This window comes from Pipistrellus kuhlii, unplaced genomic scaffold (genome assembly GCF_014108245.1).
Source record: "Pipistrellus kuhlii isolate mPipKuh1 unplaced genomic scaffold, mPipKuh1.p scaffold_m20_p_30, whole genome shotgun sequence".
NCBI lineage: Eukaryota > Metazoa > Chordata > Mammalia > Chiroptera > Vespertilionidae > Pipistrellus > Pipistrellus kuhlii.
The window spans coordinates 5,723,795-5,839,833 of NW_023425530.1; the positions used below are offsets into that span (position 1 = coordinate 5,723,795).

The window sequence follows — 116,039 nt, forward strand, 5'->3', positions numbered from 1 at the left end:
TCATGAATATGCCCAACAGTTTCTATCTCTCCCTCCCCATTCCACTCTGAAATAAATACAAATATATATATATATATATATATATATATATATATATATATATATATATATTTCAGAGCGGAATATATATATATATAAAATATAGAGAAGAAGGGAGAGAGATAGAGAGCTAGAAACATCGACCAGCTGCCTCCTGCACACCCCCCACCGGGGATGTGCCCGCAACCAATGTACATGCCCCTGACCGGAATCGAACCCGGGACCCTTCAGTCCGCAGACCTCTTTGCTCTTTCTGGGAATCTGGCTGTAGTTCTGGAAGGATCCCTCCCCAAGGCATCCCTGGTCCCTGAGCCTGTGCACCTTCTTGGCAAATGCACACGTCAGACTCCAGCTGTCAACAAAGATCAAAATGGAGCCGAAACCGGTTTGGCTCAGTGGATAGAGCGTCGGCCTGTGGACTCAAGGGTCCCAGGTTAGATTCAGGTCAAGAGCACGTACCTTGGTTGCGGACACATCTCCGGTAGGGGGTGTGCAAGAGGCAGCTGATTGATGATTCTCTCTCATCGATGTTTCTAACTCTCTATCCCTCTCTCTTCCTCTCTGTAAGAAATCAATAAAATATATTAAAAAACAAAAAGATCAAAATGGAGCCAGATTCATGAGGTGTCTTTTCAGGGTGTGTGTTTCCAAGGAAGGACCTCTGTTCCCTGGGGACTCTCAGCCCTGCCTCTCAGGGCAAACGTCCTGGACAGGAGCTGTGGCTGCTTTGGGCTCAGGCCTGTGCACCTCGGGCGCTAGGGGGCGCTGTCTGCGAAGTGTGTGCAGCTGAGCTGGGCGCCGGGTGGGCGGAGCTGCTGTGGGGCGGGTGGGGGCTATTTGGGGAGCGGGTGGGTGGTGCTCTTCTCCGCTTCCACACGGAAGTTCCCGGGGGTCGTACATCCCTCGCACTTCCGTCTTTCTCCTGTGATCTGTCCGGGCGGTGGGGCCGCAGGGGACTCGGGCCGGGAACGGACATGGTGAGTGACGGCCGGGCGCGGAGGCGGCAGGAGGGCGGGGAGCCGCCGGGGACCGTCTGTCCGCGGGCAGGTCCGGGCTGCGGACCCCAGGCGCCCGGGCTCCGCGGAGGCTGCAGGCCCCTCGGGCTCGCAGGGGGCCCCGCCGGGACCCGGGTCCAGGGCGTCCCCGCGGCGGGGCCTGGGGCTGCGGAGCGAGTCCGGGCGGCTCCGCGCCCACAGCCCGGGCTCCGCAGCGGGTGCGGGGCCGCGCGGAGGGTCCGTGGGGACAGGGGGCTCGGCCTCCGCGGTCCGTGCACTGGGGGAGCTGTGGTCTGTGGCCTGTCCCTCCTTTCCCCCCAGAGGGACCGTGTTCTCCTGGGTGTGATGTGTGTGGGGCAGGCTCTCCAGTCCCCCCGTCCCCAAGGCCCTGCTCTGCAGCCAATGCCTGCATTCCCAGCCTCTCCCCGGACCCTGAGCCCCATCTTCCCTCCTCTGAGTCACAGTGTTGGAGACCGGGTGTAAGCTGACAGTCCTTGCCCCCAAAGGGACTGATGAGATTCAGTCTTCTGCCCTCAGTGTCCCCTGACTTTTTTTTTTTTTTTTTAATGTTTTATGACATTTTTACAGAGAGGAAGGGAGAGGGACAGAGAGTCAGAAACATAGATGAGAGAGAAATATCCATCAGCTGCCTCCTGCACACCCCCCACTGGGGATGTGCCCCCAACCAAGGTACATGCCCTTGACGGGAATCTTTCAGATGCTCTATCCACTGAGCCAAACTGGTTTCGGCTCCTCTGACTTGTTTTGATGGCACTTTTCTATTGTCAGCAGAATGAGAGCGACCTTCATAGCTCATCAGAAGTCTGTAAGTATTTACCGAGAATTTGGCTTCCTGCTTTATCTCCACGATTGGGAGGAGAGTGCCATTGCGCAGTTAATACGCTGCTGCAGTCTGTGGATCCCGCTTTCCTGTCTTTCTCCCCCCCCACCCGCGCCCCCCTAATTCCCACCTCCCTACCTCAGTCCGGTTCACCTGTCAGGCTGGCCCTGACCTCATAGCATCTTTATCAGCTATTTGTTTTTGTGGTGCTTTTCAAATGCTTAAAAACAAGATTCAACTGCCGGAACCGGTTTGGCTCAGCGGATAGAGCGTTGGCCTGTGGACTGAAGGGTCCCGGGTTCGATTTGGGTCAGGGCGCATGTACCTTGGTTGCTGCCACATCCCCAGTAGGGGACGTGCAGGAAGCAACTGATTGATGTTTCTGACTCTCTCTCTCCCTTCCTCTCTTTATTTATTTTATTTTTATTTATTTTTAAAAAATATATTTTATTGATTTTTTACAGAGAGGAAGAGAGAGGGATAGAGAGTTAGAAACATCGATCAGCTGCATCCTGCACGCCCCCCCCCCCCCCCCCCCATGTGCCCGCAACCAAGGTACACGCCCCTGACCGGAATCTAACCTGGGACCTTTCAGTCCACAGGCCGACATTCTATCCACTGAGCCAAACCGGCTCCCTTCCTCTCTTTAAAAAAAATCAATAATATATATTTGAAGACAAAACGAAACAAAAAACAAGATTCATCTGAACAAATTGAAAATACTAATTGGTTTGATTCCCTTTCAGGCATTGGGCAGCAACCCATCTAGAAAATAGAATCTGAGCGGCTTTTCAAAATGGAAGGCTTTTTACTATTCTAGGCAGAAAGGAAGTGGTTTTGAGAGGTTATTATTGTTCCCCTTTTTAATAGATATTGTAAATTGTGCTGCTATGAACATAGGGGTGCATATATCCTTTCTGATTGGTGTTTCTGTTATCTTAGGATATATTTCTAGAAGTGGGTTACTGGGTCAAATAAAAGTTCCATTTTTAATTTTTTTGCGGAAATGCCATACTGTTCTCCACAGTGGCTGCACCAGTCTGCATTCCCACCAGCAGTGCACGAGGGTTCCTCTTTTTCCGAATCCTCGCCAGCACTTGTCATTTGTTGACTTGTTGATGATAGCCATTCTGACAGGTGTGAGATGGTACCTCATTGCTGTTTTGATTTGCATCTCTCAGATGATTAGTGACTTTGAGCATGTTTTCAAATGTCTCTTGGTCTTATTTATGTCCTCTTTTGAAAGGAGTCTATTTAGGTCCTTTGCCCTTTTTTGACTGCCTTCGTTTTGTTGAGTTGTATGAATTCCCTATAAATTTTGGAGATTAAACATTTATCGGAGATAACATTAGCAAATATGTTCTCTCATGCAGTGGGCTTTCTTTTTGTTTTGTTGGTGGTTTATTTTGCTGTGCAGAAGCTTTTAATTTTGATGTAGTCCCATTTGTTTATTTCCTCCATAGTTTCCATTACCTTAGATACTGTATCAGTAAAGATATTTCTACAACAAATGTCTGTTATTTTCCTGCCTATGTCTTCTAAGATTTTTATGATTTCCCATCTTATGTTTAAGTCCTTTATCCATTTTGAGTTTATTTCTGTGTATGGTGTAAGTTGGTGGCCTAGTTTCATTTTTTTTTTGTTGTTGTTGCATGTATCTATCAAATTTTTCCAACATCATTTATTGAAGAGACTGTCTTGGCTCCATTGTATGCTCTTGCCTCCTTTGTAAAATATTAATTGAGCATATTGGCCTGGGTCAATTTCTGGGTTCTCTGTTCTGTTCTATTGGTCTATATGTTTGTTCTTGTGTCAGTACCAGGCAGTTTTGAGAATAGTGGCTTTGTAATATAGTTTGATATCTGGCATTGTGATCCCTCCATTTTTATTCTTCTTTCTCAAGATTGCTACAGTTATTTGGGGTCTTTTTTTATTCCAGATGAATTTTTGGATAGTTTGTTCTATATCTTTGAAGTTTACCTTTGGTATTTTAACAGGGATTGTATTGAATCAATAGAATGCTTTTTGGTAGGATGAACATTTTAATGAGGTTTATTCTACCTATCCATGAACACTGAATATTCTTTCATTTGTTTATTTCTTCCTCTATCTCTCTTTTTTAGCATCTTATTAATTTCTGAATACAGTTCCTTTACTTAATTAAATTTATTCCTAGATACTGTAATTTTTATGTTGCAATGGTAGATGGGATTTTTTTTTAGGTTTCTTTCTGTGAGTTCATTACTGGTGTATAAAAAGGCCATAGATTTCTGGGTGTTAATTTTTAAAAAAATATATATTGATTTTTTTACAGAAAGGAAGGGAGAGAGTTAGAGAGTTAGAAACATCGATGAGAGAGAGTCATCAATCATCTGCCTCTTGCACACCCCCTACTGGGGATATGCCCGCAACCAAGGTACATGCCCTTGACTGGAATCGAACCTGGGACTCTTCAGTCCCCTCCCCAAGCCGATGCTCTATCCATTGAGCCAAACCGGTTTTGGCTTTGGGTGTTAATTTTGTATCCTGCTACATTGCCAAATTCATTTATTAAGTGTAGTGGTTTTATGATGGAGTCTTTCGGGTTTTCTGAGTATAATATCATGTATTCTGTGAATAATAACAATTTTACTTCTTTTCCAATTTGGATTCCTTTTATTTCTTCTTATTGTCTGATCGCTATGGCTAGCACTTTCAGTACTATGTCAGACAAGAGTGGTGAAAGTGGGCATCTCTGTCTCATTCCTGTTCTTAGGGGAAATGGTTTTAACTTTTGCCCATTGAGTATGATGTTGGCTGTAGGTTTGTCATATAAAGCTTTTATTATGTTAAGGTATGATCCCTCTATTCCCACTTTACTGAGAGTTTTTATCAGGAAAGGTTGATGGATTTTGTCAAATGCCTTTTCCGTATCAATTGATATGATGATGTGATTTTTGTCTTTCAATTTGTAAATGTGATGTATTACGTTTATTGGTTAGCGGATATTGTACTAGCCTTGCGTTCCTGTGATGATTTCCACTTGGTCATGGTGTGTGATCTTTCTAATGCAATGCTGGATCCAATTGAGCGTCAAGTTTTTGGAGAAAATCACTTTTGTATGTTTTATGTTTTCAAACCTATTGGGATGACATTGGCTAGGAAATGTATATGTTTCAAATGTACATTTCTATACTACATCATATGTACCTTGTATTGTGTGTTCCCCACCCAAAGTCTCCTTCCATCACTATTCAATACTCACCTTTACCCTCTTCTACCTCCTCACACTCCCCTTTTCCTCTGGTACCTCATGCTGTTGTCTAAGTCTAAGAGTTTGTTTTGCTTAATTACTCCCAACCCCCTTCTCCTCTGACAGTTATCAGTCTGTTCTCTATATCTATGAGTCCCTGTAGACTTTGTTAATTTCTCTTCTTTACATTCCAAATATAAATGAAGTCATGTTTGTATTTTTTAAAAAATATATTTTATTGATTTTTCACAGAGAGAAAAAGAGAGGGATAGAGAGTTAGAAACATCGATCAGCTGCCTCTTGCACACCCCCTACTGGGGATGTGCCTGCAACCAAGGTACATGCCCTTGACCGGAATCGAACCCGGGACCTTTCAGTCTAGGCCGACGCTCTATCCACTGAGCCAAACCGTTTTCGGCTGTATTTTTTCTTACTGGTTTACTTCAGTTACCTTAATGCTCTTCGTTTTCATCCATGCTGTCACAGAGGGTACGATTTCCTTCATTTTTAAGGCTGGGTAATATTCAGTTGAGTTGTACTATAACTTTTTTATCCACTCACTTACTGATGGGCACTTGAGCTTTCATCATATCTGGGATATTGTAAATACTGCTACAATGAATGTGGGGGTGCATATTTTCTTTTGTATTAGTGTTTTGACTTTTTTTAGAAAATATATATTACCAAAAATGAAACTGCCGGTTTATTGCCGGTGCTGACAAGCAGACCCTGAACGACGGATTTATGGATTACTTTGAGACATTTGCTGTGAAAGAGAGGTTAAGGGACTGCCCTGCTAAAGGAACCAGATAGCCTCGATTGCCTGCCTCGTTGGGCTTTTATTGTACCGTATTTTCCAGCGTATAAGACGACCTGGCGTATAAGATGACCCCCCTAATTTTACAGTTAAAACATAGGTTTAGGCCTATATTCACTGTATAAGACTACCCCTCCACTTCCGAGGCAACACCAATTCTTTTTTTAATAGACCGCTGCTCTGACTCTGGCCAATCTGAGCAGGCTTTTTACTAGAACACAGTGTCATCTTATATGCCGGAAAATACGGTAACTGCAGTTTGAGATAAAGTTTATCTTTTATTTTATTTATTTTTTCATTTTTTTAATTAAATTATTATCTGTGTACATATACCATTGCCCGCCCCCCTTCAATACATGCCCGTCCTCCCCATAGTTTTGTGTCCAATGGTTGTACTTATATGCATGTAAACAAGTCCTTCGGTTGATCTCTTATCATCCCCAGATCTCCCTACTCTCCCTGCTGTAATTTGACAGTCTGCTTGTTGCTTTACTGTCTCTATATCTATCTTTTGGTTCGTCAGTTTATAATGTTCTTTATTATCCATAAATGAGTGATGTTTCTCTTTCATTGATTGGCTTATTTCACTCAGCATGATGTTCTCCAATTCCATCCAGGTTGCTGCAAATGATGAGAATTCCTTCTTTTTTATGGCAGCGTAATATTCCATTGTGTAGATGTACCATAGTTTTTGGATCCAATCATCTGCTGATGGGCACCTAGGCTGTTTCCAAATTCTAGCTATTGTAGATTGTGCTGCTATGAACATAGGGGTGCAAATATCCTTTCTGATTGGTGTTTCTAGTTTCTTGGGATATAATCCTAGGAGTGGGATTACTGGGTCAAATGGAGTTCCATTTTCAGTTTTTTGAGGAAATTCCATACTGTTCTCCACAGTGGTTGCACTAGTCTGCATTCCCACCAGCAGTGCATGAGGGTTCCTTTTTCTCCGCAACCTCGCCAACACTTGTCATTTGTTGATTTGTTGATATTAGCCATTCTGGCAGATGTGAGATGGTACCGCATTGTTGTTTTGATTTGCATCTCTCGGATAATTAGTGACTTTGAGCATGTTTTCATGTGCCTTTTGGCCTTCCTTCTGTCTTCTTTTGAAAATATTCTATTTAGATCCATTGCCCATTTTTTAATTGGGTCATTTATCGTCCTTTTATTTAGTTGTGTAAGCTGTCTGTAGATGTTGGAGATTAAACCTTTATCAGTGATAACATTTGCAAATATGTTTTCCCATACAGTGGGCTTTCTTGTTGTTTTGTAGATGGTTTCTTTTGCTGTAAAAAAGCTTTTTTACAGTTTATCTTTTAAATACAATTAGTAGGCTAAGTAATTTTGGGAGAACACATGTGTTTGTAATGTCCTTTAAGTAAGAACATCCAAATATTAAGTATAAGGATTCCTGTAAACACCTGGTTTCAGTACATGCACAGTCTTGTTTTTGAAAGGTCAAGAAATAATTAGAAGCATTGCCTTTGGCACTCCCCTAAGTCAGAATTCTAATAAGCAGGGCAGGCGGCTTTCTGCACAACTTCTCGTTTTTCAGCATGTCCTCTTTGCTGACTTTACAGCCAAGTCTTGTGTGTTTCCCAACATCTCCACCTTTTTTGTTTGATGAATGTAGAAGACAGAGGGAGGGAGGTGGTGAACTTTCTGCTTCAGAATATTAGGATCCCGGAAGTGCATTTACTGCTCCAGTTCCAATTTTACAGATTATAAAAAAAACAAAAACAAAAAGAGCAATGGTTGGTTATCTAGAATGGGTGGAGTGTGAGTATGCTCCGCTTCATCATGATTTCCCAGGTTATTCTGGGGGGCCACCTGGGTCCAGGGAAGGTGCATTGTTCGAGGCTTCAGATCCGCAGGTCCAAATTCTTCATTTCTGGGCGAGGATTGGTCCCATGCTATGCCATGGCAGGTTTTAATCTGGCGAACTGGAATCCACAGCAGCCCTGGGGGATTGAAACACAAGCATATCCTCTCCCCCATGTTAATAACTCATTGGGTCCCCTCCAGTGTCCACATCTCGCCACAAGACTTGTAGTTTCTGAGATGGAGTTATTGAGGTAAAGTACTGTTCTACAGAGGATTGAAAAGTATTATTCAAATTAAAAAAAATTAAGGGTAAAGAATGCTTTAGATAGCATTACAGCAGGGTCTTTGAGTCCCATATTCCCCTTTTTTGTTTTACCAGCAGATCCTTCAGGGTACCATGGGCACGTTCAATGGTGGCCTGCCCTTTTGGATGTAAGGAATTCCCATGGAATGTTGGATGGACAAAGTTCTGCAAAAGGTGGTGAAGCCAAGGCTGCTATAAGCAGGCCCATTATCAGTTTATCTTGATATAGCTACAATTGGACACAGGTCTTATTGAATTCATGCGAAGAACTGTATTGCTACTTATTAAGTATTGCCAAATACTGTAGGGATGGGTAGGGAGAGAAATAAATAATTTACCAAATTACTTTAAAAATGCCTTTTTTAAAAAAAAATATATTTTATTGATTTTATACAGAGAGGAAGGGAGAGAGATAGAGAGCTAGAAACGTTGATGAGAGAGAAACATTGACCAGGTGCCTCCTGCACACCCCCTACCGGGGATGTGCCCGCAACCAACGTACATGCCCCTGACCGGAATCGAATGTGGGACCCTTCAGTCCGCAGACCGACGCTCTACCACTGAGCCAAACTTATATCTGAAACACAAAAAGTTTAAGAATCAGTAATACTTGCAAATGACATTGAATATTGTCTTTTCTGCATAATACAATATTCTTGAATAACTCAGCTGCAAATGAAAACATAATATAGTTATATTTGACAAAGCTTCCCATTTTCTTTAAGGAGAAAATTTCCTTTATGAGAGAGAAAGCAAATATTTGAGACATTCCAGAGCCAATTGTAGTGTTTTAAAGCCAATTCTAGGTAAAGGAAAAGTTTCTTAAAATTCAAACTTGGGAAGAATTGTCAAATTTCTTTTACCAAAATTTCATATATCAAAATGTATTAGGCCCAAACATAGGCTAACAAACTTCAGTCTCCATGATTAAAAGATGGCTTTTAAGAAATTTTCTGGTTAATACAACATATAACAATTTTAATAATTTTTGTATATTTGTTCTAGTTATGTGAAATACACCATTGGTATCTTGAAAGGAATTGCATTGAATCTATAGATTGCTTTGGATAATACGAACATTTTAATGATATTAGTTTTTCCTCTCCATAAACACCATATATGCTTCCATTTATAGTTTACATTGCAATTATAGTTTATATTTAATTTTATTTTGTGTTAATTTCAGGTGTAGAACATAGTCTTTAGACAAACTACAATTTTCTGCTTGATATTTTTAGTACCCCTAACACCCCTCATGTATTTTGAAATCATGTGCCACTTCAAAATATTGCAGATTTCAATAAGGGTCCTTGTACATGCTAAGTCTTAAATTATTCCTAAATGTCCAGGCACCGGTTACAGTGTTAGAATTCTATTGGAAAGACTTCTTTTGAGTGTGATCTTATGATTTCAATATATGTGTCCATGTGTCCTAAAGATCAGATGGAGTAACCTTCAGGATCATGAGCAGGGGACTTTTGTAGAGGGCTACGTTGACCTGCCTTGCTCATGCCTGAGCTCTTAACTTCCTATCTCCATGAAATGAGAGAGGCAAAAGGTCCAACTGAGTTACTAACAAATAATATAAAAACAAATGATTATTCATACTTTTTCACAAGAATATTTTCCTTCATTCAGGTGTATCTGAATACTTCTAATAATCTGGAGTACTTCAGGACAATATGGTCAAGTACCTTTTGTTCCAAGTTGAGTTTTCACACACCTCCTGGTCTCTTCTGTTTGATGATAAGTATAGAAGAGAAAGCTAGCTACAAGGCCCTTATTGTATTCATAGTCATTAAAGCTTTATGGAGATATGACAGTATGCTTCATGGATTGCTGCATCAAATGGTGATTATAGTGGAGATGAGTTTTTTTCCTCAAGGAATTGATGGGCTTAAAATAGAAGTATTTTAATGTATTAGTATAGAAGTTGTTCAAGGCGCTCTTTAACCTGACATTAGAGAGCAATGAAGATGAAGTGATCACAGTAAAATCATATCAATAAATTCCATGTGTGCCCTAGCTGGTTTGACTCAGTGGATAGTGTTGACCTGCGGACTGAAGGGTCCCAGGTTCAAATCCAGTCAAGGACACATGCCAGGTGTGAGCTTGATCCCCAGTGGGAATGTGCAGGAGGCAACGGATCAGTGCTTCTCATTATTGATGTTTCTATCTCTCTCTTCCTCTCCCTTTCTCTCTGAAATCAATAAAAATATATTTAAAATAAACAAACAAATAAATAAATTCCATGTGTTCTTCTGAAAGTGATTGTGGCAAATTCATAATAGTCTTAAGATCATGCCATAGACTGAATGTTGGGGACCACATGTCCTGTGTGAACTTCCTATGAATTATGTATGTATAGATCCTCAGTGCTGTCTGTCTGACCCATTCTCCTATATGCATATGTGGGATGTTGTAGGACTCCGTGGCCTTTGAGGATGTTAATGTGGAGTTCACCAAGAAGGAGTGGGCATTCCTGGATCCGACCCAGAAGAAACTCTACACGGATGTGATGCTGGAAGCCTTCTGGAACCTGGCGTCAGTAGGTAGGTATCACAAATTCTTTTGTTAAAATACATTTTTATTCATTTTAGAGAGGAGGGAGAGAGGGAGAGGGAGAGAAAGAGAGAAAAATCAATGATGGGAGAAGAGTCTCTAATTGGCTACCTCCTGAGCCTCATATTGCAATAGATCAGAGAAAAGCTAAGCAACGCTTTAGAGAAAAGGAGTGACACTGTGTATTTACGCCGGCAGACTCGGGATAACTTGTCAAGTCTGAGTAAAGAAACACGTAGCGGGTTTCTCTTTTATATCTTTCTGGGGTCTTTGTTCTCCAAATATGGATTATGCTTCTGGTCTTTTTCGCAGACTTTGCAAGAAGGCCCCTGGGTGTTGGGGGTCTCCAGGCCATATCTGATGGTTTGTCCTGGCCCCAGTGTTAGTAACCCTCCCTCTGGGGCCGTGCACTGTTCAGTTTTATGGCCTCTGTAATAGGTTCTGCAAATCCAGTTTCTGTGAAAGAGGTAGTGACTTAATTATAGATTATCAAGAATGTACACTGAGCTGAAACTGGTTTGGCTCAGTGGATAGAGCGTCGGCCTGCAGACTGAAAGGTCCCAGGTTCGATTCCGGTTAAGGACATGCGGGCACATCCCCAGTAAGGGGTGTGCAGGAGGCAGCTGATTGATGTTTCTCTCTCATTGATGTTTCTAGCTTTCTATCCCTTTCTTTTCCTCTCTGTAAAAAGTCAATAAAAATTTTAAAAAAAGAATGTACACTGAGCTTGCTGGCATGGATTCAGATTGCTAGTCCTCCCCACCCTCCTCCAATTATCAGGGTTACATCGGAATTAGCCTTTTAACCTCCTCACTTCACACTCTAAGGATCTAGCCTGCAAACTGGTCCTACTGGGAATTGACCTGTGACCTCCTGGTTCATTGGTTGACCATCAACCACAGAGCTACTCTGGCCTGCAACAGTTTACTTATTTAGTCATTTGGAAAACTATTAGAATTGCTTGCTCATCAATGCTGTTTCAAAACCTGAAATACAGAAAGGGAGTACAATGGTAATTAAACTAGGAATGATCACAGCTCATTGTGTCCCTAAAATCTAACCATTTTTAATATTTAATAATGTTCTTTCTAGTGTGTATTTTAGAAGAAAAATGTGAAGACCATGATAGTGAAGATCAGTATGAAAATCAGGGGATGAATCATAGGTGAGTCACATTAACACGAGAAAGCATTAAGAGCATCATTGTTGTTGTTTTTAAATGTTTTTATATACTTATTTTATTTATTTATTTAATATTTTAAAATTTATTTCAGATAGGTAGGGAGAGGGTGAAAGAGAAACAAACATCAGCGATGAGACAGAATTATTGACGCCTGCCTCCTGCATGCCCCTCACTTGGAATCAAGCCCAGAACCTGGGCATATGCCCTGACTGGGAATCGAACTGTGACCTTCTTGTTCAGAGGTTGGCACTCAACCACTGAGCCACACTGGAGGTGCTAAAATATATTTTCATTAATTTTAGATTGTGGAGGTGAGATAGAAACATCAATTAGCTGCCTCCTGCATGCTCTGTTCTGGAGTTAATAAGTCTATAGTCAGGCCATGTTCCCTTTCAGGGAATTGAACCATCAATCTCTGGTGCATGGGTCCATGCTGAACCAGTGAGCCACATAGGCCTGGTCCACAAAACAATCTTAAAGACAGGTAATCCAATTGCATCAGCCCAGTTTTAAATATATTGGTTCTTAGAATTATCTCTAAATGTTTTTTTTCTGAAATATGACCTAATGTTTAATGTATATAAAAATAATTACTCTTGGAAACAATATACAGAAGTACCATTAATGAGTATAAGTGTTTTCATAATATCTATGATCCAGACTATTTCAGAGATTTTAGGATATCCACTTTCAAAAATCAGAATGTACAGAAACACCACACTTTTCTTGACAACAGTAAAAATATCATTGTCATATTATTATTAAATATTAAATAACTAACAGAGTATTAATAATATGCTTCTGATTTTTACAGCAATCATACAGTAGAGAGACTTTGTACAAGGAAGGATGGTAGTAAATCCAGAGAACACTTCAGCCAGATTCCAAATCATAATGAAAAGAAGGAAACTCCTACTGAAAAAAAGCAATCGAAGTCCAGATTGTGTAGGCAAATCTTCATGCATTATTTATCCTTGAATAGCCACCTGAGTTCTCACATTGGACCCAAGCTATACCTGTGTCAGGAATATGAAGAAAACCCTTATAAGTGGACGGAACCTGAGAAAGCTTTCAAGCACCATCAGCATATTCGAAGACATGAAGGCAGCCCCAGTGGGAAAGCTTTTCACTACTCAACTTCCCTTAGAAATCATGAAAGGACACATATTGCTGGGAAACTATATGGGTGTGGAAAAGGCTTTGGTCATCTCGTTTACTCTAAAGTTCACAAAAATACTGATAGTGGAGAGGAACCATATCAAAGTAAGCAATGTAGCAATGCTTTCAGGTCTCCCAAGTACTCTGGAGAAAATGAAAGAAGACACACTGGAGAAAAGCCCTACCAATATCAGAAATCTGGAAAAGCTTTCAGTTCCACTTCTTTTACAAATCATAAAACTACACATACTGGCAAGAAACCTTATAAATGTAAGCAATGTGGCAAAGTCTTCAATTTGCGCAGCTCTCTTAGAAAACATAAAATAAGTCATTTCGAAAAGCAGCCTCATGAATGTAAGGAATGTGGTGAAACATTTCCTTATCCCTCTTTACTTAGAAGTCATAAAATAATTCATACTGGTGGAAAACCCTATGAATGTAAGCAATGTGGTAAGTATTTATCTAGTCCAGCTTCCCTCCGACGTCATGAAAGAATTCATACTGAGGAAAAGCCATATAAATGTGAGCAGTGTAGTAGAGCTTTCTATGATCAGGATGTCCTGCAACGTCATAAAAGCATTCATACTGGGCAAAAACTATATAAATGTGAGCATTGTGGTAAAGTTTTATCTAATCAAACTTCCCTCCGACGTCATGAAAGAATTCATACCCGGGAAAAGCCATATAAATGTGAGCGGTGTGGCAGAGCTTTCTATGATCAGGATGTCCTGCAACGTCATAAAAGCATTCATACTAGACAAAAACCCTATAAATGTCAGCATTGTGATAAAGTTTTATATAATCGAATTTCCCTCCATTGTCATGAAAGCACTCATACTGGGGAAAAACCATATAAATGTGAGTATTGTGGCAGAGCTTTCTATGATCAGGATGTCCTGCAACGTCATAAAAGCATTCATACTGGGCAAAAACTCTATAAATGTGAGCATTGTGGTAAAGTTTTATCTAATCAAACTTCCCTCCGACGTCATGAAAGCATTCATACTGGGGAAAAACCCTATAAATGTCAGCAGTGTGACAAAGCTTTCTGTGATCGAGGTGCCCTCAATCGTCACGAAAGAACTCATACTGGGTTAAGACCCTATGAATGTAAGCATTGTGGTAAAGGTTTTGATTTTCCATTTTCTCTCCAAGATCATGAAATGATTCATAGTGGGGTAAAACCCTATGACTGTAAGCATTGTGGAAAAGCCTTCAGTTATCTACAGTCCTGTCGAAGGCATGAAAGAACACATATGAAAGAAGACCCTGGAAATAGTGGGGTAAAACCCTATGTATGCATTCAGTGTGATAAGGTTTTCAGTCTTTCCGGTTATCTTAAAATTCATGAAAGAATTCATACTGGGGAAAAACCCTATGAATGTAACCATTGTGGTAAAGCTTTCTCTGATCCAAGTTCCTTCAAACGTCATAAAAGAATTCATAATAAGGAAAAACCCTGTTAATGTAAGCAATAGGGGAAATTTTTTATTCATCCCAGATCCCTTCGAATTCACAGAAACCTTCATAGTGTAGACAAATCATAATGAAAGAACTCATACTAAAAATAAGCTCTATCGTTGTAAAGATTGTAGAAAAGCCTTGGAGTATTCTAGTACTTTTTTTTATCCTCACCTGAGGATATTTTTCCATTGAGAGAGTGGAAGTCAGAAAGACAGCAATATCGATGTAAGAGAAACACATCAATTGGTTGCCTCTTGTACACGCCCAGACATTAACCTGTTAACTGAGCGGGACCTATAAATACGTCAAACGTAAACAATATCAGGAATGGGTAGGATGTATGAATACGTCCTGGAAATACATGTTGTGCCCTGAGATGGACGGTATATATTTTTTGTAATCTTTATAATTGTTTGTAAAATTTATAATTTTTTAATTTGATGTTTCCACTTTTTTGTTGGTATATATTATAGAGGATAAAATAAACTTTAAAGACAATTTGATTGTCTGAGCAAGTTGCCTGCTTTGGTGTTTTGTGGATATCAATGCTACCATTCAGTAAAAAGCTAAAAATGATCTTCCATGTCATAGGCCTAGACACTTTTTTTTATGTAGAGGAAGGAAGAAGGATAGAGAGTTGGAAACATGCAAAAAAATGTATTCCTACTTATTATTTTTTCTTTAAAAAATATATTTTATTGATTTTTTAGAGAGAGAGCGAGAGAGCTAGAAACATCAGTGGGAGAGAAACATCGATCAGCTGCCTCCTGCTCACCCTCCACTGGGGATGTGCCCTCAACCAAGGTACATGCCCTTGACCGGAATCAAACCTGGGACCTTTCAGTCTGTATGCTGACGCTCTATCCACTGAGCCAAACCGGTTTCGGCAGGCTGAGTTTCTTTTCAAGAGCCCAATGGTTGGCAAACGAGCTCGTGAGCTCAGCCTAACTCGATTCCAGTAATTATAGGCTGTTGTTCCTTGTGATTAAGCCCTCATCCTTACTCCTCTACAGTATATTGTATAAGGAAATACAATTGTCCCTCTACCCTCCTAGGTTCTGAGTTGAGGAATTCCTGTAATAAAAAACATACTTAGCCTGAGCCAACTCTGCTGAGTGGAGAGAGGGTCAGCCTACAGACTGAAGGGTCTCAGGTTCGATTCTGGTCAAGGGCACCTGCCCAGGTTGTAGGGATGGTCCCCATTAGGGGAACTGCAGGAGGCAGCAGATCAATGATTCTGTCACCATTGGTGTCTCTATTTCTCCCTTCTCTGAAATCAGTAAAAAACATGTAAATCAAAAACTATTCCAGTGTTAGAAACCAAAATCTTGGATAATATTTGGAAATTACTTGAGAGCATTGGTAGAGGGGTAAAAGACAAATGGCTTCTTGACAGGGGAGGAGACAAAGAAATAGATTCTTTACTTCTCTTTGTCCAGAAAACTCTTTCAGTGTGGTAATAATTGGTGTGTGTGTGTTTTTTGGAATATGATGTCACAGGTGAAGTAATCAGGTTTCTGTATTTTATTATAGAGTCATTGTATCTAGTTTCTCTACCATATTATAGATGAAGAAAATGATCCTCACTTGAAGTGGTAATAGCTATCGTGTAATTTGTTCTTTCCAAGTTCCAGGCACTGTTTTTAAAAAGTTGGCAGATAGTGTGGCTCAGTGGTTGAACGTCGACCTACATACCAGTAGGTCAGGTTAGACTCCTCAGGGCATATGCCCTGTTTGGGGTCTTGATCTCAGGAGGCAGCCGATCAGTGATTCTCTCCTATCATTGATATTTCTATCTCTCCCTCTCCCTTCCTATTTGAAATCTACAAAAATACATTTAAAAGATATAAGACAGCCCTAGCCAGTTTGGCTCAAAGATTAGAGTGTCAGCCTACAGACCAAAGGGTCCTGGATTTGATTCCAGTCAAGGGCAGGTACCTTGGTTGCTGGCTCTTCCCTAGCTGGGGCATGGTCAGGGCTCATGCAGGAGGCAACCAATAGATATCTTTCTCTCATATCGATGTTCTCTTTCTTTCCCTCTCTCTTCCTATCTCTAAAAAATCAATGGAAAAAACAAGAAATAGGTTACTTTGGTATTATTTAAAAAAAAAAAAAATATATATATATATATATATATATATATATATATATATATATATATATATTGGGTCGGCAGCTAAGTAATTGCGGGTTTCACACACATATGGGTTCAGCAGCCTGGATACGTGGGTTCTGGCTAGGAAAGAACTCAGAGCAAGACCCAAAGGGTAAGAGAACGTTTACTGGGTAAATTACAGAGGTGTGAGAGGTAATTTTTAGAAGAAGTGGGCTTAGGAAAGGAGTTAAGGAGGTAACATAAAGCCCCTTGGAACTTGGGTGAGCAAGCTAAAGGTAACCTGCCTGGAGGGGGTGGGGGGAAAGGAGATGGAGAGGAAAGGGAAGGTACAGGTGTGCTCCAAGGAGGGAGAGCGCACTGGGTCCTCCTTCCTAAAGGTTTTAGGGTGGAGATTACAGGGCTATTTCGCAGGGGACGAGCTGATGGAATATTCTGTAGCTTTCCAGGTGTGTCTATTGAGGGATGTGGTCTCTACTGATGGATTTGCTGGCACAGTGGTCAGCAAACTCATTAGTCAACAGAGCCAAACATTTCTTTTGAGAGCCAAATTTTTTATTTATTTATTTTAAAAAAATATATTTTATTGATTTTTTAGAGAGGAAGGAAGAGGGATAGAGAGCTAGAAACGTCAATGAGAGAGAAACATCTACCAGCTGCCTCTTGTACACCCTTTACCGGGGATGTGCCCGCAGCCAAGGTACATGCCCTTGACCGTAATCAAACCTGGGACCTTTCAGTCCGCAGGCCGACGGAGAGCCAAATTTTTTAAACTTAAACTTCTTCTAACGCCCCTTCAAAATATCCTCGCCCAGGCCATGGTATTTTGTGGAAGAGCCACATTCAAGGGGCCAAAGAGCTGCATGTGGCTCATGAGCCACAGTTTGCCGACCACAGACCTGGCACCAGGGCAGGGGTCATTGTTCAGTGCAGCTGGTCCTGATGTCAGCCCTGGCATCTTGTTGCTTATTTGGGCCAGGAGCCAAAATGCAATGAGGCATAGATGTTATCTCTAGGTCAGGGGGTCCAAACCACAGGACCAGTGATCTGCTAGAGGGGGAAAAGTCACCCTGGGGACTAGGCAATGGGCTGGACACCTGGCCTTCCACCCTGGTGACCTCTGTACCTGGCCCATCTCCCTGCTCTGCGTGGGTGTGTACATCTGCCCACAAGATAACCACAAGTAAGGGGTGGCTCATGACCTCCAGTGGGAACACATCTTTTCATGTGAAAAACATTTGCAAAAGGTAACCATTCTGAATACGCAGAAGTCACTTTTACCGCTGGACATGATAGCCTGGTTTCAATGCTCTTTCTGGGAATCTGGCTGTAGTTCTGGAAGGATCCCACCCTAAGGCATCCTTGGTCCCTGAGCCTGTACACCTTTTTGGCAAATGCACACGTCAGACTCCAGCTGTCAACAAAGATCAAAATGGAGCCAGATTCATGAGGTGCCTTTTCAGGGTGTGTGTTTGCAAGGAAGGACCTCTGTTCCCTGGGACTCTCAGCCCTGCCTCTCAGGGCAAACGTCCTGGACAGGAGCTGTGGCTGCTTTGGGCTCAGGCCTGTGACCTCGGGCGCTAGGGGGCGCTGTCTGCAAAGTGTGTGCAGCTGAGCTGGGCGCCAGGTGGGTGGGGCTACGCTCTGTTACTACACGGAAGTTCATTCAGCTCGAATACCCTTCGAATTTCTTTCCTCGGTCCGCGTTCTGTCTGGGCGGTGGATCCGCAGGGGACTCGGGCCGGGAACGGACATGGTGAGTGACGGCCGGGCGCGGAGGCGGCAGAGGGCGGGGAGCCGCCGGGGACCGTCTGTCCGCGGGCAGGTCCGGGCTGCGGACCCCAGGCGCCCGGGCTCCGCGGAGGCTGCAGGCCCCTCGGGCTCGCAGGGGGCCCCGCCGGGACCCGGGTCCAGGGCGTCCCCGCGGCGGGGCCTGGGGCTGCGGAGCGAGTCCGGGCGGCTCCGCGCCCACAGCCCGGGCTCCGCAGCGGGTGCCGGGCCGCGCGGAGGGTCCGTGGGGACAGGGGGCTCGGCCTCCGCGGTCCGTGCACGGGGGGAGCTGTGGTCTGTGGCCTGTCCCTCCTTTCCCCCCAGAGGGACCGTGTTCTCCTGGGTGTGATGTGTGTGGGGCAGGCTCTCCAGTCCCCCCGTCCCCCAGGCCCTGCTCTGCAGCCAATGCCTGCATTCCCAGCCTCTCCCCGGACCCTGAACCCCATCTTCCCTCCTGAGTCACAGCATCGTTATCAGCAGTTTGTTTTGTGGTGATTTTCAAACGGTTAAAAACAAGATTCAGCTGAGTAAGTGGAAGGTTAACTGGCTTGATTCCTATTCACGTATTGGGCTGCTTCCCATCTGGTAAATAGAATCTGAGGAGCTGTTCAAATGGAAGGCGTTTACTATTAAATGCAGAAAGGAAGTGGGAGAGGCGGAACTGCAGTTACACACAGGCAAGCACCCCTGAACCTTGAGGCAGTTTTGTTGTTTTCAGTTCTTGCAGGGTGTAGCCTGCTACACACCTAGGCCACATGGGGTAGCCTGTGGATCCCAGGCAGCAAACCTGTACAACGTGCCAGTGTACTGAGCACTGTAGGCAGTTGTAACGCAGTGGTGGTGAGCATTTATGAGAAGGCGCAGTAAAAATGTGGTGGCAAGACAGAAAATGGTCCATCCGTGTGGGCACTGACCCTGAATGGACTACAGGACTGGAGGCTGCTCTGCAGGAGTCAGTGGTTGGTGAGTGAATGTGAAGGCCTAGGACGCTCCTGTGCACAGACTGTAGACTGTATCACACTGCGCACTGAGGCCAGGAAATGTACAAAACACAGATCCATCAAGCCCAGGAGGCAATGATGTGATCAAAAGGCTCAGTCAGCACAAGGCCTCTGAGGCTGTGCCCGCATAAACCAGCACACTGCTTCACAGCAGAGTTTTCTTTCACTCAGTAGAAAGCTTACATGGATACAGAGGACAGTAGAGCAAATCCATGAACCAGCTCACCATCATCAGGTTTCTGTGTAGTGACCGTAACTGTATGTCCTGGGTTTTCACAGGACTGGCTGCACAGGCAGCTTGCTTACACCAGCGTCATCATAAACATCTGAGCAATGCATCTCCCTGTGACATTGTGATGGATATGACGTCACTAGGTGATTGCAGTTTTTCAAATCCACTAATCTTTTTTTAAGTTACAGTTGACTTACTTTATATTAGTTTCAGGTGCACAGCATAATGATTTGGTATGTGTATGTATTGTGAAGTGACCATCACAATGAGTCTAGTTAGCGTCTGTCATCGTATAGACTTACAGAATATTTTTTTTCTTGAAAATAGAGCTTTTAAGATTTACTCTTAGCAACTTATAACTGGAAGTTTGTACTTTTTGGCACCTTTCATCCATTTGACCCCCACCTCACCCCGTACACCACTCCTGCAACCTCTAGCAACCATCAATCTGTGCTGTGTATCAATGGAGGTCTTTTTTTTTTTTTTTTTTTTTTTTTTTTTTTTTTTTTAAAGGTTCCACAGATAAGTGAGAACACATGGCATTTCTCTTTTTCTGGCTTTTTTTCCCACAAAGCATCCTGCCCTCAAGGTCCAGGAATGTGTTGTTACAAGTGGCAGAATTTCTTTTTCTAATGGCTGAATAATACAATAATATTCCTGTGTGTGTGCACCATTTCCTTTCCTTTCTATTGTTTAAAGTACTACATATATCTCTTTTCCCCCTAATGACACCCACCCGCACCCCCACAGTCCTCAGGAGAAGCCCCAGTGTCCATGTCCATTGGTTATGCTAATATGCATGCATACAAGTCCTTGGGTTGACCTCTCATCCTTCTCCCCGCCCCTCCCTTCTTTCTGAGGTTGGACTGTCTGTGCAGTGTTTCTTAGCTTCTGGATCTATTTTTGTTCATCAGTTTATGTTCATTATATCTCACATATGAGTGTGATCATGTGATGTTTATCTTTCTCTGACTGGCTTATTTCACTTAGACTAATGCTCTCCAGGTCCATCCATGCTGTTGCAAATGGTAAAAGATATATATATATATATGAGGCCTGGTGCACAAAATTCAGTTATAGAAGGTAAACAGCCCAGCCTGCACCCTCTCCAATCTGGGATCCCTCTCACAATCCAGGACTGCTGGCTCCCAACTGCTTGCCTGCCTGCCTTCCTTCCTAATTGCCCTTAACCACTTCTGCCTGCCAGCCTAATCACCCCTAACCACTCCCCTGCCAGCCTGATTGATGTCTAACTTCTCCCCTGCCAGTCTGTTTGCCCCTAATTGCTGTCTCCTGCAGGCCTGGTCCCCCTGTCCCCTGCAGGTCTGGTCACCCCCCAATTTTCCTCCCCTGCTGGCCTGGTGACCCCTAACTGCTTTCCCCTGCAGGCCTGGTTCTCCCCAACTGTTCTCCACTGCAGGCCTTGGTGTCCGTCCCCCCTGCCCCCCCCCATATGCCCTTTCCTGCATGCCCGGTCACTCCCAACTTCCCTCATCTGCCAGCCTGGTCCCTCACAACTGCCCTCCCCTGCTGGCCATCTTGTGGTGGCCAACTTGTATCCACATGAGGACAGGATCTTTGACCACATGGGGGCAGCCATCTTGTGTGTGGGAGTGATGGTCAATCTGCATATTACTCTTTTAATAGATAGGATAGAGGCCTGGTGCATGGGGGGGGGGGGGCACGGCTGGTTTGCCCTGAAGGATGTCCCAGATCAGGGTGGGGGTTCCCTTGGGGCGTGGGATGGCTTGAGTGAGGGGCCTGTGGTGGTTTTCAGGCCAGCCATGCCTGTCGGTGACCCAAGCAGAGGCCCTGGTATCTGTGGTTTATGTATCTTCTGTAATTGAAATTTTGTAGCCTGGAACAGAGCCAAGCCTCCTGCTCACTCTGTGGCTGGCAGCCATTTCTGTTGGAATTTATGTATCTTTTAAAAAATATATATATTTTATTGATTTTTTACAGAGAGGAAGAGAGAGGGATAGAGAGTTAGAAACATTGATGAGAGAGAATCATCAATCAGCTGCCTTTTGCACACCCCCTACTGGGGATGTGCCCACAACCAAGGTATATGCCCTTGACCAGAATCGAACCTGGGACTTTTCAGTCCTCAGTCCGATGCTCTATCCACTGAGCCAAACCAGTTTCTGCTCCTTTGCCTTTTTTGTTTGGATCGTTTATCTTCCTTTGGTTAAGTTGCATGAGTACCCTGTAAATGTTAGGGATTAAACCCTTATCGGTGATAATATTGGCAAATATGTTCTCCCATGCAGTAGGCTTTCTTGTGGTTTCGTTTGCTGTGCAAAAGCTTTTTATTTTGATGCAGTCCCATTTGTTTATTTTCTCTTTTATTTTCCATGCCCTAGGAGTGGTATTGGTGAAGAAATTGCTTCAGCATATGACTAAGATGTTGCTGTCTGTGGATTCCTCTAGTATTTTTATAGTTTTCTATCTTATGTTTAAGCCCGTTATCCATTTTGAGTTTATTTTTGTCTATGGTAAAAGTTGGTGGTCTTGTTTGATTTTTTTTTGCATGTATCTGTCCAATTTTACCAACACCATTTATTGAAGAGACTGTTTTGACTCCTTTGTCATGCCTCCTTTGTCAAATATTAATTGAGCATAGTGGTTTGGGTTGATTTCTGAGTTCTCTATTCTATCCCATTGATCTACATGTCTGTTTTTGTGCCACTACAAGGCTGTTTTATGAACAGTGGCTTTGTAATACAGCTTGAAATCTCGTATTGAGATCCCACCTAATTTTTTCTTCTTTCTCAGGATTGCTGAAGCTATTTAGGGTCTTTTTTTTTTATTCCATATGAATTTTTGGAAAGTTCATTCTAGGTCTGTGAAGTATGCCATTAGTATTTTAATGGGGAGTGCATTGAATCTATAGATTGCTTTGGGTAGTATGGACATTTTAATGATATTGATTCTACCAATCCATGAACATTGTATGTTCTTTCATCTGTTTGTCTTCCTCTGTCTCTTTTTTTCAGTATCCTGTAGTTTTCTGCGTATAGGTCTTTTATCTCCTTAGTTAAGTTTATTCTTGGGTATCTTCATATTTTTGGTGAGATGGTAAATGGGTTTGCTTTTTTAGTCTCTCTTTCTATAAGTTTACTATTGGTGAATAGAAATGCCATAGATTTCTTGGAGTTAATTTTGTGTCCTGATACATTGCCAAATTCATTTACTAAGTTGAATAATTTTTTGATAGAATCTTTAGGGTTTTCTATGTACAGTATTATGTCATCTGCCAATAAGGACCGCTTTACTTCTTTTCCAATTTGGAAGCCTTTTATTTCTTTTTCTTATCTAATTGCAATGGCTAGCACTTCCATTACTATATTGAACAGGAGTGGTGAGACTGGGCATCCTGTCTTGTTCCTGTTCTTACGAAAAATGGTTTTAGTTTTTGCCCATTGAGAATGATGTTGGCTGTGGGTTTGTCATATATGGCTTTTATGTTGAGGTATGATCCTTCTATTCCCACTTTGCTGAGAGTTTTATCAAGAAAGTGTGTTGGATTTTGTCAAATGTTTTTCTGCATCAATTGATATTACTGTGATTTTTTTTTAATCTCTCAATTTGTGTATGTGAAATATCACTTTTATTGATTTTCGGATATTGTGGCATCCTTGCATCCCCGAGATAAATCCTACTTGGTCATGGTGTATGAACTTTCTGATGAACTGCTGGATCCAACTTGCTAGAATTTTATTGAGGATTTTGGCATCTGTGTTCATGAGAGATATTGAGTTCTTCTTTGGTTGAAGAAGAACTCCCCTGTGAAGCCGTCCAAACCTGGGCTTTTGTTAGCTGGGAGTTTTTTAATTACTACCGTGTTTCCCCGAAAATAAGACATCCTCCGAAAATAAGACCTAGCACATGGAAAGATAAGACATCCTCTGAAAATAAGGCCTAGCACAACTTTGGGAGAAAAAATTAATATAAGACACTGTCTTATTTTTGGGGAAACAGGGTACTTCTATTTTATCAGTTGTTATTGGCCTATTCAGGTTTTCTGATTCCTTCTGATTCAGTTTTAGGAGATTGTATTTTTTTAGGAATTTCTCCATTTCATCAACATTGTCCAGCTTGTTGTCATATGGTTGTTCATATATTTTCTTTGTATTTCTATGATGTTGTTGGTTACTTCTCCAGAGTTACTAACAAAGAATATAAAAACAATTGATCATTCATACTCCTCCACAAGAATATTTTCATTCATTAAGGGATATCTGACTACTTTTAATAATCTGGAGTACTTTAGGACAATATGGCCAAGTACATTTTGTTTTAATTGAAATTTTCACACACCACCTGGCCTCTCCTGTTTGGTGATGAAAATAGAAGAGAAAGCTACCAGGCCTTAATTATATTTACAGTCACTAAAACTTTATGCACACATGACAATATGTTTCATGGACAGCTGCATCAAATGGTGGTTATAAGGGGGATGAGTTTTCTCACAAGGAATCAATGGGCTTAACATAGAAGTATTTTAATGTATTAATATAGAAGTTGTTCAAGGTGCTCTTTACCCTGACATTTGAGAGTAATGAAGACTTAAAGTTATCACAGTAAAATCATATCAAATCCCATGTGTTCTTGAGGAAGTGAGTTTGGCAATTTAATAATAGTCTTACTATAATCAAGTCATAGACTGACTGTTGGGGACCATGTGTCCTATGTGAACTTTTTATGAGTTATTAACGCACTCAGGTCCCCAGAGCTGTCTATCTCACCTATTCTCCCATATGCATATGTGGGGTGTTTTAGGACTCAGTGGCCTTTGAGGATGTTAATGTGGAGTTCACCACAGAGGAGTGGGCTTTTCTGGATCTGACCCAGAAGAAATTCTACACAGATGTGATGTTGGAAACCTTCTGGAACCTGGCATCAGTAGGTAGGTATCACAAATTTTTAAAAATATATATTTTTATAGCTGAAACCGGTTTGGCTCAGTGGTAGAGTGTCGGTCTGCGGACTGAAAGGTCCCAGGTTTGATTCCGGTCAAGGGCATGTACCTGGGTTGCGGGCACATCCCCAGTAGGGGGTGTGCAAGAGGCAGCTGGTCCATGTTTCTCTCTCATTGATGTTTCTAGCTCTCTATTTCTCTCCCTTCCTCTCTGTAAAAAATCAATAAAATATATTTTAAAAAATTAAAAAATAAAAAATAAATAAAAATATATTTTTATTGATTTAGCGAAGAAGGAGAGCAAGAGAATGAGAGAAAAACCAATGATGAGAGAGAATCATTGGGGATCTAGCCTGCAAACCGGTTCTACTGGAAATTGACCTGTGACCTCCTGATTCATACTGGTTCATAGGTTGATGGTAAAACGCAGAACAGTTCTTGCCTGCAATTACTTGTTACTTAGGCAATTAGAAAACTAGTGTTGCTTGCTCATTAATGCTGTTTCAAGAACTGGAATATGGAAAGGGAGTACATTGTTAATTAAACCAGTAATGATCATAGCTCATTTTGTACCTAAAATCTGACTATTTTTTATATTCTTTAATAGTTTATAATGTTTTGGTTTTTTTTTAGCATGTATTTTAGAAGACCAATATGACAACCATGACAGTGAAGATCAACATGAAAATTATTGGATGAATCTTAGGTGAGTCTCATTGACATGACAAAGCATTAAGAGCATTTTTGTGTAGGTGTGTTTTTTTTTTTTAAATAGGTTTATATTATATATATGTTATTTATTTATTTAATATTTTAAAATTTTATTTCAAAGAGGTAGAAAGAAGGAGAAAGAGAAATATCAATGATGAGAGAGAATTATTGATGGCTGCCTCTTACATGCCCCAAATTTGAAATCATGTCCAGAACTTGGCAATGTGCCCTGACCAGAAATTGAATATGACTACCTGGTTCAGAGGTCAGTACTGAGTTTCGCTGGTAGTGCAAAAATATGTTTTTCTTGACTTTCATATGTGGAAGTGAGAGAGAGAGATAGAAAAATCAATAGACTGCTTCCTGCATGTCCTGTACTGGATTTAATAAGTCTGTAGTCTGGCCATGTTCCCTTTCAGAGAATTGAACTGGTTAGCCCCTAGTGTGTGGATTTATCCCGAACCACTGAGCCATATCGGCCCAGTCCACAAAAGAATCTTAAAAACAGATAATCCAATTATATCAGCCCAATTTTAAATATAGTTGTTCTTAGAATTATCTCATTAAAAATTTCCCCCCCAAATATGACCTAGATGTTTAATGTATAAAAAATAATTCCACTTGGAAACAATATAAGAAGTACCATTAATGAATATAAGCGTTTTCATAATACGTATGATTCAGCCTATATCAGAACTTTTACGATATCCACTTTTAAAAATGGAATGTCCTGAAACCCCACCCTTTCTTTGGAAATGGTAAAAATGTCATTGTCATAATATTAATAAATGTTAAATCATTCACAGAGTATTAATAATATGCTTCTGATTTTTACAGCAGTCATATGGTAGAGAGACTCTGTACAAGGAAGGATGGTAGTCAATGCAGAGAAAACTTCATCCAGATTCCAAATAATAATAAAAAGAAAGAAATTTCTGAAATAAAACAACCTAAATCCAGGTTGTGTAGGCAAATCTTCATGCGTTATTTATCCTTGAATAACCATCTGAGCTCTCACATTGGACCCAACCTATACCTGTGTCAGGAATATGAAGAAAACCTTTATAAATATGAGGAACCTGAGAAAGCTTTCAAGCCTCACCAACATATTCAAAGTCATGAAGGCAGTCCCAGTGGGAAAGCATCCTTTAGAAATCATGAAAGAATGCATATTTCTGGGAAACCATATGAGTGTAAGCAATGTGGGAAATGCTTTAGTTGTCTCATTTTCCTTAAACTTCACAAAAATACTCATAGTGGAGAGAAACCATGTCAAAGTAAGCAACATGGCAAAGCTTTCAGATCTCCCAAGTACTCTGGAGAAAATGAAAGAGTGCTCTCTGCAAAAAAGCCCTATCAATGTCAGAAATCTGGAAAAGCTTTTAGCTCCACTTCTCTTAGAAATCAGGAAAGAACACACACTAGTGAGAAACCTTATGAACGTGGAAATGTCTTCAGTTGGCTCACCTCTCTTCGAAAACACAAAAGAAGTCAGGCCAGAAAGCGGCTTCATGAATGTAAGGAATGTGATAAAACTTTCCGTTATCCCTCTTTACTTAGAATTCATGAAAGAAGACATACTGGGGAAAAACCCTATGAATGTAAGCAATGTGGGAAAGCTTTCTTTCATCCAACTTCCTTCCGAAGTCATGTAAAAGCTCATAATAAGGAAAAATTCTACGAATGTAAGCAATGTGGCAAAACCTTCAGTTCTCTAGGCTCTCTTGGAAAACATGAAAGAAATCATGCTGGAAAGAAGCCTTATGAATGTAAGGGATGTGGTAAAACTTTCCTTTATCACTATTCCCTTAGAATTCATGAAAAAACTCATACTGGGGAAAAACCCTATGAATGTAAGCATTGTGGTAAAGATTTTTTTCATCGAACTTCCCTCCGTCGTCATGAAAGAATTCATACTGGGGAAAAACCCTATGAATGTAAGCAATGTGGGAAAGCTTTCTTTTATACACGTTCCCTCCAAAGTCATGAAAGAACTCATAATAAGGAAAAACCCTATGAATGTAAGCAATGTGGTAAGACTTTTAGTTGTTCTAAATCTCTTAGCAATCATGAAAGAACACATATTGTGGAGAAACTGTATGAGTGTAAGCAATGTGGAAAAGCTTTCAGATATTCCATATCTCTTAGAAATCATGAAAAAATTCATACTGTGCGGAAACCTTATGAATGTAAGCAATGTGGGAAAGCTTTTAGATATTCTACATATTTTAGAAATCATGAAAGAATGCATACTAGGGAGAAATCCTATGAATGTAAGCAATGTGGGAAAGTTTTCAGACATTCCACTTTTCTTAGTAATCATGAAAGATTGCATAATGGGGAGAAATCCTATGAATATAAGCAATCTGGGGAAGCCTTCAGTTCTCCTAATTCCCTTGCAACACCTGAAAGAAATCATGATGGAAAGAAGCCTCATGAATGTAAGGAATGTGGTAAAACTTTCCTTTACCCATCTTTCCTTAGAATTCATGAAAGAATGCATACTGGGGAAAAACCCTATAAATGTAACCATTGTGGTAAAGCTTTCTCTTATCTATCTTCCCTCCAATGTCATGAAAGAACTCATAATAAGGAAAAACCCTATGATTGTAAGCAATGTGGGAAAGCTTTCAGACATCCCATTCTTCTTAGAAATCATGAAAGGATGCATACTGGGGAGAAACCCTATGAATGTAAGCAATGTGGGAAAACCTTTTGTTCTCCTAATTCTCTTGCAACACATAAAAGAAATCATGATGGAAAGAAGCCTCATGAATGTAAGGAATGTGGTAAAACTTTCCTTTATCCTTCTTTGCTTAGAAGTCATGAAAGAATGCATACTGGCGAAAAACCCTATGAATGTAAGCATTGTGGAAAAGATTTCTCTCAACGAACTTACCTCCGTCGTCATGAAAGAACTCATACTGGGATAAAATGCTATGAATATAAGCACTGTGATAAAGGTTTCTATTATCTGTTTTCTCTCTAACATCGTAAAAGAACTCATATCAGGGAAAAACCTCTATGAATATAAGCAATGTGGTAAAGCTTTTCTCTTATACACATTCCCTCTCAAGTCAAGAAAGAACTCATAATAAGAGGAAACCCTATGAATGTAAGCAATGTGAATAAAAACTTCAGTTTGCTCACACATCTTCAAAGACATGAAAAAACTCGTGATGGGGTTAAACCTTATGAATGTAAGCAATGTGGGAAAACCTGTTGTACCTCACATCTTCGAAGATATAAAAGAACATATGATGGAAAGAAGCCTCGAATAAGGAATGAATTAAACCTCTTTTTTATTCCCTTCTTTCTTGTATATCATGATATGTATACTGGGGGGAAACTTATGAATGCAAGCAATGTGAGAAAACCTATAATCATCCCAGATCCTTTCAAATTCACAAAAGCTCCCACTGTGGAGAGAAACCATAGCAATGCAAGGAATATGGTAAGACCTTCAGCTTTTGAACCAGTTTTAACAGACGTGTGAAAATAAATCCTGTTGATAAACTGTTAATGTAGAGAATAGGGAAGTGCCTTCATTATTACTCAGCTGTGCCATCATGAACGATTATCCACATTGGGGATGGGCCCTAGAAATGTAAAAGGGTTAGAAATCATTCATTTCTTCTAGTTTATTGTAAAGAATGAAAGAACTCACTGAAGAGAAACCCTGTCATGTAAAGATGGTAGAAGAGCCTTTGGCCATCCTAGTTCTTTACAAAATCATGAAGAGACTCACACCCAACAATAAGTGTATGAACATTAGGAATGTGGGAGAGCCTTACTTAGACATGTGAAAATGCACCTGGAGAAATAGTGCATACATATGGAGAAGGTGAAAGCCTTCAGCTTCCCTCTTCCTTGGGAAGTTCATGAAAAAAAAAACTCAAAGTGGAGAATTGTATTGAATGTAAAAATGTAGGAAACCTTTCTGTTGCCTCATATCCCTACAATACCATGTGAGAATATACACTGTTTAATTGACAATAAAAATAAACCTTAAAATTCTAACAAATACTTCCAAAGTAGTTTGAAAACTGCACTGAAAAGAAATCTTGTTAGTATAACTAATTGGTACATATAGGCCTGTTGCAAATTAAGTCATACACTTCCCAAAACTCATAGCATTAAAGTTCTATAAACTTTTGACATATTTGTTCATTATCAGTACTCATTCTTTGTTATTTTTTTATTTATTTATTTATTTTTTATTTTTATTTTTTTTAAAATATATTTTATTGATTTTGTACAGAGAGGAAGGGAGAGAGATAGAGAGTTAGAAACATCGATGAGAGAGAGTCATCGATCAGCTGCCTCTTGCACACCCCCTACTGGGGATATGCCCGCAACCAAGGTACATGCCCTTGACCGGAATCGAACCCGGGGCCCTTCAGTCCCCAAGCCGACGCTCTATCCATTGAGCCAAACCGGTCTTGGCTCTTTGTTAGTTTTTTAAATTGATTTTTTGGAGTGAGGAAGGGAGAGAGAGAGTAGTGGAGAGAAATATCTATGTGAGAAACACATAGTTATCCTCCGGTGTGCCTGTCCAGGGATTGGCCCTGTTATACCCAGTAATGTGCCCTGACAGGTATTGAATGAATAGGCCCTACACACATATTAATTCTTTTTTAATTTTTTAACAGCACTTGAAATGCACTATTATTTCAGTTAATACGTATTTGTTTTACATTTATACTCAGTCACTGTAGAGTCCCATGTGAATTATTTTCATGTTTGGTTTTTGTGTTTCTTTTAGCTGGGAATTGTGCTATAAAGTTTACACTAAAAAAATAGTTTGTTTTTCTCAGTCTTGGCCTTGACAGCCAAGAAGATCGTCAAAACTGCAAGCTAGTGCTTTACTTCCACTGATGTTGGATAGAAGCTTTACATTTGTTCAGAATTCAACATTAAAGATCCAGCATAGGTTGGCTTTTCCTGCAAGCCCATAGGTGTCCAGCAGGCAACACACGTAGACTGTCATGGTTGGGGCTGTTTTCTGAAGAGTACGCTCTCTTCTCTAGATTGCATTTGCATGAGGTCTAATTTGACTGGTAATCATCTTGTCCTGTTGGTTCTACTGCTGACTGTGATTCAGATCCCACTGTGACAGCTGCAATGGTGCAGTGCCAAGGAGCCCCGTGACAGTTTGTTCTTGTGCCACCCTCTGCAGTGAGGGCTCTGAGCCAGTCCTTCCATGTGAGAATCGGCACTTTCCTCATTTCAGGCAGACTCTGGATGTGTGCTGTCACTCAGAGCTGAGCCTAATCTCTCAATGTTGTCAGTTATCTTTGGTTGTATTTATTAAAGTTATGTACATTTTCCTGTAATTGCATCTGAACTTTTAAAGGAAGTATTAACTGTTTCCTAAGCACTCTTCTGTGAAGAACTATTCTGGTTTTTATTTTCTGAGGATTTATTTAAATATTCCATTGGAATTATTTAATTTCAGTCAATTTGTAATTTTTTTCTTTTTAATACATTCTGAATCAAAATTATATGTGTACAAATTCAGATGTTTTCCTCAAGCTACATTTTTAATTTCTTTTATCACTTTTGGCATTAGACTTCTCTGTTATGCATAATATTAAAAATTCCAATTGTGCATTTTTTACAAAGTTCCCTTTAGCCAAACATCAACCAAATCACATCTGTATTTATAAAAGTGTAATGAAATGTATTCAAATAATATGAATAACTGCAAACTACCCTGGTCAGTATTGTTCTGTTGAGCATCCTCCTGTACACTGAAATGTCATGGTTTCCATTCGTGGTCAGAGCACATCCCCAGGTGTTTGGTTTGGTCCCTGGTTTGGGTACATAGGAAAGACGACCAATCAATGTTTCTCTCTCATATAGATGTTTTTTCTCTCAGAAAAAAAGTCAATAAACAGCAGGGGGACATCAGTAATATTTTCAACAGTAAAAAGAAAATTTAAAGTATGTACAGTCAAACCTCATTTCTCAAGTATCTCTCATCTCAGAAAGTTCTGTTCTTGACCAAGTTGTACTGTGTCCATGGTGGAACCCAACCTCTGTTTTGTAACTGACCATCTTTCCAAGCTGACACCTCCGCATGCCTAAAAGCTTCTTTCAGGCAACATAGGAGAGGGTGCTTTTGTTGGGAGTGAAATCAATGATTAGGACAGGATTTCTAAATTTGGTAAAGGTGAGTGAAACAAGGATCTCAGGCCACTGAAGAGGTATAACATTTGTTCATTTGGATAAAGGGGAAGCAGCCAGTGACAGCCAATTTGGAGGCAATGGAACAAGTAAAGATAGTGACCTGAAAGACACCCCCACCTCCATGATAAAAGTGATTCCTTTACAGGTAGTAGGGGATGGTTCAATAAATTGAAGGAAAGAAGTGTTTATAGATTAAACAATACATTACACATGTGCAGTATATAAGAAAAGTTTTGGCAGAATTATTTTGGCATCTGGAACAGATTCAATTTACTTTTAAAGGGGGAAAAGGATTCAGTTTTCATTTTTTGAACAGCCTTCCTGAACAAATTTTGTTTGAGAACCTCGGTTCTACTGTATCCTACCCTAATATATAAAAAGCCAGGGGCCATCATGGCCCAAATGACCAAACCTGAGGCTGCATGGGGAAACCAGACCGGCAGTGGAGACAGTGATGGACAACCAAATGACTGGACCCTGGACCCTGGCCGGGGCATGGCAGCAGAAGGGAGGTCTGGGCCCCGGCCAGTAACTCTGGGTCTCCCACAATTGGGGGCATGGCTGGCCTTCAAACCTGGGGCCAAGAGCTCCCTGTACGTATAAAATAAACATACATAAAAATATACATGCAGCTGAGACTGGTTTGGCTCAGTGGATAGAGCGTTGGCCTGCGGACTGAAAGGTCCCAGGTTCGATTCCGGTCAAGGGCATGTACCTTGGTTGCGGGCACATCCCCAGTAGGGGTGGTGCAGGAGGCAGCTGATTGATGATTCTTTCTCATCGATGTTTCTAACTCTATCCCTCTCTCTTCCTCTCTGTAAAAAGTCAATAAAATATATTTTAAAAAATTATATATATATATATAGTCTTCTGAGCTTCCCCTGCCCTCCACTTAATATTTGGCTATGGCCTTCTTCTCATGTCAACAAATTGGATGTATAGGCATAATTTTTAATGGCTACAGTGCTATCCCTGACTTGGACATTTCTGTGGTTTACTTCACTAACCCTTTATTGTGGGGCAGGCTGTTTCTGGTTTCCCCTGGCATCAACAACTACAGCAAATGTAAATTGCTTATTTGACTTTACATAGGACACATTCGCAAACACGGAACTCCTGGCCCAAAGCTAATTCACTTGAATTTTGACTCACATTTCCAAACTGACTTTCTAGAAAGTGCTTCTCTTTGTTTAGTCCATTGGTTTTCGATCAAATTGCACTCCCACAAACGGGGTAAGAGAAAACTGTTCATCGCGCCTTCGGCAAATCATGTACTCATGCTGAACTTGAGCGACCCCTTCCTGACATAGCTGTATGCGTGCTTTTCAGGGCACTTTTGAAGGAAGCAGTGGGATCCCGTGCTCCTATGGCTCTCCCATGTGGACAGAGCTGGAACAGCAGTTTCCCAGGAGGTGGAAGCACAGTGGGTCCCTCTCAGTCTGGGGAGGGGCGCACCCAGACACCCCCCTGCACTTGGGCTGGGGCGGGGCACACAGGGCAGGACATCAAGTGGTAAAGGTCCAGCAGACACCCGGCCTCCACACCGCTGGACGAGGGGTGCCAGACACATGCAGGAAAGGCTTGGCACCTCTGTCATCGCCTTGGTTTTCGGAATTCCCTGATCCCCATCTGCCAGCTTCCTCCCTCTGAGGGGCGCTGTCGTCATCACATGGGTGCAACTGGAATATTGTATCTCCAGAGGATTGCCCCAATGTATGTATCCTTTTATCCGATGATGAAAAAGTCGCAAAGAACAAGAATGGAGACAGACTACTGTCCTTTAGGCTTAAAAAATACCCGGGAGGGTCCTGCGAAGAGCTGAGACTCGGTTCTTTCCATGCTCTTCAGAGAATGGGTGAGGAAATGGCCCGGGTTGGCCCTGACTTTACCCACTTACGTTACTCTTGAAGGTGTCCTTGCCACAGTGTGAATAAACTGCCGCCTTTTGGAATGGGGGCTCATACAAAAGTCTGCATTCCCAACTTTTCTTGAAACAGATCTATGTTCTGCAGCTGCGGCCACCATCCCGTGATCAGGTTCTATAGACCAGATCCTGGTGCCGGCAATCGGCACTGGAGTGGATGCCCGCCCCCATGCCTTTTTACATTCAGGGATTGAGCTGAACTCACTTTGTGGGAGGCCTGGCAAGGGTGATAGGTGTCACAGATGGAGGACGGAGAGTTGGCCAGCCCACCCCGCAATTGGGTGAGAAAGCATCCTCTGTGTCCACCTCTCACCTCATGGGCACAGCCTCTCCCCTCAGCTCCAGGCAGCCCTCTGGGTTCCACAAGAGCCCGCTCTGCCCTCACATGCTGCTTGCCCTAAATGACAAGGCCCACAGACAACTACACAGAAAGATAGGGCTCATGGCTGGCAAGCACAGTGTAGGCAGCAGGAAATAAAAAAAGTTCTTGCACTCCTGGTGATTATGGTTTTGTGGGAAAGGAGTGATGGTTCAATGAGAAAGCTTTGGTTTCTCACAAAATAAAGGTGTTGAAGGTAAGGGAACACAGGCAAGAGAATAGGGAACTGGGGTGGATTATATTCTGGAATATGGAACTGCTCAGACACAACACTGGGGAAAATGGGGACCAGCCCGGCACAAATGAGCTCACAAGAGAGGAATGGGGGCCAGTGGTTGACCTGCACCTGTGGCCCAGGAGAGGGACAAGCAGCCCGATCTGTGGTTCTGGGTGCTAGCGCCTGAGCCTGTGGTTTGGGAGAGGGACAAGCCACCTGCCCCATTGTTCTGGGTGCCTGAGGCTGTGGCCCAGGTGAAGCCACCTGCCCACAGTCCCTTGTGGCTGCAGCCAGCAAAGACGAAACCGGCCTGGGTCCTAAATCTGATCATAAATTTCTAACTGGGCATGTCATAGTGCATTTGGATAAAGGGCCTTATATCTTCCTTATAAAACGTTTATCTTTGCCTAAGGCATGCCCTGTCCCATATTCTTATGCATCTAGGTTAACACACACACACACACACACACACACACATATATATTATTCACACACACACACACACACACAAGTAGATAGATAGATAGATAGATATTGATTTATTTCAGAGAGGGAGAGACAGAGATATCAATGATGAGGTAGATTGGCTGCCTCCTGCAAGCCCCCCACTGGGGATTGAGCCATCCCCTGGCATGTGCCCTTGAGTGGAATCAAACTGAGGACACTTCAGTTCAGGCTGGTGCTCCATCTACTGAGCCAGATGAGCTAGGCCCAACTGCTAGGACATGGAAACACTCTAATACACCTTTGGGATTCCGGACCCCTCAGAATGAGCACGTGATTTTGTTGCCTGTATACCATCCCTATTCTCTATAAATGTTAACATTTGAATCAATCAGAGATATCCGTATTTTGCTTTTTCCCACCTCCTTAACCTCCTACCAGCAATGGATTTCATATAATCTTTATGTTCCCTCTGATTCAAAATGCAGAAAAAGAAACAATTGCAAAACTGCCCATCTCTGGACCATGTCTCACTCCACTGGGAACTTATTTCCAGGCATTTCTTCAATTTGCCTCAAATAAACTTTTTTTCTTTTCTTCCAAAAATAGCTTGTCATTTTAATGATCACCTGAGAATAAATTTATTGATTTTTTTGTTTTTTTAATCCAGTTTTTCCCATTGGTTTTTAGAGAGTAGGAGGGAGGGAAGGAGAGAGAGAAACATCAGTGTGAGTGAGAGAGACACATTGGTTGGTTGCCTCCTGCACAGGGATGCAACCTGCAACCCATGAATACTCCCTTGATTGAAAATCAAACCCAAGCCCATTTGGGTCATGGAACAAAGCTCTAACCACTGAGCAATGCCAGTCTGTGATATTAGTTTTTTTTCTCTATTTTACTTTTTCCGTTTTTTTTTCTATTTTAAGAAAAACTATTTTTATTATATTTATAATAATCCACTTGCAATAAACCTTAATATCTCAAGAAAAACTATTATAAATATGATAATGTTACATGCAACAAAGACCAAGTATTCAAGAAAAATGATCTTACATGTAATAAGATTACATGCAATAAACATTAATATTTCAAGAATAGAAGGATTTTAAGTATAATAATATTACCAAAATTGTACTAACACGGTATGATATCACAGGAGTTGTAGGAAATATTAAAAGTCTGCAAATAACAGGATTCTATTATATTCTAAAATATTTTTTTCCTCTGGCTCTGTTTTTGTTCATCAGTTTGTGTTGTTCGTTATATTCCACAAATGAGTGAGATCATGTGATATTTATCTTCCTCCGACTGGCTTATTTTGCTTAGCATAATGCTCTCCAGTTTCATTCATGCTGTTGCAAATGATAAGAGTTCCTTCTTTTTTACTGCAGCATAGTATTCCACTGTGTAGATGTACCAGTTTTCTAATACATTCACCTGCTGATGGGCACTTAGGTTGTTTCCAAATCTTAGCTATGATGAATTGTGCTGCTATGAACATAGGGGTGTATATATCCTTTCTGATTGGTGTTTCTGATTTCTTGGGTTATACTAGTATTCCTAGAAGTGGGATTATTGGGTCAAATGGGAGTTCCATTTTTTAATTTTTTGAGGAAACTCCACACTTTTGTGAATGATCCATGTGCACTTGAGAAGAATGTATATTCTGCTACTTTGGACTGAAATGTTCCATGTCTACCAAATCCATCCGTTCTAGTGTGTCCTTTAGAGTCTCTGTTTCCTTGTTAAGATTTTGTCTGGAGATCAGTCTGGAGGTCAGAGGTGTATTAAAGTCTCCTATTATGGCTGTGCTTTTGTCAATCTCTCTGTTAAAGTCCTCTACAAGTTTCTTTTATATATTTAGGTGCATCTATGTTGGGTGCATAAATGTTTACCAGGGTTATATCCTCTTGTTGGATCGATCCCTTTAGGATTATATAGTGATCTTTGTTGTCTCTTGTGATGGCCTTCATTTTAATGTCTATTTTGGCCGAAACCAGTTTGGCTCAGTGGATAGAGCGTCGGCCTGCGGGCTGAAAGATCCCAGGTTCAATTTCGTTCAAGGGCATGTACCTTGGTTGTGGGCACATCCCCAGTAGGGGGTGTTCAGGAGGCAGCTGATCAAGTTTCTCTCTCATCGATGTTTCTAGCTCTCTATCCCTCTCTCTTCCTCTCTGTAAAAAAATCAATAAAATATAAAAAATAAATAAAGTCTGTTTTGTCAGATATGAATATTGCTACCCGAGTTTTTTTTGTTTTTTTTTTCATTTGCATGGGAACTTTTTTCATTCCCTTCACTCTCATCCTGTATGTGTCTTTTGTTTTGAGGTGGGTCTCTTGTAGACAGTATATAGTTGGGGTGACCAGGCAGAGAGAGGAGAGAAGTTGGGAGCAGCCAGGCTTGCAGGGAAGGGCACTTGTGGGGGACCCAGGCCTGCAGGGGAGAGCAGTTGAGGTGGAGGGATCAGGCCTGCAGGGGAGGGCAGTTAGGGGTGACCAGGCCTGCAAAGGAGGGCAGTTAGGGTAAAAAGGCTGTCATGGGAGTAGTTAAGCATCTATCAGGCTGGCAGGGGGGTAATCAGGCTGACAGGCAGAAGTGGTTAGGGGCAATCAGGAAGGCAGGCAGGCAAGCAGTTGGGAGCTAGCAGTCCTGGATTATGAGAGGGATGTCCAAATTGAAGAGGGTGCAGGTTGGGCTGAGGGACACCCCCTCCACAGTGCATGAATTTTGTGCACCGGGCCTCTAGTTTTAATATAAAAGCAGGTAGTTCTTAACCAGATCTGTAACTTGTTAACTGTTTTATGAGTCAACTGAGGTTTGTACAATAAATCTAGGAATATTGTCAAAGAACAAAAACCTAGCAAGAAAAAAAAAATTAGGATCTCTCTTCCAAGAAGGTGTTCTTGCTAACAGAAATTAACTCTTTTTGTCCCCCACCTTTTTTTTTAAAAAAAGTTGTTTTGAGAGAGAGAGGAAAACAAAACAAAACATCAATCTGTTTTTCCAGTTATTTATGCAATCATGGATTGATTCTTGTGAGTGACCTGTGAATGAACCCACAAGCTTGGCATATTGGGAACAATGCTCTAATCCAGTGTTTCCCAACCTTCTCTCATGATGAGAATCACCTGGTGGAGTTGTTAAAACACAGATTCCTGGATCCCAACTAAGAAGTGCTAAACTAGAATTTTTGGGAACATATAGGTAAAATTGTATACTTAACTAGTGCTCTAAGACAGATTTTATATACAGAGCACTAAGTTAGGTATGCAATTTTACCAATATGTTCTCAAAAATTCTAGTTTAGCACTTCTTAGTTGGGATCCGGGAATCTGTGTTTTAACAACTCCAACAGGTGATCCTCATAATGAGAGAAGGTTGGGAAACACTGCTCTAATCAACTGAGTTGCCTGGCCCAGGTGAAAGTAAAATCATGATGATAATGTCAACTTCCTGCATGTGCCAGGCAATTTACATGGAAAACATACCCAATTTAGCACACCTGCCTCAGTCATAATATACAGGCATGAAAGAAAAAATGTCTTGCATTGCTGGTGTTTATGTGTTTGTGGGAAAGGAGATAATGGTTAAATAAAAGAGCGTTGCTGTCTTAGAACATGAAGTCGTTGCCAGGTGAGTGTGGCTCTGTAGTTGAGCATCAGCCCAAGAACCAGGAGGGCATGGTTTGATTGATGGTCAGGGCACATGCCCAGGGTGGGGGCTCAAGCTCCAGTGAGGTGTGTGCAGGAGGCAGCTGATGTATAGTCATCCTCATTGTGGTTCTGTCTTATTGTCCATCCTGAGAAACAAAAAAATATAATTTAAAAAGAAAAGGAAAAAAGTTGAAAGTAAGCACAAACACTGACAGATGAGACAATTGGGGATGGGGGTGGATTATATATCCTCATTATGGAGGGTAGGAGCCTCAGTAAGTGGGATGTCATCAATGATCATCTTTCCTCCATGTAATACTTCTTAAAGACTGTGGATCTGCTAGAATGTGGATTTAAACAATGGACAAACATCCCCAAAGTTCTGTCCAGAGTTGGAGGACTGTGTTCCTTTGGGTTGATGGAGTGTTATCCGTCTTGATGGTAGTATAACTGCATTCGTGAAAACTCATAACTGCTCTTGAAACAGTGTGTGCACATACGGTATTAAAAACAATGTGAAACAACAAAGATGGTAAACTTGTTCTGCACGAGTAACACCTCCTTCCACCACCTTAGCGTCCTTCTGGTAAAGGCCTGAGAGGTCTGGAGAAGAACACAGGCCACAACAGGATGTTCTTGATACTGAATTTGACTTCAGGAAACACCTTTGGGGCAGCCTCTCCTCATTCACACAGCTGCTGAGCAGAGATAGGGCTCCTGGCCCCCACCTTTGAGGTGACGCCAAGGTTCCTGTTCAGGAAATGCTAGGATCTGAAATGGGGAGTCTAACTGGCCTGCACAAGGGAGGTCAGCCTGGGAATGTCCTTAACCTCATCCTTGGGCATCAGCCTCATGTTTTCCCAGGGAAGGTCTTGAGGCCTTTTCCAGGCCTTACATTTCCCATCTCAAGCCGGATCTGTGCCTGCTCTCTGGGAAACATGTTTAACTGCAACACCTGTCCCACTTTGTCAGATTCCTGCCATGGGGTCAGTTAGGTGGGAATAGCCAAATCTAATGCCAAAATAAGCACAGGTGGTCCCTGTAGTTTAATGTTCATATTTTCTTCTTTCTAAGTGATTGGGAAAACAACCAGTGTTGGCAAAATGTAGCCCCAGGTGACTCTGAGGTGAAGCGGGCACAGAACCCAGAGCCCCTGTCTTGAAGAACACTCCCCTCTGCCACAAACGCCCCTGTATGCCATCACCAATGTCAAAGGGCATACCCTGCCTTTTCCTGGCCTCTAGGAGTCCCCCAGGAGCCTATGGGTCCCTAAGGAGCCTTCTCTGAGTCTGTGCACACTCCCTGTGTTTTCACAAGTGCATGTGCCGCCTCACCTGGCCTCCTCACCTCAGACCTGCCTCCACAGTGTGCAGCCGCCCACCAGAACTGGTAACACTCCAGGATTCCGTCTCCATGGCCTGTGGCAAATGACACCTCAGCACCCCAGGGTCACTCTCACCTCACTTGTCTCCCAGAATGCAGTGCAGCACCACACCTCACTAAGGGGCTCAAAATGCTAGTGATTTCCCCCTTCCCTGAAGTGCACAGGTGCAGGAGGTGGTATCCTGACCCCTTGTTGGAGCCACCCCCACCCCTGAACTTGAAGAGTCAAACAGAGCCTCACCTCCTCCCATGGTCTTGTAACAACTCCCCCTGGTTTATTGTGTCTCCCGGGTCACCTGTCTGTGGTTCAATGTCCCTAGGCTGCCCCCCTTCTCACGGATCACTAAGTGAGGGGGAAACAGGTAATCAAATTCATCAAATTAATGAGTTACGGTTGGAAGGACACCATCACACTCTTTGGAACCCGGTGTGCTACTCCTGGGGATACAGTATTTTGTCTTGGTATGAAAAACAACAGAGTACCGTAATTACTTAAAAATTACAAACTGATGAGCAGTTCTACTTCTCAGACTAGAAGTAGAATAGAAAGCAGGGACTTAAACAGATACTGTTCACTCATGTTCTTATTAGCATTATTCACAACAGCCAAAAGGTAGAAGTAAATAACTTCTCATCAAGAGTAGAATGCATCGCCGAAACCGGTTTGGCTCTGGTAGAGCGTCGGTCTGCGGACTGAAAGGTCCCAGGTTCGATTCCGGTCAAGGGCATGTACATTGGTTGTGGGCACATCCCCGGTGGGGGGTGTGCAGGAGGCAGCTGGTCGATGTTTCTCTCTCATCGACGTTTGTAGCTCTCTATCTCTCTCCCTTCCTCTCTGTAAAAAATCAATAAAAAAGAAAGAAAAGAGTAGAATGCATTAAAAAATGGATACACACATCAGGAGTATTATTCAGCTTGAAAATAAAGCAACTCTGACATGCTGCAACAGGGTTGACCCCTGAGGGCATTGTGCTAAGTGAATTGCATGAGGGACCTAGAGTAGTGGAATTCACCAAAAGTAGAATGCTTGTTGCCAGGGCCTGGGGTAAAGAGAGAAGGAGGAATTGTCATCTAAGAAGCAAAGAGTTTCGTTTTGTAAGATGAAAACAGTTCAGAAGATTCGTTTCACAATGTCCATGCATTTTACACTCCTAACTACACACTTAAAATGGTGAACGTGTACATTTTACTCTGTGTATATTACCACAGTTAAAATAAAATTTTTAGGGAAATAGAGTGAGAACACAATCCACAGAATGGAAGAAAATTTTGCAAATCCTATATCTGATAAAGAATTTGTATAAGTTCGAAACCGGTTTGGCTCAGTGGATAGAGCGTCGGCCTGCAGACTGAAACGTCCCAGGTTCGATTCTGGTCAAGGGCATGTACCTTGGTTGTGGGCACATCCCCAGTAGGAGGTGTGCAAGAGGCAGCTGATCAATGATTCTCTCTCATCGATGTTTCTAACCCTCTATCCCTCTCTCTTCCTCTCTGTAAGAAATCAATAAAATATTTTTTTTTAAAAAAGAATTTGTATAAGACCTCTTATAACCTAATTCTTTTTTAAATATATTTTGCTCAAGATATATATATATAATTTCAGAGAGGAAGGGAGAGGGAGAGATAGAAACATCCATGATGAGAGAATCATTCTGCACGCCCCACACTGGGGCTTTAGCCTGCAACCTGAGCATGTGCCCTCATTGGAATCAAACCCAGGACGATTCAGTCCTCAGGCTGACACTCTCCACTGAGCCAAACCAGCTAGGGGGCAACCTAATTCTTAAAAGTGAAATAAATCAATCTAAATATGGTAAAGTATCTGTGTACACATTTTGCCAAAGAAGATATGCAAGTGGTCAGGAGCATGTGAAAAAAAAAATGCTGGACATCATTAGTCACCAAGGAAATAGAAATCAAAGCAGTGAGACATCCCTTTCAATTTTAGCACACTGCACGATTTAGAAAACGGCCGTCACACAGTGGAAAATGGTCAGAGATTTCCTACGTTCAGGCCTTTTCACCCTCCATTCTCCACCCTCTCTGTCAGTCCTGCTCTACCCATCAGATTCTTCTCCTTCACACAAAACATCATACCCTAACACTTCTGAATCTGAATCTACTTTGGACCCAGCAGACCACTGACCTTCACCCCCTTACACATCCCTTCTGTCACCTGCAGTAGATTCCTAGGGAATCAGGGGACTTGGTTGGAAAGTTTGTAAGGAGTAATCTCCGAAAGTCAGGGGGAACCTTGCCAAAGATGGCAGACCCTGCCTGGACTTTTCCAAGCAAGTCTGAGCCCCTGAGTGTTTTACTGGAATCTCTATGCTTAATCTTTAGGTGCCCTTGCTTAAAAGTCACTGGAGACAAGTGTGTCCTCCCAAGATTACTTACTGTACCAACTGTATCTAACAGATAAACTTTATCTCAAACTGCTGTTAAAAAGCCTGAAGAGGCGGGTGTCTGGTTCCTTTAGCCAGGCAGGCCCTGATTCCTCTCCTTCACAGCAATCCTGAGTCAGAGTAATCCTTCTCTGTAGCTCAGGGTCTGCTGGTGAGCCCCGGCAATGTGGTACCCCATGTCAGGACCTAGGAATGTAAGGAGACCCGGTGGAAACCTCGAAAAGGAAGAGGAAGAACACCAAGAGTAACTGTGCAATAAGTCACTGGAGTCCCCTTGGGATTGCCAAGTTCGAGGGTATCTTTTCCAGCCAAGGTTTCACAATAGGACAGCAGCTGTCCACCGACTCACAGATTTCTTTGTTACTTGGTCAGTTATTAAAAGCAAACAGTGCATCGGTTACAGGAGAACAATGAAAGGGCCTTTGGCGGACTGTTATAATTATAACCCTTTATTTCCCAATGCTGGCGCAGGAGACCTTGATCTCTGGGACCAAACTGGTAGGAATTTAAAGAGAAATCAGGCTCCAGGAAAATGAGTGCCCTTGTCATCATTACCTATGTGGGCTCTTGTTCGAGCTGCACTATGCCCGCTTCATATTGAGGATCAAAAGCCTACAGAACGCCAGGAGGGTTTACAGCCCCCCACCCCCACCCCTTCTCCTGAAGCAGAGCCTGCAGAGCCTGTAATAAATACCTAAGGCCCTGCCTTCAGAGGAACCCTTTCCTGACCCTCCGCCTCAGGCGTGGGACGGCTCAGCAACTAGATCCTCCGTTATGGGATCCTGTGTCAGGCAAGCTATGTGAGAAGGAGAGCTTTTTGACTTGCCCAGTCATACAAGATCGACAAGGTAATAGGATTCATGAGCCGCTCCCCTGTAATACCTTTAAAGAAATAAGGAAAAGTGTTAGAGAAAAGGGGGCTAACAGTCAATTTACAAAAGGGACTCCTTAATGCCTTGTCTGAAAATTCCCACATGACACCTTGGGTCTGGCAGATTTTGGCTAAAATTACTTTAGACGCCAGTCAATATTTATTATGGAGAGCAGAATACGATGAGATCAGGGAACAGAAGGCTAAGCAAAGCCATCTGGCAGGTGCCGGTCACTTTATGGCCCCCATGCAGCAGGGGCGGGACCATACGTTAATGTACAACAGCAATTGACTCTGCACCCTCCAGTGTTTACCCAAGCCGCTCTCTGTGCACGGCGGGCCTGCAGTGTGTTCCGGAAGGCGGGATACAGCAAGAATCGTTTGTTAACGTACAGCAGGGGCCCCAGGAATCTTGGGTTGCTTTTGATCACCTTACCCAATCCGTTCCCCGGCAGATCAGTCATAGCCAGGCTGCAGATAGTCTCTGGCGTATGAGAACGCCAACGTTGAAGGTCAAAAGGCTGTGCAGCCCATCAGGGAAAGGCCACCACGGTGGGGGCATTTATGAGGGCTTGTCAGCTAGTGGGAACGGGAAGCCACTGGACTCAATGTTGGCCATGGTTCTCCAGGCAGGGACTAAGGGCAAAAGAGATTCCAAATGCAATCCAAATGGAAAAGCAGGACATTTTAAAAAGGATTGCCGGCGAAACCGGTTTGGCTCAGTGGATAGAGCGTCGGCCTGCGGACTGAAGGGTCCTGGGTTTGATTCCAGTCAAGGGCATGTACCTGGGCTGCGGGCACATCCCCAGTAGGGCTGGTCGATGTTTCTCGCTCATCAATGTTTCTGGCTCTCTATTCCTCTCTGTAAAAAATCAATTATATATATATATATATATATATATATATATATATATATATATATAATTGATTTTCTTTCTAATATATATATATATATATATTAGAAAGAAAATCGAAAATAAAAAGGATTGCCAAATCCAAATGCAGGGAGCCTTTCAATAACCGGCCGGCTGACTGCTCTCCCTACGCAGCCCCGAGAGCAGCCCTGGCCCTTTGTGTCCGACCATATTTAAACCCAGTCACTACCTCCTGTTTTTGCAGAGCAAACAATTGTAAAACAATTTAAACAAAGTAGTTTTTCTTAGCTAAAGTCAACATGCCATTTACAGGGTCCTGGCGCTGGTGGAGGAAGTCACTGCGTCCCGTTATCAGGGAAGTTGGCAGTGATCTGTCTTGCAAGGCTGTTTTGTCAGTTGCAGCTGGGATTTATGGCCAAGTGGACTAGGAGAAAGCATGCTCAGAAATCCCCACTCTCTAACACTACTTGTCTCCTTTGCCATAAGGGGCGTCATTGGGCCAGCCAATGCAAATCAAAATTTGGCAAACATGGCAATTCTCCTCCACCGCTGCAGGGAAACGCCCAGTGGGGCCGGTGCCAGGCCCTGCCACACACCGGGGCACGGATGGCCTTCCCAGGGCAGACGGGAATTCCACTGTCTACTCCCTCCGAGCAGGTGCCACGAGGAGTGCAGGACTGGGCTTACTCCAGCAGAACTGATTCTAAAGGAAGGGGACAGCCCTAAAAGGGTCCCTATGGGGACTTGGGGGCCATTGCTACTGGGCATGGTAGTATTATTTTGGGTGCTCCAGCCTTAACTCAAAGGAGTCACTGTAATACCAGAGTCATTGATAGTGATTGCAAGGGAGAAATCCAGGTGCTCATGACATGCAAGGGGTTGCATATTTTCCCCTTGCAAACGAAGACAGTGCAACTGTTGTTACTATCCTATTGGGCCCAGAACGCTCGGCGGGGGATGGAGGGAGGTTGGCAGTATTGGAGAGTGAGGGGTTTATTGGAATCCATCCCAAGAGAACGGCCCCTCCTCATGATAGAAATCCAAGGGAAAAGATTCAGTGGATTCATAGCTCCTGGGCCGATTGCACTGTACTTAGTCATCTCCATTGGCCCTCGTCATGGCCCCCAGTGAGGCAAGCTCAGAGGATAATGGGAATAGCAGAAGTTCCTCAGACATTACAAAGTTCTCTCTGGCGCATACGCTATAAAGGGCCAGGTGGGCCAAAAGGCTAACTGCAGCTCCTAGTCTTACAGATTCCAGTCAATGTGTTGCTGGGGTCTTTCTTGTATCTACTAGGGCTCAGGAATCTGGAGAAGCGGCTGTGCATAAATGGATAAGACTAGAGGAGAAATATGAATTTGGAAACATTTTGGGGTGCCAGACAGAAACTCAGTTTTAAAAAAAGATATATTTTATTGATTTTTTTACAGAGAGGAAGTGAGAGGGATAGAGAGTTAGAAACATGGATGAGAGAGAAACATCGATCAGCTGCCTCCTGCACACCCTCTACTGGGGATGTACCCGCAACCAAGGCACATGCCCTTGACCGGAATCGAACCTGGGACCTTTCAGTTCCCAGGCCAACGCTCTCTCCACTGAGCCAAACCGGTTTCGGCTGGAGGCTCAGTTTTAATGACTAAGTTCTCCTTCTCATTCTATTCCAACCCTCCTCTCCTACTCCCATAAGGAAATTTCTCACCTCCACTCATCTCAAGTGAACATTTACCCATCCCCTCCTAAACCAGACCAAGCCAACCTTTGCCAGGGTTTGCTGGCTCTGCCTTTCCCTCTCCAATTCAGCGAATACCACCACCCCTCTCCCAATCAAGAGATGGAATCAGGCAAAGTTCACTCTAGCTCTAAGAAGGAAAAGGAAACTATATTTCTCAAAAAGGCAGGCACCCTTCTAGGTAATTATCCTGCAGCCCAGGCAAATCAGGCCTTTCTTTCCCGCACTTATATTCTATCTCTTACTAAGGTAGCTCCTTCCTCCTTCCCAGTCACGGGTCCTGTCACTCTGCACACCCCACTAATCGCCCAAGCCCCTGTATGCGTTACAAGGTCGCAGGGCAGTATAACAATAGGCCATCTCCCATCATCAGCTTACCACACCACAGCTAACCTAGAACTACCAAACGGCCACCGGTCCCAGGGGGTTGACTAACAGGTCTTCAGAAGCCAATGTTTATTTCCTATGGCCAGACTGTTTTACCTCTTACCCAACCTTCCAGGCTCCAGGCTTCTAACTGCTCCTTTCCTTCTCTTTCCCTTTTCCCTTGGATAACAGCCCGTTCTAGCTTTCCAGTCACTTTCCAATAGACTCTCAACCACTCACCTGTCACCCCTTATTAGTAATGCTATGCCAACTACCCTCTCGGCTTGGAGTGGGGAACCCGGAAAAGGAACCTCATATCCTGTAGTCCACCTCTTCTCTCTACACCTTTCAGCTTGTCTCCCTGATCAGGGATTTTTCTTCCTCTGTGGGGAAAACACACACATGCATCTGCCTCTTGATCAACTGGACAGGAACCTGCACTCTTGTCTATCTCTCACCCAATGTGGATGTGGCCCCCAATAATCAGTCTGTAGCCCACCGGATCCACCACAAAAGGGCAGCCCAGATATCCCCTCTCCTCCTAACCCTCGGCGTCACAGCAGGATCAGGAGCTGCCATAGGGAGCGTAATCACTGCTCTACCTATTTTTGAAATCCTGTCTCAGGACCTATCAGAAAGCTGTCCATGCACAGAAAGGGGCAAAACTGGGAAAACAAGAACCTCGCCCCCAGGGTAACCTATCCTTTGTCCCCTGAGCTTTCCCTCCCTAAAGATAACATCTAGGCCTGAGGTGTATTTCAGCTCCAGGCCCAGAAAAGCAGCCAAACCAGACCAGTGGCAACCCGAGGACCAGCTTTCACCTTCCATGTCACTCAACGGGACTGTTTTAGAGCCTTCGCCAACCAGTCTCTCAGGGAAATCGTGTTGTACTATCAAAATCCATTCCCCTATTATCTCCACACCCCCCCTTAGCAGGAAGTCAACACAAAAGATAAGACCTTTCTCCCTATTCCATAAAACAAAGAAGGCTGGATTGTGAGGTCTGATCAAATAATCGAATGGATACCCTCTCCCCTGGTTCCTGACCTTTAGGCCACTTCACAATGGACACTCCACTCGCTGAGACCACATTCCACTTGCTTAGACCACATTCCATTTGCTAAGACCATTATCTGTCCCATCTGGAGTTTCCCAGAATCCAGACCTGCACAGAGAATTCTCCTCCCAGAAGAAGCCTGCCTGGAGTCCTTCAAAACCTCTGACTCCGTCTGTGGGGGCTGGCGCCATTGGGGGCTCAGCCCAGCTGGTCTCCAGATAACCTTATAAAATAGAATCCCTTACCACTTTGGCCTCGTGTGTCCTTTGTTAACTCTAACATGGTGTCTTCCAGAAACAGGCCTACCTTACCATCTCTGTCATGTTATTATTATTTTTTTTAATATATTTTATTGATTTTTTGCAGAGAGGAAGGGAGAGAGATAGAGAGCTAGAAATGTCGATGAGAGAGAAACATTGACCAGCTGCCTCTTGCACACCCCCTACTGGGGATGTGCCCACAGCCAAGGTACATGCCCTTGACCGGAATTGAACCTGGGACCTTTCAGTCCGCAGACAGATGCTCTACCGCTGAGCCAAACCGGTTTTGGCTTCTTATAATTTTTTTTTTTTTTGTGTGTGTGTGTGTGTGTGTGTATTCCTGTGGCTTCTTTGTCATCTATCTTCTTTCATTTCTGATTTTATGCATGTGGGTCCTATCCTTTTTTTTTAATGACTCTAAAGTTTTATTAATTCTATGTGTATTTTTTTTTCCAAAGAACTAGCTTTTGCTTTCATTGATCTTTTATATATTTTTAGAACCTATTTTGAAAGAATTTTTCTGCAGCTGGATTGGGAGAATAGTGCTATTGCGTAAAAATTTATTTTTAAAAACTTGGGACATATTATCAATAGTATGGGAATACAATGTCAACATCAAATAGCATTCAGACCACCATAACTGTGCCTCATCCCACTATAGCAGCATAACTACCATCAGGTTTGGTATCAGCCAACATGTAGGCAACTGGAGCTTCCTCTCCTTCAATAATCATGGTTCCACAATAATCTTGGAAGGACAGCAAAATGGAAGAAGACATTCGTCCCTCTATCAAGATACCCATAGCAGTCGCCGAAACTGGTTTGGCTCAGTGGATAGAGCGTCAGTCTGCGGCCTGAGGGGTCCCAGGTCAGGGGCATGTACATTGGTTGCGGGCACATCCTCAGTGGGGGTGTGTTCAGGAGGCAGCTGGTCGATGTTTCTCTCTCATCGACGTTTCTAGCTATCTGTCCCTCTCCCTTCCTCTCTGTGAAAAAATCAATAAAATATAGAAAAAAAGAAAAAAAAAGATACCCATAGCAGTTACAAGGAGCACACAGAGCTCAAACCTTCATTTCAAACATGATCTCCAGGGCAACTTGAGAAACAATTTCAGCTCATTCTGCACAAAGGGCTTGTCTCATTCCCCTCCTGAACAAAATGTATGCAATTTCAACAAAAGACTGTGTGACATCAAAGCAGAATCTAAAACGTTATAACAATATCCCACTACAGGGCACTCTGTTACAGAGTTCCGGAACAATCAAACAGTGCAGGAGGAGAGTTTGGAGAGATTCACTTTATTCATCGGGCAATGGGCTTAAGGAAAAGGAATTCAAATTCTAAGCAAAGGTACAAGCAGAGCTTCCCTTTTTATGAAGGAGCCAGCTCTCTGTGCAATTAGTGGTTATCTCGCTGCTGTCTTTGAAAACAAACACAGCTAAATTTATGGGCATACCTAGTCTTGACCTGCAAGGTCAGACAGTTAATTTTATGATCCTCATTTTACAAGCAGGCTAAAGCAGGCTAGAAAGCAAACATTTTTAGAATAAGAGGCTATCTAAGAAAAACAGCAGAAAATTCCAAACAGCAGTTTTTACAAAATAGGGGTTTTCCTTCTCACTCTACCTCCTGGTCCACCATTTACTTGCAAATTGAGTTTCTTTGAACAAAATTGTAGTGGAAGACTCGAACAAATCTATAGAAAATACACTAAGCGGGTTTCAAAATGAGAAAAAGAACAGAGAAAGAACTTTGAGGGTATGCACCGCCTTTCCCTGCATGTGAGCAGACACACCTGGAAGGCCTTGTAGCCTGCCCTTGCTTTTTTTTCTCCCTCTCTCCTCCCACATCCCTTCCCACTGTGCATTCCTGAGAATCCATGTCCTAGTCAGCCACTAGGATGAGGGCTGTTTGTATTCCACTCAGGTGTGCTTAAGCAGGAAAACCACTGAGAAAAACGGAAAAGTTTAGTGAGGTTCTTTATCAAGAGTAACAATGACAAAAGCAGTAACAAGCCAAAACCGGTTTGGCTCAGTGGATAGAGCATCGGTCTGTGGACTGAAGGGTCCCCAGGTTCAATTCCGGTCAAGGGCATGTACGTTGGTTGCAGGCACATCCCCAGTAGGAGGTGTGCAGGAGGCAGCTGATCATTGTTTCTCTCTCACTGATGTTTCTAACTCTCTATCCCTCTCCCTTCCTGTCTGTAAAAAAATCAATTATATATATATATATATTTTAAAGCAGTAACAAGCTACAAAAAAAATAGGTGACCTGAATCACAAGAGGAAGCAGTTTTGCAGCATGTTCTTCACGGGGGTCACTACACACTGTCCTTTGCAAAGGGTAGATGATTTGCTCAGCGAATGCACTAATTTAACAGTAGCCCTAAACAGGTTCTCCTGCAATGGTGGGGAATTAGGAGGCTACAGTGTGGCTAGCAAAGGATATATACAGGAAGAACCATCTTACGGTAAAACTGAAAATTTCTCCCTTGCCTCCAGCATAATCTCTACCTTTTCTGCAGTTTAGTTCCTCATTTCAGTTCATCCTTCTCTTTGCCCTCAGTCCCAGGTACTGACTGTTCAAACATAACCTTCTCTCAGGGGAAAAATAGATGGGATAAGAGTAAATGTGATAAGACTCTCGCATTGTATTATCCAATTCGGTAGCTACTAACTGCATGTGGCATGTTACATTTCAATTAAAAGCAACGAAAATAAAATAAAATAGAAAAATGTGCCCAACCAGCGTGGCTGAGGGGTTGAGCGTTGACCCATGAACCAGGATTGCCTAGTTATAGCTCATTGGTTGAGCAGCTGTGGCATCTTCTCAGTGACTCTCCCACAGAGCCATGTGTGACCCTTTCCATTAGCGCCATATGCCAGGGCTACGGGGAAAATCTCTCTATACAGACAAGGAACTCCTCGTGCCTTCTCAGTGGAGCTCTTTGATGAAAAGACCATCTTGTAGGGTGGGTCTTGAGACCTGATGGTTTCCACGGTGCAGGTGGATGCAGCAACACTAAGTCTGTCTGGCCCTTGTGTTTGCCGTGATGGAGACTACAGGAACCATCTGCTCTTACCCCAATGTATCACCAGTGGATTTCATGTAACCCACTTGAATCTTCTCTTCTGATTGTGATATATATTGTAAAACTAGAGGACCGATGCACGAAATTCCTGCAAGAGTAGACCTTCCTTCCTCCGGCTGCCGGTACCCGCTTCCCGCTGGCACCTGGGACCCGGGCTTCCCTCTGGCCGCCTGCAGGACCTAGGATCCCGGCTTCCCTCTCGGCACCAGCTTTGTCCGGAAGGACATGTGGTCTAATTAGCATATCACGCTTCTATTATTATATATAAGGTACAAAACTGCCATTCCCAGGAACAATATCTCAATCCATTGACATTTTGCTTCCTGACAATAAACTCACAAAAGTTCTCGTGAGGTTTGAATGATTCTTACACTGACAGATGGAACCCAGTTTTCTGATGAATCTCACTACTGCTGGATTAGACAGTGTAACTGTGGTAGGCATCAGGAATGGCACCAGGTGTCTGGGCTCAGACCAAACACGGGCTCAGAAACCTGGGTTCTTGGGTTCTGGCTAGGAAAGAACTCAGAGCAAAACCCAAAGGGTAAGAGAACAGTTACTGGGTAAATTACAGAGGTAGGAGAAGTAATTCTTAGAAGAAACGTGAAAGAATGAGAGAGGCCGAAAAACCAGGACTACAGGCTTTATTAGAGGAGAAGAACCCTGCTGGGCTATCTCTCAAGGGGAGAGCAGCAACATGTGCTCAGCAGAGGGGACCACGTCTTTTGAGAGGAGGAATGGGAGGCAATGGGGCTTAGGGTACTCAGCACGTGCTGGTTGGTGGTCTCATATAAGGCACATGATTAGGCACTTAGGTGCTTAGGAATCAAGGGCTCAGGGTATTTGCCAGGTGCTGATTGGTGGTTCAATGTAGAGACCATATAAGGTGCCTAGTTAGGTGCTCAGGAATGTCCAGACCGCAGGTGCAGGTTAGATCATACTCCGTCCACCAGTTGGGGGAAGGAAGGATCTATCAAAATGGGGTTTGGAAAGGAGGTAAGGAGGTAACCGAAGGGCCCTTGGAAATTGAGAGTGCAAGCTAATGGTAACCTGCCTTGTGGGGGTGAAGAGGAGATGGAGGGAGAAGGGAAAGGTACAGGTGTGCTCCCGGGAGGTCCTCCTTCCTGAAGGGTTTAGGGTGGAGATTTCGGGGGAGGTCCCAGGGGAAGAGCTGAATGGAATATTCTGTAGCTTTCCAGGTGTGTCCATTCAGGGATGTGGCCTCCACTGATGGATGGGCCGGCACCAGGGCAGGGGCATTATTCAGTGCAGCTGGTCCTGATGTCAGCCCTGGCGTTTTGTTGCTTATCTGGGCCTGGGGCTGGAGGAGGAAAAGTCACCCTGGGGACAAGGTCACCCTGAGGACAAGGTCCCCCCCTACAATTGACTGCCCATTGCTGGACACCTGGGCTCTCCACCCTGGTGACCTCTGTACCTGGCCCGTCTCCCTGCTCTGCGTGGGTCTGTGCAGCCCACAAGATAACCACAAGTAAGGGTGGCTCATGACTTCAGAGGACCGTGACTGAATCACCAGTGGGAACACATTTTTCAAGTGAATAATATTTTCTAAAGGTAACCATTCTGAATACACAGGGCATGATGGCTTGTTTCTGGTTCCAATGCTCTTCCTGGGGATCTGGCTGTAGTTCTGGAAGGATCCCACCCTAAGGCATCCCTGGTCCCTGAGCCTGTGCACCTTTTTGGCAAATGCACACGTCAGACTCCAGCTGTCATCAAAGATCAAAATGGAGCCAGATTCATCAGGTGCCTTTTCAGGGTGTGTGTTTGCAAGGAAGGACCTCTGTTCCCTGGGGACTCTCAGCCCTGCCTCTCAGTGCAAATGTCCTGGACAGGAGCTGTGGCTGCTTTGGGCTCAGGCCTGTGCACCTCGGGCGCTAGGGGGCGCTGTCTGCGAAGTGTGTGCAGCTGAGCTGGGCGCCAGGTGGGCGGAGCAGCTGTGGGGCGGGTAGATGGGCTATTTGGGGAGCGGGTGGGTGGTGCTCTTCTTCGCTTCCACACGGAAGTTCCCGGGGGTCGTACATCCCTCGCACTTCCGTCTTTCTCCTGTGATCTGTCCGGGCGGTGGGGCCGCAGGGGACTCGGGCCGGGAACGGACATGGTGAGTGACGGCCGGGCGCGGAGGCGTCTGTCCGCGGGCAGGTCCGGGCTGCGGACCCCAGGCGCCCGGGCTCCGCGGAGGCTGCAGGCCCCTCGGGCTCGCAGGGGGCCCCGCCGGGACCCGGGTCCAGGGCGTCCCCGCGGCGGGGCCTGGGGCTGCGGAGCGAGTCCGGGCGGCTCCGCGCCCACAGCCCGGGCTCCGCAGCGGGTGCGGGGCCGCGCGGAGGGTCCGTGGGGACCTGGGGCTCGGCCTCCGCGGTCCGTGCCCGGGGGGAGCTGTGGTCTGTGGCCTGTCCCTCCTTTCCCCCAAGAGGGACCGTGTTCTCCTGGGTGTGATGTGTGTGGGGCAGGCTCTCCAGTCCCCCCCGTCCCCCAGGCCCTGCTCTGCAGCCAATGCCTGCATTCCCAGCCTCTCCCCGGACCCTGAACCCCATGTTCCCTCCTGAGTCACAGCATCGTTATCAGCTGTTTGTTTTGTGGTGCTTTTCAAACGGTTAAAAACAAGATTCAGCTGAGTAAGTGGAAGGTCTAACGGGCTTGATTCCCATCCACAAATCCAGCCGCATCCCATCTGATAAATAGCACCTGAGGGCTGTTCAAGTGTCGTGTACAATAGGCAGGAAGGAGGCGTCTTTAAGAGGTTAGAGTAGTGTCTCAGGCGGGGTCCGCGTTCCTTAGGGCTGTGGTCGGCAAACTGCGGCTCGCGAGCCACATGCAGTCCTTTGGCCCCTTGAGTATGGCTCCTATACAAAATACCACGGCTGGGATGAGTCTGTTTTGAAGAAGTGGCATTAGAAGAAGTTTAAGTTTAAAAAAAAATTTGGCTCTCAAAAGAAATGTCAAACGCTGTACTGTTGATATTTGGCTCTGTTGACTAATGAGTTTGCCACCCCTGCTAGGGGAAGGAACAGCAGGAGTCTCTTAAACAGATCAGTGTTGAACAGCAGGTTGCTGGGTGACTGGGTTAGAATGTTACTCCTGGGAGAGGTGGAACTGCAGTTACACACAGGCATGCACCCCTGAGCCTGGGGAGTCCATCTTGAGGCAGTTTTGTTGTTTTCAGTTCTTACACACACCTGCATGGTGGAGCCTGCTACACACCTAGGCCACATGGGGTAGCCTGTGGGTCCCAGGCAGCAAACCTGTGCAACGTGGTGCTGTACTGAGTACTGTTGGCAGTTGTAACACAGTGGTAGTGAGCATTTATGAGAAGGCGCAGTAAAAATGTGGTGGCAAGCTGAAACCGGTTTGGCTCAGTGGATAGAGCGTCGGTCTGTGGACTGAAGGGTCCCAGGTTCGATTCCGGTCAAGGGCATGTACATTGGTTGTGGGCACATCCCCGGTAGGGGGTGTGCAGGAGGCAGCTGATCGATGTCTCTCTCTCATCGATGTTTCTAGCTCTCTATCTCTCTCCCTTCCTCTCTGTAAAAAATCAATAAAGTATATATTTTTAAAAATGTGGTGGCAAGATAGAAAATGGTCCATCTGTGTGGGCACTGACCCTGAATGGACTACAGGACTGGAGGCTGCTCTGCAGGAGTCAGTGGTCGGTGAGTGAATGTGAAGGCCTAGGACGCTCCTGTGCACGACTGTAGACTGTATCACACTGTGCACTGAGGCCAGGAAATGTACAAAACACAGATCCATCAAGCCCAGGGGGCAATGATGCAATCAAAAGGCTCAGTCAGCACAAGGCCTCTGAGGCTGTGCCCGCATAAACCAGCACACTGCTTCACAGCAGAGTTTTCTTTCACTCAGTAGAAAGCTCACATGGATACAGAGGACAGTGTAGCAAATACATGAACCAGCTCACCATCATCAGGTTTCTATTTAGTGATCGTAACTGTATGTGCTGGGCTTTCACAGGACTGGCTGCACAGGCAGCTTGCTTACACCAGCGTCATCATAAACGTCTGAGCAATGCATCTCCCTGTGACATTGTGATGGGTATGACATCACTAGGCATTGCAGTGTTTCAAATCCACTGTAATCTTCCAGTTTTATAGAAGGGATTTTATTTTCATTAAGTTAAATTGACATACAACATTATATTAGTTTAAGGTGTACAGCATAGTGATGTGATATTTGTATGTATATTGAAGTGACTATCACAATATGATAGCATCGGTTATCATACATACTTACAGAATTTTTTTTTCTTGAAAAGAGAACTTTTAAGATTTACTTTAGCAACTTTCAGATCTGAAATATGGTATTACTAACTGCAGTCTTCATGCTGTAAGCTGCATGTCCATGACTTCTTTTATAATTGGAAGTTTACCCTTCATCCATTTGACCCCCACCTTACCCCGTACACCACTCCTACAACCTCAGGCAACCATCTATCTGATCTGTATCTTTTTTAAAGGTTCCACAGATAAGTGGGAACACATGGCATTTCACTTTTTCTGATTTATTTTGCAAAGCATCCTGCTCTCAAGGTACATGAATGTGTTGTTACAAGTGGCAGAATTTCTTTTCCTACCTTGTTTCCCCGAAAATAAGACAGTGTCTTATATTAATTTTTGCTCCCAAAGATGCGCTAGGTCTTATTTTCAGGGGATGTCTTATTTTTCCATGAAGAAGAATACAGTACACATTTATTGTTAAATGAAAATAAAGGAAATTTATTACTGTATACGGTACGGTAGTACGGTAGTTGTCAGCACAAACCAGACAAACTGTGAAACCTACAGTATCAAGAATTTACTCATTTATTCAATGACAATCATGTCATCATCTTCTGAAACATCATCATAACAATCCAATTCCTGAATTTCCTGTTGAGTTTCTTGTGACTCCATTTCTTTCAGAATCAGTGGACCAAATCTCTCATGTTTAGCCTAGGGGAGGGCCTTATATTCGGGGGGATGCCTTATATTTCACTCAGAAGGAAACCTGTAAGTTAGGTCTTATTTTCGGAGGATGTCTTATTTTCGGGGAAACACGGTAATGGCTGAATAATACAATAGTGGTTTTCTATGTGTGTGTGCACCATTTTAAAAAATTGTTTAAAGTACTACATGTGTCTCCCTTTTCCCCATTGACATCCCCCATGCCTCCAGGACAAGCCCCATTGCCCCAGTGTCCGTGTCCATTGGTTATGCTGTTACGCAGGTATACAAGTCCTTTGGTTGATCTCTTACCTCTCTCCCCTCCCCTCCCTTCTTTCTGAGGTTGGACTGTCCAGTGTTTCTTAGTCTCTGGATCTATTTTTTTTCCCAATCAGTTTTTATTCATTATATCCTACATATGAGTGAGATCATGTGACATTTATCTTTCTCCTACTGGCTTATTTTGCTTAGCATAATACTCTCCAAGCTGTTGCAAATGATAAAAGTTCCTTTTTTAATCCACTTATCTACTGATGGACACTTAGGCTGTTCCCAAATCATGCACCATTTTCTTTTTTTCTGTTCATCAGATTTTTTTTATTCACTTGATTTTTAGATTCACTTGTAGATAGATATGAGAGAAAGGCACCCTCGAGTTTTGCCCGCTGCCAGACAGTCTAGTCTCTACCCGAATGAATCTGGATTCCCAGATTCTCACCCTGAACTGGGGTTAAGCACAGTCCGGAGCTTTTGTCTCCTTCCCACTAGGGCGATCCAGCGGCACAGTCAACAGTCCATCCTGTGCACACATTTACATGCATGCCTTCGGAGTTCTGCCTTCCGCCACTCCACTGAGTTTCCGCCTTACAGCCCAGATTCTCCCTGTATGAGCCTGGGTCCCCAGGGTCTCGCCTGGAACTGGGGTTCAGTGCAGTGGGAACCAGGGTTTGGCACAGTCCGGAGCTTTTATGTCCTTCCTGCTAGAGAACGCCAGCCAGGCACTCAGTCGCCCCTCCTCTCTGGCTTCATCCTCTTCGCAGGCGCGCACCATGTCTCCGTACCTCAGGCTTTTACGGCTCCTCTGATTTTCCTTGTGGTTTTCTCTTTCCTAGTTGTAGAATTTCTAGTCAGTCAGCTTTCCTGTGGTTCTGGATGATGTCCGTTTTGTCTTTTAGTTGTATTTTTTAAATTGTTGTGTGAGGCTGGAGTTTAGGTGTTTACCTATGCCGTCATCTTGGGTTTTCCTCCACCATTTCCTTTTAAACATTTTTTTTTTAAACACTCACTGGAGGTATTTTTCCATTGATTTTTTGGAGAGAGGGGAAGAAAAAAGGAAAGACAGAGAGAAATAATGACATGAAAGAAACATATTGACTAGTTGCCTCTTGCATGTGCCCACCCGGGGCCCAGGCTGGGAGGGGTGCTTGCATCCAAGATATGTGCCCTTTACCAGAAATCGAACCTGGGACCCTTCAGTCCTCAGGCCGATGCTGGTTCGGGCTTAAACTTTTTTTTCAATAAGTTGACACAGTAAATTAGTTTCAGGAGCCAACATAGTGATGAGACATGTACATAACTTACAAAGTCTAATATTCAACAGATAACACACGTGGTTAACTGAATATTATTGACTATATTTCCTATGCTCTACTTTACATCTTCCTGACTATTTTGTAACTACCAATTTGTACTTCCTTTTTGTTGTTGTTTTTGTTTGTTAATCCTCACTTGAGGATATTTTCCCATTGATTTTTTTTTTTTTTTTTTAGGGCGAATGGGAGAGAGAGGGAAAGGCAGAGAAACATTGATGTGAGAGAGAAACACATTGATTGGTTGCCTCCTGCATGAGCCCTGACCAGAGCTGGGCCAGGGAGGAGCCTGAAACCAAGGTACATGCCATTGACTGGAATCAAACCTGGGACCTTTTGGTCTGCATTCTGGTGCTCTATCCACTGAGCAGAACCAGCTAGGTCTTGTGCTTCCTTTAAAAAATAATAATAATTCCTTATTGTTGAAAGTACTACATATACAGGCAGTCCTGGGGCTACTTCGGACTTGACATACATCGTTTAGTATTTATGTTGCCATTTCCCATCCTATATATTAAAAAGAGGATATGCTAATTGACTCTTATGCTGTCACAAAGATGGCTGCGCCCCAGCCAATAAAAGGAGGGAATATGCTAATTGACTGTCCCACCCTCGAAGATGGTGGTGCCCACAGTCACAAGGGGCAGCCGGTGCACAGCAGCCCCTGGGCGGCTGGGGGGCTGAGGGGACTGAGGGATGGCCTGGCTCTGCGTTCCTGCCTCCAGAGTCCCTCAGCCCCCCAGCCCCCCAGCCCCCCAGCCGCCCAGGGTTGGCCTGAGGTGCAGGCAAGCCTCAGATGGTGGCTGCCCAGCCGCCCAGCAGTGGCAGCAGCAGAGATGTGATGGGGCATTGCCTTCTCCTGATCGCCAGGTCACCTCCTACTTCGGAGGGCTCTTGGACTGTGAGAGGGTCAGGCCGGGCTGAGGGACGGCCCCTCCTCCAGTGCATGAGTTTTCATGCACTGGGTCTCTAGTTTATTTATAAAAAGAAAAGTTCTGTCATTTTGAAGTAAGTACTATACATATGTGCTTTATGTTTTTTTTTTAAATTTACTGTACTAAAGGCTCGGTGCACGAAATTCATGCAGGGGGTTGTCCCTCAGCCCACCTGCTCCCTCTCCAATCTGGGACCTCTTGAGGGATGTCTGACCGCCCATTTAGGCCCGATCCCACTGGGCAGTCAGACATCCCTCTCACAATCCAGAACTCCTCCTTTGACGCCAGGTCACCCCTAACTGTCCTCCCTGCTTGCCTGCTTGCCCCCAATTGCCCTCCCCTATAGACCTGGTTCCCCTAACTGCTTTCCATTGCAGGCCTGTACCTCCAACTGCCCTCCCCTGCATTTCTGGGTCCCCCTCAGCTGCCCTCCCTTACTGGCCTGGTCTCCCCCAACTGCCCTCCTCTGCTGGCCTGGTCAGCCCCAACTGTTCAGCTGGCCTGGTCACCCCTAACTTCCTACAACTGCCCTCCCTTGCAAGCCATCTTATGTCCACATGGGGGCAGCCATCTTTGACCACTTGGGACAGCCATCTTGTGTCTTGGTGTGACGGTCAATTTGCATATTACTCTTATTTGATAGGATTTACCACAAGTAAAGGTCAGAAGTTATCTTTTTTTTACTTTTTTTTGTTTGTTTAAAGTATACTATAGTAGTACATAGATCTCCTTTTTTGCTCCCCATTGACCTTCCCCAGCCTCCCTTACCTCCTGTCACATTCCCTCATACCCCCCTCCCCCCGCCCCAGGGTCTTGTGTCCATTGGTGTGCTTATATGAATGCATACAAGTCCTTTGGTTGGTCTATTTCTCTCCCTCCCCAACACTCCCCAACCTTCCCACTGTAATTTGATATCTGTTTGGTGCTTTACTGCCTCTGAATCTATCTTTCTATTCATCAGGTTATAATGTTCTTTATTTTCATAAATGGGTGTGATCATGTGGTATTTTTCTTTCATTGCCTGGCTTATTTTACTTAACATAATGCTCTCCAGGTCCATCCATACTGCTGCAAATGGTAAGAATGCCTTATTTTTTTTATAGCAGTGTAATATCCTATTGTGTAGATGTACCATAGTTTTTCTTTTCTTTTCTTTTTTTAAAAATATATTTTAATTGAATTTTTACAGAGAAGAAGGGAGAGGGATAGAGAGCTAGAAACATCAATGAGAGAGAATCATCGATCAGCTGCCTCCCGCACATCCCTCACCGGGGATGTGCCCGCAACCAATGTATATGTCCTTGACCGGAATTGATCCCAGGACCTTTCAGTCCGCAGGCCAACACTCTATCCATTGAGCCAAACCGGTTTCGGCTGTACCAAGTTTTCTAATCCACTCATCTGCTCATGGGCATTTAGGCTGTTTCCAAATCTTAGCTATGGTGAATTGTGCTGCTATTTACATAGGGGTGCATATATCCTTTCTGATTGGTGTTTCTAGTTTCTTGGGATATATTCCTAGAAGTGGGATTGCTGGGTCAAATGAGAGTTCCATTTTTAGTTTTTTGAGGAAACTCCATACTGTTCTCCACAGTGGCTGCACCAGTCTGCATTCCCACCAGCAGTGCACAAGGGTTCCTCCCCCCGCATCCTCGCCAGCACTTGTCCTTTGTTTTGTTGATGGTTGCCATTCGGACAGGTGTGAGGTGGTACCACATTGTCATTTTGATTTGCATCTCTCGGATATTTAGTGATTTTGACATGCTTTTATGTGTCTCTTGGCTTTTCTTCTGTCTTCTTTAGAAAAGTTTCTATTTAGGTCCGTAGTTTAAAGTGGTCTCATGTTTATTTTTTCCTTTATTTGCCTTGCTCAAGGGGACATCTCATAAAAATATTAAGAGAAATATTAAAAGATTTTACTGTCGAAGGCTTACATTTAAGTCATTAATCCATTTGAGGTAATTATTGTATATGGTGTAAGAATGAGGTCTAGGTTTCATTTTTTTTTTTTTTGCACGCATTTTCCCAACACCGTTTATTGAATACTGTCTTTATTGTATGCACTTGTCTCCTTTGTCATATATTAACTTAATATATAAGTTTGGATTTATTTGTAGGCTCTCTTCCATTGGTCTATATATCTGTTTTTATGCTGGTACCATACTGGTTTGATTACTATAACTTTGTAATATCCTATCTAATAAAAGAGTAATATATAAATTAACCATCACTCCAGTACGCCCACCTGCCATGCCATAAACCAATTACAAGTGAATATGCAAATTAACTCTACCAAGATGGCTGTGGCCACAGAGAGCAGGAGGGAGGCTTGGGTTTCCCTGGCGATGGAGGAAGCCAAGCTTTCCACACACCCTGGCCAGCCCAGGCCTCTGCTTAAGGCTACAAAGTTTCAATTATAGAAGATAAATAAATCCCAACAAAAATGGCGGCAGCCACGGAGCTGGAGACAGCAGGAGGCTAGGGTTGCTCCTGATGAGGGAGGAAGCCAAGCTTCTGCAGCCCTGGCCTGCTTTGGCCTTTGCCTAAGGCTACAAAGTGTCAATGATAGAAGGTAGATAAATCCCAACAGAAATGGCTGTTGCCACGGAGCGAGCAGAAGGCTTGGCTCCGCTCCAGGCTGCAAAGTTTCAACTGTAGAAGATAATAAATCCCAGATACCATGGATTGCCAGGGGGCGTGGCCAGCCTGCAGACCACCACAAGCCCCTCGCCCAGGCTGCCCCACACCCCAAGGGAACCCCCCACCCTGATCTGGGACACCCTTCAGGGCAAACCATCTGGCCCCCACCCATGCACCAGGCCTCTATTCAATCTAATAAACAAGTAATATGCAGATTGACCATCAATCCACCACACAAGATGGCTGCCCCCATATGGTCAAAGATCCTACCCTCATGTGGATACAAGATGGCTACCACAAGATGGCCAGCAGGGGAGGTGAGGGAGGGCAGTTGGAGGTGATCTAGCCTGCAGGGGAAGGCAGTTAGGGGTACCAGGCTGGCAGAGGAGGGAAGTTGGGGCCAAGCAGGCTGGCAGAGGAGCAGTTGGATATCAATCAGGCTGGCATGGGAGTGGTTAGGAGGTGATCAGGCTGGCACACAGAAGAAGTTAGGGGCAATCAGGAAGGCAGGCAAGTGAGCAGTTTGGAGCCAGCAATCCTGGATGTAGGAGGGTAGTCAGACATCCCTTGAGGGGTCCCAGATTGGAGAGGGTGCAGGCTGGGCTGAGGTACACCCCTCCTCTGCACAAATTTTGTGCACTGGGCCTCTAGTAGTTTGATATCAGATAATGTGATATCTCTGACTTCATTCTTTTTTGTCAAGAGAGCTTTGGCTATTTGGGGTCTTTTGTGGATTCATATGAAATGTTGGATTACTTGTTCTAGTCCTGTGACAAACGTCATTGGTATTTTGATAGGAATTTTGGTTTTGATTGGTCAGTTCCTATGCACTGAATATATAGATCACCTTGGGTTGTATGGACATTTTATTTATGTTAATCCTTCTTATTTATGAACATGGTATTTGGTTCCATTTATTTGTATCTTCTTCAATTTCTTCTTCAGTGTCTTATAAATTTCTGAATACAGTTCTTTTAACTCCTTTCTTAAATATATTTCTAGGTAATTTATTTTTTTATGCCAAATCCATTATACTCTTATGGGACTACCATCCTATATGAAGTCTGTTGTTGACCATAGGTTATGTGGCTCATGACTGTATTGATACATTGAGGACCAGTAGTTTTTTTTTGTTTGTTTGTTTGTTTTTAATTGATTTTTTACAGAGAGGAAGGGAGAGGGATAGATAGTTAGAAACATCAATGAGAGAGAAACATCGATTAGCTGCCTCCTGCACCCCCCCCCACCCCCCACTGGGGATGTGCTCACAACCAAGGTACATGCCCTTTACCAGAATTGAACCTGGGACCCTTGATTCCATAGGTCAACGCACTATCCATTGAGGCCAATGGGTTAGGGTAAGGAGTCCTTTTGTAAATGGATTGTCAGTCCCATTTTCTCTCATACATTTCCTTATTTCTTTAAAGGTATTAAAGGAGAGTGGTTCATGTATCTACTGTAGCATAAATGGGCAAGCCAAAGGCTCTTCTAACATAGCTTGACTGACACATGATCCCATAACTGAGGATTTAGTTGATGAGTCTTCCCACACTGGAGGCCGAGGATCGGGGGCCTTCCATATCACCGGCTTTACAGGCTCTACTTCAGGAGGAGAGGGCGGGGAAAATCCTCCTGGTGTCCTGTAGGCTTTTGATCCTCAATATGAAGTGACATAGTGCGGCTCAAACAAGATTCCACATAATTAAAGATGACAAAGGCACTTGTTTTCCCTGGGTCTGATTTCTCTTTAGATTCCTACCTTCTTGTTCCTAGAGATCAAGGATTATGTTCCACCATCAGGGAACCAAGAGTTATCCTATTAGGTCTAGTAATAAGTAATGTCGTTTTCTAATACTTTTTTTAAATTGAATTTATTTAAACAATACAACAAAATTTAATCAACAATATAGTTGCCGTTGTTTTCTACTACTTGTGCCCAACGCTCAGGAAGCATTTTAATCCCTCTGTTGTAAAATTCTTGTGATTTTGATGCAAAAAATTCGGTCAATGCATTTTTGAGGCATTCTTCATTATTAAATTTTTTTCCAAGAAGAAAGTTTTGCAAAGAACGAAACAAATGGTAATCGGAAGGGGCAATATCAGGAGAATATGCAGGTTGAGGGAGAACTTCCCATTCCAACTGGCGCAGTTTTTCAGCAGTGATTCTTGCAGTATGCGGTCGTGCGTTATTGTGGTGAAGAATTACGCCCTTCCGATTAATCAGCGTGGGTTCTTTTTCTCTTAAAGCTTGGGCTAACCTTTCCAATTGGGCACTATACACTGCACTTGTAATGGTTTGGTTAGATGGTAAAAGTTCATAATGAAGAATTCCTTTAAAATTCCACCAAACACACAACATCACTTTTTTCGCATGCAAGTCAGGTTTTGGCGTGGGCTGTGGAGCCTCATTTTTGTCCAACCATTGAGGCCGCCTTTTCAAATTAACATACAGCACCCATTCTTCATCTCTGGTAACAATTTGCTCTAAAAATGGCAAACGGTTTTGACGAGAGAGGAGCGAACTGCAAATTGTGACTCTTTGATTACGGTTGTTGTTGGTCAACTCATGAGGAACCCATTTTCCAAACTTTTGGACTTTGCCAAGTGCACGCAATTGATTGGAAATTGTTTTTTGTGAACAATTTAAAGTTGTCGCAAGCTCTTGTTGGGTAATTTGAGGATTTTGCACCAAAAGAGCTTGAAGAGCTTCTTGATCAAAATTGGACACACGGCCTCGACCACTCTTGTCATCTAACGAAAAATTTCCCTCGTGAAATTTCTCAAACCAACGCTGGCATTTTCTGGCGCTAACTGCATCTTGACCAAGAGCACTACAGATGTTTTTTGCAGCCTCACTTGCTTTTCTTCCTAATTGGAACTCGTAAAGCATGCAGTGCCGAATAAGCTCTTCATCCGCCATCTTCTTAGCCCTAGTTTTGCAACAAAAACCAAACCAAACACAAACTTTTTCAAGCAAAACTTGTTAATTGCACTTCACACGTTCTGTAGATACCATGTGTTTGAAGGTTATGTCAATACAAGTCAACGCCAAGCAAGATTTTAAACGAATGTTTAAAAACGACATTAATTATTACTAGGCCCGATATATAATAAAAGGCTAATGTGCAAATCAACCGAATAGGACAACCGGTTGCTATGATACACACTGACTACCAGGGGGCAGATACTTGATGAAGGAGCTGCCCCCTGGTGGTTAGTGCACTTCCACAGGGGGAACGCCATTCAGTCAGAAGCTGGGCACATGGCTGGAGAGCACAGTGGTGGTGGTGGTGGTAGGAGCCTCTTTTGCCTCTGTGGCAGTGGTAAGGACCCTTCGGAAGACACTAGCCAGCAGGCAGACATCCCTTGAGGGGTCTCGAACTGTGAGAGAGTGCAGCCAGGCTGAGAGACCCCTTTCCACAGTGCATGAATTTTGTGCACTGGACCTCTAGTAAGTTATAATAGTCTGCAAAGAGCCCTTTGTTTTCTTGTAACAGAGGCACCATTTGCATTTCACAACTGTTTAAGCGGTTATATATTGTTGCCATCTGTGGTGCAACCACCGAGGCCATGAGGGGCTCTTCTCCCAGCCGCATTGGCCCGGCAACATCTGCTCACCAACACCACCCCCCATTGTTAGCAACCGTCCCTATCTGTGGGGTGACCTGTGGGTTCCCATTTATGGCTACCTTTTTCTGGCACCGCCCACTTACCTACTGCACCATCTTGTAGCAGTCCTGCTCACCTCCACTGCCACCCACTACTAGTGCCGCCTTACTAACAACTGCCATGTTTTGTGTCACCACCTGGTGGTCAGCAAGTTGTGGAACTCCCGGTCAATCAAACTCTTGGGCCGAAACTGGTTTGGCTCAATGGATAGAGTGTCGGCCTGTGGACTGAAAGGTCCCAGGTTCGATTCCGGTCAAGGGCATGTACCTTGGTTGTGGGCACATCCCCAGAAGTGGGTGTGCAAGAGGCAGCTGATCGATGACTCTCTCTCATCAATGTTTCTAACTCTCTATCCCTTTCTCTTCCTCTCTGTAAAAAAAAAAAAAAAATCAATAGAATATATTAAAAAAACACACACAAAAACAAACTCTTGGGAACAATTTTCATATTAACCTTTTATTTTTTGGATACTACCTTTACATTACTGTGTGTTCTTGCCTCCTTTGTCAAGTATTCCATGACCATAAAGGCATGGGCTTATATCCAGGCTCTCTGTTCCATTCGTTCCACTGATTTATATGCTGTTTTTAGGCCAGGACCAAGTTGTTTTAATTGCTATGGCCTTGTAGTACAGTTGGATATTAGATAGTGTGATTCATCCACATTTTTTCTTCATTCTCAAGATTGCTGTTGCTATTCAGGGTGTTTTGAAGTCTATGAAAAATGTTTTCAATATTTGTTCAGTTATGTGAGTTTCATCAAGGGTGTCCTGATACGAATTGCATTTAAGCTATAGATTGCTTTCAACATGAAAATAGTGAAGATTTGAATAAAGGCCCTTGGACATGTCTCGTCTTAAATTGTTTCCCAAGGTCTAGGCCCCAGATATAGTCACAATTCTGCCGGAAAGACTTCTTTTGAGTGTGATCTTACAATTTCAAAATACGTGTCCATGTATCCTAAAAAATCACTATGAAGTAACCTTCAGGCTTACGAGTAGAGGACTTTTGTAGAGGGCTAAGTTGTCCTGTGTTGCTCATGCCTGAGCTCTAACTCTAACCTCCATGAAATGAGAGAGGCAAAAGAAGGTCAAACTTATTTACTAGCAAGTATTATAAAAACAAATGTTCATCCATACTCCTCCATGAGAATATTTTCATTCATTAAGGTGTATCTGATGACTTCTAATAATCTGGTGTACTTTAGGACAGTATGGCCAAGTACATTTTGTTCTAATTTGAATTTAACCACAACGCCTGGCCTCTCTTGTTTGATGATGAGAATAGAAGAGAAAGCTACAAAACCTTTATTGTATTCACAGTTACTAAAACTTTATGGACACATGTCAGTATGTTTCATGGATGCATGGATGGCTGCATCAAATGGTGGTTATAATGGTGATGAGTTTGGGCACAAGGAATCAATGGGCTTAAAATAGAAGTAGTTTGATGTATTAATATAGAAGTTGTTCAAGCTGTTCTTTACCCTGACATTAGAGAGCAATGAAGACTTGAAGTGATCACAGTAAAATCATATCAATATATTCCATGTGTTCTTGAGAATGTGAATGTGGTAAATTAATAATAGTCTTACAATTAAACTTAATTGTTGGGGACTATGTGTTCTAAGTGAACTTCCTATAAATTATGTATAGGTCCCCAGTATTGTTTGTCTCACCCATTCTCCTATATGTATATGTGGAATGTTTTAGGACTCAGTAGCCTTTGAAGATGTTAATGTGGAGTTCACAATGGAGGAGTGGGCTTTCCTGGATCCCACCCAGAAGAAACTCTACACAGATGTGATGCTGGAAACCTTCTGGAACCTGGCATCAGTAGGTAGGTATCATAAATTTTTTTAAAAATATATTTTTATTGATTTTAAAGAAAAATGAGAGGGAGAGAATGAGAAAAAAAATCAATGATGAAAGAGAATCACTGATTGGCTACCTCCTGCAAGCCACACACTGGGGATGTAAAACCGGTCCTACTGGAATTGACTTGTGACCTCCCATTTCATAGGTTGACGGTCAACTATAGAGTGACTCTGGTCTGCAACAACTTGTTACTTATTTAGACAATTAGAAATCTAGTGTTGCTTGCTCATCAATGCTGTTTCAAGAACTGAAATATGGAAAGGGAATACATTAGAAATTAAATTAGGAATGACAACAGCTCATTGTGTACCTAAAACCTAACTATTTTTAATATTATTTAATAATTTATAATGCTTTTTCTAGCATGTATTTTAGAAAAAAAATGTGAAGGCTTTGACAGTGAAGATCAGTATGAAAATCACGGGATGAATCTTAGGTGAGTCGCATTGACTTGACAAAGCATTAAGAGCATCTTTGTGGTTTTTTAAAAATAAATTTTTATATATTTATTTTATTTATTTGTATGTTTAATTTTTTAAGATTTTTCTTCAGAGAGTTAGGAAGAGGGAGAAAGAGAAATAAACTTCAATGATGAGAGAGAATTATTGATGGCTGCTTCCTCTATGCCCCTCATTCGGAATCAAGAACCAGGGCATGTACTCTGGCTCAGTGGTCAGTGTTCCTCTCTGGTAGTGCAAAAATATGTTTTTATTGATTTTAGAGCATGGGGATGAGAGCAAGTGATACAAAAATCAATTGACTGCCTCCTGCATTCACCATCCTGGGTGTAATAAGTCTGCTGTCTGGCCATGTTCCCTTTTAGGGAATTGAACTGCATGGCTCTGTTCTTTTTTTTTTTCTTTTAATTTATTGATTTTTTTTTTACAGAGAGGAAGGGAGAGGGTTAGAGAGTTAAAAACATCAATGAGAGAGAGACATCGATAAGCTGCCTCCTGCACACCCCCCACTGGGGATGTTCCCGCAACCAAGGTTCATCCCCTTGAATGGAATAGAACCTGGGACCTTTCAGTCTGCAGGCCAATGCTCTATCCACTGAGCCAAACCGGTTTCCGCCATGGCTCTATTCTGAACCCCTGAGTCATAAGGGCCTGGTCTATAAAAGAATCTTAAAAACAGGTAATCCAATTGTATCAGCCCAGTTTTAAATATATTGGTTCTTAGAATTATCTCATCCAAAAGTTTTTTCTGAAATATGGCCTAGATGTTTAATGTATAAAAATAATTGCACTTGAAAACAATATACAGCAATACCATTCATGAATGGAACTGTTTCATAATATCTATGATCCAGCCTATTTCAGAAGTTTTAGGATATTCACTTTCAAAAATTGGAATGTTAAAAAACCCCACCCTTTGGCAAAAATGCCATTGTCATGCTATTAGTAAATATTAAATCATTAACAGAGTATTAATCATATGCTTCTGATTTTTACAGCAGTCATATAGCAGCGAGACTCTCTACAAAGAAGGATGATGGTCAATGCAGAGAAAACTTCAGCCAGATTCCAAATCATAATGAAAAGAAAACTGCTACTGAAATAAAACAACCTAATTCCAGGTTGTGTAGGCAAATCTTCATGCGCTATTTGTCCTTGAATAATCACCTGAGCTCTCACATTGGACCCAACCTATACCTGTGTCAGGAATATGAAGAAAACCCTTATAAATGTAAGAAACCTGGGAAAGCTTTTAAGCATCATCAACGTATTCAAAGACATGAAGGTAGCCCCAGTGGGAAAGCTTTCCACTATTCAACCTCCCTTGGAAATCATGAAAGAACACATGTTGCTGGAAAACCATATGAGTGTGAGCAATGTGGAAAAAGCTTTAATCGTCTCATTTACTTTAAACTTCACAAAAATGCTCATAGCGGAGAGAAACCATATCAAAGTAAACAATGTGGCAAAGCTTTCAGGTCTCCCAAGTACTCTGGAAAAAATGAAAGAACACACACTGCAGAAAATCCCTATCAATGTCAGAAATCTGGAAAAGTTTTCAGTTCCACTTCTTTTAGAAATCATGAAAGAGCACATATTGGTGAGAAACATTATGAATGTGAGAATACCTTGAATTGGCTCAGCTCTCTTGGAAAACATAAAAGAAGTCATGCTGGAAAGAGGCCTCATGAATGTAAGGAATGTGGCAAAACATTCCGTCGTCGCTATGCCCTTGTAATTCATCAAAGAATGCATACTGGAGAAAAACTCTATGAATGTAAGCTTTGTGGTAAAGTTTTCTCTTATTCAACTTCCCTCCAAAATCATAAAAGAACTCATACTGGGGAAAAACCCTATGGTTGTAAGCAATGTGGAAAAGCCTTCAGTTGTCCAAAGTCTTATCGAGAGCATCAACGGACACAATGTGGAGAAAAGCCTTATAAATGTAAGCAGTGTGGGAAAGCTTTCATATTTTCCTCTTCTCTTCGAAATCATGAAAGAATGCACACTGAGGAGAAACCCTATAAATGTAAGCAGTGTGGGAAAATCTTCAGTCTGTACAGTTCTCTTGGATACCATAAAAGAATTCATGATGGAAAGAAGCCTCATGAATGCAAGGAATGTGGTAAAACATTCCATCATCCCTGTTCCCTTAGAAATCATGAAAGAACTCATACTGGCGAACAACCCTATAAATGTAAACCTTGTGGCAAAGCTTTCTATTTTCTGTCTGCCCTCCAACGTCATGAAAGAACTCATACTCGGGTAAATCGCTATGAATGTAAGCATTGTGGTAAAGGATTCTATTATCGGTCTTCTCTCCAAGATCATGAAAGAACTCATACTGGGGATAAGCCCTATAAATGTAAGGTTTGTGGTAAAGGTTTCTCTTATTCAACTTCTCTTCAGTATCATGAAAGAATGCACACTGGGGAAAAACCCTATCAATGTAAGGAATGTGGGAAAGCCTTCATTTCTCCCAGCTCTCTTGGAAAACATAAAAGAAGTCATGTCGGAAAGAAGCCTCATGAATGTAAGGAATGTGGTAAAACATTCTATGACCGATATTTCCTCCGATTTCATGAAAGTATTCATACTGGGGAAAAACGTTATGAATGTAAGCATTGTGGTAAAGCTTTCTCTTATCCATCTTCCCTCCGAAGTCATAAAAGGACTCATGATAAGGAAAAACTCTATGAATGTAAACAATGTGGGAAAGCTTTCTTTGTTCTAAATGCCCTCCAACATCATGAAAGAATTCATACTGGAGAAAAACCCAATAAATGTAAGCATTGTGGCAAAAGTTTCTGTCATTTAACTTCCCTCCAACATCATGAAAGAACTCATTCTGGGGAAAAACCATATAAATGTCAACAATGTGGTAAGACTTTTATTTTTTCCAAAGCTCTTAGAAATCATGAAAAAATACATAATGTGGATAAATCCTATGAATGTAAGCAATGTGGGAAAGCTTTCAGATGTTCCAAATATCTTAGAAATCATAAAAAAATGCATACTATGGAGAAACCCTATGAATGTAAGCAATGTGGGAAAGCTTTCAAATATTACAGATATCTTCGAAACCATGAAAGAACACATACTGGGGAGAAATCCTATGAATGTAAGCAGTGTGGGAAATTTTTCAGTCATCCAAGTTCTCTTGTAACACATGAGAGAAATCATGATGGAAAGAAGCCTCATGAATGTAAGGAATGTGGTAAAACTTTTCTTTATCCCTCTTTCCTTAGAATTCATGAAAGAATGCATACTGGGGAAAGACCCTATAAATGTAACCATTGTGGTAAAGCTTTCTCTTATCCAACTTCCCTCCAATGTCATGAAAGAACTCATAATAAGGAAAAACCCCATGAATGTGAGCAATGTGGAAAAGCCTTCAGTTCTCTCAGTTCTCTTGTGAAACATAAAAGAGGTCATGATGGAAAGAACCCTTATGAATGTAAGGAATATGGTAAAACATTCCATGATTTATATCACTTCCAACTTCACGACAGTATTCATACTGGTGGAAACCTTAAGCAATGTAGTAAAGCATTTATTCACCCCAGTTTCCTTGTGGAGAGAAATCATAATGAATGAAAGAACTCACACTGAAAATAAGCCCTATCCTGTGAATATTGTAGAAAACCCTTTGACTATCTGAATTCTTTTTTTGTGTATACTCACCTTAGGATATTTTTCTGTATAGATAGTGAAAGTCAGAGAGAAAGACAGCGATGTTGATGTTAAAGGAAAACATCAATTGGTTACCTCCTGCACATGCCCAGACATGAAAGTGCACACAGTGGAAAAAAAAGCTTTATGAATGTTAAGGAATGTGGTGAAGGTTTCAGTTTCTCCAAGTCTCTTTGAAAGCATGGAAGAAGACATATGAATGTAAAACCTTATTAATGTAAGCAATGTGGGAAGACCTTCAGTTGTGTTACACATCTTGAAAGACATAAGTCATGATGGAAAGCAACCTCATGAATAAGGAATGAGTTAAACCTTTTTGTCATCCCTATGAGTGGGAAAGCCTATAGTCATCCCAGATCCTTTCACATTCACAAAAATTCACATAGTGGAGAGGAACCGTATCAATGCAAAGAATGTGGTAAACCTTCAGGTTCCAACTAGTTTTTATGCACAGGTGGAAACAAAATGTGTTAACACTCAATGTAAAGAATAGCAAAGGGCCTTCATTTATCTCTCAGCTGTGCCATCATGTATGATTATCCATATTGAGGATGGACCCTAGAAAAGTAAGAGGATTAAAAAGCATTCATTTCTTCTAGTTTACTGTAAAGAATGAAAGAACTCACTGAAGAGAAGCCCTGTCAATGTAAAGATGGTAGAAGAGCTTTTAGCCATGCTAGTTCTTTACAAAATCATGAAGAGACTCACACCCAAGACTAAGTGTTGAACATAAGGATTGTGGAAGAGCCTTTCTTGGATTTGTGAGAATGCCCCTGGAGAAATAGTATAGAGAAGGTAGGAAAGCCTTCAGCTTTCACTTTTCCTTGGAAATCTCATGAAAAAAACTCTTGAATGTAAAAATGTAGGAAAACCTTCATGTTGCCTCATCTTATATTATAAAAAGCTAATAGGCAAGTGGTTGTCATGCCCTCATGCTGGGGCCAGAAGACCTGAGGCCGAACCCTCATTCTTCGGGCTGCTCTCCCTGCCCGGCAGAGCTTGACTCTGGGTCCCATGGTATTCCTGAGACTCTGACAGGAGGGAGATTTTCATATATATTTTACCAATTTTCTTTCATCTCTGACACTCCTATTATAAAGGACAAATAGCAATATTAAGATATTTCCTCTAATTAATTCTCTTTTAATGTGCACACATTTTGTTGACTGGGCCACTAGTATTCCTACACTACCATGTGAGAATGTACACTGAATATTTCACAATGAAAATTAATTTTAAAATTTTAACAATTTCAAAGTAGCTTGAGAATTGCACTTAAAAGAAATCCTATTAGTGTAACTGACTGGTACATATAAACAAGCCTGTTACAAATGAAGTCATATACTTCCCAAAACTCATAGCATTAAAAAAAAGTTCTATAAACTTGACATATTATCAATACTCATTCTTTGTTAAATTTTTAAATTACTTTTTTTGATGTGAGGAAGGGAGAGACAGAGAAGAGAGAGAAATATCGGTGTGAGAGAGAAACTTCTTCACATGTGCCTGACGAGGGATCAACCCAGCTAACGTGACCTGACAGGTTTTGAATGAAAAGGCCCTACACCTATATGTATTTTTAAAATTTTTAAATTACATTTGAAATTCACTGTTATTTTAGATAAGTATTTTCCATATATTTGTGCTTACAGTTCACTATAGACTCCCATGTGAATTATTTTCATGGTTGGTTTTTGTGTTGCTTTTGGCTGGGAATTGTGCCATGGAGTTCACATTAAGAAGAAAATATTTTAGTTTGTTTTTCTCACTCTTTACCCTACCAGCCAAGAATATCCCCAAAACTGCCAGCTACTGCATTACTTCCTGTGATGTTGGGTGTAAGCTTTACAGTTGTTCAGAATTCAACATTAAAGATCCAGCGTAGGTTGGCTTTTCCTGTAAGCCCATAGGTGTCCACCAGGCAACAAATGTAGACTGTCATGGTTGAGTCTGTTTTCAGAAGCGTACACACTGCTCTCTAGATTACATTTGCATGAAGTCTAATTTGACTAGTAATCATCTTGTCCTGTTGGATCTACTACTGATGTGATTCAGATCCCACTGTGACAGCTGCAATGGTGCAGTGCCAAGGAGCCCCGTGACAGTTTGTTCTTGTGCTGCCCTCTGCAGTGAGGGCTCTGAGCCAGTCCTTCCATGTGAGAATCGGCACTTTCCTCATTTCAGGCAGACGCTGGATGTGTGCTGTCACTCAGAGCTGAGCCTAATCTCTCAATGTTGTCAGGTATCTTAAGTTGTATGGGATTAAAATTATGTGCATTTTTCTCTATAATCAATGTTTCTGTACTTCTTAAATATGAACTGTTTGCCAAGCACTCTTAATGCTAATAGCTATTTTGTTTTATTGTTTCCTGAGGACATCTTTAACTATCCCATTGTAATTATGTATTTTCATATCAACATGTAATCTTTTTTTTTTTAATATATTTTATTTTATTATTTTTTTAAATCAATCTTTATTGTTCATATTATTACACAGGTTCCTCGTTCCTTCCCCCCTCCACCAGGTTCCCACCCCACCCTCTGCCCCCTCATCCTCATCCATTGGTGCACAGTTTATGTTCAGTCTCTTCCTTCCTCCCTTTCCCCGATAGTAAATCCCTTTTCAGATAGCAAATCTGTTACTTAGCATTTTCTCATATCAATAATACCTCCACATGCCCAATGATACACTTCACACAAAAGACATTTCCTAATAGGACAACCAGCCTCATCCAGGCCCCACCCAAGGCACTCACAGATCAACACCCCAGCCCTATACTAACTCAACACATCCAGATCTAAGCCTTCATCACTTGATTCAGCAGACCCTCAAGTTCCCGCAAAAGTTTCCAGCCATGTCTGAGAGGCAGCCGTGGGGCAGGGGCAGGTGAGGAGCGAGCTGTTTTGGGCCAGGCTGCTCCGGGCCTGGCCTCTGTTGCTCTGGTTTGTTCCACAACCAGCTGCTCCGTGTCTGGTCACTGCCGTTCCTGACCCAGTTGCTCTGGACTTGGCTGTTGCTGCTACAGGCCTGGCCACACCCGACTCGGCTGCTCTGGGCCCAATTGCTCCGGGCCCAGCCGCTCCGGGCCTGGCTGCTCCCAGCCTGACAGCTGCTTCTCCGGGCCTGGCCGCACCAGACCCGGCTGATTCGGGCTTGGCCGCTCCCAGCCTGGCAGCTGCTGCTTCGGGCCTGGCCGCACCCAGCCTGGCAGCTGCTGCTCCGGGCCTGGCCGCACCGGACCCGGCTGCTCCGGGCCTGGCCGCTCCCAGCCTGGCAGCCGCTGCTCCAAGCCTGGCAGCCGCTGCTCTGGGCCTGGCCGCTCCCAGCCTGGCAGCCGCTGCTCCAAGCCTGGCTGCTCCCAGCCTGGCAGCCACTGCTCCAAGCCTGGCCGCTCCCAGCCTGGCAGCCGCTGCTCCAAGCCTGGCCACACCCAGCCTGGCAGCCGCTGCTCCGGGCCTGGCCACACCAGACCCGGCTGTTCCGGGCCTGGCCGCTCCCAGCCTGGCAGTTGCTGCTCCGGGTCTGGTCACTGCCACTCCCAACCTAGTTGCTCTGGACTTGGCTGTTGCTGCTACAGACCTGGCCACACCCGACCCGGCTGCTCTGGGCCCGGTTGCTCAGGGCCCGGCCGCTCTGGGCCTGGCTGCTCCCAGCCTGTCAGCCGCTGCTCCTGGCCTGGCCGCACCAGACCCGGCTGCTCCGGGCCTGGCCGCTCCCAGCCTGGCAGCCACTGTCAACATGTAATCTTTTCCACTTAATCATACAATATGAGTCACAAGTATTGTGTGTGTATAAAATCAAACATGTTTTCTCAGGGAAATTAGAAATTTTTATACTTATTTGGCACAGAATGCTTTCTTATTTGTTCAAAATATTGAAAAATTCAATCATGTTTTTGTCTGTCCCTTCCAGCCAAATACCAACAAAATCAAATCTGTGGTAAAAGAGAAATGGAATGAATTCAAATAATAACAATGACCATAAACCCTAAATGTCTGTGGGTGTGACAGTAACAGCACACTGAGAAGGGTTTGTTGTTGTATTTTGCCTGGTGATAGGTCACTTATTTGCCATTAAGGAAGCCAGACACTTTTCTGTATTGTATTCTGTGAGGAAATGAACTTAATTCTACATAGGGTGGTGATAGTAATTTTTAATTTAAAAGGCAGGAAAAAATAAAGCCATACTAACCCTGAATTGTAGGAAACAGAAATCATATTGGTGAGGAAAGGGGAATTTTGTTACTTTTATTCTTTGGAAGCCTGTTCTTTTTCTTGAAGTATACAGAGATGAGTGCCTCTGCTGCTTTTTTGATTCATCCTGGTCATGGAGTAGCTCTGTGTGATGATGGACATCTGTGACCTTTTCTTTTTCATAACGTATATCTAGGGCTGGCAGGGAGTGCAAGGCCTTTAACCAAGTGTCTCAAACAACTTTTGCCTTTCTTGTTATCTGAATACTGACATATTTCTTAGAGGGTATGGGATGTTTTGCCAAAAAGTGATATATCTATAATTTCTAATCATTTACTCTAGGAATAGTTATCTCCTTTATGAATCAACAGAAGTTCATAAATTTAGGAATATTGTCAAAGTATACAAACCAAGCAAGAAATCGAAGTTAGAGTCTCTCTTCCAAAGAAGCTGTTCTTAGTGATAGAGTATGACTTTCTTTTCCTTTTCCTTTTTATTTTTATTTAATTTATTTATTTTCAGTAGGGAAAGCTGGGACTGGATGGGACCACTGTCCTCTGAGAGACAGGGACCCAGAGCCTATACAGCACGTTTATTTTCTTTTTAAAATATATTTTACTGATTTTTTTACAGAGAGGAAGAGAGAGGGATAGAGTGTTAGAAACATAGATGAGATAGAATCATCAATCAGCTGCCTCTTGCATACCTCCTACTGGGAATGTGCCCGCAGCCAAGGTACATGCCCTTGACTGGAATCGAACCTGCGACCTTTCGGTCCACAGGCCTATGCTCTATCCACTGAGCCAAACCAGTTTCGACTTCCTTTTTATTTTTAAATGTACTTTTATTGACTTCAGAGAGGAAGGGAGAGATAGAAACATCAACAATGAGAAAGAATCATTAATCAGTTGCCTCCTGCATGCCCCTTCTGGGGATCAAGCCTGCAACCCATCATGTGCCCTTAAATGGAATCAAAGCTGGGATCCTTCAATGTGCAGTCCTATGTGCTTTCCACTGAGCCAAACCAGCTAGAGCTTTTTTTTTTTTTTTTTTTTTTTTTTTTACTTTTTAAAATAATTTATGAAAAAGAGATGGAGAAACAGCACTCTGTTCTACTTATTTCTACAATTCATTGGTTGATTTTTGTGTGTGACATGGGATTTAACCTGCTACCTTGTCATTTTGGAATGATGCTGTAAACAACCCAGGTACCCGGCCAGGGTGAAAGATGACATGGTGATCCATTACATCTTATTCTGGAAAAGGTAAAGGTTTGGTCTGGGTGGTATGGCTCAGTGATTTGAGTGTCAACCTATGAACCTGGAGGTCATGGTTTTTGTTGTTTAAAATATATATTTTATTGATTTTTTTACAGAGAGGAAGGGAGAGGGATAGAGAGCTAGAAACATCGATGAGAGAGAAACATCAACCAGCTGCCTCTTGCACACCCCCCACTGGGGATGTGCCTGCAACCAAGGTACATGCCCTTGACTGGAATCAAACCTGGGACCCTTCAGTCCTCAGACCAATGCTCTATCCACTGAGCCAAACTGGTTTCGGCAGGAGGTCATGGTTTGATTCCCAGTCAGATCACATGCCTGGCATGCAGACTTGATCCTCATCAGAGGGCGTGCAGGAATCGGCTAATCAATGATTCTCTTTCATCATTGAGGTTTCTATTTTTCCTTTTTCCTTCCTCTCTGAAATCAATTAAAAAACATTTAAAAAAGAAAAGAAAAAAACATAAACGTTTAGAGGAACCTTTCGTAAATCCATAGAAACAGACACCACGATTGTGTTTCTTTGAATTGATGGAATCTTTTCCATCTTGGTGGTATAACTATTTGTAAAAACTCATAATTGCTCTAGAAAAAAAAAAAAGTACAAATATTAAAAACAATGTAAAATAACAAAAGTGACCCTAGCTGTTTTGCCTCAGTGGCAAGAACATTGTCCTGTGACCAAGGTGCCCTGAGTTCAATTCCAGTCAAGCATACATTACCCCAGTTGTGGGCTCCATTCTCAGTAGGCAGCATGCAGGAGGCAGTTGATCAATGATTCTCATCATAGATGTTTCTTTTTCTCTCTCACATCCCCTCTGAAATCAATAAAAATATAAATAAAATGAAAAGTTTTTTCATGCTGGGAGGATGTTAAACTGTCCTGAACTTGGAGCGCTGCATGTGCTTCCTTTCTCCCCCTTGGGGTTCTTATAAAGAACTGAGAGGTCTGGGGAGAACACAACAGGATTGAATTTCAGGAAACACCCTATGGGTAACCTCTGCTCTCATTCATGCAACTGCTGAGAGGGACAGGGCTCCTGGCCCACCTTTGAGGTGATGCCAGGATTCTGGAGTCCTATTCAGGAAATGCTATGATCTTTTGACATATTTGATTATTATCAGTATTCCATTTTTATCGTTTTTTAATTGCTTTTTTGAAGTGAGGAAGGGAGAGAGAGATGTGTAGAGAGGAAAATCCATATGAGAGAGAAACATAGATGGGTTGTCTTCCCATGTGCCTGACCAGGGATTGACTCAGCTACCCAGTAATGTGCCCTGACAGGTATTGAATGAATCATATGTGTTCTTTTTTAATTTTTGAATTGCACTTGAAATTTACTGTTTTAGTTAATAAGTATTTGCCATACATTTTTACTTACAGTTCACTGAAGAGTCCTATGTGAATTATTTTCTTTAAAAAATATATATATATTTTATTGATTTTTTTTACAGAGAGGAAGGGAGAGAGATAGAGAGCTAGAAACATCGATGAGAGAGAAACATTGACCAGGTGCCTCTTGCACACCCCCTACCGGGGATGTGCCCACAACCAACGTACATGTCCTTGCCCGGAATCGAACCTGGGACCTTTCAGTCCGCAGACCGACGCTCTACCACTGAGCCAAACCGGCTTCGGCCTATGTGAATTATTTTCATGGTTAATTTTTGTGTTGCTTTTGGCTGGAAACTGCCATGAAGTTTATATTAAGAAGAGAATGTTTGTTTATTTGTTTATTTCAATTTCTGCCCTGCCAGCCAAGAAATCCACAAAACTTCCAGCCACTGCTTTACTTCCATTAATGTTGGGTGTAAGTTTTATAGATGTTCACAGTTCAACATTGAAGATCTGTTATAGGTTGTTTTTTCCTGCAAGCTCATAGGTGTCCACCATGAAACAAATGTAGACTGTTATGGTTGAGATTGTTTTCTGAAGAGTACACACTGTTCTCTAGCTGGCATTTGCATGAGGTCTAATTTGGCTAGTAATCATCTTGTCCTGTTGATACTACTATTGACTGTGATTCAGATCCCACTGTGACAGCTACAATGGTGCAGTGCAAAGGAGCCACAAGACAGTTTTAAAAGTTCCTTCTAGCCAAACATCAACCAAATCACATCCCTATTTTTAAAAGAGATGTAATGAAATGTATTCAAATAATATGAATAACCACAAACTGTCCTGACCAGTATTGCTCAGATGAGCATCCTCCCGTACACTGAAATGTCATGGGTTCCATTTGGGGTCAGGGCACCAGGTTTTGGGTTCAGTCTTTGGTTCAGGCACATGGGAAAGGCAGCCTTTCAATGTTTCACTCAAATGTTTCTCTTGGGGGAAAAATCAATAAACAGCAGTGGATGGGAGGAGGAGGACATCTGTAATATATTCAACAATAAAAATAAATATAAAAATATGTACAGTCAGCCTGAACCGGTTTGGCACAGTGGGTAGAGCGTTGGCCTATGGACTAAAGGGTCCCAGGTTTGATTCTGGTCAAGGGCAGGTACCTTGGTTTTGGGTACATCCCCAGTAAGGGGTGTTGCAGGAAGCAGCTGACCCATTTTCCCCTCTCATCAATGTTTCTAACTCTCTACCCCTCTCCCTTCCTCTCTGTAAAAAAATCAATAAAATCTATTTTTTAAAAATGTACAAACATCATTTCTCAAATGTCTCTCATTTTGAAAAATTCTGTCCTTGACTAAGTTGTACACAGAAAAAAAATGTGTCTATGGTGGAACCAAACCACTGTTTTGGTTCTTTTCAAGCTGACACCTCAGCATGCCTAAAAGCTTCTTTTAGACAACAAAGGAGAAGGTGCTTTTTTGAGGGGTGGAATCAATGATTAGCACAAGAGTGCTAATGTTGTTAAAGGTGTGAGAGAAACAATGATCACAGGCCACTAAAGAGGTATTAAAACTTGTTGATTTGGATAAAGGGAAAGCAGTTAGCCTGGGACAGCCATTTTGGAGGCAATGGAACAAGATGTTACATACTGACCTGGGGGACACCCTTCACCTGGATGCTAAAAGGGATTCCTTTGAGCTAGTGACGGGGTGGGGGGAGGTTCGATAAATCGAACAAAAGTATTTACAGATTGAACAGTACTTTAGATGTGCAGTATTAGGAAGGTTTTAACGGAATCATTTGGCATCTAGAACAGATTAATTCAAGTTACATGATTTATAATGGGGAAAAAATGATTCAGCTTTTGCACAAATCCCTTCTCAAACAGACTTCCTGAACAAATTAATTTTCAGAACTGAGATTCTATTGTATAAAAAATAAAAGAAAATCAATAAACATCCTCTGTTAGGATTTTTTTTTTTTTAAGAATGACCACAAACCTAAAATGACTGGGATGTAGCAGTAACAGCATACTTAAAAGGAATTCTTTCATTTTGTGATGAACAATTTGGTTACCAATCAGAAAACAAGACATTTTCCTGCACTGCATTCTGTGAGGAAATGAACTTAATTCTACCTCAGGTAATGATAACAATCCTATATAATAAAGAGGGAATATGCTAATTGACTTCCATGCCCTCAAAGATGGAGGCACCCATAACCACAAGATGGCGACGGCTAGTCCCCTCAGCCCCCTGGCCACCCAGCCAATGCCAGAGGCACAGGCAAGCCTCTGATGGTGGCTGCCCAGCCACCCAGGGTAGGCCAAGGCTTGTGCTGCCGGCAGAGGCAGCAGCAGAGGTGTGATGGAGCATCACCTCCTCCTGAATATTGGGTTGCCTCCCACCCCTGAGGGCTCCCAGACTGAGAGGGGGCAGGCTGGGCTAAGGAAACCCCCTTCTAGTGCAAGAATTTTCATGCTTCTGGCCTCTAGTTTTTGTTTTTCTAAAAATATATTTTATTGATTTTTTACAGAGAGATAGTTAGAAACATCGATGAGAGAAACATCGATCAGCTGCCTCCTGTACTGCCCCTACTGGGGATGTGCCCGCAACCAAGGAACATGCCCTTGACCGGAATCGAACCTGGGACCTTTCAGTCCATAGGCCAATGCTCTATCCACTGAGCCAAACTAGCTTTGGCCCGGCCTCTAGTTTTTATATAAAGCACAGAATATATGATTTGCTGAACCTAAATTGTAAGAAGCACAAATCATACGAGTGAGAAAATGGTAGTTCCTGTTATTTTTATTCTTTGGAAACTGTTCTCTTCATCAAGTATACAGACATCAATGCCTTTGTCTTAATTCATCGTGGTCATGGTGTAGCTTTGTGTGATGATGGACATGTGTGACCTTTTGTTTCCAATAAGGTATATCTAGGGCTGGCAGGGAGTGCAAGGCCAGCAACCAGGTGTCTGCCTTGCTTATCCAAATACTAAAATCTGTACTACAGTGTATTGAATGCATTTTCAAAAAATACCTTAGTAAAATATATATAAAATCACATACTCCGTAACAAGGTATTTGAGACTTGTTATCTCCTTTATGAGTCACATGAGGTTTATAAATGTAGGAATATTGTCAAAGAATACAAACCTAGTAAGAAAAAAAGTTAGCATCTCTTATGATAAAGCCATTCCTACTGAGAGAGGATGATCTTTTTTAATATTAATTTTAGAGAGAGCCCTGGCTGGTGTGGGCCAATGGATAGAGTGTTGGCCTGAGGACTGGATGTTTGCAAGTTCAATTCCTGGTCGAGGGCACATGCCTTGGTTGTGCCTTACATCCCTGTCCCCGGTTGGGGCAAGTGCAGGAGGCTTCTAATCACTATCTCACATTGATATTTCTCTTGGGCACTTTAACCTCCTCCCCTTCCAATCTGTTCAAACATCAGAGATAAAAATATCCTTGGGTGAGGAAAAGAACAAAATTTGAAAATGAGAGAGAGAAAAACCAGTGAGTTATTTCACTTATTTATGCATTCATTGGTTGATTCTTGTGTGTGCCCTGGCCCAGGACTGAATCTGCAACCTTGGCTTTTAGGGATGGCAGTCTAATCAGCTGGCCTATCTGGCCAGGGCATTAGTATGATGTTAATTTTCAACATCCTGCTCTGGCCAAGAGGTTTAAATGGAAAACAATACCCAATTTAACACAAGAAGATAAGTTATGAAATACAGGGTAAAAAGTGATCGCTTTGATTTTATTCAAGAGCCAAAGAAATGCAGAGTTGGCCCCTATCCAAGACACTGTAGGCTGTGATGTATAGGCATGAAATAAAAAAGTTCTTGCACTCCTGGTGATTATGTTTTTGTGGAAAGAGTGGTGGTTCAATGAGAAAGCTTTGGTTTCTAACAAAATAAAAGTGTTGAAGGTAAGGAAACAGGCAGGCAAGAGAACAGGAAACTGGGGTGGATTATATATCTTCATTATGGGGGGTAAGGCCCTCAGTGAATGGGGAAATCATCTTAAGCCATTTTTCCTCCACCTAAAACATCTTAAATAGTCATGGATCTGCTTGAATGTGGACTTAAACAGTGGTCATTACCCAAAGTTCTGTCTTTCTGGGATTGACAGCAATGGTTTTCCAGGAAGGTAAGGATATGGTGGTAAGTTTCTGAGAATGTGCTCTTTGATTAAGAATATGGACATGTGCTGAAACCGGTTTGGCTCAGTGAATAGAGTGTCAGCCTGCGGACTGAAAGGCCACGGTCATACTGTAAGATACCAAAGAGTAGTTGAAGAAATCTCACTATTCTGCAAGAGCAGGGGTTTGTACTGCTGGGTGAAGTACTCAAGGTAATGGAAATGGAGGATCTGGGACCAAGATTACTATATCTAGCAAGGCTATCATTCAAAATAGACGGTCAAATAAAGAGCTTTCCAGACCAAAAAAAAAAAAAAAAAAAAAAAAAAAAAGGCTAAAGGAGTTCATCACCACAAAGCCAGCATTATAAGAAATGCTCAAGTGATTGCTGAGAAGAAATAGAGAGAAACCTAGGCATACAGAATTAAAATGGCTATAAATAAGTGCCTCTCAATAATAGCCCTAAATATAAATGGATTAAATGCTCCAAATCATAGGTGTAAGGTAGCTGAATGGATAAAAAAAAACATGACCCAACTACAATATATGCTGTCTACAGTAGTCACCAGCCGATGGTCCGTGAAGTGCAAAAGGTTGGCAACTGCTGGTTTAAGGATACCTTTGGAGCAGCAGTTACCAACTGGTGGTCCGTGAGATCCGAAAGGTTGGTGACCGCTGGACTCTACACGAGACCCACCTCAAAACAAGACACACACAGGACAAAAGTGAAGGGATGGAAAAGAAAAAAGAAAAAAAAGCTGGTGTAACAATACTCATATCCAACAAAACAGACTTTAAAACTATCATGCTTAGCGAAATAATCCAGTTGGAGAGAGATATCACATAATCTCACTCATTTGTGGAATATAATGAACAACATAAACTGATGAACAAAAATAGAGCCAGAGGGGGGGAAATATACTAGAATATAATAGAAGTAATCCTGCTATGTGCAGATTTTAATTTCCTACAACTTTTGTGATATCGTACTATGTTAGTACTGTTTTAGTAATATTATACTTAACATCCCTTTAAATTCAGCAATAGGTGGATGAGGACAGGATGGGTGATGGGAAATCCTGCTTTTCCTAGGAAAAGGCCTAATTCTGGCAACTTGGGGAGAGAGTAAGTTGTATGCTGCTTCCAGGCACAGAACTCTGGAGGGGAATGTCCACTTGCTGAGTCCAGAGGCGGTGGTGGTGAGGGGGCAGGAATGAGCATGATTCCAATACCATGGACTCTCCCGTTTCTCACAGAAAATCCACTAATTTTCTTCAGGTGATACTCCTCATTTGCTGCTTGCCTTTAAGACAATTTCCAGAGGTTTCAATGGTTGTTTTAAAAATAGTTTTCACGGATGCACGAGTGAAGGATCTGTGGAAGCCCTTGTGTTCTCACATCACCAAGATGCATTTAGCATACTGTTCACATCAGAAGGTGCTCTCCAGAATGGCATGCTGTACAATGGAGCCACAGGAGGAAGTATCACTTGTCATTTTATAGGTAAACTAGAGGCCTGGTGCATGAAAATTCATGCACTGGGAGGGGGGGTCCCTCAGCCTGGCCTGCCGCCCCTCTGTCTGGGAGTCCTCAGAGGCAGGACAAAACCCAGGGATTAGGGGAAGGCGATGCCCCCATCACACCTCTGCTGTTGCCACTGCCGGCAGCGCAAGTCTCGGCCTGCCCCGGTTACCTGAGCCTCAGGCGGCCCTGGGCAGCTGGCCAGCCACCATCTGAGGCTTGCCTGCACCTCGGGCCCACACTGGGCAGTTGGGGGGCTGAGGGCAGGTCCGGCCACACCATGCGCTGCCCCCCTTCCCCCAGCTGGGCTAAAAGGACTGGGGGACTATGGTGGGGCTGAGTGGACTGGGTGCCCCCATCGTGTGGCTGTGGGCACCGCCATCTTTGTGAGGTGTGATGGTCAATTAACATATTTCCTCTTTATTAGATAGGATACATTGAGAAAATTCATTCAGGTTTGTGAAAAGGTAATCCACACTTCACAGAATTGTTGTTCAGTGGGTGAACGTATACAGATGTGGCTTTCCATCAAAAATAAACTAGGCATTTCATTATTAACAGCATGTGAAAACTTTTATTGTTTCATATTATTTTTAGTATTTAAACATACAGTTCCAAGAGTAGCTATGAATTATCACAAATGCATAGTTACTCCACCGTCGAGATGGAAAACCCAAAGGAACACAACCACAGTACCCACCCTTAAATGCAGGTCTGTTTGAGTGACAGGTTTGGGGCAGGGCTGGGGTCGCACAGAATGGACTCAAGGCTCAGTGTAATCAATATGATATTTATTCAAGGCACCTGGGTGCAGGTGGACTGATTCCGATAAATCAGTGGTGAATGGTGAGGGACCAGGCTTTTTATGTGCCCAGGAAGAGCTACTGACGGGGTTTCGGTTTGTCACACGTATCAGGACCATAGTTGTTGTTGGTTTGTTTTTTAAATATATTTTATTGATTTTTTTACAGAGATGAAGGGAGAGGGACAGAGAGTTAGAAATGTTGATGAGAGAGAAACACCAATCAGCTGCCTCCTGCACACCTCCTATTGGGGATGTGCCCGCAACCAAAGTATACGCCCTTGACCGGAATCGAGCCTGGGACCTTTCAGTCCGCAGGCTGATGCTCTATCCACTGAGCCAAACTGGTTTCGGCAGGACCATAATTTCATGGCCTTGTCCTTCGTCCTTCTGCCGGTGCCAGACGTCCTTCCCCTGAGGGCTGTGCAAGAACTATGGTCTTCAGGAATTTCTGTAAAATAACCACTCCAAGGGAGCATGTTTGTGCCAGGCTTCGGACTGCAGAAGGAGCTTTCTTTTTTTGCTAAGTTAGCCGTGTTTCTTGATTAACCCTTTTACCTAGATCCTTACCTTTTCCAGAATATCTTAGAAGTGTTGCCTGTTAAGTCCTGCTCAGAAACTTTGATACCACATTTGTAAAGGCACATAATTATACAAGCCTGGCGGCATTCCTCTGAAGTTCACGTTTTTGTTTTGTTTTGTTTTTTATTTGTTTTTTTAACACTGAGGAGCACATGAGAATAGTAACAGAGGCTCGGAAGTGGCTCCAGAATCAGGCCCCAGCAGGGACATTAGACACAGACAGATGGGGAGAGAGGTCTTCCCAGATGAGGAACCCAACTGATAATAAACTAGGGAGGTAAAAGGTCTGTACTCGGAAAACTGCAGGACATTGAAAAAAGGTAGACAAAAATCACATCGTCATATAAACAGATGCAGGAAAAGCATCTGACAAAATCCAACCCCCATTTTTGATAAAAATTCTCAGCAAAGTGGGAATAGAGGGAGCAAAACTCAATATGATGAAGGCCATATATGACAAACCTACAGCAAATATCATATTCAATGGGAAAAAACTAAAAGCATTTCCCCTAAGAACAGAAATGTCCACTTTCACCACTCTTATTCAACATAATAGTACTGCAAGTCATAGCCACAGCAATCATACAAGAAGAAATAAAAGGCATCCAAATGGGAAAAGAGGAAATAAAACTCTTATTCACAGATGACATGATATTGTACATAGAAAACCCTAAAGATTCCACCAAAAAACTTCTAGATTTAATAAATTAATTTGGCAATGTAGCAGGACACAGAATCAACACCCAGAAATCTATGGCTTCTTTTTTTTTTTTTTTATATATATATATATATATATATATATATATATATATATATATATATATATATATATATTTTTTTTTATTGATGTTTTACAGAGAGGAAGGGAGAGGGAGAGTTAGAAACATCAATGAGAGAGAGTCATCAATCAGCTGCCTCTTGCACACCCCCCATTGGGGATATGCCCGCAACCAAGGTACATGCCCCTGACCGGAATGGAACCTGGGACCTTTCAGTCCCCAAGCCGACGCTCTATCCACTGAGCCAAACCGGTTTCGGCTCTATGGCTTCTTTATACACCAACTACAGCCCCAAGGCATGAAATCCATGTACTGGTAAGGTCCCTAGTGGCTGCCGGGTACTCCCTCCTTCCCTTCCCCTGGCCGCCTGCCACTGCTGCTGGCTGGGGCCTCCTTCCCTTCTCCCAGTCAGCCCCGCGCCCTGGTCAAACTCCCAGATGAACTCCTGGTCAAGGGGACAATTTTCATACCACACTTTTAAGATATAGGATAATGAATACTCAGAAGGAGAAACTAAACAAGCAATTCCATTTAGTACTGCAACAAAAAATTAAAATACTTAGAAATATACTTAACCATGCAGGCAAAAGACCTGTAATCAGAAAACTACAGGACGTTGAAAAAGGAGATAGAAGATATAAGCAAGTGGAAGAATGTATCATGTTCATGGATGGGTAGAATCAACATCATTAAAATGTCCATATACCCAAGGAAATCTACAAATTCAATGCAACCCCTATTAAAATACCAACAGCATAGTTTACAGAGCTAGAACAAATACTCTAAAATTTTATGTAGAACCAAACAAGACCCTGAATAGCTGCAGCAATCTTGAGAAAGAAGAAAAAAGTTGGAGGAATCACAATAACAGATTTCAAGTTATACTACAAAGCCACCGTAGTTAAAACAGCCTGGTACTGACACAAGAATAGGCATGTAGATCGATGGAACAGAACAGAGACCCCAGAAATTGACCCAAGCCATTACGCTCAATTAATATTAGACAAAGGAGGCAAGAGTATATAATGGAATCAAGAGAGTCTCTTCAATAAATGGTGTTGGGAAAATTGGACAGATACTTGCAAAAAAATGAAACTAGAACACCAACTTACACCATACACAAGAATAAACTCAAAATGGATAAAAGACTTAATTGTAAGTTGTGAAACCATAAAAATCCTAGAAGAAAACATGGGCAGCAAAATCTCAGACATCCCTCGTAGCAAAATGTTTGTGGGTATATCTCCTAGGGCAAAGAAAACCAAGGAGAAAAATAAACAAAAGGGACTATATCAAAATAAAAAAGCTCAGCATGGCAAAAGAAACCATCAACAAAACAGCGGGTACCCACTGTATGGGAGAACATATTTGGCAATGATACATCTAATAAGGGGTTAATATCCAAAAATATATAAGGACTCATACAACTTAACAGGAGTAAGACAAACAATCCAATTTAAAAATAGGCAAAGGACCTAAATAGACACTTCTCCAAAGAGGACATACAGGTGGCCAATAGACTTATGAAAAAATGCTAAGTCACTGATCATCAAGTGCTGGTGAGGATGTGGAGAGATGCAAATTAAAATGACAATGAGGTACCATCTCACATCTGTCAGGATAGTTACCATCAACAAATGACAAGTGCTGGTGAGGATGTGGAGAAAAAGAACCCTAGTACATTGCCAGTGGAATGCAGACTAGTATAGCCATTATGGAAAACAGTATATAATTTCCTAAAAAATAAATATGGAACTGCCATTGGACCCAGTGATCCCATTTCTAGGAAAATATCCTATGAAACCCTTAATACAAATCAGAAAGAATGTAGGCATAAGATCTGAAAATAGCCCAAGTATCCATCAGTAGATGAATGGATAAAAAAAAGCTGTGGTTCATATATACCATGAAAAACTATGCAGCAGTAAAAAAAAAAAAAAAAAAAAAAAAAAAAAAAAAAAAGAATCTCTCACCCTTTGAAACCTGGAAATATCATGCTATGTGAAATAGGTCAGTCAGAGAAAGACAAGTACCACATGCTCTCACATGTGCAATCTTAGTAACAGAAACAAAATGAACTAAGTAGATCCTGAGACCTGAAGCATGGGACAGAGCGCAGAATCTGGGAAGGATGGTGGGGGGTGGGGGGGAGGAGGTAATCAACCATGGACCTTTTATGCATATATGCATGGCCCAAAGACACAGGGTGGGGTGGTCCTGGGTCTGTGGGAGATGGGGGGAGGTGGAAGTGGGCTGGAGGGGGGTCAATGGGGGAAAAACATATGTAATACTTTCAACAGTAAAGAATTATTTAAAAGAATAAAAATAAAATCTGTGGTCATAAAAAAAAAAAAAATTATACTTTCAACCTGGCCAGGTAGCTCAGTTGGTTAGTGTTGTCCCAATATGCCAGCCGAGGTTACAGGATCAATCCTGGGTCAGGACACACAGAACCATCAACCAATGAATGCACAAATAAGTGGAACAACAGATTGCTGTTTCTCCACCTTTCTTCCTTCTAAAATCAATTTTTTTAAGTTAAAAAAAAAAAAAGCCATACTCTCTCAACAACAACGGTTTCATTGGAAAAGAGATGCTAACATTTTTTTCTTTCTAGGCTTTGTGTTCTTTGACAATATTCCTAAATTCATAAACCTCAGTTGACTCAGAAAGGAGGTAACAAGTGTCATATATCTTTAAAAAATTTTTTTCTTTAGTCCTCACCTGAGGATATTTTTCTATTCATTTTATAATATTTTATTATTTTCCATTAGAGAGAGTGGAAGAGAGAGGGAAAGACAGAGAAATAACGATGTGAGAGAAACACATTGACTGGGTGCCTCCTGCAGGAGGAGCCTGCAACGGAGGTACATGCCCTTGACAGGAATGGAGCCTGGGACCTTTAGGTCCGGCAGCTGACGCTCTCTCCTCGGAGCCAAACTGGCTAGAGCAAGTGTCATATATCCTGTTAAGGCATACATGTTTAGACCACACACACATGCACTTTTTGGAAATGTATCTAATATACTAGAGGAACTATTTCAGTCTTTAGATAGTAAGAAAGGCAAAAGCTGTTCCAGACAGCTGGTTGCTGGCTCTCACTCCCTGCCAGCCCTAGATATATCTTGTCACACATGTCCATGATCAGACAGAACTAAGCCATGACCACGATGAATCAAGACAAAGGCAAGGACACTCATGTCTGTATACCTAATCAAAGAGCACAGTTTCCAAAGAACAAAAAAAGACCCAAATTCCCCTTTTCTCACTCATATGACTTCTTACAACTTAGATTTAACATTGTCATTCTTCCTGCCTTTTAAGTGAAAATGAGTATCATTAGCCAAGACAGAAGTTCATTTCCTCAGAATCCAATGCAGAAAAACGTCTTGCTTCCCCCAATAGCAAATTATCTATCACAAGGCAAAACACAAGAAACCCTTTTTATTCTTTCCTATTGACTTTTAGGGAGAGTAGGAGAGAGGGAAAGTCAGAGAAAATATTAATATAAGAGAAACACATCAGTTGGTTGCCTCCTGCATGTGCCCTGATCAGGGTCCGAGCCAGGGAGGAGCCTGAAATGGAGGTATGTGCCCTTGAGCGGAATCGAACCCAGGACCCTTTGGTCTGCAGGCTGATGCTCTATCCGCTGAGCCAAGCTGGCTAGGGCACAAGAAATCCTTTTAGCCCTAGCTGGCTTTGCTCAGCAGATAGAGAATCCGTCTGCAGACTGAAAGGTCCCAAGCTCAATTCTGGTCGAGGGCACATAGATGGGTTGTGGGCTCCATCCCCAGTGGGGGCATGCAGGAAGCAGCCAATCAATGATTCTCTCTCATCATGGATGTTTCTATCTCTCCCTCTCCCTTCCTCTCTGAAATCAATAAAGTGTGTGTGTGTATATATATATATATATATATATATATATATATATATATATATATATATATATAATTTAAAAAAAGAAAAAAAAAGAAATCCTTTGAAATGTGCTGTTAATCATTTATGGTTTGTGGTCATTCTTATTATTTGAATTACATGTCTCTTTTACTACAGATGTGATTTTCTTGATCTTTCACTGGAGAGAAGAAAAAAAAATTACTGAAGTTTTTAAATGTATGAATAAATAAGAAAGATGTAAAAATTTTTAAGTAAACAAATTAAAAATGTAATTTGCTTCAGGAAAACATGTCTGAATTTGAATTTGTACACACATGATAATTGTGAGTCAGAATGTATAATGGTTAAATGGGGAAATTTTCAGATTTAATAATGTAAATCTGAAATTACATTATTACAATGGAATATTAAATATATCCTCAGAAAATAAAAACATAATAGTTCTTAGCATAAAAGTACTTTGGAAACAGTTAATATTTCTTTAAGAAGAGTCATTTATTAGAGAAAAAATGCACATAACTTTAATCACATACAAAGATAACTGAAAACACTGAGAGATTACACTCAGCTCTGACAGACAGGAAACATCCAGAGTCTGCCTGAAATGAGGAAAGTGCCGATTCTCACATGGAAGGACTGGCTCAGAGCCCTCACTGCAGAGGGCGGCACAAGAACAAACTGTCACGGGGCTCCTTGGCACTGCACCACTGCAGCTATCACAGTGGGATCTGAATCACAGTCAGCAGTAGAACCAACAGGACAAGATGATTACCAAATTAGACCTCATGCAAACACAATCTAGAAAAGAGAGCGCACTCTTCAAAACACAGCCCCAACCATGACAGTCTACGTTTGTTGCCTGGTGGACACCTATGGGCTCCCAGGAAAAGCCAACCTAGTATGCTGGATCTTTAATGTTGAATTGTGAACATGAAGGGAAGTGAAGCAGTTGCTGGTGGTTTTGCGGATATTCTGGGCTGGTAGGGCAAAGATTGAGAACACAAACGCAAAGTAAATATACATAAAAGCTCGACGCTTCTATCCACCTCCTCCACACACGTGGCTTCAAAACCAATCTATTCCTATTTCACATCTGCATTCAAGTTTCATGGAACTGAGGCCTTGGTGATTTCTAACACAGAACCATAATGGCACCAGATTGTGGAAAATGAAGTTCACAACCTTCCTCACGTTGACCTAACAGAGTCAGGAAGGGCCATCTCTGCCTCTAGATCTTATTGTCCCATCACAGGTCTTCTCTCTCTCTTTTTTTAATATATATTTTATTGATTTTTTACAGAGAGGAAGGGAGATAGAGAGCTAGAAATGTCGATGAGAGAGAAACATCGACCAGCTGCCTCCTGCACATCCCCTACCGGGGATGCGCCCGCAACCAACGTACATGCCCTTGACCGGAATCGAACCCGGGACCCTTCAGTTCTCAGACCGACGCTCTACTGCTGAGCCAATCTGGTTTTCAGCAGGTCTTCTCTTCTTAATGCAAACTTCATAGTCCAAACCCAGTCAAAAGTGAAGGACTATAGTTGGAAAAAATTCACATGAGGCTCTACAATGAACTTTGCATATGTACAAATATATCGCAAATATTTATTGACTTAAATAATACTGAATGTCAACTGTAGTGGAAAAGTTAAAAAACATATTTACAGAAAAATGAAGTAAGGCTCTTCAAGCCAATGAAAAGGCACTTTTCTGTTAAAATAGACTATATATATATATAGGTGAGGCATATTTATTCAATATTTGTCACAGGAGGCCAGTAGGGAAAGAGAACAAATACCCAAGTATCATTTTTCAATGTTCCTTTCCTTACAGAATTACAAAAATTACATAAATGCTAAACCCACTTGCATATTAGTAAACCACTTCCATTCACCCATGGATGTAATGTTTATCTGACTACAAGGCAAAAAAACAAGAACAAACAAACAAACAAAAAAAACCTGTTAAAGTTACAAACTCTGGCTTACAGAGTTTTGACAGAATGATATAACCTCTACTTGCAAAAGGAGAATTCCGTACTTCAGAGATTCACTTTAAGAATGAGTCAGTGTTAATGACCACAGATGTCTAAATGCTTATAGCATTTCTTTCATGTTGTGGATTTTTGGAAGTATAGGAATTAATTTGCACCTGGCTTACATGTGCTAGTTACAGCAATATGATTGCCTTCCAGTGCAGTTTACAAGCTCCTCTGAATGTATTTTTTTAAAAGTTTGTCCTCTCCAGCATTATACAATACCTATTCAGTGTACATTCTCACATGGCATTGTGGGGATATGAGGCTAAATGAAGGTTTTCCTACGTTGTTTACATTCAACAGAAGTCTCTCCACTTTTGAGTTTTTTCATGGCCTTTCCAAGAAAAGGGGACAGCTGAAGGCTTCTGCACATTCTCTATATTTATACGCTCTATGTATGTTCTTACATGTCCAAGAAAGGCTCTCCCACGTTCCTTATATTCGTAGACTTATTCTTGGGTGTGGCTTTGTAAGAACTAGGGCAACCCAAGGCTTTTCTACAATCTTCATATTGACAAGTCCTCTCTTCAGTGTGAGTTCTCCCATTCCATATAAAACACTGGAAGGAAGGAATGCTTTCTAACCCTCCTGACATTCCGAGGGTCCATCCTCAATCTGGAGCATCACAGGTGTCTGCACCGTTGAAACATAAATAGGGCTCTCCCACGTTCTTCACATTAACAGGGTTTCTCTCTCGAGTGTGTTTTCAGATGTTTATGTAAACTGCTTGAGTAACTGAAGATTTTGCCGCACTCCACACATTCGTAGGGCTTTTCTCCATTGTGTGTTCTTTCGTGGACTCGAGAGGACTTGAGAGAACGAAACGCTTTGCCACACTGTTTACACTCATATGGCTTCTCTTCACTGTGAGTTTTTTCATGAACTTGAAAGTAACTGAGACGACTGAAGGCTTTCCCACATTGCTTACACGCATAGGGTTTCTCCCCTGTGTGAGCTATTTCATGATTTCTAAGGGAAGTAGGATAACGGAAAGCTTTGCCACATTCCTTACATTCATAGGGCTTCTTTCCATCATGAGTCCTCTTATGGCTTTTGAGATATTTGAGAGAACTGAAGGCTTTCGCGCAGTCGTTACATCCATAGGGCCTTTCTCCGTGGTGTATCATTTCATGGTGTCGAAAGTTTCTTGGGCATCGGAATTCTTTCCCACACTCTTTACATGTAAAAGGTCCATCTCTAGTGTGCTTGATCATGTGTCTTTGAAATATGAGGAGGGAACTCCAGGCTTTCCCACACTTCTTACACTCATAGACTTTCTCTTGAGTATGAGTTCTTACATGTCGACATAAGTTACTCAAATACCTGTAGGCTTTACCACATTTTGTACATTCATAGGGTCTTTCTCCGCTGTGTTTCTTTTCATGTACATTAATATATCGGAGATGCTTGAAAGCTTTCCCACATTCCTTACATTTATAAGGCTTCTCTTCATGTTCCTCACACTGGTAGATCTGGGGTCCAGTGTCAGAGCTCACAAGGTTATTAAAGGATAAATAACGCATGAAGACTTGTCTACACAACCTAGATGTGGGTGGTTGTATTTCAGGAGTTTTCTTCCTTTCATTAGGATTGGGAATCTGTCTGAAGTTCTCTCTGCATTGACTACCATCCTTCCTTGTACAGAGTCTCTCTACCATATGACTGCTGTAAAAATCAGAAGCACGTTATTAATACTTTGCTTATTAATGATGTTATATTTACTACTAGTATGAAAGTGACATTTTTACCATTTTTAAGGAAAGTGTGGGGTTTCTGTACATTCCGGTTGTTTGCGCGTGGATATACTAAGAGCCTCGATGGAGAACTCAATCATAGATAGTATGAAAATAGTCATAGTCATTAATAGTGTTTCTGAATAGTGTTTCAAGTGTACTTTTAAAAAAAATCCTTACCTGAGAATATATGTTTATTGAGTTTGAGAGAGAGAGAGAGAGAGAGAGAGAGAGAGAGAGAGAGATATCAATGTGATAAAGAAACATCAATTGGTTGCCTCCTGCACGTGCCCCTACCAGGGATCAAACCTGCAACCTAGGTATGTGCCCTGAAAGGGAATAAAAACTGCAACCTTTTGGTATGCTAGATGACGCTACAACCAACTGAGCCCATGTGTATCTATAATCCTCATCAAAGGATTTTTCCCCCCTTTATTTTTAGAGAGAATGGAAGGTAGAGAGGAAGAGAGAGGAAAGAAGGGAGAGAGAGAGAGAGAGAGAGAGAGAGAGAGCGAGCGCGAGAGAGATAAAGAGAGAAAGACCGATGTGAGAGAGAGACATTGATAGTTGCCTCCCATACATATCCTGATTGGGGCCAGGAATTGAACCTGCAACCCAGGAATCTGCCCTTGACTGGGAATATTAGATCACATATTAAGATTATCTTGTAGAACATTGCTTTCTCATGGCAGTGTGACTCACCTAAGATTCATTCCATGATGTTCATACCGATCTTCATTGTCACGGTCTCCACAGTTTTCTTCTAAACTACATGCTAGAAAAAAAAACATCATAAATTATTAAAAATTACTAGTATAAAAAATGGTTAGACTTTAGGTCCATGATGAGCTGTGAGCATGCCTAGTTTAATTATCAATGTACTCCCTTTCCACATTTCAGTTCCTGAAGCAGCATTGATGAGCAAGCAACACAGTTTTCTAATTGACTAAATAAATGAAAAGTTGTCATCACTACCTACTGATGCCAGGTTCCAGAAGGTTTCCAACATCACATCCGTGTAGAGTTTCTTCTGGGTGGGATCCAGGAAAGCCCACTCCTCCATGGTGAACTCCACATTAACATCCTCAAAGACCACGGAGTCCTAAAACATCCAACACATGTATATGGATGAGAGACCCAGCACTGGGGATCTAGACATATTTCATAAGACGTTCACATAGGACATGAGGTCCCCAACATTCCTTCTATGACTTGCTTGTCATACTATTATTCATTGGCCACACTCAGATCCTCATAAACACATGGAATTTATTGATATGATTTTATTGTGATCACTTAAAGTCTCCATTGCCCTCAAATGTCAGAGTAAAGACCACTTTGAAAAAAATTCAAATAACATAATATTCCTATATTAAGTACATCAATTCCTGTGAGAAAACTCATCTTTTTAAAAATATATATTTAGTTGTATTTTAATATATATCGATATTTGTATTGATTTTTAAAAGGAAGGGGGAGGGAGAGATAGAAGCATCAATGATGAGACAGAATCACTGATTGGCTGCCTCCTGCATGCACCACACTGGGGACTGAGCCTGCAACTCAAGCATATGCCCTGACCGGGAACCGAAACGTGACCTCCTGGTTCATCGGCCGACACTCAACCACTGAGCCATGCTGGCCAGGCTAAAATATGTTTGCCAATTTAGGGAATGTTAATTGCTTACTTTTGTCTTTCTACTCCCTACCTGATCCCCCCAGATTTTGGCACTAAGACTTTATGCAAAGTAGGTCCAAGTGGTCATCAGCTACTGTTTTCTCATGTAAAATATCCATACACATGCAATAACTCTTTTAAACATCGCCAGCCATTAACTGTGGGAAAATGATAAACAATTAAAATACGAAGTCTGTTTTATTAAAATGGAGAGAACAGGGAGAATCAAGCTGGCGGGTAGGTAGACAGCAGTACTCGCCATCTCCCACACCCACATCAAAATTACAAGTAAAATACAGAACCACCATCCTTCAGAACCACCCGAAAGCTGGCTGAATGGAAGTCCTACAACCAGAGAAGAAAGCACATTGAGACTATAGGAGGGGTGGAGGCGCGGGATGAGCTGATCCGACACCCACACGTGCCAATGTTTTAATCAGGAGGGAGATCATGTCTGCAGAGGCCACATGTGAGGAGCAAGGCGTCCCAGCCCCACACCGGTCCCTCAGCCCAGGGCTCCAGAGCTGGGAAAAGAAATCCCCACAACTACAGGCTGTAAAAACCAGCGGGGACTGTGGCTGAGTGACATGAAGTTTGCTGGAATCCCAAGTGTTCCTCTTAAAGGGCCCATGCACAAACTTACACAGTCCTACTTCTTCTGAGTCCAGTGCTGGGGGACTTAGACACACATGAGGAAGAACTGGATTGTCTGACATCAGGGCAGGAACTTGTGGGTGGCTCTCTCCCAACTGGGGGGTGCTGGCAGGGATCACTGTTTCTGTGCTGGGATCTCCCCTGTGGCAGGCCTGACTGGCAGCCATTTCTGAGTCTCCCTCAGTCTGGAGCACACTGTTTGCTCCGCCCTGATAAATCCCCTTCACCTAGTGCAGTGGTCGGCAAACTGCAGCTCGTAAGCCACATGCGGCTCTTTGGCCCCTTGAGTTTTTAGCAAAGGCCAGCTTAGAACCCTAATTAAGTTCATAACAATGTACCTAACCTATATAGTTTAAGTTAAAAAAAACTTGGCTCTCAAGAAATTTCAATCGTTGTACTGTTGATATTTGGCTCTGTTGACTAATGAGTTTGCTGACCACTGACCTATCGTAGTACATAGAATAAAACACAAAAAAGCAAGCAGCCAAAATGGGAAGACAAAGAAACGTCACAAATGAAAGAAATAGAAGAAAGCAAACTATTGGATACAGAGTTCAAAACCATGGCTGGCTGAATTTGCACCTCCTTAAAGACCCGAGAGCCAGTGGTCAGTGTGAGACCATACTAGATTACAACTCTTCACATCCATAAGAGACACACTCAAGGGGCAGACTCAGTGAGCACCAAGTCCTGCCCCATTAGGATGTCTCCAGCACGGCAGCTCTTCCATTGTAGACACAGCTGGACCTCACAGCCAGCTGGCCTGGAGGTCAATTCCTCCCAGTGATACCAGCAGCAATCAAGGCTTAACTACAACAAGACTGTGCACACAGCCCACAAAAGGGTGCACCAAGAGCGTCTACCTCAGATGACTGGGGACGCTGAGCCACTGGGCCCTTTAGGACACCAACTACACAAGGCCATTCGATCAACTCAAGGAAACTTAGCAGCTACTCAGTACATAGAAACTAACACAAGGAAGCAGCCAAAACGCAAAGACAAAGAAAAATGCCACAAATGAAAGAAATGGAAGCAAGCATACTACTGGATATAGAATTCAAAACCATAGTTATAAGTTTTCTCAAGAATCTTCTAAAAACCTCGGAAGGAAGGAAGGAGGGGAGGAAGGAAGGAAGGGGACCAGTCAGAAATTGAGCATTCACTGATTGAAATAAAGAATAATATACAGCCCTAATGGGTTTGACTCAGCCTGTGGACTGAAAGGTCCCAGGTTCGATCCTGGCCAAGGCATGTACCTTGGTTGTGAGCACATCCCCAGTGAGAGGTGTGCAGGAGGCAGCTGATCGATGTTTCTCTCTCATCAATGTTTCTAACTCTCTATTCCCTTCCTCTCTGTAAAAAAATCAATAAAACATATATTTAAAGAAAATAATATACAAAGATTCAATGCTAGACTAGCGGATCCAAAGAATCAAGTCAAAGATTTGAAGTACAAGGAAGCAAAAACACCCCTTTGTGGGCTGTGTGCACAGTCTTGTTGTATCAATAGTTAAGCCTTGATTGCTGCTGGTATCACTGGAAAGAACTGACCTCCAGGCCAAGATGGGCTCCCCAGATTCAGGGGTGCATGCCTGAATGTAACTTCAGTTTCAACCTCTCCCAGGAGTAAAACATTAAACCAATCACTGCAACCTGCTGTTCACTAATCCCTTTAAATGCCTCCTGCTGTTCCTTCCCCTAAAAAAATGGGACCCTGCCTGAAACACTACTTTAACCTCTTAAAAAAAAAAAAAAAAAAAAAAAAAAAATATATATATATATATATATATATATATATATATATATATATATAATTTATATATTATTTATTTATTTATTTTTTTACAGAGGAAGGGAGAGGGATAGAGAGTCAAACATCGATCAACTGCCTCTGCACACCTCCCACTGGGGATGTGCCCACAACCAAGGTACATGCCCTTGACCAGGACCGAACCTGGGACCTTTACAGTCCGCGGGACAAGGCTCTATCCACTCAGCTAAAGCGGTCAGGGCCTGCTTTAACCTCTAATGACGCCTCCTTTCTGCCTATTGTACACACCTTCCATTTGAACAGCTCCTCTGAGATGCTATTTGCCAGATGAGATGCGACCTTCCACTTACTCAGTTGAATCTTGTTTTTAACCGTTTGAAAAGCACCAGAAAACAAACAGCTGATAACGATGCTGTGACTCAGGAGGGAAGATGGGGCTCAGGGTCCGGGGAGAGGCTGGGAATGCAGGCATTGGCTGCAGAGCAGGGCCTGGGGGCCGGGGGGACTGGAGAGCCTGCCCCACACACATCACACCCAGGAGAACACGGTCCCTCTGGGGGGAAGGAGGGACAGGCCACAGACCACAGCTCCCCCCGTGCACGGACCGCGGAGGCCGAGCCCCAGGTCCCCACGGACCCTCCGCGCGGCCCCGCACCCGCTGCGGAGCCCGGGCTGTGGGCGCGGAGCCGCCCGGACTCGCTCCGCAGCCCCAGGCCCCGCCGCGGGGACGCCCTGGACCCGGGTCCCGGCGGGGCCCCCTGCGAGCCCGAGGGGCCTGCAGCCTCCGCGGAGCCCGGGCGCCTGGGGTCCGCAGCCCGGACCTGCCCGCGGACAGACGGTCCCCGGCGGCTCCCCGCCCTCCTGCCGCCTCCGCGCCCGGCCGTCACTCACCATGTCCGTTCCCGGCCCGAGTCCCCTGCGGCCCCACAGAGGAGGACGGAGCGAGGGAGAGGCGATCCCGGTGCAGCTGAAGGGAAAGGAACATCCGGGAGCGTAGCCCCACCCACCTGGCGCCCAGCTCAGCTGCAGACACTTCGCAGACAGCGCCCCCTAGCGCCCGAGGTGCACAGGCCTGAGCCCAAAGCAGCCACAGCTCCTGTCCAGGACGTTTGCCCTGAGAGGCAGGGCTGAGAGTCCCCAGGGAACAGAGGTCCTTCCTTGCAAACACACACCCTGAAAAGGCACCTGATGAATTTGGCTCCATTTTGATCGTTGTTGACAACTGGAATCTGACGTGTGCATTTGCCAAAAGGTTCTAATAAAGAGCAGTGAAACCAAAAACAAGCCATCTTTTCTGGAGAGGAGACAGGAATGAGTATTTAGAATGGTTAATTTTAGAACATGTTTAGGACATGGCAGTCCCTCCATAGAGTATTCAGCTTCCTGTCATTATTTCTTCAAATATGTTTTCAATATCTTATTCTCTCTCTTCTTCTGACACCCTCATAATTCGGATGTTGCTACACTTAAAGTTGTCTCAGAGGCTCCTTCCACCATCTTCATATTTTTTTATTCTTTTTTCTTTTTGCTCTTCCAGTTGGGTGTTTTTTGCTTCTTTGTATTTCAAATCTTTGGCTTGATTCTTGGGATCCTCTAGACTGCTGTTGGATCTCTGTATATTATTCTTTATTTCAGTCAGTGTATGCTTAATTTCTGATTGGGCCTTTTTTCATATCCTTGAGGGTCTCACTAAATTTCTCAGGTTTCTAGATTTTTGAGTAACCTTATAACCAGAGTTTTGAACTCTATATCCAGTATTTTGCTTTCATCCATTTCTTTCAGTTGTGACTTCTTTGTCTTCACAGTTTGGCCGCTTCCCTGTGTTAGTTTCTATGTACTGAGTAGCTACTAAGTCTCCTTGAGTTGATTGAGTGGCCTTGTGTAGTTGGTGTCCTAAAGGGCCCAGTGGCTCAGCCTCCCCAGTCACCTAAGGTGAACACTCTTGGTGCACCCCTTTGTGGGCTGTGTGCAGTCTTGTTGTAGTTAAGCCTTGATTGCTCCTGGTATCACTGGGAGAAATTGACCTCCAGGCCAACTGGCTGTGAGGACCAGCTGTATCTACAATGAAAGATCTGTTGTGCGGGAGACACCCTTGTGGGGCAGGACTTGCTTCAGTTGGACTTTGGTGCTCACTGAGTCTGCCCCTGGAGTGTGTCTCATGGATGTGAAGAGTTGTAATCAGGTATGGTCTCACTCTGACCATTGGGTAATTGGCTCTTGGATCTCCAAGGAGGTGCAAGATCAGCCTCTGCTGCTGCCAGGTAGTGTCCCTTCTTTTGGAAACTCTGGGGCTCTCTGCAGTTTGTTTTAGGCAAAAGGACAGGCCATTCATATGCAAAAGCCTATGCACACAGCTTGGGTAGGGTTGTAAATTGGGTGGAGCAGGGTCTCTGGGAATCACAAGGGTGGAGCAAACAGCAATGGCTGCCCTGAACGGGAGAAATCCCTGGTTCTCTGTGCCCTTGTGTAGGAACAATGATCTCTGTGAGCACTTCTAAGAGTAAGCCGCCCTCGCATTCCTGCCCCGATGCCAGACAGTCCATTATCTCCCTGTATGTGTCTGGGTCCCCCAGAGTCTCACCCGGAAGTGGGAGCTTGTGTCTCCCTCCCACTTTAAAGAGCAGCACATCCAGGTGATCCACATCTCTTACTGGTCTCAATGAGCTTTCTTCACCTCTCTAGCTGTGGAACTTCCTCTCAGGCAGCTTTCCCACGGTTCTGGGTGGGAGTTATTCTGACATTTAGTTGTGGTTTTGATGTGGTTGGGGAAGGCAGCAAGTGTATGTGATTATCTGTGCTGCCATCTTGGTTTCTCCCTAGTACTATTAACAGCATTATTTCCTATAAAAATTACATCTTATACGGATGTAGTCTAGAGAAGAGGGGATTCACACATAAGCACAAAAGACATCAGTTTCCAGATGAACACACAATGGCTTACAGAAAAATCCAAACTGATGGATCTTTTATGTGAATCTTCAGAAAACATCACTGGAAACCTACTCTTCTAAAAAAGTGTAAATCAAGTAACTGATGGTGGTTATGAGGATAGTCTTAATAAGAAGGGCGAAGGATCAACTCAGAAGTCTCATACAATTGTCTCTTCCCTGTGTGGTGGTTTCAGAATCTGACAAGTGTATTACTCAGTTATCCTTTTCAAACTCAAGCGAGTGGGGCTACTTGTGAATCCTAAAGTGGAACCTCAAAGGAGATGAATTCTAAAAAAATCTAGGTCCTAACATTACTGACAGGGGAGTGGATTTCTCCAACTCTAGTTTTGTGAGTTTTTTTCCTTCTACAGGTCTCTCTCCTTTTCATGTCTCTTAAAGTCTATTCCACAAATAACCAGTCAGAATAAAGAACAATAAGGACCCCAAAGTGAAAATATTAATTTATATGAAACTATATTCATGAACTTGCTATACATAAAATTTATTCCAAGTGTTTATTATTATGTACAAAGGCTTTTACACCTGTCACCCCAGAAAAAAGAGCTTCTTCAATAAAAAACGGTAGACAATATTAGTGGACTAAGGATACCCAGAACTGTACAAAGCCAATAGGAAAATCCCAACAAACACCGAACTGTCATTTTACAATGGCACCTTCACACAGGACAAATAAAACAGTATAAAAAATTCTAACCTAAATGCACATTAGAAATATACTTCAGTTCACCCAGAGACCTAACAGGCTTCAAAATGGAAAGAAACTATTAACTCATTCAAGGAAAAAGCATGATCTAGTAATTTTATGTACCATTGCTAAAAGAAAACTCCCAGTTATATCACCCTCAATATTTATTTCTTAAATTATAAATCTATATTGCAATGATGCATTTTACAAAACAAGCTTGATAAACCCTATGTATATACAAACTTAAGATGAATAAAAGAGATGAATTCTTTCATGTTGAAATTTATCTGGAACATTTTACATGGATTAATTTCTATGAAACTTTCTCATGTCACATATAGTTTTCTCTCTTTTCCCTGAGATTTTTTTCACATGTAAGGATGTGTGCACACTGAAGCCCTTCCCACACTGTTTATGTTCAAAGGTTTTATCCAGTGATTCCTTTTATGCTATTGGAAGGAATTGGGATGACATGTCTTCCCCACATTCAGATATAGTGTATCTGAAAACTTCCCACATTCCCTTATATAACTATTATTTAAAATTTATTGATCTTTAGAGACTGGGAGGAGGATAGAAACATCAAAGAGATAGAACCATCAATGTTGTTTGGCTGACTCCTGCATGTTCCCCACTGGGGATCATGCTCACAACCTGTGTATGTGCCCTGACGGAGAATCAAACTGGCAACCTTGTTGCATGGGTGAATGCTCAACCACTAAGCCATACCAGCTGGGTCCACATCTCCTTTTATACTAAATTATGAGTATTACTCAAAATGATGGCCTCTCCCTACAGGTCACTTCATACAATCAAATTAATACCTGGATGATTGCCTTCACAGACTCATTCCCCTTTCCTTTTTGGTGTTTCCACTTGGGAAAAACATTGGGCTTGCATAGATACCATGCTGTTCATAGGGAAAAAAAATCAGGATGGCATAGAAAGGTGCATGCTCTCTGCTGTTCAATAGTTTGTGTGCAAAATGGAAGCTTTCCCACATTTTTTACATTTAGAGTCTCTCTAGTGTGATTTCTTTCATGTCTTTGAAAACCTTATAGAGGAATGGAAAGCTTTAACTCATTGCCTACGTTCATGGTGTTTCTCTCCTGAGTCTTTTCATGTTTTCAAAAATAACTGAGACAACTGAACTTTTCTACATGTTTTATAGTCATAAAGTTTCTCTCCAATGTGACTACTTTTGTTTTTAAATACATGAAATTGCTGAAACCATTGCCACATGCTTATATTCATAGGGTTTTTCTGTGTGCATACTTTCATGTTTTTTAAGACAATTAGGACAACTGAACTCTTCCATGTTTTACATTCATGTGTCTCTCTAGTGTAACTTCTTTCATGTGTTTTTAAGAAAGTGTGATACTATAACATTTATCATATTGCATACATTCATAGGGTTTCTCTCATGTGTAAGACCTTTCATGTCTTCAAAGATAATTAAGGTGGTACATCTACACAATGGAATACTATGCTGCGGTAAAAAAAAAAAAAAAAAAGGGGGAGTTCTTACCATTTGCAATAACATGGATGGAGCCGGAGAGCATTTATGCTAAGTGAAATAAGCCAGGCAGAGAAAAATATCACAAAATCATACTCCTTTATGGAAAATAATGAACAACATAAACTGATGAACAAAAACAGATCCAGAGACAAACATCGATCAGAATGTCAAACCTAAGGGAAGGTAGGGAAGGGTGGGGGTAAGGGCGAGAAATCAACCAAAGGACTTGTATGCATGCAGATAAGCCTAACCAATGAACAGAGACAACAGGGGAGTAAGGGCATGAATGGGGGGAGGGGTTCAGGAGGTAATGGGGGAATGAGGACACATGTAATACCTTAATAAATTAAACAAGAAAAAAAGATAATTAAGACAAGTGACCTCTTTTCACGTTTTACATTCATAGGGCTCCTCTCCAATGTGACTTCTTTTGTACTTTTAAGGAAGTGTGGTTGTTATAACCTTTATCACATTGCTTACATTCATGGTGTTTCTCTGCTATGTAAATCCATTCATGTGATTCTAAGGTAGTGTAATATCCGGCTTTAATACATCATCCATATTCCTAAGGTTTCTCTTCGGTGTGATCTCTTTTTATGTTTTCTAAGATAATTGGGACTGCCGAATGCTTTCCTACATATTGTACACTCGTAGGGCTTTTCTCCTGTGTGACTTCTTTCGTGTGTTTTGAAGGAAGTGTAATCGCTGTAACATTTACCACATTGCTTACATTCATAGGGTTTCTCTCCCGTGTGAATTCTTTCATGTCTTCGAAGATTATTAAGACAATGAAACTCTTTTCCACATGTTTTACATTTATAGGGCTTCTCTCCAGTGTGAGACCTTCCGTGTATTTGTAAAGAACTGGAATATCTAAAGGCTGATCCGCAGTCCTTACAGATATAGGGCTTCTCTTCTGTGTGAATTCTCTGGTGTGTTTTTAAGGCAGTGGGACCACTGTAAGCTTTACCACATCCCATACACATGTAGCGTTTCTCTCCTGTGTGACTCACTTTGTGAGACTGAAAGGAACTGTAATATTTGAAGGCTATGCCACATTGCTTACATTCATAGGGTTTCTCTCCTGTGTGCCTCTTTCCGTGTTTTCGAAGATATCTGAGACAAGTGAATGCTTTCCTGCATGTTTTACATTCATAGGGTTTCTCTCCAGAGTGACTTCTTTCGTGTGTTTCGAAGGAAGTGCGATGTCTGAAGGCTTTACCACATTGCTTACATTCATAGGGTTTCTCTCCAGTCTGACTCCTTCCAGGCATTTGGTATAAACTGGGAAAAATGGATGCTTTCTCATTTTTCTTACATTTATAAAGTTCACCTCCAGTGTGAGTGGTCACGTGTGCTGGAAGGATTGAGAGATCACTAAATGCTATCCCACCTTCCTTATATTTAAAAAGTTTTTCCCCAGTATGAGTTTTTTCATCTTCTTGAACATAGCTGGGACTGAAGGCTTCAGCACATATATTATATTCATAAGGTTTCTCTCCATTGTGATTCCTTTCATGTTTTTTAACACACTGGAGATAACCTTTATATGGCTTCTCCCCATATTCCTCACAGTGATGTGTTTTGTGTTCAGTGAGACATCTGACGTTCCCATTATGAGACGAAAGTTCTAGGAGGGCTTTCCCACACACACTGTATTTACATGGTTTCACTTCAAGAGATTTCTCATTCAGGTTGAGATCTGAAATAGAGATGAAGCTGTCTTCAGACTGCTGACCCGCTTTCTCATCATAGATTCTCTCTACTACAGGACTTCTGGAAAAAACAAAAAGCATATTCTTCATGATTTACTTATGATTTTACCTTTATTAGAACATTTGAGCTACATTTCTATGATTTATAGCAAAAAAAGTAGGTCTCTGCCCTGTCTAAATGGCTTGAAGTTGAATAAACTGGATCCTGTGCAAGAGTTCTTCAGCCTTGCTATTATCAAACAGTGACATTCATATTCAGGGTTTATCAACGCTGTTTTTCATTTGAACTAGTTTCAAATACTGAATGCTTTTGTCATATATAAAAAAGTAATTTGGGTCGAAACCAATTTGGCTCAATAGATAGAGCATCGATCTGCGGACTGAAAGGTCCCAGGTTCGATTCCGGTCAAGAGCATGTACATTGGTTGTGGGCACATCCCCGGTAGGGGGTGTGCAGGAGGCAGCTGGTCGATGTTTCTAGCTTTTTATCGTTCTCCCTTCCTCTCTGTAAAAAAATCAATTAAATGTATTTAAAAAAAAAAAGTAATTTGGTGGAAATTTTCTGCGAAGTCAAATTTGAAGGAGGATTTTGTTTGTTTCTTTTTAAAATTTCATAGCATAATAAGTTTCTCATGTAAGACAGTGTTTTCCATTGAGTGTGACTCACCTTTGTTTTATCCTCTGGTTTTTGTACAGATCTTCAATGCCATGGTCTTTCCATTTCTTTCCTAAAATACAGACCCAGAAAATTTATTCCAAAAGTAATAGAAATTATAGAAACATCATTAGATTCTGTTTCTATGATGAGCTGTGACCATGCCCAGTTTACTTATCAGTGTCCTCTCTTAGCCCCTTATATACATTAGAACAACTTTGATGGGCCAGAAACACTTGTCCTCTTAATTAACAAGGTAAGAAAGTTGTCATCCACACCTATGGAGTCCAGGTTCCTGAAGGTTTCCCACATCACATCTCTGTAGAGTTTCTTCTGTGAAGAATCCAATAAAGCCCACTCCTCCAGAGTGAAGTTCACAGCCACATCCTCAAAGGCTATCGAGTCCTAAAACAGTACAGATATGTGCACAGTACATGAGACTGATAGCACTGGACACCCAGACTTTATTAACAGGAAGGTTACATATAATTCTGTTGTCTCCATATATTTAGTCTATGACTTCATCATCAAAACATTCTTTGTCCACATTTATTTCCTTATAAATTGAACCTTATCATAAACACATGAAAATTAATACTTCTTTATAGTGATAACATTACATCTTATTTTACTCTAAAGGAAGGGGTCAGAGCATGATGAGAAATGACAAATGCTATTCAAATAAAACAAATATTTTAATTTTAAGGCTTTCACCCAGTGGGCTTTCAGTCAAGATGGTGAAATAGGTAAATGCTGTACTTGCATCCTCCCACAAGCACATCAAAATTATAATTATACTATAGAACAACCATCATTAGAACCACCAAAAATTTGACTGAACAAAATTTCCCTATAACTAAGAATATAAAAAAGAAGTCACATTGAGACTGATAAGGGATGGAAACGCGCAATGAGCTGTTCCCTCCCCCATGTGTGGTGGTTAAAAATTAGGAGGGCTACCTCAGCTGCAGAAGTCCTCCATCCCCTACCCCAACACACCTCCCCATCCCCCACCCGCCCCCAGGAGCAAGAGCTCCCAGTGCTGGGAAGAGAAGTTCCCATAACATCTGACTGTGAAAGCCAGTGGGGATGGAGGCTGAGTGAGACAAGGGCTGCTGGAGTCCCAAGTATTCCTCTTAAAGGTCCTGTGCACGCATTTACTTAACCTCACTTGATCTGCATTCCACTGCTGAGTCAGCAGCTCAGAAGACACCAGAAATTGTTTGGATTTAAGGCAAGAGCCAGAAGGACAGCTTTCTCCCAGACAGAAATACTGGAAGAAGCCATTGTTCCTTTGCTGAGCCTTGCCCCCATAGAGCCTGTAGGTGGCCATACCTGAGTCTCCATCAACATGGATAAACTGCATTTACCTATTTCACCATCTTGACTGAAAGCCCACTGGGTGAAAGCCTTAAAATTAAAATATTTGTCTTATTTGAATAGCATGTGTCATTTCTCATCATGCTCTGACCCCTTCCTTTAGAGTAAAACAAGATGTAATGTTATCACTATAAAGAAGTATTAATTTTCATGTGTTTACTCTGAGACCTTTCCCCACTCAACTTGCAGGTCTAACTAAACTGTTTCCAGTGAATTTTCCAAACATATGCCTGTCTTGGATCATGTTACAGACTTTCCTAAAATCTTTCAAAGATTCACAACACCCCCCCCCAAAAAAAAACATCTGGCCTCAACATGCCCCATACCTCTTGCTAAGTGGTCCCAGGCCTGATACTAATGATAGACCACCACAGATTGCAGCTTGGCCTCTCCTAGGCACCTCCAAGCACAGTACAATAGCAGACAACTGCAGATCACATTGTAGCTCAAACTGTGTGGCCCTGGGCAGGATACAGGTGGCAGCTGATCTTGGCCTGCACTTCCAATAAGGCCACAGAGACAGCGCACTTGGTGGCCAGCTTTAGACTATGCCAGAGCACACCATGCAAACACTTCCACGAGTGATACACTCAAGGAGCAGTCTGTGGTTGAGGCCAGACATCTTAGCTAATTGGCCTGAGGGTAAATCCTCTCAATTGAGGCTAAACTACAACACCAGGATGCACACAGCCCAAATAAGGGAACATCTGCAGTTCCCAGCTCAGGTAAGTTGGGGAAACTGTTTAACTGGGATCTACAGGATACTCACTACATAAGCCTACTCCACCAAGATCGGGAGACATAGAAACAAATACAGGAGGCAGCCAAAATGAGGAGACAAAAAACAAGTCCCAAATGAAAGAACACAAAATTCCAGAAAAAGAACTCAACAAAATGGAGGCAAGCAATTTACCACATACAGTATTCAAAACATTGGTCATAAAATGCTCAATGAACATAGGGGATGAGTAGGTAAACTTAGTGAGAATTTCAACAAAAAGAAAACAAAAATGGAGATAAACCACATTAAAAACGGCAGTCAGAAATGCAGAATACTTAAGGAACTAGCAGTAGAGTAGATGAAGCTTTTTAAAAATATATATTTTATTAAATTTTTACAGTGAGAAAGGGAGAGGAAATAGAGAGTTAGAAACAACATAGATGAGAAAGAAATATCAATCAGCTGCCTCTTGCACACCCCCTACTGGGGATGTGCCCATAACCAAGGTACATGCCCTTGACCGGATCAGAACCAGGGACCCCTCAGTCCGCAGGTTGACACTCCATCCAGGACTAGATGTTGCTTCTTATTGCAGAGGACAGCTTTAGACCTGTTAATTAATATATCTTACATTTTGTCTGAAATATGTCTCTTGAAAATCTGAGTGTGTTTTGTCTCTTTCTAGAAATTAGGGAATGTATTCATAAAAATATCAATCTAAAGATTGTTAATTGTTTACTTTCAGTTGTCACTAAAAAAATAAAGGTTTCTGAGTTAAGAATTATAATTAAATTGGAAAGAAATTACATAGTTTGGTAGAAGGTATAAAATATGAAATACTTATTGCTCTAGAGCTGGTTATTTCTGAATGGATAAGAAGGTTGGTAAAGAAAGATCTGGAGGGAAATATATAGGTAAGCTGAATAATGAATTTAATTAGATAAATGAATCTATCAAAATTAAGCTAATATAGAATTTGTTTTGTTTTTCAGTCTGTTAAAAGAGAAAAAAGTTTTTCCTATATTTTGTCTAGAGAGCAAAGATTCTACATATCATTAAAATAATCATATGTCATATTGTGTTAATCAGGTACTTAAATTCTTAAAAAACCTCTCTCTTTAATCCTAAGAAGTCAAGTTTTGCTAGCTTGTGTTTGCATTTGATTCCTATTGTTGTTACTTGGGTAAATAATTGGTTTCATATGATCTTTTGGCCAAGTATATTTGATAACCTTTCAGGGTCTTAAATTTTTTAAAAATATATATATTTATTGATTTGATAGAAAAGGAGAGGGGAAGAGAGAGAGTTAGAAACATCAATAATGGGAGAGAATCATTGATCAGCTACCTCCAGCATGTCCCTTACTGAGGACTGAGCCCACAACCTGGGCATGTGCCCTTCACTGGAATCGAACACAGAACATTTCAGTCTGATGCTTTTTCCACTGAGCCAAACCAGCTAGGGCCCAGGTTTTAAATTTTAAGAGTTTTTCTAGACTTAGAATTGGCTTTGAGTCATTGCAATGGGCTCCTAGAATATCTCAAGGAATTGTTCTCTCTCCTTTCTAAAGAGACAGTTTAAACTAATTAGGCCTACCTATTTGATATGTTTAAAGCATGTGGGAAGCTTTGACAAATAAAAAAATAATAGCCCTGGCTGGATGGCAATTTTAATTTCTATGACAACTTTAGGTAGAGAATCTAAAGGTTTTTGCAGACTGGCAAGCAGAGTAGCAGTTTTGTTAACTATAACTATCAATTTTACTTTTATTTTTTAATTTATTTTTATTAATTTCAGAGAGAAAGGGAGAGGGATACAGAGATAGAAATATCAATGATGAGATATTGATCGGCTGCCTCTTATACGCCTCCCCACTGGGGATGGAGCCCACAAACCTGGCATGTGCCCTTGGCCGAATCAAACCCCGGGACCCTTCAGTCTGTAGGCAAACGCTCTATCCACTGAGCCAAACCAGCTAGGGCTCAAGGTTTGATTAAGTACATTTTACATTTGTTGAAAAATGGGTAATGAAGAAAAATGACTAAACAGTTTCAAGGGGACAAACCCAGGGAGGTTGTGGAGGAGACTGTACACAAGTTAGATCTGGGCAGGTTAGAGACTGACGCCCTAAATCCCTGAGACAGGGATAGACTCCCTGCCTGTGTCCCACAGGAACAGGCTGTCGCTTGCCCCAGGGCAAGTATTTAAGGTGTTTTTCCTAATCCGGGTGGGCAAGCACCGGTACACCAATCCTTCCTGCCCTGTTCTATGTAACGCTGGCCATGGCAGGATATCCGCATGGTCTTGCCTGCACCCACACAGTCCCCCTGGAGGCAGTTTCCCTTCATAAACTCTTGATGTGATGCTGGTGTTGTCAGCCTCTTTTGTTGGTCTCTTGGCTGGGACAGAATTACAGAGGGGCAGTACAACAGGACAGATCATCGAGGAAAGTTTCAAAAAAAACCCTCCACCCAAACGAATGCCCGTAGGACATGGGTGCCCAGGAAAGATCCTGCGGGGAAAGCAATGGGGGTTCACGGAGCATATGCCACGTGGTTATTCACAACGTTCCCCTCACATAAAGTAACACGGGCAAGAACTCATCTTTAACACGAGGCATCCACTGAAGGTGGGAAAATAATGAATTAAATGCTGGCCAGTGTGGCTTGGTTGGTTGGAGCATTGTCCCCTACACTCAGAGAAACTAGAGCCAAAGGCTGCACTAGTCAGTGGATAAAAGAGCCAAAACCGGTTTGGCTTAGTGGATAGAGCATCAGCCTGCGGACTGAAAGGTCCTGGGTTCGATTCTGGTCACGGGCATGTACCTTGGTTGCGGGCACATCCCCAGAAGAGGTGTGCAAGAGGCAGCTGATGGATGACTCTCTCATCGATGTTTCTAACTCTCTGTCCCTCTCTGTAAAAAATCAATAAAATATATATATTTTTAAAAAAGATCCAGCCGAAACCGGTTTGGCTCAGTGGATAGAGATCAGCCTGCGGACTAAAAGGTCCCGGGGTTCGATTCCGGTCAAGGGCATGTACCCAGGCAGCTGATCAATGTTTCTCATCGATGTTTCTAACTCTATTCCTCTCTCTTCCTCTCTGTAAAAAATCAATAAAACATATTAAAAAAAAAAAAAAAAAAAAAAAGAAGGATCCAAAGGAAAGAAACACAGTATTGGAATCAGCTCACATGAGCAGCCTGCTTCCCACAAGACAGGAGAGCTAATTCCAGAAGGTTCCACCTCCTAGACTTTCCAGGTTGAGACAGAGCTCCTGGGGTGGGCCAGTCCCCGGAGGAGGAGGGAGGGACACCTGAGCAGGCCCAGGAGTGGAGTCTGGGGGCTCCCACACCCTCCTATCCCCAGGAAGTAATAGAAATTCTCCCTCTCGGGCTCCCTCAGCTGGAGTCAGTGCCAGGTTCTGACCCAAATGAGCTCCCAAGTCCACAAACCCTAACCCTAGACACCGACTCCGGACTTTCAGAGACTTGCACCAATTACACTCTAAGTGCACTCTCACGGTGGATGCAAACTCCACCCGAGGCCTAAAAACGGGCCCGGAGAACCACTAAAACCCCAGGACTGTTCCCTTACGCCGCCCCCACCCCCACCCGGCATCAGCTCCCTCAGCATTCCCGGGCTGCAGCCAGTCACGTACAGGCTTCCCTTGGCGGTGTGAGCAAGAAGCCACAGGGTGGGAGGTCCCCCAGGAACAACAACTGGGCCTTCAAGGACTTCGTGCTCAAGGGGCCCTTGGCTTGTTGGGGTCACTGACCACAGGCCTCTGCTCTCAGTCACACGGCTTTGGACCACGTGGATGTTTCAAATGCTATAAAGCCCACTGTTTGAAAAATACTGCAAATTCATACAACCCCCATGTTTATGGGTAAAATAAAGAAGAAAACTGTAAGCCATATTTTTAGTCCAACAAGAAAAACCACTGGGGGGAGGGGGCAAGGGGAGTGTTGAGGTGTATGGGGGGATTGAGCAAAAAAAGAAAAGAAAACTTACGAACAGGGACAACACTGGTACTGCCAGGGGGAGGGAGGGGAGCAGAATATAGGGGGGATAAATGATTATGGGCAAAGTCTTGACTTGGGGTGGTTAACACACAATACAGTGGGCAGGTGATGTGTTGCAGGGGAAAAAAAAGAAAAAAACCACAAGTATTTATTCCTTTCAGAAAATAATGATTTGTTATTTCTATTGCAAGACAAACTTTCTTTCTTTTTTTTTTTTTAATATATTTTATTGATTTTGTACAGAGAGGAAGGGAGAGAGATAGAAAGCTAGAAACATCGATGAGAGAGTCATCGATCAGCTGCCTCTTGCACACCCCCTACTGGGGATATGCCCGCAACCAAGGTACATGCCCTTGACCGGAATCGAACCCGGGTCCCTTCAGTCCCCAAGCCGACGCTCTATCCATTGAGCCAAACCGGTCTCGGCCAAGACAAACTTTCTTAGTTAAACATACTTGAACACTTCTGATGTTCAAGTCTAAGCCCTCGAATTCCATTTGAGCACCCTCCCTCCTAAAAAAATAAAAAAAGAATGAAGGCACTTCAGAATAGTACAGAAATTTACAGACACTGCTCAGGGGAAGAAAACGAGAGACCCGAAGTTCAAACCCATTTGATGTAACTAACATTGGAATCTTTTTCCCCCTCAAATTGAACTCTCATGCCTCTTTGGAAATAACTATTTTATGTCACCTTTCAAGGTCTATTGATGCATTGACAAATGAACACCAAAAACAAAGTAAAGAAGTCTTTGTAAGGTGACAATCCCAAGGAAGGGGACAGGACAGAACACCCAGAAAAGTATCCAAAGAGGATCTCCACCCAAGAACTTCCCTAGGATGTCTGTGCCCAGGGAGGGCCCTGAGAGAGGGGGGCAGGTATTTCATACATGCATTCCAGGTGGTGATCCTCAGGTTTCCTCTCGTGTGTAAAAACTACACACAAAAAATACTTATTTTTAAAATTGGTTTTTAGAGAGAAAGGAAAAAAGAGAGAGGGAGAGAGAGAGATTTGTTTTCCACTTATTATGCATTCATTGGTTGCTTCTTGTGTGTGCCCTGACCTGGGATCGAACCCACAATGCTGAAGCCAATTAACTGAGCTACTCGGGCAGGGTAACAACAAAATAACGAATAAATCTTTCAAGAGTCATCCATTGAATGTAGAAAAAGTGATAAACAGCCGAAACCGGTTTGGCTCAGTGGATAGAGCGTCGGCCTGCGGACTGAAAGGTCCCGGGTTCGATTCCAGTCGGGGCATATACCTTGGTTGCGGGCACATCCCCAGTAGGGGGTGTGCAAGAGGCAGCTGATCGATGATTCTCTCTTATCGATGTTTCTAACTCTCTATCCCTCTCTCTTCCTCTCTGTAAAAAATCAATAAAATATATATATTTTAAAAATGATAAGCAATCAATATATACCGGTTAGAAATGCACGCTGGAAGAGAATCAATTGAGGCCATGAGTCGGAGACCAGAAGGTGGCGCTTGAGAATGCAGGCAGAAACAGGAAAATGTGTGGGTTCATGGCCAGTCCCGGGAGCAGCCGGGCCGGAGGGGAAGGGTCCTGGGTTTGAGACCCCGCTCCCCCGAACATTTCAAAAACTGCAGGTCTCTCCGAGGAGAAGAGACCGGGACCACAGACCACAGCTCCTCCCACGCACGAACCCCGGGAGGCCGAGTCACAGTGGCCCCCGGGAACTCCCCGTGGACCCCGCTCCATCGGAGGGGACGCGGGGCTGTGGGTGCAGAGCCTCTCCGGAGGGGCCGGAGGGCCGGAGGGGCCGGAGGGCGCCCCGAGGGGACGGGGCGCGGGAGGGACGGGACGCCGGAGGGGACAGAGAGCCTCTCCGGAGGGGCCCGAGGACCGGAGGGGCCGGAGGGCGCACCGAGGGGACGGGGCGCCGGAGGGACGGGGCGCCGGAGGGGACAGAGAGACTCTCCGGAGGGGACGGGGCGCCGGAGGGACGGGGCGCCGGAGGGGACAGAGAGACTCTCCGGAGGGGACGGGACGCCGGAGGGGACGGAGACCCAGCAGAGCCGCCTCAGACTCCTCACCGGCGGCGTGGGGCCAGGTCTCCCCACAGTCGGGTCCGCCCAGCGCCCTCTGAGGACAGCCTACGCGCACTCACCATGTCCCGGCGGCTCCCAGGAACGGACGCCACTGAGAACACTGACGTGACGCCAAGCGGCCAGGAGCTCGCCGACGCCGGAAGAACCCATATTGTTCGCCGAGCGCGGCCCCGCCCACCTCCCCTGATTGGACAGCTCTGCCTTCCCATTCCTGAGTGACAGCGCAGAGGGGCGGGCGGGACAGGTCCCAGCGCTCCGCAGGAGCAGCTTTCGTGGGTGGGCGGGGCCTGTCCCTTCCAAAGCCGTTAGTCCTCTCTTTTTGTTTTAATCCTGTTTTCCACTGATTTTTCAGAGAGAGGGAAAGACAGAGGGGAAAATCGATGTGAGAAAAACACATCGATTGGTTGTCTATTTTTAAAAATATATATTTTTTATTGATTTTTTACAGAGAGGGAGAGAGAGTCAGAAACATCCATCAGCTGCCTCCTGCACACACCCCACTGGGAATGTGTCCACAACCAAGGCACATGCCCTTGACTGGAAACGAACCTGGGACCCTTCAGTCCGCAGACTGACGCTCTATCCATTGAGCTAAACCAGCTTTGGCCGATTGTCTGCCTTTTGCAGGAGCCTTGACCAGAGACCAGGTTGCTGAGGAACCTGCAACCAAGCCATATGCCTCTGACCCGAATGGAACCCGGGACCCTTAGGTCTGCAGGCCGGTGCTCTATCCACTGTACCAAACCCGCTAAGGCCGTTTATATTTTTAACACCCTTTGCCCCTCTTTCTGGATGTGGGGACACAGGTGTGCGAAGGGAATTCCACACCCAGTTTCCAGATGGAGCGACGCCCTTGTCCTGAGCTAGAGGGGTGTCCAGGTTAGACTGAGACCAAGGGGTCTGAGATCCTCCCCGAGTTAGGGGTTGACATAGGCTGCAACAAGGCCACTCACGGAACTGTGATCCTTGTTTATAGACCCATTTAATGTAACATAAATAGTCTGGCTCCATTTGCTCTTTGGATGTTGGCAGGTTGAGACCTCCATCCATCCCTCCTCCACCTCCACGCCTGTAGCGCTTTAGAGTCCTGGGACCTCCCAAGTAGCCGGTTCTGGTGGCAGCGTCACCGTCACCGAGGCGCACGAATTCTTTCCCATCAACCATAAGCTGTACATTTTACACCAAAAGGAAATGTACCTTAGTTTTTGACTGTGTCCTTAGAAATGTTGAAATATAAAATGGTCATAATATCCCTAATGCAAATGAATTCCTATTTTCACAATATAACAACAACAACAAAAAAGATTTGGAAATGTGGGATGTCAATATACTTAATTAGCACATTAGTTAAAATATCAATTTATTTAAGTAGCTTAATTAATATACATAAACCTTCCAAAGAATGCATCCTTTTAATGTATATAATTTAACAGGGTTGTTTTTGTTTTTGTTTGTTTGTTTTAGTATATTCACAGATAATGTGCAATCATCACAATTTTTGAACATTTTTGTTATCTTAAGAAGAGACTAGCCCTGGCCGGTTTGGCTCAGTGAATAGAGCATCAGCTTCGGTAATCAGGGATCCCAGGTTCGATTTCGGTCAAGGGCATGTGCCTTGGTTGCAGGCACATCCCCAGTGGGGGTGTGTGCAGGAGGCAGCTGATCGATGTTTCTCTCTCATTGATGTTTCTAACTCTCTATCCCTCCCCTTTCCTCTCTGTAAAAAAGTCAATAAAATATTTTTTTTAAAAAGAATGTTGTACAGGACTTGCTTAGGGCAAAGATAATTCATTTACTGAGGAAGATATAGGCCTGGAGAGTGACTATACACTATGACATGCCCAGTTAGGTGAGCTTCTCAGATTTACTACATAGTCCCTTTTGAATTTACAAGTCACCTGTTAATTTAACTGGGTGGGGGACGGGGTGGTGTGTGTGTCATGTTTGGTCCCTTTTCAATTGCTGTCTGCCGCTACCTCTCCTCCCCCCGCCCTGAATATGGCTCCTACTTTCTTATGTTTCAGGGCAAATATTTTTATTGCAAAATGGACATGTTAGGTAATACAAAATGTAGTGATTCTGAGAACTGCTCAGTCATGTTCTGAAGATTTTTATTATCTGCTTAATCATTTGTTCAGTGGCTGCCTGGATTACTTTAGTAAGTCTATTTCCTCCACATACACCAAAACTTCAAGGGACAGTGGTATTTGCAGGACTCTCCTCCTCTTTCTAGGACCATACCCAGTGGTTCAACTCCAGTAATAGAACCTGGGACCTTTCAGTCCATAGGCCAACACTCTATCCACTGAGCTACACAGGCCAGGGAATGAAAACACTTTTGTTGTTTTACATTGTTTTTCGTATTTACACATACTATTTCAAAAGTGGTTACGAGTTTCCACAAATGCAGCTAGACCACCATCAAGACAGAAGACACTCCATCAACCAAAAGGAATACAATCATGGTGCCTATTTATACGGAATCTACCGTTAAACACAGGTCTGTTCTTCTACCTTTCCCTTTCCCAGAATGTCATCGAAGTGGATTACCATTTTGAATTTTAAGTCTTGTTAGAAATTGTGACACCACATTTGTTTTTTGTTTTTAAATTATGGTCCTTTTATTTTTTATTTATTTATTCTTTTAATATATTTTTTCTTGATTTTTTTACAGAGAGGAAGAGAGAGGGATAGAGAATTGTTCCCTAGAAACATCGATGAGAGAGAATCATCGAGCTGCCCCTTGCACACTCCCTACTGGGTATGTGCCCGCAACCAAGGTACATGCCCTTGACCGGAATCGAACCCAGAACCTTTCAGTCTGCAGGCTGACGCTCTATCCACTGAGCCAAACTGGTTTCAGCATGACACCACATTTGTAACAGTACATAATTATACAAGCCTCAGAGGCTCTTCTGAGGTTAAGGTTTTTAACATTCCACAGTAGAGGAGCAGGCATTATGACTTTAAAATGGAAAGGTTCCTTTATTATCAGTTATGTAAATTTAGGTAAGATTTCTGCTTAACGTTCTTCATTTATATGGTGAGAGCAATGAGGAGGTAAGAGGTCACAGGAGATTACAGGAATCATAAAATCACAGCTGTACACACTAAGAAAACATACATTAGTGTTGAAAAAGCAAAGGGGCCAAGTCTGGATTTCCTTGGCTCTTGAAATAGAAGCCATCACTCGGCACCCCATGTTTCATCTCCCGGGAGTGCAAACATATGGAAATGATCTCTGCAAACAGCAAAACAAGGAGCCTGGAAGGCTTGGTGCCTTCCCCAGATACAAAAACGTCCAGCCGCTCCTCTTACCAAAGGCACAGAAAAGGTCCAGTTTCACGATATCAGATCTACCTGCTGTGCTGATACTGCCTGTCCGCAGTTCACCTCAACTTTTCCTTAGATTATTGTCCTCTAAACGGCAATAGTTTCCTGCCATGTGAACCAGGAAACCACCTTGGCATGCACAGGAGCCACTCTACTCACAGAAAACCCATGATGGGCTACCACTGTGCAGATGACCAGAAATTTTTTTCAACTGGGAGGAACTCAAAAGGTTTCATAAGGAACACAAGTTGGTCACTAAGTTTGAATGTTAGCAAAATGATATATCATTCTAAAGAAAATTTCAAATTATTTCCATTGCTATTAAATTAAAAAAAATCAGAACCAAATCAGTGTCCTTGAGAAGTCCCTCATGTCACATACCCATGTCCATATTCTTTTTTTTAAATATATTTTATTGATTTTGTACAGAGAGGGAGAGAGAGAGAGAGAGAATTAGAAACATCGATGAGAGAGAGTCATCGATCAGCTGCCTCTTGTACACGCCCTACTGGGGATATGCCCGCAACCAAGGTACATGCCCTTGACCGGAATCGAACCCGGGACCCTTCAGTCCCCAAGCCGACGCTCTATCCATTCAGCCAAACCAGTTTCGGCCATGTCCATATTCTTAATCAAAGAGCACATGCTCAGAAACTTACAACCACATCCATACATTTCTGGAAAACCATTGCTGTCAATCCAGAGAAACAGAACTTTGGGTAATGTTA

General features: G+C 42.7%; 5 protein-coding genes across 6 annotated transcripts; 3 read left to right on the forward strand and 2 right to left on the reverse strand.

The window, feature by feature from the left end:
- Positions 1 to 902: 902 nt before the first annotated feature.
- On the forward strand, positions 903 to 14,630 carry LOC118731280 (zinc finger protein 709). The gene is made up of 4 exons (XM_045589280.1): positions 903 to 1,016; positions 10,481 to 10,607; positions 11,710 to 11,782; positions 12,615 to 14,630. Exons 1-4 carry the CDS (start codon positions 1,014 to 1,016, stop codon positions 14,422 to 14,424), a joined length of 2,013 nt encoding a protein of 670 aa, XP_045445236.1. The 5' UTR covers positions 903 to 1,013; the 3' UTR covers positions 14,425 to 14,630.
- A 3,563-nt stretch (positions 14,631 to 18,193) lies between these two features.
- Positions 18,194 to 32,702, forward strand: LOC118731294 (zinc finger protein 791-like). Its single transcript, XM_045589316.1, has 5 exons — positions 18,194 to 18,291; positions 24,321 to 24,447; positions 25,093 to 25,165; positions 26,008 to 26,363; positions 32,692 to 32,702. Exons 1-5 carry the CDS (start codon positions 18,289 to 18,291, stop codon positions 32,700 to 32,702), a joined length of 570 nt encoding a protein of 189 aa, XP_045445272.1. The 5' UTR covers positions 18,194 to 18,288.
- Positions 32,703 to 52,031: 19,329 nt separating this feature from the next.
- Positions 52,032 to 85,286, forward strand: LOC118731270 (zinc finger protein 709-like). 2 transcript variants are annotated; one of them, XM_045589278.1, is made up of 6 exons: positions 52,032 to 52,137; positions 65,515 to 65,641; positions 66,043 to 66,115; positions 67,136 to 69,527; positions 69,688 to 69,710; positions 85,045 to 85,286. In XM_045589278.1, exons 1-6 carry the CDS (start codon positions 52,135 to 52,137, stop codon positions 85,157 to 85,159), a joined length of 2,733 nt encoding a protein of 910 aa, XP_045445234.1. In that variant the 5' UTR covers positions 52,032 to 52,134; the 3' UTR covers positions 85,160 to 85,286. The 2 variants fall into 2 exon arrangements, with proteins under 2 accessions (XP_045445234.1, XP_045445235.1); XM_045589279.1 differs by lacking the exon at positions 85,045 to 85,286 and adding an exon at positions 71,149 to 72,137 and having other exon boundaries at positions 69,688 to 69,796.
- A 4,673-nt stretch (positions 85,287 to 89,959) lies between these two features.
- On the reverse strand, positions 89,960 to 97,256 carry LOC123653327 (zinc finger protein 709-like). The gene is made up of 4 exons (XM_045589285.1): positions 97,147 to 97,256; positions 93,128 to 93,254; positions 92,855 to 92,927; positions 89,960 to 92,084 (listed from the first exon to the last, which is right to left on the reverse strand). Exons 1-4 carry the CDS (start codon positions 97,147 to 97,149, stop codon positions 91,097 to 91,099), a joined length of 1,191 nt encoding a protein of 396 aa, XP_045445241.1. The 5' UTR covers positions 97,150 to 97,256; the 3' UTR covers positions 89,960 to 91,096.
- Positions 97,257 to 101,696: 4,440 nt separating this feature from the next.
- Positions 101,697 to 112,137, reverse strand: LOC118731275 (zinc finger protein 709-like). Its single transcript, XM_045589284.1, is given in 5 exon segments — positions 101,697 to 102,005; positions 102,007 to 103,186; positions 103,793 to 103,853; positions 104,059 to 104,185; positions 112,038 to 112,137. Coding segments are annotated over 5 exon segments (1,401 nt in total). The 5' UTR covers positions 112,041 to 112,137; the 3' UTR covers positions 101,697 to 101,975.
- Positions 112,138 to 116,039: the final 3,902 nt, after the last annotated feature.

Coding starts and splice junctions, on each gene's coding strand:
- LOC118731280 (XM_045589280.1), top strand. Junction 10,608..11,709: donor CTGGAACCTGGCGTCAGTAG/GTAGGTATCACA, acceptor TGTTCTTTCTAG/TGTGTATTTTAGAAGAAAAA. Junction 11,783..12,614: donor AATCAGGGGATGAATCATAG/GTGAGTCACATT, acceptor TGATTTTTACAG/CAATCATACAGTAGAGAGAC.
- LOC123653327 (XM_045589285.1), bottom strand. Junction 92,928..93,127: donor CTGGAACCTGGCATCAGTAG/GTAGTGATGACA, acceptor TTTTTTTTCTAG/CATGTAGTTTAGAAGAAAAC. Junction 92,085..92,854: donor CATCATGGAATGAATCTTAG/GTGAGTCACACT, acceptor TGATTTTTACAG/CAGTCATATGGTAGAGAGAC.
- LOC118731270 (XM_045589278.1), top strand. Junction 65,642..66,042: donor CTGGAACCTGGCATCAGTAG/GTAGGTATCATA, acceptor TGCTTTTTCTAG/CATGTATTTTAGAAAAAAAA. Junction 69,711..85,044: donor TTATTCACCCCAGTTTCCTT/GTGGAGAGAAAT, acceptor TAAAATACTTAG/AAATATACTTAACCATGCAG.
- LOC118731294 (XM_045589316.1), top strand. Junction 24,448..25,092: donor CTGGAACCTGGCATCAGTAG/GTAGGTATCACA, acceptor GTTTTTTTTTAG/CATGTATTTTAGAAGACCAA. Junction 25,166..26,007: donor AATTATTGGATGAATCTTAG/GTGAGTCTCATT, acceptor TGATTTTTACAG/CAGTCATATGGTAGAGAGAC.